Consider the following 105,942-nt stretch of genomic DNA (forward strand, 5'->3'; position numbering starts at 1 on the left):
TTTGGGGGGTAAAAGAGCAAATTAAAAAATAAAGTTTTTCAAACTATATCGTTTTACATATTAAATGAAAGAGCTTATTTTGAAAATCTCAAATATATTTTATTTATAATTTTGAGATAAATAGTTTAGCAGTTATTCAAGAAAATACGCAAAAAATTACCGTTCCCCCCATTTATCTCTGAAACTACTGGGTCTAAAATTTTGAAAAAAATTCAAAAAATAGTTCTTTACCTATCGATGACAGGAAAACCTATTAGAAATTTGCAGTCAAGCGTGAGTCGGACTTAAGTACTTAGTTTTTGATCCGACCCCTACGGGTTTTTAAGACATTTTTCATTTAAAAAAACTATTGTTAAAAATACAGGTAACGTAAAAAAATGAATTTTAAATATAGAGGCCACTTTTGGGGGGTAAAAGAGACAATTAAAAAATAAAGTTTTTCAAACTATATCGGGTTACATATCAAATGAAAGAGCTCATTTTGAGAATTTCAAATATATGTCGGAGTGAGATCTATCAGAATGATAACAATGCGTAAACCATGAACCATGGTTAGTCGATTTGTAACTTAAGAAACGTCAGGTAGTTGCCTGGGTGAAATCAGAGATGGCGTTGCGGAGCTGTCACCTGGACAGTGACAGTTGGCGGCTATATAAGAAGGGCGGGAAAGACCGGCCCGGGGTCATTATGATTGAGGCGATCAAGCAAAGCGGTTGTGACGTGACGTCATCTCTGGGATCGCCACGTTTCTTGATAACTGATTTTTGTAATTCATGACAATCGAAGTGATCTTAAGTTATTTTGATACGTAATCGATACTGTTAATTAAAACCAACTATCGGCTATCTCGACGTGTTATTATTTCATCGTCCACTTGTGAATCTATCCTCAAGTGTGCATATTTCACCGGTAGAAGATGATCCTGCCGATCTACCAACGGTTTTCCTATCCTCTTCTACACTACTGCTTCGTTATATATATATAGATATATATATATAATATATATATGTATATATATATATATATATTTTTTTTTTTTTTTAATTTTAAAACAAATAGTTTAGCAGTTATTCAAGAAAATAAGCAAAAAAATGACTATCCCCGCCCCCCTTTATCTCTGAAACTACTAGGTCTAAAATTTTGAGAAAAATACACTAAATAGTTCTTTATGGCTATAGATGACAGGAAAACCTATTCGAAATGTGCAGTCAAGCGTGAGTCGGACTAGTACTTAGTTTTTGATCCGACCCCTACGGGTTTATTAAAGACATTTTACTCACTTTTCATTAAAAAAACATATAGTTAAAAATACATGTAACGTAAAAAAATGAATTTTAAATATGGAGGCCACTTTTAATTTTAAACTATATCATGGTACATATCAAATGAAATAGCTCATTTTAAGAATCTCAAATATATTTTTTTTATAATTTTAAGATAAATAGTTTAGCAGTTATTCAAGAAAATAAGCAAAAAATGACCATTGTCCCCCCCCCCCCCCTTTTATCTCTGAAACTACTGAGTCTAAAATTTTGAGAAAAATACACTAAATAGTTCTTTACCTAAAGATGACAGGAAAACCTATTAGAAATGTGCAGTTTTTGACGGGTTTTTTTAAAGACATTTTACTCACTTTTCATTATAAAAAACATATTGTTAAAAATTGTGTAATATACGGAACCCTTGGAACGCGAGTCCGACTCGCACTTGGCCGGATTTCTTAAAAAAACAAGCAACAACGGTTGCACTCCGGGAGTGCCGATAGAAGTGAAAACTCACCTCACTATGTTACCGACGCCCGGTAACACGATACATACGTTTAGCGGAGGTATTCTATTTATTTATTATATATTATTATCATTTACATACTGCCATGACAACGTCAAATTATTTGAACATAGGTAGAGTCCTGAAAATGAGTCCGCAACATAAATGTCAAATAACATTGAGTTTTTCTTTATTGGTTTAAATGCCATTTAAATTATGAGTGGCCACCTTACGGGGCTTACGGTCAGGTGATCGCCTTACGCCCCTTACGGTCACGTGATCGCCTTACGCTGTCTCGAGTTAATAATTTTTTCCCCACCTCAAAAAGTGCCCAGCGCCGCTAAAGAAGTTTTCACTTCAAAAATGTGAGACGCAAATGCACATTGGACAAAAATCTTGAACAAGTGAATTACCACCATTAGTATACTCGTACCTAACGACGCGTATGGTACCTATGATACTCGAACTCGATGTTTCAAATAGGTAAGATCGTGGAAATGACTTGGCGGGGTTATTAATAAAAAGACTTGGCAATCCTCTGTTAAATTTAATCTCTTTCTGGCAAACAAAAATATCAAAAAGACAGAGAGGGACAAACACTTTTCAACATCTTGTTATATGGATGTAGGTACATAAATAATTATAGTCTGTGCGGAAAGAGAAGAGTCGTGAAATGTATAGGCCCCAATACATTACAAACTGCTTCAAGTCTCTTTTGGTTATGTTTAATTAAAAAATGTGGTAAAGTTACAAAAATTGTCTGAAACATTTAACATGACAGCTACTTTATATAAAAATGATCTGTCACAGGAACAATCATTCGACGCAAAAGGTATAGATTTGACAGACGTTGATGAATAATGCCATAAAAATTTAGGGAAGACTGAGGAGACTTGATCTTGGGGGAAACGTGGTCCCCTAAATATTCAGTTACATAAAATCAACAAATTTTGTATATGAAATAGCAATTAGAGGTATACTATGCTGTTCAAATTAGAATAGGGAGCCTAGCCAAAATGACAATCGTTTACGCCGTAGCGAACGAAACTCCATGCAAAACAGCTTTCAGTAAAAAATATATAATACAACTATTTTCATTAGTATAAAATAAAATCTTGACCTTAATTAGCAATGAAATATCCCTCACAATAGTGTAATACAGTGAAACCTGGATAATTGCAATCTCAAGGGACCGGCAAATTTTTGTCAATTAACCAGGTTTTTCAATTAAGCAGGTCGTGCCAATTAACGAGGTTCAAAAAATCGTTGTGTCAATTATAGAGGTTCTTATTAATAGAGGTTGCGTTCTGACAAATTGCTTTTATGGAGGTGCAAATAACAATTGAAAGAAGATTTACAAGCTTACGGGTTTCTGGTCTACATATATTGTAACTTGCACTTTTACATTACATTAATTACTACTTTATTTTCTTATAGTCATTTGGGTTTTAAAAAAAACCCTTGAATTGTAGAAGAAAGTATAATTGGAATGTAAAAAGCATACTATGTTTTTGATTTAATCAAAACTATTTCACCTGATAGATAGCCAATAAATAAATTGACTTCCGGATGAAGATTTAAAATAAAATTATCATTGCTATTAAAATATTGTTTCTGCTCTCTACAGGTCTACATTCTTTCAATTACAGAGGTAATACGTAAGACTTGTTTCAATAATAGAGGTAATGAGAAGAGTTAAAATAACGGATTTCTTTAGCACAGTGTCAATTATAGAGGTCTTCGTTGCAATGTGGTCAATTACAGAGGCAAAATTCCGATAAGCAATTAAATCTAAATTGCAATTATAGAGGTTCCAAAATTTCAATTATAGAGGCCTTTTGGTCTCAAGGGACCGGGACCGGACCTTTGGTTGCAATTATTGAGGTTTTGCATTTATCCAGGTGTCAATTAAGCAGGTTTCACTGTACATGGTTATTTGTTTTACAAGGGGGCAAAGTTGTTGTTTAACCGCTCGTGTTAATATTGATACCCGAGCAAGCGAAAGATTCCAAAATTGTACCACGAGCGTAGCGAGTGTTTCGAAAATTGGAATCTTGAGCGTTGCGAGGGTTTCAAAGCACGAGGGTTAAACAAAATTTGCCCCCGAGTGAAACACAAAATTTTTCACCACACCAACCCGAAGCAAATATTAAATGTAAAATATCAAACAAAATCAAACCAAATCAAATTCAAATGAATGTTATTAAATATTTTTTCTACTTCCGTACTTTTATTTGTCATTTAACCCTTCGTATGTAGCACTGATCAGTGCGAACGAATTTAAACCTTTTGTATTAAACAATGGACTTAAATTCGTGCGCACTGATCAATGCTTAGGCATACGAAGGGTTAAAGGGTCGTGCGTAATACCCTACCGTATAGTTGTCAAGACGAGTCTTTAGTTTGTTCCCCAAAAAAGAATTTGTTTTTACGATACTTCGTGTGACCACTTAAAAAATATTGAATGAAATACAATGTTGCCAACCTTATTTTAAATGTCATCTCTGACAAATAAGTGAACCATAGACATGTTTTTTTTAAATTTAATTCATTCATTTATTCTTTTCCCGCCCGTATCCTCCATTTTTACTACTTTTTGAATTAAAAATATTTGTTAAATTTACAATTCTATTTCAAAGTAAGTGCTTGGTCGTAGAAAAAGTATTGTATGCAACGTTGTTTAACTAAGTCAAAAAATACTCGTGGCGTCTTTATTAACAATTTTCGGCTTCGCCTCAAATTGTTACTCACGCCACTCGCCTTTTTTGACCTCTCTTAAACAACGGTTGCATAAAATTTTTATGCATTATGAAAATATGCATTATGCATGCTATATGAAAATAAGTCATTCATAAAGATTGTACGCTAACGTGACGCTAACACAAACAATTTCTTAAAAATTATCATAAGATGCCTTGAGAACCGGGAAGAAGCGGGAATCCCGGTTCCGGCCATGCCCAGAACCGGGAAATGAAATTCTTGGTAGCAAGACCGGTACTGCATGCCCTACATAAAATACTATATGTCTATACTTATCATCCAAAATCATCATTTAAAAGTCAATTCTACCAGCAAACATAAGAAAACAACTCAAAATTTGCATTTGATTACATGTGAATTACTGATAGCAAAGTGCCTTTCCGTGTTGGTGTGGTGAAAATGTGACGTTCCACGGCAAAAGGTACCTTATGGCACTTGGCGCTTACATCGCATAGCGCTGCAATAATAATAGCGCGCGGCGGCGGAGCGGCGTTAATAATAGCGTAAGCGCCAACGGCCATAAGGTACCTTTATCCGTGGGACGTCACAAATAATATTGTACCTAATTACATGACTCGCGCCGGGGCAGCTATCAACTTTCGGACCAGCCCTCGTAGCTTAAGGGCCACCACATTTACTTATCATGTCATGTCATGATTAAAAATTTGTGTAAGATCTATTATTTAAGTGACCAATCTTATTAATTTGGTTAGAGTAAGTGCATTTCTTTGATGATAGATTATTTAAATCATATCCTACAGTAAATTGTTTAATGTGTTTAGGTACCATCAGGCCCAGGTTAGAGTTAAAAAACCGGCCAAGTGCGAGTCGGACTCGCGTTCTAAGGGTTCCGTCCATTAAGTCCGACTCCCGCTTGACTGCACATTTGCACGGACCTATGTGCATTTTTTATCAGGCATATCCTAACTAAATATGTTAATTTTATCACAATTATAATAACTCTACTAGCGAAAGTGTTCCCAACATCTTTATTTATATGAATTTAAAAGTGGAAAAATTACTCTCTTGGGTGAGACTTGAACTCACGGCGTCTGGAGTTCAAGTGTCACCCAAGACAGTATTTTTACAATTTTTAATTTATTCTGAGCATAATAGCATCGGTCGCAGACATTTCTGCTTCTTAAAAATATAATTAAATTGTATGTGTATATATATCAAGTCCAGAAGTAATTTATTAATGTTATCTACAACCAGAGCCCGTACCATGAGTCACTGACAGTGTCAAAACGGACATATACGCTATCGAGAACGTAATTTACTTTCTATAATACATCTCGTTCGCACTAATATGCGAGTACGAGCGAGATGCATAGAAAGTAAATTACGTTCTCGATGGCGTTTATGTCAGTGCCATACTGATGGTAGCCGTACAGAAGCATAACAACTTATCAGAAATCATCTAAACATACTTAAAAATCCTAAAAGCTGCTTACCGCTCTTACAATGCAGGTACGCCGTGCGACACAAAATATTTTTTTAACAGGGTTATAAAAGAATTTTTTTTGATAAGTTTACTATTATATATAGTAGGATAACTGGGCTATTCACAGGTATTTTTTTTCTAGAGCAAATGCCCATACTTTTAATTCTGTAGAGGAGTTTCGTAAAAAAAAGTGTAAAGATTTTTTATGAATTATGAATTTCTCGTATTTTTTGTATGGGTGAGTGAAAATTTAGTCACAGAAATGAATTCCTCGGATTACACGAAAAAGACACCAAACTTGATATAGTTGCTAGATCTATGCAGATATAAAATTTAGAGTGAGGCGCGCCGGAGGCATTTCCCCCAAATTTTGAGTTACTCACAATGAGCTCTTTCATTTGAATTGTAACAAGATATAGTTTGAAAAACTTTATTTTTTAAGTTTTCCATTTACACCCCAAAAGTGGATCCCATGTTTAAAATTCATTTGTTTGCGTTACATGGCCGTCTTTGAGTCACAAACTTGCATATGTGTACCAATTTTCACCTTAATTGGTCCAGTAGTTTCGGAGAAAACATTTAAAAAAACCCGTAGAGGTAGGGTCAAAGACTATAAGTAATTAAGTACGACTCACGCTTGACTGCACATTTCTAATAGGTTTTCCTGTCATCTATAGGTAAAGAACTATTTTGTGTATTTTTTTCAAAATTTTAGACCCAGTAGTTTCGGAGATAAGGGGGGAATGGTCATTTTTTGCCTATTTTCTTGAATAACTGCTAAACTATTTATCCTAAAATTAGAAAAAAAATACATTTGAGATTCTTACAATGAGCTCTTTCATTTGATATGTAACACGATATAGTTAGAAAAACTTTATTTTTTAATTTTCTCATTTACCGCCCAAACATGGCCTCCATATTTAAAATTCATTTATTTACGTTACACGTCCATCTTTGGGTCACAAACTTACATATGTGTACCAAATTTCAACTTAATTGGTCCAGTAGTTTCGGAGAAAATAGGCTGTGACAGACGGACGGACGGATAGACAGACAGACAGACGAGTGATTATAGAATCGGTTATACTTTTCCTATTTATTTCCTCGTTAGCATTAAACAACCTGTAGGTATGTTTTTCCCATACACCTTGCCGACGCCTTGATTTATTCACATTTTCCATACTTAAGGGGACGGTATATGACGTTTTCGATTTAGACCTCACTTTGTGCAATCAATTTGTTCAATGAATGATTAATAACTGCATTAAATTATACGTAAATCTGTTCACGAAGAAGCCGTGTACCGGCTCTTCACGCCATATTTTTTTTTATTTCCTGTAATTCTCTACAAATCGACACTAAAAGTGTCCAAAAATCAAAATATGGAGTTCCGTTTGAGCAAGACGCATTACAGTTTTGTCTTTGACAGTAATTGAGTTGTTGTGGGATTTTGAAGGCTAGATAACTAAACTACCAGATTATTATCTACTTATATTTTTACTCACAAATACAACACAGAAATTCAATCCCAAATGTAAACTTTCGTATAATTTCCATACATTGACGACATCACTCAAAACTCTTCTTCGAGTCAGATGGCCGTTGGCCTTGCATCGAAGCAGACGTGTACGTCGTCATAGCTCGTTTTTGACATTAATAAAGACATTTCATCATATACGCATACGAAAATGTATACCAGTAGATAAATTGTATTTCATAAAATAGGGTAAATAAATCTAATCACGTCGAGCTCCAGTCAAATTTTAAATGTGAGTTGTTGTTATTTACGGGTCGTAACGGTTGAAAACAGCAGTAAATTATCCTAAAACAATACGATTACAATCGAATTTAAGTAACTTGTTCCTTCAAAACCCGCTTAAAATGAAAAAAGTTTAAAGACTCGTTTTACTGATTGGGATTGATTTTCATTATGCTGGTATCAATTTTGCGTCATTATAAAAATGTATATGACTTCTGTACGTCAATGACTTTTGATGTCAATTAATTGTAATCTTGTATTTATGTTAGAGAATATTATATGTTCATTTAAATATTACTCATCTATTAATACGAAGCGTAATTCGTTTAATACCTAAAGACTTGCAGTGTCTACACCTACTTTGTTGACGTTCGTTCCGTCTATGTATGCGATTACGTAACGTGCTGTTCTGATAATCTTCAAGAATCAAGATAATTAATAACGGCAAGACCAGCATTTAGTACCAGCGAGTTTTGCGGATTTGGAGACCGAGATGAAGCTTACAGGCCAATATCGCTGCGGCCTGGCCTGCTTATTGTTATGTGTATAAATCGAATGTTATATTATTTTACTATAAAAAACAATGTTTTATTTCAATGACATTCTGTGCGTAGAGGTATGTATGTTTCGGTGATTATAAGAATTATGTCCACACAATAATCGTGCAAAGCAGAGACTGCATTATTTCTTTACGGTATAAGCGGTAAGGAAAAACTCATTGGTATCCTGGCTCGTACCAATGAGTTTTTCGGAACTTATGTACGAAATATCATTTGATATTTACCACTAGCTTTTCGGTGAAGGAGGAAACATCGTGAGGAAACCTGCATACTCGTAGTGCATACATTTGCGAAGAAATTCAAAGCTGTGTGTGAAGTCCCCAATCCGCATTGGGCTAGCGTTGAGATTATTGTCTATACAGGGTGGTCCAAACCGTGACGTCCAAAAATCGTGGGCTATCATAATGTACCCCATATGTATGTTAGCCGATTTTTCGTACTTTTCAAGTTATGATTTTTTAAGCTTTTAACTTTTCCTATGTAGGTAATATTCTCCGACCGTCCTTAGTCTGGGACCGGTCTGAAAACCAGCGCCGGGCACCTAGGCCCGGCACACGCTGAGACTGGAACCCTTTACCTAATACAAAGACAAAGATCTTCTCACTTTTGTTTTGTATATGATAACAACTGTTTTATTTTATTATGTAAGTAATTCTAACTCTATTTTATGTTCATGTATGTGGCAATAAACAATTCTTATTCTTATTCTATTCTTATTCTTATTCCTATGAAATTCCGGGGTTCCCATACAGAGTGGCTGAAAAATAACTGCATTCCGTTGCCAGGGAGGTGTTGGGATTATACTGAGCAACTTTTATTATGGGACCAACCCCGAAATCGCGAAAAAAAATTGGCTTTTTATACATTTTGGCTAGTCCATTTTCTATGGAAGGGTTGGCCCCATTGTAAAAGTTGCTCAGTATAATCCCAAAACCTCCCTGGCAACGGAAATGCAGTTATTTTTTAGCCACTCTGTATGGGAACCCCGGAATTTCATATGAAAAGTTAAAAGTAAAAAAAAATCATAACTCGATAACTACGAAAAATCGGCTAACATACATGGGGTATATTCTGATAGCCCACGACGTGAGGAATCTAAAAAAAAATTTTTGGACGTCAAGGTTTGGACCACCCTGTATATAGGCTGAATTATTATTATTATTTATAGGCGGTACGGTACCGTTATTATTTATCAATACCGCTTCGTTTTGAAGGTACTATACCTGTTGAAATATAAAGTACGGTACCGGTATAAAATTACAGCAGGTACAACAATTTTTTATAGGTGTACAGTCAGCTGCAGAGAAAAGGTACCACCCCTGCATACAATCTTCTATGCAGGGGTGACCTGCAGCTGACTGTACCTAAACCATCACTGACCGAGCGTAGGCGAAGGTCTCCGTTTCAGCTTGGGCAAAAATACTTTCGTTTGTTCGAATGTTCTCCTTTGCATATCACATTTCTCAAATATCTCGAGAAAATTTGTAAGCAGGTTCGGTAGTTGGATATAATTACTCGGTATCTTTTTTTTTATAAGTTCTAATAGGCAGAGATTGTCATAAAGGACTTAAGCGACAGTAGGGTCTGTGGTACTTAAGACCATTGTGATTATTCGTAGTGTCCGACCGAAGATTCGGTTTCGGTTTCGGTTTCGGCCAGTTTCGGCCATAAAATCATGTTTCGGCCGTAGTTTCGGTTTCGGTAAAAAACGGCCGAATCTTTCGGCCTGGCCGAAACATACGAAATAGTACTTCGTATTATGAAACTAAACTATGTGACAAAGACCAAAAGTTGGGGAGCAAGTAGGACAACAATATTTATATATACAGAAATTTGTGTTTCGGTCGGACACTAATTATTAGGTACTTACTGATTACGCTGCGCCGCGTGGAACGTGAGGTGCGTTGGGGTAAGTACATACAAATCATTCAAGAAAAAAATCCCTTTTAAGATCACTCGTGTGTCTGCCCCTAATAGACTAATTCATTTGAAATTTGGTACACATTTTTCACATATGACAAAGAGTCGGTGATCCAAAGATGGACTAGTAACGTAAATAAATAAACTTTTAACTTTGCGGCCATTTTTTTTGTATCGTGTGATATATCAGATATTAAATTGTAAGATATTTACTAATAATAAGCATTGGTCACGTAAATTATTTTTAGTCTTTTTTTGCAAGTATGAATGATATAGAACATTATTTCAATTATTTTTAAAATTAAGCCTATCCAAAGGCGACTTGGAAGATGTGTCATGGGGATCTATATTCGTTGGGTGAAAAACAAGTTTTTTTGTCTAATTATCGTTTAAAACACAATCGATCGGCAATAACGCGGGCACATAAAACAAAAAACTTCTTTTTTCACTCATAAAACTCCTTAAACCTAATAAGAGCTAAACAAAAACAAGTGCGAGTCGGACTCGCATTCTAAGGGTTCCGTATATTAAGTCCGTCTCACGCTTGACTGAACATTTCTTATAGATTTTCCTGACATATATAGGTAAAGAACTACTTTGTGTATTTTTTTCAAAATTTTAGATCCAGTTGTTTCGGAGAAAGTGGGCGGAGAATGATCATTTTTTGCCTATTTTCATGAATAACTGCTGAACTATTAATCCTAAAATTATAAAAAAAATATATCTTTGAGATTCTTACAATGAGCTCTTTTATTTGATATGTAACACTATATAGTTTAAAAAACATATTTTTTAATTTTTTCATTTACCCCCCCCAAAAATGGCTACCGTATTTCAAATTCTCTAAAATACATTTTATTTACGTTACACGTCCATCTTTGGGTCACAAATTTACATTTGTGTGCCAAATTTACATATGTGTGCCAAATTTCAACTGAATTGGTCCAGTAGTTTCGGAGAAAATAGACTGTGACAGACGGACGGACAGACAGACAGACGCACGAAGAATTATATGTATATGCACTTATCCCAACGCACCTCTCGTTCTACGCTGCGCGGGGTTCATTGCCGCTCCTACCGCCGTAAGTGTAAGTACAACTACATCATCAAGGCTACGATCGAAGATAATCAGATCAGCACTGAAATAATAGCGGTGGAATGCCAGTATAATATTTAATTATTTATTTTAATTTTATAAATTTAATAGCAAAATAAATAGCGAATATACGATACTCGTACAAGTAAATCTGTAAAGATCTTAGGGGTACATCAGCCGACATATATTATTAAATTTTATTTTGTCGGCCTTAATTAAATTTCCACCCTGCCGAAACTTTATTTATTTAAATTTTTAATTGAATTGATTTTTCGCCTTATGAATAACCGTATAGAGTAGTAAATAACATTTTACATCTGACTTAATGACATCTGGGTTTATTCGGTTTAACTTTACAAAACGCGTATCTCGACAAAGCCATAATATGCAGAAAATAGTTAACAATCAAATGAATTAAATTAGAATTTAAATACGTCACGTGTGACATGAACAGACAAGGAGAGCAAGATTTAATGTATTGTTTCTCTTTCTTCTTTCAATGGAACGTTTTTACAGTTTCTGTTCCTCAAAAGAGGTCAGTGGTTAACACTAAACTCAAAACGCTATCTTAAAAAAACTTGATGGGTCAATGACCTGTCCCAGTAAAGTGAGGTAGTGTGCGTGAAGTGCGCTTGTGTGTGAAATGGGGTAAATTGACAGAATCTGAAAATTTACCCACCTCTACCGTCACCTTAAGTAAGTATGTAGGGTACTTTCCCTGTCTACTTCCATTAATTTATCGAGTGTCAAAACGTCGCTAAGGAAGTTCCACTTCAATAAACATGAACAACGTTATCAACGTATGCAGGTTCATGTTATATTACAGTTGTTTAATGCAATGGAAACTTGTTGACAGATCGTGTAGTTCCATTTCATAGCATAATTGGGGTGACGTGAAGGTAGTTTGAGCTTAATTTATTCATAAGGCGTCGTTGGAGGGTTCATAAGAATGAACGGTGTAAACACTATAAAACTGTTCGCTTTGGTATCTGTCATCATCATCATTGGCCTTTACGTCTATTCCAGACGATTTATGGTGTAACGCCGGAGAAACACCTTTTTTGGTGGCTGAATAGACCGATGCGAGACCGACATGGTCTACCACAGGACTGACAAAAGAGATTTCCGGAAAACGGCACTGAGACGCCTTGTCGTCGCTTTTGCCTCTTGTCAGCGAGTGCGGCGAACCAGGTCTCATCACAAAACTTGCGACCCTCCACAACACGTTTGCGCCAATCCGTCCGCTGTTCTGCAAGCCTCTCCCAGTCTCGGTGGTCGATATGGAAGGCAATCATGTCCCTCTTTGCGCAATCTTTAAAGCGAAGCAATGGCCTCCCAACGCTACGTTTTGCATTCGCTACTGCACCAAGAAGAACACGGAGGGGTAGTCGAGAGGGTTCCATCCTGTGCACATGCCCTAGCCAACGCAGACGTCTCTGTGTGAGAAACGCGGTTAAGCTAGGCAGCTGTGCAATTTCTAGATTTTTTATTGGTATCTGTAATACTTATACTAATATAGCACAATATAGTTACTTTGGGACTTAATCGCATATAATTAAGTTTTAAAATTGCCTCCGATGATTCGAGAACGGCGTTGTCTCCGTTTTAATTGCGTTATTTTTCATAAACGCATTACATGACTGTATTAGATATGAATGTTTTTATCTGTCATTTTGTCTTATGTACTTGTAAGAAAAGGATAGAACATAATTTAACTAATTGAGACTCGTAAGTTTTATGAATAAGGGGGTAGGTAAGTAGCTGCACGAGTTTTTCGAACTATCCGCACTTGGTTTTGTTTGATGGGACGGGTTTTAGGATCTCATCCACTTCCACAGGAATCTAGTGATTAGTACCTATGTAAATGTAAGCGTAAACAAATTAGTTGTTGAAAAACCAATCATCGTGAGTGTTGTGAGTCGACTGAGTGACATCCCACCTATACTAGGTACGCCACCAATAGGTACTGCGTTATGGAACTAGGTCTCTACTCGGGCTTTATTTTTCTAGTGTTTGTATGTTGTAGCCATGTTACAACCTGTCATACTGACGAGTTAATTAGGCCCCCGCCAAGTCTCGAAAATGCGAGTTAGGCATGTTTTGGACGGCGCGTGAAGTCGTATACCATTTTAGTTATATTGCGAACTGTTGGTTACGTCCAATTCAACCGACCGATCAAAACCCGCAATGTAATGAAACTCGCATGCGAGTTCTCTCATCATCTAAATGAGCCTTTAGAATGGAGTCTTAATTTTGAATTGGGTAGGTTACTTAATTGCAAGTACTTATCTATCTATGAAAAGCATTGTAACAGTATTTATGGAACGACGCTTTAGCAATTGCATATTGGACTACAAATAAAAATACACATTTTGTGTTTTTAATTGGTTTATTTAACGTTTTTCTGGTTCTCCAATAATTTTTATATCTACAAATTCCTCTTACTTTAGTAATTACAAGTTTATATGACAATATTTTTCGTTTTTATTCCATTTTCATAAACGTATTCTTTAATAAACATCTCCACAATTCATCATAACACGGTCGTGCGACCTACTGTCTCAATCGTTCTAACTCTTAGGAAAATGCAAATAATATTAATTCCAAAATCTGTCTACAATCGAACGTGACTAATTTTACTTCGAGTGTCGAACGATGTCTACCTACATGCGGCAGCGGGCCGACAGCGAGTGTGGTCACGGCAGTCGGCTTCGGCAGTCGGCGGTATGGGCACTAGGCACTGCATGGGCACTGAGCACAGGCTACGCAGGCGGCGCGGCCGCGGGGCGCGGGGAGGACATCACGCCGTGTCAGCGGCTGGCGTTACGCGTCACGCCACGCCGTATCCGCCCTACCTGCGTCCCGCGCACCCGCGCGTTTCTCTCGCCACCGCACGCCTCCTCATCGCACGCTTAGAGTTATACCACTTAGAAGGCGTAACTTAAGCCTTAGTACACGACCACTACTCGAGAAACACCTACGACACATCCTAGATCATATCAATATATTGAAGCCCGCGTGCTGTGGCAGTGTGAGCCGGCGGTCGCGCATGCACCGTTGTGCTTACGGCAGTAATTACGAGTAACATTTTATTCTACGCTACCTCTCTCACTATCATTTAGGCATCTTTAATGATATTACATAGATAGAGATTATAATTATTGTGAAGTGCGGTCCTTTTCACAGATTGAAGTTATTTCTTAATGAAGAGTTACCCTTAGGTATGAATTGAAAAAAAAAACTGGATTCTTTCCTTTTGAAGTTCTTTTGATTTCTGGCAATTGTATATATATTTATATGATCTAGAACTTATTAAGAATAAAGGGATTGACTTGATGATTTTTAAAATAAAAAAATATAAATGAATGTCGTAATCTGACCCTAGTACCTACTTTAAACAGATGAAACCTTGAACAGTAACAAAATATTTGAATATAAACGGTTCCTAGGTAAACTCGTATCTAAACCAACATAAATCTATTAAATTAATACAAAACATTTATATTGAAATTTAAATAACACTAATTACATATATTATATTAATAACACTAATTTATGAACAAACACGTGATTTAAATAAATTTCTACACATTTGTGATTTGAAAATAAACACCATATACATAAAATGGTTGACCACTTAACGTTCGGCAACGTTTACAAACGTACAAAGAGAACCCCGGGTAGCAGTAACTAGGACCATAAAACGGTCATCATATGTATCAACATTCGAATAACGCACGACTATGTATTTGAATCATCATAAGACTTTAATTACAATTGTATCTTAAGTACTAACCACCTTCATTTCTCTATATATTGAAAAATTGAAAAGGCCATAACGTTCTATGAACTGTTCGTTAGTGACTGCGGCCAATATGCGCAAGCCGCGCGGCACGGCATAGCGGGCTCGGCGGGCGGCAGTGCTGCGGGTGCTCGCGGGACGAGTCGTACCGATGCAATCATTCCCATGTCCGAGCGATTATCAGTACTTAGTCGTTGTAAAATACTCAAAAACACAGTATCATACCTACACGGCCAGAATTAAGGCCAAAGGTTCGCGCCGCGCCGTTAATATTCGCTAACTAAAAAATTCGAAGGTGAGACAGATTTTAAAAGTCCCACTATTAGTAATTTATTTAGCATCATGCTTTATTTATTTTAAATCAAACCCTTACACAAACATATAAAAATGTGTAAGCTTGTGTTAAGTTCATCGTATCAATGGTCAACGACTATTTCAGCAATATAAATTTATATGTATTTATTTTGGCAGCGGATATTCTCGGACCCAATCGAGAATGATGTCTATTCGAGTCTTCATTCTAGTCACTTAAAGTTTTACGATAGGTGTTCACAGATTTGAATAGGTATTAGGTAAAGATTAACCGCGAGAAGTTTGTTTATATGTTTATCGATGGCACTTTATATACGGACTTGTAGGTTACGAATTTGGTGGCTTGCTGCGCGATATACCTACTCAGTGAGGTGCAAGCCACGAATACTTCGATACTTATTCTCACTTCCCTAATGGGATAACTTGATCGCTTTCGTTATCCATGTCATTAGGCAATAGGTACTGTCCATTTGCAAACGATCAATCCAAATATTGAAAGAAATGAAGACAGTTATTCCATAAATAAACAATTAAAGATCTTCAACGTTAAATTGTATAAATGTTGTTACTTATAATTCAGAGAAAAATCATTGTAATACTTATTGTATTCACGTCTTAAGGCGCCGGAACAAGCAGAGTTTACACGAGATTGAAAAAAGTGTTAAAGTCGTTTTACTCACTTCACAATCCTATACTTAGTTCAGTTAGGGCCACTTGCACCATTCACTAACCCGGGGTTAACCGGTTAAACCTGGAGTAACCATGGTTACCAGTACAATTTGACACTGGTTTAACCGGTTAACCCCGGGTTAGTAGGATGGTGCAAGTGGCACTTAGTTTATTAGTCAAAAGCTCAAAATAATTATTAGTTGATGAAGTTCGCCGAAAGAAACCAATTCGCCATGCAAGTTGCTCGAATATCATCGGTGCAAATAATATTTCTCACCTCACCTAATCGGAAAAGGGCTTTTTCTTCCCTGCTAGGAGGGATCAAAGTGGCACTTCTCTTCCCCGCTAGGAAGGATCAAAGTGGCACTTTTCTTCCCTGCTAAAAGGGATCAAAGTAACACTTTTTTGTTATCAGGACACTATTTTTTTACTATTTTTTAGTTTAAATAATGATTTCCAACAAAAATTTCCACATAGATTATGTGAAAAGCAGTATGTGTCACACAGAGTAAAATTATTTCCATCTTGGGCGTAACACACTGGAATCCCTCACTACACTCAATATTCAATACTCTCGGGATTCTATTATTATTGTATTATAGAATCCTTCGCTTCGTTTAGGACCCTCGGCGTAAATATATCATTTTGCTCCCTTGTGACACAATCTACTAATGTCGACTTTACCGATGTATGATACCACCAGTCTTCAGTGAATGTCACTTAGGTAGAGTTACGCTCGTATTAATATTTCCTATTAATATTTTCTCTCTTAATGTGGATGCTTGTAAAAAAAATTTTTTTCGTGATTCCACAAAATAAATTCCTTGATTCCTGCCCTTTTCGTTAGACGGTCTTTATGACATCTATATTTATTGAGACGTTACAATTACATGGATTAAATACATTTACTGAAGACACTTGTATAAAGGTAAAGTAAAAAGCCTAAATATAAGATACAAGTACAATTTCAAGTAGGTAATTTTGCTTACAGACGAGTTTTGCGGGAGTGTAACGGCGTAGCATAGCGTGTTGCATGGCCGGCGTGGTGAGCTCGGTACGCTCTCATTGTGACATACACCGGTAACAACCAGAAATTATGTAAACATATGTGTGACGTTATCTATGAAAAGGGACCTTATTGTCGATGGCGCTTACGCCATTAACGATGATTCGATATAAATACAATGCCGCGCGACGCTGTGCAGCGTAAGCGCCATCGACAATAAGGTCCCTTTTCATAGATAATGCCCCATGTATTCTTATTGAAAATTGAAATTGAAATCGTTTATTTCAGGCATAGGAACCCATAGTGTAGTTCTTATGTTATTTCGAAATCAGTTACTTTAAACTAACGAACTATCTAGGAGTAGGTAGCGATAAAACGTCTTAAACTTTTTATTCTGCGTGTCCAAAAATATTTTTAATTGGTAGATAATGAGCTTTATTCGTTGCTGTTAAGTATTATAAAATAAACCATGATTAGGTATGTAACTACAAATGTATCCTCAGAAGTTGGACAATGCAGGCGTAGATACTCGTAGGTTAAATCAGTAGCAATACTTCACACGTATTTTTGATTTCTAAGATCTCTCTGATAACTACAGCATGTATGTATGTACGTATCAATCTAAATATTTGTAACTAACACGTGCTTACTGTCAATCGAATCCCCATACTTTTAGAATGCTTATTTTTATTATGACTGCGACAAACACTAACCCATGCCCAGTGACCCCTGCACTAGCGTAATAAGCGATCTTTGTTTTCATCAATTCTTATTATACACCTACAACATCCAAACAAAATAATACTTATGCCTAAAGCTTTGCTCAAATCTAAGAGATCGCGTTGCGGGATGTGGTTACATATAAATACGTACCTCGTCTATTCATTAGTTTTGAGAAGACACAAAATTTCATAAAAGTAACGAAAGTCGATTCAATATTTTTCGAAATGTGTCATATTATTTGTCACGGGCCTAGACACAGTGTTGTGAATAACGCTTATTTTTAGGCTTAAAGACTCGAGCCCACAAGACTCCTCCTAAGTCTTCAAGACTCGACTATATTTGAGAATTGTATTTATTTATTTTACGCGTATAGACTTTATAAATCGTCTTTGCCGGAGTTCGAATCTTTAAGACTCGAAATGAGCGTTATTCACAACACTACGTAGACATCCTGGTCTTATGATAGGCTATATCTAGATCCAACGCGTAGAGGAAAAATACTACCTTCTTATGAAAATGTCTTCCTCGCCATAATACAAGCAAGGTAATGAAATATTGCTTATTTAGCATAATAGTCGACACATTTCTCAATATTTCGGTGTACAATTTGATATTTTATCTAAAAAAAATTGTTTTAAAATTAAATAAATTAAATTAAATTAATTATACTGTAGTTGTTAAATAAAAATATTAATGTAATCGTATTTTAACATTTCAATAATCGAACTATAGCTGGTCAACCAAATCTTGTCAGTAAATAGAAACCAAAAACTATACTCATCCTTTTCTTTTGGGTGCTAGTACTAGTGTAAGACAAAGATAGTATGAATCTCTCTGTCTATGTTTGAAAGGGAACAGTCCTTTGACACACTATAGTTTACATTCGTCTCAAGACTTATGAACGGACGAGGTATCTTGGTCTTCTAATTCAACAGATAATAAATGCGATTCGATTTATGATTATATTGATTACGCACACATAATGAGTCGTTTATAAATTTTGGACAAGATGGGCCTAGAAACAACACGAAAGATTGTGAAATCATCTTAATATATTTTATTTACATTATTTAATTTTAATTTTAATGGGCTGATACAGATTTTAGTTCAGTGGCTCCAACTTCGTACTTAGCGGTACCAAAAGCCTTCGTACCAAATATACTCTTAAAGAGGCGTTAACAAATGTCAAATCCAGGTTCTACATCATAATGCTCTCACTTAGATTTGGTCAAAACTTATACTTCATTTTTTTAGCATTAGAAATAAGGTAAACAATCTTGATGTGTCTTTTAATTGAAAAACACATTTTAAAAATAAGTTACGGCAAATATGTAACAATTATGAATCTAATACGATCATTTATATTCTTCTGCTTTCATAAGTAATAGTTTATGATTTTTAAAAAGCGTTTTTCAATTAAAAGACTTTCAAGATCGCTTACCTTCTTGCAAGTTCTTTCTAATGCTAAAAAAAACGAACTATAGCATTAGCGCACGAAATCCCTAGCGTGATATTTATTGAGAGTCTCTTATACTTACACATAACGGTTCCATTTCACAGCGACAAAAATTCCAAATTCACAATCATTACCTATTTCCTACTTACTGCGATACCTGATACATTTTACTAATTAGGTACTAAATTGTTTGATTTCTCTCTTGGTGTTAGGTACGGCATTAAAGGGTACGTCATGAAGTAGGTACGATTAAATACAGATATTATATTGTTATAATTATACATAGTATCCAAATTTCAGTTAAATTTGGGTTAAGCATATAAACTTCCACAACATTTTGAAATCATGATATTTGTAATAAAATTATAGGAAGGGGAGAGTCGTCTATTCTGTACCGCCTGTTAAATGTAATACCACTTCTAGTTTTTCCATCAAACAACCCAGTTTATTTACACGTAAGGCACCAAACAGCGCTCGAATGGAATTAAGTTCAATAATCTAATCAAAAAGGGCATACAAACGAAGGAAAGAGAGAAAATCTATGATTTTTGTCGGACTCGATCTACTAAAACCTTTTAAATGTGGGTAAATTTGTGACAACATAACCTGTGATCTAGATAAGTTAATAATACGCCATTAACAGTATTACATTACAAATATAAAAGGGTTCAATTTGTAGGTTTTAAAAATTGTTTAAATTTTATGCTTTTGTATTTCTACTGATCGTTTCAAATCAATAGCTAGTCGTTTAAATCGAACGTATATACGGGCATAGGTACGATTTAAACGGCTAAGTATTTTTGAGTCGTATAAGTATGATTTTGGCTTCAGGAAATAAATAGCTATTTGTTATTTAACCCTTAAATAAGCAATAAACATGCAAAATTATTCATAGATACAATTATAATATGGGTGGTACGATTTGACCAACTCCTCGGATAAATCGTACAGCTGGCAGTGCCTCCGAAAAAATGCTTTTTAACTATGTTAATTTAATCTCAGAATGATCATATTGTTCACAATTAATTTAGCCAAGATACCTACTTAATAAACTTTTATATGCATAGTCAAATATATTTGTAACTACACACCTTTATAAATAAAAGGTCCATATTTAAGTAAAAACTGGTACGATATAACCGTTTTTTGAATCTGCGACGAGTAGGTACTAATTTCCGAGCATAAGAATCTGTACGAGAATACTCATCACTACCATAGTATAAAACAAAGTCGCTTCCCGCTGTCTGTCTGTCTGTATGTATGCTTAGATCTTTAAAACTACGCAACGGATTTTGATGCGGTTTTTTTTTAAATAGATAGAGTGATTCGAGAGGATGGTTTATGTATAATTTGTTAACCCGTGCGAAGCCGGGCGGGTCGCTAGTTTATATACAAAGTAGCGTGCCTCGTCATTGCCGCACTTAATGAGCCGCGACGCAGCGTCAGATTTTCATTACCGGGTTCCTCTCAAGCGATAACTTGTAAAATGTTTTAGAAAGTTGCACCATGAAGCCCTGTAGCCGTCACAGCTGACGTTCTATCTCAACTGTTCTCTATTTGTGTCTGTAGACAATAGTGTGGCGATTCAGGAACGAGGGTGATCGCATGGTATAAGGTTAGTATTTCACAAATTTTAGACCCCCACGGCCAAATATTTGAGAGTGAATTACTTATTCTCCAACATATCAGCAATTTAGTAAGCCTGCTGTAGTAGGATATTACGCTGGAGCCAGGCTTCCATCGCCTGTTAAAATTTGACAACCGGTGTCGGCAGCCTGCGCTCTTCAACTCACCCATCAAATTGGAGCTGGCGTCCATGAGGCTTCATAGTGCGTGCTTTTGAGGAAGTTTTGAGGTACCGAACGAGAGGTAATAACTGCAGAAATTTGTATCTCCGGAATAGAAAAACAAGTACCTACAGCGCTTACCATTGTGACACTCCGAGAGCGCTTTATTGATGGCGTTGCAATTTTATTCATGCCCGAGACCTCTTTAAGTGGTACCATTCACACAAAAGCTAAGGCACACAATTTGTATGCAGGTCAAACAGTCCTTATTATTTATTTTTCTCTAAACTTAACCATTTTAACCAATTTAGCTGATATAGGTAAAGAAGTCCATGGATTGCAACTCCAATAAGTTGGTACACGCTTAAGTGTAATATTATATGAAACGTGATGACATTTTAATTAGTATTGCTTAAGATATACCTATACGTCAAGAGTCTCTCTCAAAGATATTACGTGTACCTACTTCATTTCGCTATTGGACACAAAGTTTTTTGGAGTGGTACATTAGGCACTCTGGTCATATCATGGGACTAAAACCTACACCGATACATGACCCGTAACTCCCGTAAGTTATGATCTATCGTCTTGGTCAAACATATAATCATAATCACAGAGCTCCGTTTGTAGATGCCACACATTGTCATGATAATTTTAGGTACCGGTTCGGTTACAATTCTCAAAAAGTTGAAACGCTTCGAGTATGATACTAACATTGAATACTTTGAATATAGATTTCGCGTCTACCTATTGGTGTTTTCCTTACTTTACTCTAAGGAGCAGGACGATAATCTAGATGTCTTTATCAACTACATTGAAACGCCGATTATTCGTCAACGACCCCGAAAGCATTATTAACTGCTTGTTTTGTGCGTAATTGTGACAGTTGACTATTTGTATAAACTAACACCATAGATATGGTACTTATACATACGTACTGAACAAGTGACCCGCCTATCCGCCCGCACCCGCACCCGCGCCCACAGAGCGCGCGGCACCTTTGCGCTCACCGCCAGCGAGGAAGCGATCGACGTTCAATAAACACCAAGTTAATGCAAAAACGGGAAACCGCAATTTTTAGTAACATTTTGGTAAAGATATATTAGTAAAAAAAAAGCATATCTTCTTTATTGCCCAAATGTATATTGAACACATTTATTAGATTCCTTATGTTAATCGAGAAAATAAATGTAGGTATAGCAACGATATACATATAGCTACATATGTAGGTACGGTCAAAGACTTTAATTTCTGACCCATTTTGTACAGTCAAGTGTAAAAATTATGGGCGCATATAAGTAACTTAACAGCCATATTTGAACAATAAGATAGGTACGTCAAATATAAGATATTGAAACGATATGGATCGGATATGTCAGTGTCACACAAGTGTCAAAGGTGACGTTTTTGTTTGAAGAAATGTCACTTTTGGCACTTGTTTAACACTGACATATCCGATCCATATCGTTTCAATATCTAATATTTGACGTATGTTATTGTTTGAATACGGCTGTGACTCAAAAATACATAATATGTCTCATATTTCTTAATTCACTGACATAAGAGCTATGGGACATATTTTTGAGTATGATTTGTGATGTGTGCACCCATATTTTTATACTTGACTGTACCTTGTCACAGTGACAATAGTATGAGGTCTCTAAAGAATTTCATATTGAATGTCACTGTGAAAAGGTACTTACGAACTGGGTCGGAAATTAAATTCTTTGACTGCAGGTAACTACTTAAATGCATTTTTACGGCGTAAAACTTTTCTTTCATGAATATTTACACACATTTTTTCGCAGTCGTGTGGCCTGACTGAGCACATTTATTTTCGCAATTAAAAAGGTTCTCGGGCACAAAAGAGAGCAGGTTTATGCCATAAGATACCATGTTACTGACCCTTTTTAATTAACATTTATTATTAAGTAAGTAGTAGGTACGAATTAGTGTTAAAAATAATAAAACGAGTCGTCCAACTCATTACCGTTACTTCAAAATAGATTAGTTTACAACAGATTAAAGAAAAAAATTCAGGCATAAATATGCATAAATGCCCAATGCATTCTTACATTTTTTTAAGGTACCTAATGAGATTGGATAAGTGATTAAATAATTACCCTGAGGCGATTTGGACTTTATAATCTTGTTATGAAATCTTGAAATGGTTATAGAACTTATAGATATGATTTGTCAGCTGTCAACATTAGCATTTCTGGTAGAAGGAATGTAAACAGTGGTAATTCTATTCTGGTTGAAGAAATGTAACATCTGGTAGATCATATTTATAACCGTTTCATAACAAGTTGGAAACGTCCCGTCCTCCGTTGAGCTATCACCCTCCGTTGTGTAGTCGCTTGTTAAACTCGCTCGCGTTAACCGAACTAGAACTAGATTTCTAGAGTTTCCAAAGCGTTAGCCGATTGCTGCTCGCCGGCGGTGAGACCAGGTAAGGTGGAAGTCACTCCACACCGCAATGCCAAGCCACAGCGAGGCATTCATCGAAGGCGACAATGCGAACTGAACCAGAAGATAAACTGATTATTTACATTTAATGTACAGACTAACGTGATTCGTTTGAATAGACTTAAGTAACTCACGGAGCACGGAAATTATGCCAATCGTGTTCCTAATGAATTAACTCTCCGGACATAGTTTACAGCTAAATACGTAAGGTTTCATACATTGTTTTACATAATCAGCTTCTTTGTTCATATTATTTGTGCGTTAAACATTTACACTTTATTATGTACATCAACATACGTACATTTTAAAAAAGAACGTACACTCTCACCAACGTTTCACCGGAACATCGAAATGTACCCGTTAGACTAAACCTACGGAGAAGGGCACTCTGCGTGCAGGAGGCGAGGGCGCGCCGACCGAGAGCCGCGCGAGGCGAGGCGAGGCGCTGCCTCCCTCCACCCGCACCCCCGCCACGAAACCTGGCCAAACCACTCATGGATAACTTGGGATTTCTACATATTTACTACCAATTATTGCTAACTTCGTGTCACTACAGAACCAAATTTTATAAGGAATATTGGCTAGTGGACAGGGATAGTGACATTAAAAAAGTCAATTTACGCTTACTCCCCTACGATGTTGTTCGACTTTATCTATCGCGGAAATGAATTGTATATAATTATGTATTATGCACCAACAACATTCTAACCGAACTTCCTTCCTTTCGTTTGGTCTTTCGATCTACTCGAATGCAGAATAGCGAATACGTGAAGATATCGAGATTTAAGAGTAGAAACATCCACAAAGAAGGAATTTACGGTCAATGTGTAAGTTTTAACGAGTGCTCGAAATTGTTTCATAATTTATCATCCTAGTAATTCATTTATTATTACTATACTTTAGACACTTTTGATATAATTTAGTACATACATGTATAGGTTTTCATTACAAATGAATCTCTTTGAGATAAGGGAAATTTGTATAGCGGATCTAGATTATGGGTAAATCCCCAAAAAAACAATTGATAAAAATGAGACGTTGCTTGCAGATTAATTACATTTATAATGTGAACCTCTATAAGGACCGTATATCCATTTAATTTAAGCAATCTGAAACATAAAATATTTTAAAGGAATAAGCGTATTTTAATCAATCATTTATCCATGAGCTTGAATCATTGTTATGCGGGTCTGCTACCTACTTCCGCAAACAATCAGCTTTCACTTGGTGGTCATTGAAACCTAATAATTCCTACATAATATACTTCTGATGATACTATGATTTACCAAGTGCTTTACTCGTTGTAATGATATTGATATTGTTAAGTTAGTTTTAATAATGTAGTAATGTTAAAAAGAAGGGTGTAAGTTTTTAGTTGCCAAAAGTAGTTAAAAATTAACACTTATTTCTTAATATTTGCCCTAATACCTGCAAAAAAATATCGCTTTCGGCGTGGATATTGCTTTATACACAATCATAAAAATACTAATGGACATTCTTTTTAATCGGACACTATCTAACTACACAATCATTCTTGGAAATAAAAAAAGTATTTAAGTGTATAAGTGACAGCAAAGAAATGGTGCGATTGTGAGACGTTAGTGAACGGCAACCGCGTGAATAACGGCCGAGTTGAGTGAAGCGGTGCAGCGGACCGTGCGGCCGACGGCGGCGTCGGCGTCGGCACAGGCGCGCCGCGCTAGCCCGGAGTTGGTAACAAATTAAACACCTAAGAAGCATTAATAGACCTTTAGCACCTTTGTAGTGACTTTGATTAAGTACGGAATTGGGAACAACGAACTTTTTTGACATATGTACACGATAAAAAACGTAAAAAATAACTTACTTAATATTATTATCATTTATCATTTGAATACAACAACTACATCCCCGCCTGAGGACAATATTTTCAACAAATATCCATTCAATAAAGTCTTCATAACCATTATTTATATTTTGTTATCGATCACATTATGTTCAACGACACCTCTATATTTTTAATATTTTTCAAAAATAAGAAAAAGTAACAAACATTGTTATCAGATCTTCATACGCGAACGACTATATCCCTGATGAAGTTTGTTTTACACCATATCATATGTTTGACATAATATACATATACAATAATATATATTAAAAATCAATTCATTATAAAAATCATTATCAACCATGATACATCTGGCAATATTTGAATGATGATAGTTCATAAGACGGATATATTATTACATACAACTTGCATTATATGTATTATTAGTCGTATTTTTACTTCTTACAAAACAACAACTACTTTTAATTATCCCTAGATTAGTTTAATCAATATTTTTCATAGACCAGCACTTAGGCGTCGGCAGAGCCGGGGCGGCGCGCAGCTTTCGCGGCGGCGGCGGCGGCGCGCCTCCGAGTCCTACTCGTTACTACCTACTTCAATGAAGGCTCGCAAATCTATCAAAACAAATTCTGACACAAAAAAATACCAATTCTTCTGTCAACTATCTATTGTTCCAATGAGCAAAATAATTTTCTTCAGTTCTTTACGTACAGTGCCATCCGTGTATTAGTGCTTACTTACAACCTATAAAAAAGTATAAATAAATCCTTTTCTGAGTATGAAACATACTGAACAACGCGGAACCAACTACGGCCAGTAGTTATTTCTAAACCAGCAGAAGTATCATCAGATTGTAGGTGAAGCCGCGTTACCCAGTAGTAAGGATCTGCTTACAATCACGTAGCAGATATGTTCCTAATATGTATATGTAATTAATTAAAACATTTATAAAATAAGGTTGGTGTTGTAAATCAACTGAGTCATTGACGGTAAATCGTAAATGACGTAGATAAATTTCGTTTTTTTTTTCAACTTTTAAAAATACTGTCTCTATGTAAACTAGTTTAGCAAAAATAACTAAAAAGTATAAAGTGCCTATTAACGATGTTGCTGTAAAACTCTATTTAAAATATAACATCTTCACTTCAAGCAAAATATCGTTTGTGCCTGAAATATTAACATACTGGCCGGAACTTCGGCTTACGAGATAAAATGCATAAGTGGAGTACATTTGGTGTTTCTATTTTTTGACTTTTGAGTGTATCGAGCATTCGGACACAAATATTCACTTAGAGTAAGTACGAGCATCGCACTCGCGAGGCGCGGCGACGGCCCCGCCCCGCCAGGCGCGACCATCATTGAACTCGTAACCGCGCAGTAATTTATTATCATAATACAGTACTAGTAGAAGTTCTGATCGCAAACATACGATCGCGAGACGCGGGGGTGCGACGCACATGAACGTAAAACTATAACCTCGAATCGCGCACATTCACTAGATGCTTGTAGGCTGTCCAGTGGGTCCGTAAGTGCGTGGCGAGCGGCAGCACGAGCGCGACGGCGAGCAGAGGCGGACGCGGCGCGCGAGGCGGCGCGGCGGACGGCGCTGCGTACGGCACGGAGCAGGTCGACAGGCGCTCCTCCACCGGCGCGCAGTGCTCGGCCTCGGGCCGCGCCGCCTCGCTCAGCCGCGACTCGCAGCGGTAGCACAACCGCTGCTCGCAGTACCAGTAGCAGCACTCGTCCCATCCGTAGTTGGACTTATTCTTCTGTGCGCCCGTTTCTGGTATTCGGGGATCTGAAAACATTACAGGCTTACTTTAATTTACGTTCGCCTACTTCACTGGAGAGAGGTAGATAAAAGTGGTGGAGCGCTCACAGATATCGATTCTCCCCAACTTGCCTAATTTTCAAACATATAAGACATTTTCTTTGTGCTAACGCAGAAAAGGAAAGCCTTGTTAGCTCCGGCTTTTAAGAATATTTCTATAGTTGGTAAAACCAAATTGTCAGTAAATAAGAACAAAAAAAACTATAGGTACTCATCCTTCTCTTTTGGGTGCTAGTACTAGTGTAAGACAAAGATAGTATGATTATCTCTGTCTGTTTGAAATGAGACAGTCCTTTGACAAACTATAACGTGCCGCCACTGGTAGATAGGTACGCTCATACACATCCATCCGGTTAGATGTAGATAGATACAGTTTGCAGAAAAAGTAACTAAAACAAAGTTTTCATAATAATCTGGACTATCTAGCTCTCATTTTCTTAGGGCCGGTTGGACTAACAGCGTCTTTCAACGGCACGTATACAGTGTGGAAAGATAAGTCGGGCCCTGGAGGGAAACTACCTTAAATCCTTATGCTGGCTCATTTTACTTAAAGGAGACATTCCTTTATTTTTAAAAAGAAACAAAGACCGTAATTGCTTTTCGTTCCGTTACATACTGTATATAATGGTCTCGTCTTGGTAACATTTTACATCAAAATGGGATTGTTAAATTAGAGTTGGCCTCCAGTTTGTTGATTGCGAATGTTGCAAAGCACTTTTAATAAAAAGCGGCCAAGTGCGAGTCGGACTCGCCCATGAAGGGTTCCGTATTTAGGGGATTTATGACGTATTAAAAAAAAACTACGTACTAGATCTTGTTCAAACCAATTTTCGGTGGAAGTTTGCATGGTAATGTACATCATATATTTTTTTGAGTTTTATCATTCTCTTATTTTAGAAGTTACAGGGGGGGGGGACACATTTTACCACTTTGGAAGTGTCTCTCGCGCAAACTATTCAGTTTAGAAAAAAATGATATTAGAAACCACAATATCATTTTTGAAGACCTATCCATAGATACCCCACACGTATGGGTTTGATGAAAACATTTTTTTTGAGTTTCAGTTCTAAGTATGGGCACCCCCCCAAAAAAATTTTTTTTTTCTATTTTTGTGTGAAAGTCTTAATGCGGTTCACAGAATACATCTACTTACCAAGTTTCAACAGTATAGTTCTTATAGTTTCGGAAAAAAGTGGCTGTGACATACGGACGGACAGACGGACAGACGGACAGACGGACAGACGGACAGACGGACAGACGGACAGATGGACAGACGGACAGACGGACAGACAGACAGACAGACAGACATGACGAATCTATAAGGGTTCCGTTTTTTGCCATTTGGCTACGGAACCCTAAAAAGGGTACGTTCGCATCCGGTTACGGTGATCTATCGTTACGTACCTACGTACTATTAAAAATAGAGCGTTATTACTACGGCTGGTCATATCCCGCTGACGGTGAGCCAAATGAGATATGGTGACGCGCACGATACGTCTTCATTGGTTTTTAGATTATGGAGTTATATTACATATTTTAATGTCTTTTATTTCTTTATTTCCGTGTCTATAGTGTGTGATGCGAAAATATAAGAGGCCTTCTTATCTCCGAAGTTTACCAAAGAAATCTTATGAAATTTGAAGGAAAAGTTTAACCACACCTCCATTTTTGAATTTATTTACCCACCTTTGCGTGTTTTTAGAAACGTATTAAATTAATAATCTAATATGCTAACAACACACATTATACCAATATTTTAGAACCAATATGCTGAAACAACGTGTTTCAAAATTGAAGAGAAATAATGTATACCTAATTGAAATAAAAAGCCTTGCATTTATGTGTTACATGCAAGGCTTTTGGGCATCAATAAAAAAAATATGGAGCTTCGTTATAAACAAAGAAAAAAGTGCTCCATTTTTACATGTGTCTGTTTGGCCCGATGGTTGACTGGTAGAGAATGCCATTAGGCATTAGTCCGCCAGTTGTGCATTATTTTTATGTTTTGTATAATAATACATAAATAAATAAATAAAAAAGTAAGAGGGGTAAAAAAGAAACTACTTTTCTTCGGAAGATTTTAGGGCTTCTGATTTCCTATTATTAAGCGTTAAGTCGTTTTACACACATTACGTTACAAGCATTTTGTATGTAAAAGTTGATTGTATGTAAATCAACATGTGTATAAATTAATCGTATAATAAACAATACAACTAAATCTAAAAACAATACTATATTCTAGAGTTAGACCAAGAAAAGTCTGCAGCGATTTTGATAGCCCACGCAGTGCAAGTGTTATTTATACGTCATAATTTCATAGAAGTTTGACATTTATAATAACACTGGCTGCTGGCTAAGGGCTGTCAAAATCGCTGCAGACTTTTCTTGGTCTAACTCTATTGAAATTTCTATGAGATTACACTAAATACATCTTTCAAATAAAATAAAAATAGTTTAAGTCGATCCACATGATAAATAATTATCCCTAAACGAATGTCAACTGCAGCTGCTTGCTGTAGCGGCGGCGTCGTTGTTGCCGACGCAGTAACAATTTCCTTGCAATGAGTGACGTTCGCCGCCGCATTACCGTAGCAATTATGACGTTCATTCCGACACTCATTTTATCAAGAAAATTGTCAGATACAGTGGCGCTGTAATCACATTCTTGTGTTTTATTAAAATATTGTTTTTACGAAGTTTCAAGTTCCTAGAGTCTGTGCGGAAAGAGAAGAGTCGTGGATTGTATTGGGCCCCATTTCACGACTGCTCTTTCCGCACAGACTCTAGCTTAAAATAAAACTTGAACATGACTTGAACCCGATACAAACTTTCATCCCCTTTTTAACCACCTTAGGAGTTGATTTTTCAAAACCGTTTATTATTTCTTGTACACAGTATAACGGGTTGGCTTAAAGCTATCCGGTGGCGAATGCACTAGTCCCAAAACGCACTATTAGTCAATACACTCTAATTTCGAAAGCCCCTCTTCTCATAAGAAACTAGGCCCAAAATACCATATTTCCAAAAAGGCTCATTCTCGATTTACACGAGAACCATTGAGAACTAGTCCCAAAATACACCTTTCCCAAAATACCCCAAATTGTGTTCACCTGTGCGTGGCGTAATACTTTATTCTCATAATGCGTAGGTCTCAAAACACTCTAGTTCCAAAATACCCTATTTTTTTGGAATGTCTCTTTGTGACTGCTTTCAGCCGTAATCATTACCCGTTTGATGCCTAAAATTTTTTTTTCAAAAATAGGATTTATTTAATTATTATTTTGAGCTATACAGGGTGTAATCGTTAAGTGTTGCTCGGCGATAGTTCCGTAAATATAGCAGATATCAGAAAATTTCAAATTGATATCGAAAGTGCATATAGTGAAAGTGAAGGGCAATATACACACGAGTGTTTTAATGCCTGTGTTGATAAAGCAGTGTATGGAACTATCATAATTAGGTGGGCGAGAAACTACCCTCATTTATGGCATTAAATAATTAAATAATGCCATAAATGAGGGTAGTTTCTCGCCCACCTAATTATGATAGTTCCATACACTGCTTTATCAACACAGGCATTAAAACACTCGTGTGTATATTGCCCTTCACTTTCACTATATGCACTTTCGATATCAATTTGAAATTTTCTGATATCTGCTATATTTACGGAACTATCGCCGAGCAACACTTAACGATTACACCCTGTATAGCTCAAAATAATAATTAAATAAATCCTATTTTTGAAAAAAAAATTTTAGGCATCAAACGGGTAATGATTACGGCTGAAAGCAGTCACAAAGAGACATTCCAAAAAAATAGGGTATTTTGGAACTAGAGTGTTTTGAGACCTACGCATTATGAGAATAAAGTATTACGCCACGCACAGGTGAACACAATTTGGGGTATTTTGGGAAAGGTGTATTTTGGGACTAGTTCTCAATGGTTCTCGTGTAAATCGAGAATGAGCCTTTTTGGAAATATGGTATTTTGGGCCTAGTTTCTTATGAGAAGAGGGGCTTTCGAAATTAGAGTGTATTGACTAATAGTGCGTTTTGGGACTAGTGCATTCGCCACCGGATAGGCTTAAAGTAATGAGAATTTTTATTTTCAAAAACATCAATAAAAACTCAATTGCTATAGGTTTAAGGATTTTTTCTACTCCCGTACTTTTATTTGTCATTTAAAAGGTCGTACACACACCTTTAAACCCCTATGTTATAGTTGTCAAGACAAGTCTTTAGTCTATTCCCCAAAAAAGTATTTGTGCATACACGCAGTATCTTTTTGGTACTTTTACGATACTTCGTGTAATTACCACTTAAAAAATATTGTATGAAATACATTGTTGCCAACCTAATTTTAATTGTCATCTCTGACAGATGAGTACTAACTAGTAGAAACAATAAAATTGCTTCAGAAATCAGAAACGCGCATGTGACGCCCGTAATATAGCAAGATCCATAGACTACGAACACCGCTTACATTGCTTTTTAGTATCCATAGGCTACTGTGGCCAAACTCGAGAAAAAACTGTCCAAAATTGTAATTTCACTAAGAGCAAGTACCAGGGCCTCATGAGTTACAAGGTGTCGCTGACCAACCGGCCGTGGGGCGCGGGGCGCGGTGGCCGGGTCGCGTATCTTAGCTGCTGTATACTTTTGGTTTGTTTACCTACATATGTGTCCTATATGATTCCACTTGTTTAAAGTATTATTTTTGTTGAATGAAAAATATTTGTTAAATTTACAATTTTTTTTCAAAGTGCTTGGTCGTAGAAAAAGTATTGTATGCAACGTTGTTTAACTGAGTCAAAAAATACTCGTGGCGTCTTTATTAACAATTTTCGGCTTCGCCTCAAATTGTTACTCACACCACTCGCCGTTTTTGACCCCTCTTAAACAACGGTTGCATAAAATACTATTAATATGGTAAACTCAATCGTGTTTTATGTTTTAATTTCATATTATAATATTGCAAAAGGTCCCGCATCTTCGATTTTTCTCAGCTTACTTTTCACCGTTAGCATCATACTTTGGACGACATTCAAAAAGGGAAAAAGCGATTTCGAGGGCAGTGGTCAGAGACTCGTCGGGTCCAGCAATAAATGCCGACGTGTATCAACGTGACTGCTTACCTATAGTTCGCCAGTTCATTACTAAGTATCATTCTGATGGTAAATATATATTTTGGCCTGATTTAGCTAGCTCTCACTACGCCACGAGCACACAAAACTGGTTGAAAGGCCATGGCATACATTTCGTACCAAAGGACGCCAACCCTCCGAACGTCCCTAAAGCTAGACCGATCGAAGATTTCTGGGCAATCTTGAGTAGACACGTGTATAGTGATGGCTGAGAAGCAAAATCATCGCAACAATTGAAACGAAGGATACAAAGTCAATTTAAAAAAAATAACTTGAATGTCGTCCAACGTATGATGCTAACGCAATGATTTATAACTCAAGATAGGTTATAGGCGTTCCAAAATTGAAGCGCTTAACTTGTGACAAATTGGACAAGTTGCCTTTAGACGCGGCTGGACAAGCGATAAATGTGCACGTGTTAACGAACTCCCGCACACTGAAAGAGAAAGAGACGACCTTATGTTTAACAACGAGTGTGACAAAGATGGATGGAATGAGAAAATTAATCAAAAATAACAGATTTTTTCGTAGGCACAGAATTAAATATGGAAGTATTTTTTGTGCTCCTCAAGTATGAGTATAACCTATCTATTGCTAACGGTGAAAAGTAAGCTAAGAAAAATCGGAAGAAGATGCGGGACCTTTTGCAATATTATAATATTAAATTAAAACATATAACACGTTTGAGTTTACCATATTAGCAAGCAATTGAGTTTTTAATGATGTTTTTAAAAATAAAAATTCTCATTACTTTAAGCCAACCCGTTAGACTATCCATCCCACTGAATTCGAATTTGAACGGAATTAGACTAATAATGCATAATTACATTTAATATAGAGCAAGGTTAGCAAGTATCGAATAACAGTACATACGAACCTAGGCATAGAAAGGTAGGTTCGCCGGCGTATTGTGTGGGGTACGCTGGCGCGCGGTCTGCGGGCAGGAAGTAGGGGCAGTGTTGCTCAACGAGCTGGCAGACGGACAGGCAGGGCTTGAGGCGAGCCAGCGGCCGGCCGGGCCCGGCGGCGGCGGCGCGCACCCAGCGGCCCACCACGCCGCCGCCGCGCCGTCGGTCCAGGTGGCCCACGCGCTCCAGGTGCCGCGCGCGCCAGCGCGCCGCGTGCTCGGCCGGCGCCCGCCGTGACCGCCCGCCCTCTTCGCCGCCCTCCTCACCGCCTTCTTCCACCCACAGCGGCACTATAGTGCTGCACGCCCACCGACGATACGTCTCCTGTAATTGTAAAATACTCAACTAAATATTGTTCATTGCATTCATTAGTACTTTATTGTCGAGGCTCGGAAGAAGCTACACGCTGGCTAAGGATTCGTTTTAAACGGACGACCTTGGGAGCCCGTTTAATTGAATCCGAAGCCAGCAAGTAGCCTTCCAGCCGAGTCATATATAGTGCTTTTCTCAAAAATGGTGCAAGAAATAGAAATATTTTACAGAAGCAACGTTCTAATTTTCACAGAAAAAAGTTAAACTATTAAAAAGATTTGCTTGCCGCCTTTAAAAAAAAAGAAGTGTATTTTTCTGCTGAAAATACGCCAACGTATTTGAGACACCTAAATAGTCGCGGTACCAACATTATAATAATAAGTGCTGATCATCTGTTTGGCTGTTTAATGGACCTATGCCTTCATTTGATATGGCCATTTAAAGTTTTAAAAAGTTTGGAACTCGTTAAATAATGGAATTTGTATGCAACATTGCAGTCCCGAAATCGAGACTGCAATGTTTTTAACTTTTTAATTTTTTGAATGACCATAAACTACGCACTTCGCGACCTATTTTTTAACCGGCAACCTCGACTTTGCCGTCCATTTTTGAGAAAAGTAATATTAATAATCAACTACCTGCTAAGTATGTAAGTATAGCCCCCTAAGTCCGAACAGCTTAAGTAGCAACAGTTGCAGGCAAACTTTAAAATACAGTTTTGCGGGGATCTGTATAGATTTAAGCCTTGTACTGTATGTTAATAATAATAAAAAATATATAAATAAAGTTTTGTTTTTGAATTCAGAAAATTAAATTAGGAATTGGGGCTCAGGAGTATAAAGAGACATGTGTACCTACATTTTATTAGGACTCAATTCTGAACCATTAGCATTTAACGAGAGTGAAGTAAGGACATTTTCTTTGAATACTTATATAATATATAAGGAGACATGAGATACATCGCACGGCTAAGGATAAAGAATAATGGTACAGAAAATTCTTTCGCTCTTTGGTTAGTCAACGGATTACATATGATGAAAAGATCGATTGTTGTAAATAAATATAAAGATAAATAGTAATTATTAATTATAACTTTTCAAGACATGCATAGACATATAGTCGATTCCGAAAACGGTGATAGGCGCGATGCCTAACAGAGTGTGGCACTCGAACTTTGACAATCTAATTTCGATTCGATTTGGATTTGACTTTACTCTCATTGCATCTCGCTCTCAATAATATAAAAGTATAGGCGAGATGATTTATTAAAGTTCGGTTCGAATGCCGTCGAGTAAACTTAACTCTGGCACATGTACTTGTAGCGCAACAACATAAAATATGTAGGATGTAAGCGCGCCTCGCATAGCTAGCAGATATACAAGATTTCGCAGATAAGAGTACAAATCATGAAATTATACTATTAAAATATTTAAAAAGATAACCAATGTTTCATCAGATCACACAGAAAGTCTTGCTAACGTGGGCAGAGAGAGAGAAACCCATTGTCTAAAATGGGTGACTACTGTGACTAGGCTATCCCGGATCATGGCGAATTAACTTGAGAAATTACCGGTGTCAGATTATATACTTTAATGTTGATGTGGTACGACCTTGACACAACTCCCAGTCCGCCAACTCACGCGCACCAATCAGCGCGAGCAATCGTCAAGGTAGAAAACCTCAACAAATTGTAGAATTTGTGTACCGCTTCATTACCTAAGTATTAATGACGAATTGACGACCTATGACGAATAATAACGCTTAGTTTTGGTATGTGAAAATTAAAAATTAACCAAGCAAGGCGAGTAAAGTGGTATGGAGATGGTTACTCTTGACGGTTCTCGACCCTTCTCACTGTTATCTTTATAGCCTTTTTAAAATTACGTCTCAGGAAAAATCACGTCGGTCGCTGAGGCAGTGATTAATTAGTTATCAAGAGTGCGCGCACGTTGCGTACACCGTCCGGCAAAATACTTTCCTGAATTTCCTGATAAGGAAAATAAATCAGTTAAAATATAAGCAGACTTTTTACCAACGGGAACAACAATGTTTTACATGTATACTATTGAATAGTGATTCAAAGGTTTAGTTCAAATGTTAGATTGTGTTAAGGTATTTTATAAACATCATATGTTATCAGTTGTTACTGTTTTATTTTATTAATGTGTCCTCCCGAGACCCAGGAGAAGTTATTTTATTTTTGAATGTGGTGTTTAACTTGCGTCGGTATAAACATAGTTATAAACATAGTTTAGTTATATAAATAAAATATAGCTAAACATCAATGAAATCCGACAGTGAAGCACAATTTCAATAAAACATAACATGCAAAAAGTAATGGTATTTAAGTATTCAGAAAATACCATACCATACATATACCATAGAGATATTGTATAGTCTGTAAAAAAGCGGCAAAGGCCATAGTCGGTAAACCAGTATATGACCTACGATCACAACCGCCAAAAAAAATGGAACTTTTTATTTAATCTTAATTTTCTTTTTGAAGTGAAAACATATTTAGCGGCGTTGGGCACTTTTTGAGGTGGGGAAAAAATGATAAACTCGAGCAGCGTAAGGCGATCACGTGACCGTAAGCCCCGTAAGGTGACCACTCATAATTTAAATGGCATTTAAATCAATAAAGAAAAACTCAATGTTATTTGACATTTATGTTGCGGACTCCTTTTCAAAACTCTTTACCTATGTTCAAATAATTTGACGTTGTCATGGCAGTATGTAAATAAACATGTCAATGAAAAAGTGTGATCTTATTTGAGAATGATAATAATATACATAATATAATAAATAAATAGAATACCTCCGCTAAACGTATGTATCGTGTTACCGGGCGTCGGTAACATAGTGAGGTGAGTTTTCACTTCTATCGGCACTCCCGGAGTGCAACCGTTGTTGCTTGTTTTTTTTTGTGACAACCAGTATTGTTATTTTTGTGACAACGCCAATCATTATAAAGAACATTATTTGAAAATTTGTGATTGGTTACATAAAGACTGAAAGAGAAGATTGTAAATAAAGACCGAAAAAAAATAGATTTAAGAAAACTTAATAAATTCATTAGTCAAAAACTGTCACAATTAGGATGTTGATATGATACTCAGCATAAATATTTTTCACTAGAAGAGGTAGCCATAAAAAAACAGAGTATGTTTAACGCAAGGGCCGATTTACTATGGAAAGCCGACTATGGCCTTTAAAAACTGTGCCTGGCGGCGCAAAGGGTTATCGTCCCATAGAAAATTCGAATTCATTCATTTTTATACTGCCAAAGTTATTTGACCGCCTAAATCCACCAAACAATCCACCAAAGTATTACTGCAATTTGCCGCCAGAGTGCAGCACTAGTGACTTAAGTATACCATAGAGTAACTTATACATACTGTACCTTAAACTGTTTTTTGACAATTTTTCACAGACAATCAAATATGACATTGATACATCAAGGCGATTTGCTTACAAAGGGCCTACCGGGGAACGCGAAATCGAAACTCAGCTATCTGCCTCTTTATCGCTCGAATATGCAAGAGTGATAGAAAGGTTAGATAACAAAATGTCTGTCATTGCAGACATGGCGTCTCCGTTTGGTTATATGCTCCAAGTCCGAGATAGTAAGTTGCGTTTAGTAGATTTTTTTTAAATTATAAAAAAACATTCCGAATTGAATTTGCAAAAATGAAAGTGAATGGAAATCACATCAATTCAAAAACAATTGAACTCGCTAATGACGGTTTTTATGGAAGAAATATTGCGGATCGAAATCTTACACTTTACACCGTTCGATTTCTACAAGAAACTACAAAATTCGAAAAGTAAAAACTTTTTGCTTCAAAATAGTAGGCAAATAAATACGGAGTAGATCAATGCCGGTTGCGGTAACAAGCTAAGTACCTACCTACTTAACAATTAAATGGAATCGATCGAAGACTTTCCGTTTGCCGGAGCGCATCCGACAACAGCGACTCAGAAAGGAAATTATCACTTTAAGTATTCAGTTTGTTAGCAACTCTTCCTCGGTCGCCTAGTTTCGGCAAATTATTAAATTAGGTATTGTTTTTAGTTTTTAATTTTAGTTTGTATATTTTATTTTAAGGCCTTTTATTGTTTGTTCTTTATGTTAGGGTTCCGTGCCTCAAAAGAAAAAACGGAACCCTTATAGAATCACTCGTGCGTCTGTCTGTCTTTCTGTCCGTCTGTCACAACCAATTTAGATAAAATTTGGTACACATAATTACCTATGTAAGTTTGTGACCCAAAGACGGACACATAACGTAAACAGATTAATTTTAAACATGGAGGCCTTTTTTGAGAATGAGAAAATTATTAAATAAAGTTTTTCAAATGAAAGAACTTATTGTGAGAATCTAAAAAAAATATTTTATAATTTTAGGATAAATGTGACGTCCCACGGATAAAGGTAAGGTCACCCGGGGCGAAAGCAACCATGAGGCTAAGGTAACTAATTGAAGTTTCTCTCAATGTAATGGTTTTTATAAAAAGCGCCATGTGTTGGAGGGTAGAAAAATAATTGCTCTATAAAATAAAACACAAATGACGCTCCTAAATCGCTCACTGTTGTACCGACAGAGCAAATTTTATCAACCGCCATTTTGAAGCAACGCTTTGCATTGTGGTGTGTTACGTTTTGTGCCAAAAAAAATATTTCAAACCGTTTTCTGCAAAACGTAACGTTCATCCTAAAGAAAAGATAAAACTTAAGTGCATTTGGTATATTTATTTGAACTGTAGGTCTTGCAATTAATATTTTATTGATATAGTTACATTAACCTCAACTTTTCGAGCACATGGGTTATTGCAACTATTTTGACAGTTGCAATAGCCCCATAGTTTTTGTATGAAAAGTGCCATTTGCTAGTGATGTTCCGTGTCGATATTTCGATAAAGGAATTTCGCATATTTTTGTGACTATTTATAGCCTGACCAGTAATATATGATAATTGTCAAGAGGGCGCTGTTATTCTCATGTATAGGGTGACAATTCAGTGTAGTATGAAAAAATTAGTTCCGCAACATGGCGCACCCTCAATAGATCCTGGTTCACCTATAAGATCTGCAATGGGGGCTATCGCGTGTGAATTTGCCACTAGAGGCGCTAGTGTCGGGTGAGGTCCAATAACATTCACTTTTAGCTGGTTGTGGCGGGTTTCGTGACATAAATTATAATTTCTTTAATATATCTGTTGAAAAGTGATCTCCTTCGTGAAATTATCGCAAATATGGATTATTTGGACTAACAATTTTTTTTACAAAAAATATTTTTAATTATTTTTGCGTACGAAACGGAACTGCACAACATTGCGGCATAGCTACTCGATATGATGATAGTTAATAAACTTAATGAGATTCAAGATTTAAAATTTTGTTTTGGCGCCGATCTTATAAAGTCGCCTTTGACAGCTATACCTCTGGACCTTAGTCAACAGTGGCGCCAACATGTGAGCAAAGAAACGATAGTCCCCATTGGTGCGAAGCATGTAAGACTTTTATAACAAATGACAAATGAGTAGCTTAAATAAGAATTGGATTTTTTTTTCCAAATTTATATGGGACCATCTTTCGCAAAGATGCAAAGTTTTATTTGGATTGTTTTCGTAAGTAAGTACTTGTTATTTTACTGTTGAATACAGATGTTTCCTTTAGTTTGTAAGAAAAAAATAGAAACTGTTTTTATTATGTTGATTATTTAAATGTCCAATTTAAGAAATAAGTCTGTTTTTTCTTCTTTACCTTAGGTATCAGATTGACGAATGCGTATGTTTCTTAGCATTTCACACAAGGCTTTATAAAAGAGCTCGTACTTAAAACACTGTTTTCTTGTCATCTTTGAGCTATTAACAGTAAACAATTCAAATTACAATAAAAACTCAAGCTGCATAGCTTAATGATTTCAACGAATACTGAAGTCATATGAAGATTTATCGATAAGTAGTATACCAACACTAGCCACTATGGAAGATAGTTGCATTTACCCCATTAAAATGAAAAAATGAATTTGCTGGAGACTGAGCCCTATTCTCTGCGACTAGATACCATTTTCGGATAGGTGTTGCGTGAATAAACGTGTACTCTTACCCTCAACGTTTAGTTACTGATTACAATAATGTTATAAGTAATAGTCACATTAACCTCAAGGTGGGGTCAATGTAACTATTACTGCTCTCGTGGCACAATAAAATAAATTATTGAAAAACCTAAGCTTGTTTGTAGTGTAATTAAAGTTGAAAACGTTCATTGAAATGTGAGCAATTAAGTACATTTATTTGAATAACCCTTCTAATTATATAGCTCATGGTAGAGGGCGGCAAAAATATTATACTATTTTTTTAGTTGCTTTCGCCCCGGGTGACCTTACCTTATAGCCGTTGGCGCTTACGCTATTATTAACGCCGCTCCGCCGCCGCGCGCTATTATTATTGCGGCGCTATGCGACGTAAGCGCCAACTGCCATAAGGTACCTTTTGCCGTGGAAAGTCACAAATAATTTAGAAGTAATTCAAGAAAATAGGCAAAAATTATCATATCCCTTTATCTCCGAAACTACTGGGTCTAAAATGATGAAAGACCTACCTATGCCTACCCTATAAATGACAGGAAAACCTATTAAAAATGTGCAGTCAAGCGTGAGTCGGACTTAATTACTTAGTTTTTGATATTGTTAAATATTGTGTAATGTGCGGACACGGTCGCTGTGGCCAAAATCGGTCAGGAGAGCATCATCATCATCAATGTACGGAACCCTTTTTTTTACATATTATCCAGGTTTGGTTCAAACCATTTTAGTACACGCAAAGAGAATTTATTGTAATACTTTTGACAGTCAGAGTTACCGGAAATTGCATAGTGTCTGTGGGAAATTGTATGGAGCTGTACAGCGCCATCTTGTTTAGCTGTCAAATTCAAAGTACGAAATTGTTTTGGATTTTACACATCTTACTCAAACAATGTATTTTTGGTACACGACACGCTAGACGGTGGTGACATGGCCCTTACGGCCACGTTACCAATCTTCTCCCAACAAGAGCAGTCGCTGGTCACAAGGTCGACCAAACTGCATACTAATTTAAAAAAAAAAAAAAAAAAAAAAAGACACGCTAGACTAGACTAGTTATTTTTCAGGTACCTACAGTTAGCATCAATAGTACATGAGACAACGCACCAAAATGGTCTGATACACTGAAATATTTTTCCAGACAGAGATATATTTCGACAGTTCGCGTTCAAGTATCGTCTGCAACAGTTAGATTGTAGTACCTACAATAGAAACGTATCACTTTTTTTTAAACTATCTGAAAATGGTAAATACTTTTGAAGCATAGTCTAAGACGCTACTTTTGATTATGACTGTAGTTTACAGTTTTACACACAATAGGGGCAGTCTGAAATGAAACCAGTGGTTATATTTTTCCAAGTTTCTAGAAATACATTTTCGTAATTTAATAGGGGGTTTGTTCCACGATGAAAGATAGTTTTTTAATAACATATTTACCTATCGGTAAATATCATTACGTTCCAGTTCAGTGTGCCAAAGATGTAAGGTTATTAAAGAGGGAAACGAGTTTTCTGCATGTAACACTATAACTTAGGGTAAAACGGGGGTATAGTTGCCTTGATTGCAATTAAGTACTCTAGTTTCGCAAATGAAACACATGTTATTTTATTTAACTAAGTTGACCGTGTTGCATGTCTCTGTGCAAGTGCATGTGACGGCTAGGTGCGATCAAAGTTTTTGTGGGATAAATATCCTCTTTCTCGACGGGGCATCTATATTAAACATAATTTAAATGGATTAGGCAACTGGAATGGATTTGGGATAGTTGTCCCAAAATTTAGAGGTCCGCAAAAATCGCCAACACTCTGAAAATATCAAAGATAATGTTAATTCCTTTTATAAAATTGAAGATAATAAACCAAAATACCTACCCGTTTTACAAATAAGGCATCTTGCTTTTTGTACTATGAGATATCAAGTAATTTCAAAAAGTGGGGCATCTATCCCCCTTTTACCCTATTCGGTGTATCTAGCCACCACCTACTTCGTCCACGTAGAATTCGTAGAATTTATGTCCCTGCTACCTTAGTAATACTTTCTACCCTAATTTTATTGCCCAGGTACTAAACTAAAATTGTGACAAATTTCCTCCAAATCCTTTATTGAAATAAAAAAGCAGTCATAAACACAAAAGACTTTTCATCACACTTGCTCGAAAAAGATCTTATTTCATGCAGGCGTACTGAAGGACAAAGGCCTATATTGTTCCCGCGGGAGTTATGGATTATGAAAAAAAAGCTATAACTCACAAGTGAGTTATGGCTTTTTTTTAATTATGTCACTAATTCATACGAACCAAGTAGTTTTAAAAGAGTTTTTTTAATTATGTCACTAATTAATACGAACCAAGTAGTTTTAAAAGAGTTTTACATTGAAAATACTGACGTTTATATATTTTTTTGTGTATGTTTAAAAATATTTAATTTGATTAATTTAATAGCCGTTTAATCTGTCAGCTCCCACGGCTCATATATGAGCCAGAACGCTTATGGTGACGTCATATCGTGGGATTCGACAGGTTAAATTATTGTTTACACAATTTTCAATTATGGCTGAATCCGGATGGGTCTGTGCCTTAGAATCCTAACCTGCCAAAACAAGACAATATGGCGGACGATTGTTTGGAATGTCACCGTATTTAAGAATGATTTCGCTTAAAATTTAGTTTTTTGTTCGCAAGTGTGATGAAAAACATTGTGTGTAACTCCGGGGGTAAAATAGTTATTTGTACAACAAGAGATCAAAGTTTGATATTTCTTCGAGTGCTTATTTTGAGTCCCGCGCAAGCGAAAGATTCTATAATAGATTCACGAGCGTAGCGAGTGAATCTAATTTAGAATCTTGAGCGTAGTAAGGGACTCAAAAGCGCACGAGATGTAAATAACTTTGATCTCGTGTAGTACACAACATTTTTCACCTCAGCAGTGAGAACATATTAGAGAACCCGAAAAATGTATTCCTTCTTCATCACTTACCTCTATTCACTCATGTTTTCTTAAGATATACCAACAATTAAATTTTCACCTCAGCAGCTCGAACAAGGGTACTTTGCTACTTAAAAACAGTGAGCAAAATCGCATTTTGCTCACTGAGTGAGCAAAATCTCATTTTGCTCATTTTGTCTCACTTAGTGAGCAAAATGCGATTTTGCTCACTGTTTTTAAGTAGCAAAGTACCCTTGTTCGAGCTGCTGAGGTGAAAATATTGTTACTGTCTTTATATATAGACTCTCGTACAATATTTCACTTACCCTCCACGTTGCACGATGTACTATTGACCAGAACACATACAGTGACATCTATCGGCAAATCGCCTAAGTCATTTGGGCGACCGGTAGTATATATGCATGTTGGTTTTTCAGGGATAATTCTTTATCACGTGAACCGATTTCAACAGTTTTTATTTTATTTATAAGGTGTTTTAATTGTAATCTCATAGAAATTTCAAGTACCTATAATAAACACTCGCAAAGGTAACAAAATTTCAATTTCAATTATAACCTTCACAGCTTTAGGTTAGAAAAAAATGCTTAGTATCATTATAAAAAATGCTCGTTGGGGGAAAACGGTCGGTTTTACGATTTGAGCCAAACATTTTATAATGCATGAGTACAAAAAAATACATATCTTATATATACACAGCCTACAGTTTCATTTTTTGCTCGTATTACAGGCCACACCCGGTATACATGTTTATGGACGGTGTTGGGACAGTAAGTAATAAATTATAGCCACCTTTTGAGACCTCAGCGTGACGCGGCAGCCAGGCTCCCATCCATCAGAGGAGAAACTGCCTAGATACTTAGCAAGGATTATCACTAATACGCCAAGCAAGATATTAGGTTCCGGCATTTATAGATTAAGAAGTGATAAACACTCGTTTCCTTGAGAGACACATTTTTTTCTAGATTGTCTTAGTGTAGGTACATTTATTTTCATATTTGTATTTATAATTATTCAATACTATTATAAAGGTAGGAATTATAAAACCAATGCTTACATTATATTTACAATATTTCAGTCAACTTTTAGTAATTCTTTGGGCTTTAAGTTTGATAATGATAGCTGTAAGCTTAACTTTTTCGCAAGCTTAATTCAATAAGAAACATCGAAATTAATCGCCGACATAATATAAAGAAATAAAAAAGTAGGTAACATCTACACGCGTCAAATAGCTGGGACAACGCGGGGAAGATGATGATGTTGAAGTAAAACTTACAGAACAGTACTTTGGTCTATTAGCGCCAAGTTATATATGTAAATTATTATGTGGTTTTAAATTTCTATATACCTATCCATACTAACCATAGGCAGAGATAAGACTGCATAATAATATAATATGTATAGGTATAGGTATAGTGACTAGTACAGTGAGTATATTGAGTGAGTAGATAGTACTCGTCCGTGAATGTGTGATTTATTAACTCGGGAATTTATAGGTGTATTCTGGATTCACAAAGCTCTCACCGCTTTGTTAGCATTAAATGCTAATACATATTGTTGGTATACTAGTAAAGGCATTGGATTCTTTATAATAATTGCGTAGGTAATTTTTTGGTCTCATGTCTGTATTTTATTTATTTAAGATTCTTGATACTAACTTTGACGGTAATAGGGGCATTGGTGTTTAGTGCCTAAAATCGCACCCGCTTCCCCAAAATGAGTTAACACGACGGCTTTATTTGATGGCGATGCATCAAAAGACCGAATAATTAAGGTGCAGTGGACACACCCAGCAGTTTTTTAAAAATCGTAGTTTTTTTAGGTCATAATACGGTTGCCAAAAATATGAATAGCAATCTTGAGGCATTTCTCTAGTAACTTAATCGATTGGAAACCTAATTAAACAACTTTAGCCAGCAAAATCACAAACATAGGTAGGTCTAATACGCACGTTACAAACGAACTAGTAACTATTTTTGCGCAAAAGCTATCAAAATGATAATTGTTTCTAAAGATACGTAATATTATTTTTGATCGAACTCATCGATTACTTTTTTGTTGGTAAAAAATATAACAATAATATTCACAAACACAAACGGCCAATTACGAACCAAATCTAGTACCATATGTTGAAACCTCTTATTCCGAGGCAATATTTAATTAATGCCCAGAATTTTCTCATGGAAGTTGGAAGTTGGTATTTTTGGCGTTTCTGCCTGACTTAGAAGCGCTACTCTGTTTAATAATGCAGCCCGTAAAACTGTTTCAGAGTTGTTAAGCCGTTACCATTAATAATAAAACGGTTTACCTACAGAAAGCGATTAAACTAAATGAATTGTTTATTTTAGGTACCATAGTTATGGTGACTATGTACGTACGCCAAATAGGCCAATCAAATTAGACTTTTTCGTTCCCAACAAGCTGGCCTAATGAGCCACGATTAGCGCATTAACATTAAAATATGACTTGATAATTTTTGAAACATATTTTACGCTCACTGTTATTAAAATCGGGAAATTCATAATTTTTCGGTGGTAAACTTAGGAGATAAGGGAGGAAATGGTTTTTTTTCACATTTTTCTTCACTATGAAAAAAAATACAAAATTGTTTTGTAATGTTCAATTCGCGCTCTTTCAAATGATATCCCATTCGATCTACTAACTAGACTGAAATTTTCCCCCTCCCTCCTATTTATATAGGACATTTTCCATAAATAATAAAAAAATATTACTCTTCCAATGTGTTTGGGTTAGCGTTGTTCATAACTATTCTCAAATCGATAGCTTCAGTAGTTGTTCGAGATATTTCGCAATGTGACAGACAGACATACAGACGGACGCACGGACCGAGTTGCACCATAAGGGTTCCTTTTGTACCTTTTTGGTACGGAACCCTAAAAAGTTGTTATTGGTGAATAAAAGTTTTGATTTGCCCAAAAAAAAGTTCTAGGTACCTAGATTTTTTTCTAAGTACTTACCTTCATGTCAAACCTCTTGTACGGAATTTTACAATACATATTTGACGTTGTAAAATTGCGCGCTGGGGGCCGATTTTTGAATTTCGATCGCTCGATTTGGTCACTCGAAAATCGGTGGCAAAAGGCGAAATGCTAATTTTTGAAATACGAGCGATCGAAATTTGGAATCTATTGGTATTGACCACTCGATTTCAATTCTATTAGTAGAATTTAAATGCCTAGTAGTGGAGATATTAATTAACGAAATACACGAAATCGAGTGGTCGAAATTCAAAAATCGGCCCCCTGTACAGTACGAGCCCCGATGCAAATTAGTTCGTCTAGTTCCACATAACAATACCCAACACATAAAATTACCCAGTAATGGGAACCATAATAGTATGGAACTTGCTAACTATGTAAACAAAAGTCACCAGTAAATTGACATTCAGAGACAATTTTAATATGGCAAGTTCCATAGAATTACACTTTAGTTTATTTTGATCGTATAATAAAATTGCATGAGACTTTTATAGCTGAAAAAATTTACTTTTGAAAAACATTGTCTCTCCTACAGCACTGCTGCATGCATCATGCATGGGCTCAAAACCATATTGTCAGTACATTGGCAGAGCCGTGTTGCTATCCCTGGTATTTAATAGCCCTTTTCACATCTGTTATATTCCTACCCGTCAAATAAAAAATAAAAAATCGTTATTTTATTCCTTTCAGTACAAACGGTATTTCTTGTATTTGGATTTAGTTATTGTTGAATAGTACCATAAAGAATAGTAATATAAAATTAAACTACATTATTAAGCATTAAATATTAGTGATTTTTAAACTAAAACATTATTTTTGTATCAACGCGGAAACCTCAAAAAATGGTCTGACTAGACGAAAACATGTGCATCGGGGGTCGTAGTTAAGCATAGAATAGTATAATATGTACTTATTGACCGAAGCGTAGCGAAGGTCTACGTTTTGACTCGGGCATTTTGCTTTTGTATGTCCGGATGTTCTTCTCTACAGATCACAATTCTCAACCGATTCTTGTGAAATTTTGTGTCCAGATTCTATGAGTAAATAAAAATTTTTTGTCGATCCCGTTTTTGGAAATTTTCAAAAATGGAGGAGTTGTGATACCTCGCGCTTAAACAAATAGTCGTATCGATATCATAAGAGTATTTTCTTTTTAAGACATATTTACATAGTAAATGGCAAAAAATGCAGAAAAATTGTATTGCTGGTTTAGGCGGTATTTAGATATTTAGTTTGTACTCGAGAATGAGTAGCCGAATTTTGTCAGCTTAGCTAAGAACTATCATAGCGCATTTTGTAAACAATCGCTTTTTTTGTTTGCACACAGAAAGTCTGGGTTCGATCCCCAGTAAGACATAACTTTTTGTCACTTAAACTTCGTATTTTTTTTTAATAAATTAAAATCTTTGTATTGTTGATTGATCAAACCGCTGTGTGGCGCTGTCATCGTGCACGGTCCCAATAAACTATGCTCGCGAGGTCTACAGCTCACAGAGCCACTAGTGTTATTGCTGTAGACTTCGAGCATAACCCAGTGATGGCATTATTATGTATAAGCATTACATTACTGATCGCGATTGAGTTGCTCGCGGCACAATACACGTCGAGTTCTAGTCAGACTTCTGGTTAGTTCGTTTTGTTATTAGTATACATTTGAATCTGGCCGGGCTTGGTAGATATGTTACGATATAATATAGCTAGATATATTTGTAGGTCTAGGGAGACAGTAATTATTGTGGTTTTAATATTGCAGCGGCACGGAGCAGCTGTGACACAACGAACAATGCCGGCTTCATCTGGCCCGGTAATGGGTCACCTGCTGCAACTTGACAATGGCAAATGCGTTCAGCCGGCAAACAACGTATATGTACATATGTATAATGAAGTATATATTTTACTAGTTCATCCTTGCTTTAAATACATTTTAACATTCTTAACTTGCTTAACTACAACCACGGTTAAATCTATCTGGCAGATTATGCGATTTTGGTATTAAGAAGAGGTAATAGGGTAAGTAGATATGTCACCGTAAAATTGTAAACACTCGTCATATTATAATCTCGCTAGTTACATTATAAACTGAAAATAGGGAGATTATAATCTAACCTAACCTAACCTACGTTAGATTATAAACTAACGGGTTCACAATCTTACGGTGTCAGATATACGCCATACAAGCCATTTCCGTCAGTAGAAAAGAGCGACAAATTTAAAAAATCTAATTGCGAAGAGTTATCTTCCCATTGAAAATTTGAATTTCGCGCCTTTTTCTACTTGTTTGACCGGGTATATTTGCTGAGAGGGTTGAAATGATTTACCCGAGTTTGAAGTTAAGCGACACAATTGCTCTTAATAAGGTTTTACGAGCCGGTAAATAAAATAAAATGAAGACCGTTATGACGAGTTATGACATATTAAATGATGCTATGAATATAGGTGCGTAATCGTTAAGTTTTATGTGAATATGGTTGACTGGTAGAGAATGCCATATGGCATTAAGTCCGCCATTTGTACATTGTTGTATATATTTTGTGCAATAAAGTTTAAATAAATAAATAAAATGTTGGCGAATATTTCTGTCTCAAATAGGTTGGCGTATTTTCGGCAGAAAAATACACTTAAATTTTTAGGGTTCCGTACCTAGGCAACTAGGAACCAGGCCTTATAGTTTTGCCATATCCGTCTGTCTGTCTGTTCGATGCTCTGCTCCGTGATCGTGCTAGAAAGCTGCAATTTGACATGGATATTGGATATACATATAAATCAATAAATCCAATAGCCCTCCAATAAAATCTAGATAAATATTTTTTTAGGGTACCTACCGTACCTACACGTATAGTTGGGGGGGTTTAATTTCTATTTTCGGTTCAGCTCTTCGATGTGTGGTATCGTTGGATAGGTATTACAAAACGAATAGAGCTCTTTAACAAACTATTTTTGCTATAATAAGTGAATAGTTTTGAACGTAGGGGCACACTCGTAGCTGTGGTTGATATACAACAAATTGTGTCAAAATATTTTCAATAATGTTAATATTCAGAGAGGAAAATGAGGACTACGTTTGTATGAAAATGCGATTTCGCGTGTTCGGTATTCGTGTTAATTAACAAATCATTTTAAAATTCCTGCAGTTCCCTAAAATGTGTCTTTTCATAAATATTGCAATTTGTGACGTTATCTATGAAAAGGGACCTTATTGTCGATGGCGCTTACGCCTTTATTAACGATGCTCCGATATAAATACAATGCCGCGCGACGCTGAGCGGCGTAAGCGCATTTAATGTTTTTCGCTATGGATTACTATGTCCAGACATGCAGTCTCCGATTGAAAGTAGGTAAGTTCTTTGCCTTGTCTTTTTGGTTTCCTCGTATTCTACCTATATGAAAAGTAGATTATTTAACTTGGGTGAAAGGCACTAAGCATCATTTCATCCCTTCGTTAAAAATCTTCTATCGGTACTAATATCTCCAGTTTAGCCTATTGTGATGGAAGGGTAACTACGGAACCTTACACGACTACGACCTTACATTGGGCAAGGCCCGACATGCTCTTGGCCGGTTTATTTAACCTTTTGGACGCCAATGACCGATATATCCGCACCGTAGGTTCAACGCCAAAGACCGATTAATCGGTCACAGACCACAGAGCAACATTGACCTACGTTTTTGACCAACTTCAGTTTTGACACTTCAATGATGTGGCGTCTGAGTGACAGCTTTTGTGTTTGACACGGCGTGGAAAAGGTTAATTAAAAAAAAAGACGATAGCAAATATTTTCAATTGTTTATACTTTTCTGTGAAAATAAATATGTACGTAAGAAAGAACGAACGAAATATATACGTAAGTTGTTGTCTTGCACCATTTCCGAGAAAATCACTATCTTAGATAACTCGGCTGGGAGGCTAATTACTGATCTCAGATTCAATTAAACAGACTCCCAAGGTCGTCCGTTTAAAATTAATCCTCAGCCAGCAAGTAGCTACTCCCGAGCCTCGTCAATAATGAACTATTTATTGTTACCATAGGAAAAAACCGGCCAAGTGCGAGTCGGACTCGCGCACGGAGGGTTCCGCACCATCAACAAAAAATAGAGCAAAACAAGCAAAAAAAACGGTCACCCATCCAAGTACTGACCCCGCCCGACGTTGCTTAACTTCGGTCAAAAATCACGTTTGTTGTATGGGAGCCCCACTTAAATCATTATTTTATTCTGTTTGTAGTATTTGTTGTTATAGCGGCAACAGAAATACATCATCTGTGAAAATTTCAACTGTCTAGCTATCACGGTGTGTGAGATACAGCCCGGTGACAGACGGACGGACGGACGGACGGACGGACGGTCGGACGGACGGACGGACAGCGGAGTCTTAGTAATAGGGTCCCGTTTTTACCCTTTGGGTACGGAACCCTAAAAAGGATGTTTTGTGAACTGAAAGTACCGCAGAAGACAAACGAGAAATTCTTGTATATTTATATATATTTATATCGGGGATCTCAGAAACGGCTCAACAATTTCGACGAACTTTGCTTTGCTTTCCTTTGTATGGGGGTTTTCGGGGGGTTTTTTTCTAGCTAGGTGTTATCTCTGGGAAATTACTTGCTGGGAAAAAATTGGGAGTAAAGCTCGGTCTCCCAGATATTATACTATAAAGAGGCTTAAAATTGGAAGAGAGAAAAATTTATAAATATATACACACTGTGGTTTAATTTTGTCAAAGTTTCGAGTTCCATCGTCTATACCTAGGTATAATATATTCTTATAATAAAGCAGTAGACAGACAAATCAAATTAATAAAATTTATTTAATCTATTGATTCTTCTCTTGCAGTAAATAAGAACATGATGAACTAGATTAGTGAATAGGAAGTTAAGCACTACCCCGAGCTCTATTAAGTAAATGTCGAAGTAAATAATTGATGCGCGCGCCGCCACCGTGAGCGAGCATCAACTATGCAACACAACCGAGTTGCCAGCGTAGCCACCGGCATGGAAATCTCGATGCCAAACAGCTGACACTGATGGATACGCTCCGATATGACAGCAACTCTTGCGATTGTGTCAAAACTATTTCGGTTCCTTTGCAAGCACGGTAACAAGGGAATTATGTATATGGTTCTGAAGATGTAAGCGTATGAGTATTTGAAACTCTGATATGTACCTACTATACAATACCTGTGAAAAAATACACAGTAACTACACACCTATTCGTTACTCATAACATGTTGGGTATGATCAACAAGTTTAGTGTTTCGACCATTACGTACAATATGAATATACCAATAACACTAACTGAGGTAAGTTATAGATTTAGTAGGTGTTAAGTTCCTGTACCGTTACGGATTTAAGCGCGTGGTTGTTTTATGCGATAAACGCAGCGTCGAACGCATGTTTGTGCGGTTAACGGAATGCACGAAAAATAACATTTTACATTAGATCATCTAATGGCACTATATACAGTAAACACAGAGGGAAACGCATTGTCGTTTTTCATACGCTTTAAACGTTCAGACATTTAGGGCTCAAACTAATTTAGTTGATCAATACTTCCCCAAAATACACTTAACCCTAATAATAAATAAAGCCGTTGACTATTATACTACAACTAGTGTTTGTTTCATAGTGGCAGTAAATTTTATAACGTTTCCAGTTATGAAATGTACTGCCACTTACAAAATGTGTTCTCGAAGTAAGGCACTTAAATCTTGCTGCAGCTACAATTAGGACACCCCATTATCTTCATTTCATATTCTTCTAATTTTGTTTTTGTTGCTGCTCTAACCAAATTGAGTCCAAGTTACATTATATTGTAATAGACACATGAGACATGGCAGGGGGCCAATACAACGGGACGATCGCAGCGCGCCGGAGGCCCCGCCAATGCAGTTGCCATGCACTGCATATCCACTGAAAAATATCGACATCCCACTAATCTTAAAACAGAGTTGATTCCAGTTCCAGTCTACTCAAATCCGACTTATCTTAACGAATTGCCTAGCTGATCGCGCTTTACGCGATGAGACAATACACTCGTAAATAAAGAAAAGACAACTAAAAAATATATATACCTATCAAAGTTATGTAGGGTCGACTACAAAGAGATGTATCCACTTTATCGGGGGGGTATTCGTCGACCGCCATTTTGGTAACATCGCCTCGTGATTCATTTCTTTGTTTTTGCTTATTATAATATTGTTTAAAGTGTAATATTGATAGCGTATTATGCAGTAAACTAATGTGGAAGTGTGCAGATAATGAAAGAATAATCATGAAACGCGTTTAACCACCATTCTGGCGTCAACGCCGGGTAGCCGACGCGGGTTCTTGTAAAGTCCAGCTATCGCCTTACAAGAACTGAGAACCCAACTACCGAACAACGTCGTGCTCTAGAGCATTTATTTTGGTATTTCTACCTCTAACCGTGGCTGGCTAGAGCCCTAGAGGCCATAATTTTATACTTTTATACCGTACACTGGCTGAATTTTATTACAAATAATATTAATTCGATCCCACGTGGGATCCACTTTGACGTTGGCGAAATCATCGACAGTATCGATGGAGCCATATTACCCAAAGATTGATTGATTGATCCACTTTTTCACCTTATTACAAGGCAGTAAGGTGAAAAAGTGGATACATCTCTTTGTAGTCGACTGTACCTATAGGTAATTGGAGTGCAGAATAAAATACTGTGTAAGCCGGTATAGTAAAGCCAGGAAGTTAGAAGGGAACAAAAGATACGAAACTTAGGACTGAAGATAAGGCCTTCGTGCTGGTTTCGTTTTGCCTGAATTACTCTGAACATACACTTTTGTTAAAAAAATTGCCAGTGACGTCGCTCGGCTATCTAACCACTAAAATTATGCTGCTAATGCAGGGTAACGATATAATTAAAACTAATTGAAAATTAGACATGTTTTCGTTATTTCTTTCCTATCGAGTCAACTTGACTATGCTTAGAATTTGGCCAAAGTATGCCCTTGCATATACATAATCTAGTTTCCGTGTTATTTTTTTCGTGGGTTTTGATCAGAAATTGTAACAATTCAAGAAAGGTGATACCTAATTGATACCAGTACGGATATAATGGTCATTCTTGTCTACGTGACACCGTGATAAAACGGTGTCCATCACTTTCAATCCTGCCCTAGTAGCATTTTTATCGTTTATCACCATGTCTGTCACGTTCTAACAAGTATGTGAGTGCGAAAGTGACGGGCATAGTGATAGTCGATAAAAATGGAACCGTGCTGAGCCTGCTGCGGTGTTAAAAAGTGACGGTTATTTTATCACGTGGATAAAGCCATCCATAATACGCCCGCCGGTGCATATGTAACTGGGTTGGCCGATGATAAGGGAAAATTAAGCACCACAAAGCAAATTATTGGAGATACTGTCCCAAAATATGTAATCAATTGAATCGCATATAAAACACAATTAGGCCAATATACAAGTTAAATTTATTAATTATAAAAAGTTTTACTGATTTCTTTTGTGATTTTTCGGTAGTTTGGTGGGTAAACGAAATTTTGTAATAATAAAAATATATTTACTTACAAAAGTATACCAATAATGTATAAAATTGTTACAAAATAATTTAATTGTTAATAACATCAGATAACTTTGTAACACTTAATACATAACTTCTGTAAGTTCACACCACTGAAAATTAAAAATGATATAAAAAATCATACTGAACTATATTATCACGAAAATTGTTATTCGCATGGCAGCCATCGACATAACTTGAAACTAGGATTTGCGTTGCTATAGAATATCAAAGACGATTAGACTTAAGTAGGATTGTAATTCTTTAGACTGTAAGTATATCTACCTATACCTTAAGGCGAAGCTTCAATGAAACGTTCGATTTAATTATCGCGATGTTTGTCGTTTAATTTTAGTTTGAAAACAAAGAAACCGTCGAGTGAATTATATTTACAATTGATGTATATATATATATGTATATCAGAGTAGGTGTATAAAAGAGAACCAACAATTTAACTACTTAGTAACTTCTAACTCGAATTGATTAAAACTACCTTTATTGAGTGATCTTTGTTTGCCTCTTGTAACATTAAGTTAAAAAAAAACAAGCGCAAAAACATATCGAATAAAATATAACATTGTCTGAATGATACATGTATATCTTGATTTAATTAACAGAACACCTTCAAAGTAAATGCCTTAAGCATCAGAAGAAATGCAAAAGAAAACCTTTGAACAAAAAACACGAGCTCGTTATAAAGTGAATATACAATTGTATAAGCGTTCGCATCATTTCATTTTGTAATATTCGTACATACATATAATAAATACATTCGCAGCACAGGGCGGCACACGCGCGAGCCGGCGCGCGGCCGCTTTGCTCGACAAAACAAATCACACCTAATTTACTTGAAAAACGGTGGTGAAGACGCTGAACATTTTTTAGCTAAAGGCTCGTTCCTTTATTTCAAGAAATTACTTTAAGATTTTAGATTTAAGGTTTAGATTGGTTTTGTGGAAGTTTTGGGGCAAGGGGCAACGCCCCCGCACCGCGGAGCATAAATAAGAACGGTGCGGTCGCGCGCACGGACGTGGGGGCGAGTCACGCTGTACTTTCGACTTGCTCGTTTTAACATATTAGGCAAACGCTCTTAACATTATCATAATTAGGTAAAAGTAATCAACACACATAGTTATATAGAGCACAGATTAAATGTAGTTTCATGTAACTGTCATATCCCTTTTTAACCGATTACTAAAGGAAGTTGATGTTCTTCCAAAAATTAAGTCTTTTACTCAAGCATTGTACAGTTTCATGGAACAAAAGGGAAGTATCCTTATCACACTTCGTACTCAGTTAATCTAAAATTTGTCATTTTTACTTACGAGAGTTAAAGAAACCTGAAAAATTAAACAAGTTATATGTTATTACTTACGTATATCTTAACTATATATTATTTCAATTCGCTAATGCAATGAAATCATTTACATATTCATGAAATGGAAGAACTAGGTAAGTACAGCAAATTAAACTTGCATAGAAAAGTTGAAGCAATAATTGTGGGTTTGTCAGATACCTACTAGTACGAAAGAAGAATCCAAATTATCGCTTCAGCCCTGCTGCGCGAGTTTTACGACTACTGCGTGAGGTGGCGAAACATCCAGGTTGCTGTTGCATACTAGGTACCTAATTTGATCCTACTGTGTAGTTTGGTGGCATTCATTCCCATAATTTTATATTGGTGCTTAAGAAAAAGCTTCCGAATACTAGCCGAGCCCGACGGCCGCGTTTAGCTACTGCATTAGGAATATAGGTATTGAGATTTTATACAAATATAAAGGTTGCGTTCGCAACAGTAATGAAATCAGATAAACACAAAAAACAATGGTTTGTTGGCGTTATTTACGTCTGTACCTACGTTAATTAGTAAAATTCTAATTAATTTCTTAGAACTTAGCCTTTCTCATTATTTTTTATTTTTATCTAGAACCAGTCTAGAACATAAATGTAAATGTCAAATTCTCTTTCTCTAATCTATCCAATACCTTTAAACGAGCAATTCTTGTTTATTTATTTATTTATTTATATATATATATATTTCGGGGATCTCGGAAACGGCTCTAACAATTTCAATGAAATTTGCTATACGGGGGTTTTCGGGGGCGAAAAATCGATCTAGCTAGGTCTTATCTCTGGGAAAACGCGCATTTTCTAGTTTTTATATGTTTTCCGAGCGAAGCTCGATCACCCAGATATTCAATATTATAATTTGAAGTTTACAGTCACATGGGACTTTTTGTTTTAGGACATCACGGGTCACGGCCGCCACGGGCATGTCAAACCGTTCTCAAGTTGGCTTCTCTTAGGTGTGCCTACATTACTCTACATATATCTCAAAAACACCAGTGTACCGCAAGCTCCGTAACAACCTAATATGCAATTTTGTAATTTTTGGAAGTACTCATAAGAAGCGGACCATAGGGCCGATATGTATAAACGTATAAAGGTCCAGTTAAACAATAAATTTAAAAAAAAACCTAATATGCGTCATTGCATATTACTTTTATTTTTCATTAATACAGTTACGATCGCTTAGTTAGGTAATTAGAACGATTAGACGTAAAAATGAGTTCAAAAGTATACATAAAAAGGTACCGTAGAATGGGGTGAGTAGAGTTCGCGGGGTGAGTTGGGTTATGAATGGGGAGAGAAGGGATGAAAGGGGGGTGAGATGGGTTTTTAAGGCTACTGCTACAAAAATAATGTATTCCAATTTAAAATGGAGCTATAGTAATACTCATAATAAAAAAATCGATCCAACAATCTTCCAAAATCTTTGTATGAAAACCCAACTCACCCCAAATACGAGGGACTACGGGGTGAGGTGGGATTTCCTGTTCATCGTCAAAGTTATGAAATGAAACTACCCAAAATAAAATAAAAACACAAATACAAACGTCCGGAACACTTATTATATACACCATTCAGTTTGCATATGTAAAAATGAAAAGTTATGTTAGTTATATAAAAAAAACACTTTATTTCAGACAATAAGTCCACATAAAATTAAAATTGCTATAATATATATAAAAATTGCTATAATAATTTATGCACCTACTCACCCCATTTTACGGTAACATATCGTAACAGTATTCCACATAACATATTCCACAGTTCCACATATTTCATAATTTCAAATTTATTTGTATTATGTGACTGTTTGTGTTCTAAATAAATAAATAAGAAAACAGTAGGCTCGGGGTCGTACGGTTATTTCACCAAACCGATACGCCTTGCACACACTAAACCTCAGTAAAGTTGGGCGCGATTACGCTAATTAAGCGAAACCGTTGAATTGATACAGGTATTACCCAAATAAGGGAAGCGTTATGTTTTTAGTAGTATATGTTATGTATGTATAAGTAAAGTTAGTTTAACAAGTGGGATTGGGCGATCTTCTTTAAGACAAGAATCCCCTTAGAGTGTGTGATTTTGTAATTGTTTTTTTGAGAAAAGCAATACATCCTCGGGATAGGAATTACCGGCATTGTGTTCATAAAATGGACTCGCTACGCCCGGCCCTTTATATCTCACGCGGTCGCTAATATTCCCTATTTCCCCGCCTTTGTATAACAAGTAATATTCTATTGTTTATTACATTACTTATTCAATTTTTCCCGCGGTCAACATTGCGTACCTAATCATCTCGAAATCCGCTTGCAAATCAGTATTACCGTTAAGCCCTAAACTGAACTACGAGGAAGCCCTTAGTAAAGCGTTATTTTAATTTAAGCCAAAGCTTTATCTTCGTTATCTGTGGCAAACACATGAACTCATAAAATTCGGAGTAAGTGATCATAAAAAAAACCATAAGCGGAGTATTTTGTCCAGTTGCCGCATTTGATTTGGCACGCGATGTAGGTATGGTATTGTTACAAAACTGCTATTCCTTATTTAATTAGATGTGATGTGAAATATTGTACCATATACCTAATAAACGTAAAGTGACAAAAATCATGTCTATACTTGGTGCTTCATTGAAATGGGGACGCAAGAGAAAATCTGAAACTGTGTAAGTATGAGATAGGGAAATTGTTCTTGAGAGTTTCGAGACCAACGACCCGATTCGAACACTGCTTTATGATGATGTCACATCACACCGATGTGATACTGATCTGTCAGTGTCAAAAGTGACTTGTTGAAGAAATGTGACAGATCAGAACCTTTTCTTATTTATTTTTATATCCTCCGATTTTTTTATTTTAGATGTAAGTACCTAGATTTTATCAGCTTTCCGGCCGTACCGTAATAGGAAACTTGCTATATAGGGGTTTTATAAATAAATAATAAGTTAATAAATATTTTTGTAAGTATATGTTTTTCGACAATGCTCGATCTCCCAGATATTATCTATAAAAATAAAAAAGGACTACTAGGATGAAATCACATCTTTCAGCATCGATCCGCATTTTATATGTATGAAAAATAGCTCGTACGCATATACTAACAAGCGCTTTCTCATACCTTTATAAAATGCGCCTGCGTACCTGATAGATGTGGTCCCTCCCTTACTAGACTACCTAAAGTAATGAGGTGGAAATCACTTAAAAATAGGTATTAAAAAAAGTTCTACCGTAAAACATGGAGGTTATAATATAGGTATTATTGGCCGGTACTGTACTTTCAGATTTTCCCTCACTACCCCATTCGGATTAACCCGTCGTATGGGGCCTGTCAGATTTTGATAATTGAAAAAGTGACCTTGACATTTAAAACAATAAATTTAAATTCCCACGCACGGCACGCACGGATCCGTGTCTAAAGCATACGAGGGGTTAAGGATGATTCACGCTGGACCAGACCGGACCCGAGCCGAGGCGTCCGACATGTCATGTTCTATGACGGCTGATCGGTGATTACGTGGTGCTTTCCATAGAAAACGAAGCGCCGGAAGCTCCGGCCCGGTCCAGCGTGAGTCATCCTTTAAACGCCCCATATGTATAACATAATATGGTAATTGCGATATCGTCACGTCAATTGTTGAAATCTGAATGATATTAAAATGTTGCTGGAAATACTGTAGCCGATTAAATTGGACACAAAATTGCGGTATCGGCGTGATCGCACCGCGGCCCGTGCCACTCCAGCTTTTTGGGTCAAGCGGATTGTGACCGGTGCATCGCGCGGCCCCAACTCCCCGCTTTCCTACTAATTTATCACGTCTAATCTTGCACAGTGTACCTACACCTTGCCAAGGAGTCTACTATATTAGGTACAATTACATAGGATATATAAATTGAAACCGAGAAATACCCTACTCAAAAATAGCGTTAATGCTTAAAAGTTAACATAAGAAAACCACTTAAAATGTGCATTTGATTACTTTGCGTCCAATGTGAATAAAGTGCCACTTTCTTATCAGTTTTTTAACAATCAAGAGAGCCTTTACCAGCTGGTGCGCGCTACGCTCGTTGTTCAATTTTGGAATCGTTCGCTTGCTTGGGTATCAATTTTAGCACCAGCGGTTAAACAAAAACTTTGCCCCTTAAAACGAATAACTATTGAGTGATTATCCTTAGTTTTAGAGAAAATCCAACAAAAATAGATGAAATTCTCTATTTCAAAACTAAAAAAACTAATCATCAATTTAAAAGTTATTTGAACGTAAATATAGGGTGCATTACGTTAAAATAAATTTTAGTAGAGGATGATGGGTACGGTTGTAACAATTTTACTTCGATCGATTATACAGGGTGAAACCTAAGTCGTAAACAAAAATGTGTGTTTCTATCATTGCATTAACTCTAGAAGCAAACAATTAAACTTTATTGATAATAATTTTTAATAGCAAAAACACTAACCTTATGGTCACCCTATACTCTCCTTAGTTTGAATTCGTCGGCCTTTACTTCGTCGCAAGTTAAGTCAAAACTACGCGGTGGTGTATGGGTCCATTTCGGCCTATCCAGCGTTCAGGGTACCTACTCATACTCCAAGTAATTACGGACGTCTCGTTGAAAATGAGCTGGCGCTACGTGATGGTGATTCGGGGTAACGTTCTCGAAATCCTTCTCGTGTTTGCTCTGTACATTCCTTCGAGCGTGGTCTTACCATATCGAAACCTTAAATAAAAGTGGAACCTAGATAATATGCAGCCGGCATTTTAAACGCGAATTGATATTAATTATTATTTTTTCAGTTAAAATTCGTAGCGTAATGTTATGACTTTTATGACTTTTGATTTTGTCATTGTCAATTTAATTTTTTTTCAACGTTCTTACCAGCAAATACAAAAAGGTTGAATGATTAATCTTAGTAACATGCTATGGGTCTAAGATGGGTCTATGACAGTCTAACGAAGCAATTAGGGTGACCGTGAGACTCAGTAAAACAATTTTTTTAATAAACGAATTAACAAACAACGAAACAACGTTTACATATTTTTACATGTTGTCACATCCACATGTTTAACCTTAAATTAGAAATACATATTTCTGTTCACGACTTAGGATTCATCCTGTATTATTGCAATTCCATCTCATTTTTTACTGAAGTATAGGTACTCTTTTGGGTTAACGTTTAATTTAAATTATATAAGCGGTTTTTTTGATGGAATTACGACTCATTGTTGACACCTAACAAGTCATAATTATGAATAAGTACTCAATGAAAACGATTCAAAATACGCAAATAAATGGCCTGAGACTCGCAACTATAGAGGAAACAAAAAAAACTAATATTTTCTTTAACAAATACAATTTATAAAATAATAGCACATATGGTGTCTCAATTTTACTGATCATCATCAGTGTTGATTAGCCTACAATAGGTCGAAATAAAAAAAATCCCATCAAAAAGATTAGGTAAGTACTACATGTAAAAAGATGCAAGTCTCGCAACGCAATTCTTTATAGGTAGGCACTACAAAAAAGTTTATGATTTTAATGTGAAACGAAGTCGGTTATTTTAGTCATTTTAGTAACCGACTTACCAACTACCATTCGTATCCCCTAGTTAACCCTACCCTTTTTCCAATTTTAAGGCTCCACTTTTATTGTCCGTGATGGCACTTGTTGCTTTGTTTTAGTACCTACGTGTCGTTTTTCCTTAATATTTATCTATTGGTATATATATATTATTTCCCCACAAAAAATTTGCGAAATCTACAAGTATCAGTATATCTTCGAGTTATTGTAATAGTAAACTTATACATATGTATGTACCTATATAATGGGGAGCGCCAAAGGTAGCCAGAATGGCTAGGCTCCGAAGGTGATTACAAGCAGATTATTGTACCGGTATAAACACTACACCACTAATACCACTATAATTATAGCGCACCGGACAGATATATAGTGCAACTAACTAACTAGTAAACACTACACGAGTTTAAATTTAATATTGGATATATATTTTTATATTGAACAACATACTACTTTAAATATTTACTTTAAGTATAAGAAAAACTTGCTCTGCGGTGCCAGTTAAACATGTAAATAGTAATAAGATTGTTAGTATGTTGCCACCATGCGCATATAAGAGTATCTACAGACAGACCCTGGGTCGTGATCGTAACTTTTAATTACCCGCACTGACTAAAATAACGATGTTAATCATCTTACGGTCCGGCGCGCCGGCACAATCGAGTCCTTCACGACTCGGCTGCGAGCTTGCCCTGCCCACTTACGAGAGGTATCTCTGTATACTTCACTATATTGCTAAGAAACATGTACCCCTTGAAGCGGAACCCTTAGGACTTTGCCTTCCGTATTCCGCGACACTCAGTCGTTTACTCGTTTCGCTACCATGTCCTAGATCGATTGAGAACGTTATAACATATATGAATGTATGAAATGACTTGCGACCGTTTAAGCTTTTTTATTTATGTTGGTTGGAATCAATAAAAAGGAAGTATACATAGTAGGTTTTTCTCATACCATGAACAATCAAACGACGCTTAAGAAAAATTTTCGCTGGATACTAAATACTTGATTTAGTTACTACGAATTGTAAGGTTAGGCATTATACTTAGTTCGTCAACCGCATCCTCACTAAGCTGTATTACCCCTGAATAGATTTACTTACCTATACTCGTACCTACGCTACGTAGTATTAGCGTTTCATGAAATGTATTGATATACATACATAATATACCTTGAATAAGGGAATAATAGTTTCAGAGTACCAACTTGAGAGTAACGCTAGAGATCGTCATAAAAAAGTTTCGAAAGAGAAGCGTGAAGTTTGAGGGAAGACAATCTGAGTGTGCGGGGTGTGCAGGGCTGGCGCGGCGGGGTTATGCGAACACGGCGCGGAACGGGGGCGCGGGGCGCAGAGGTTACGGATCAGCTGGGCGGCGGCCATATTGATTCTCCGGCCTGTTTGATCGGCGCCTCCCGTCGCCCGCGACCGCGTCCTTCCACTCACTAATAGATGAGAACTTTTATGATTTCAACTCAAATCTGAAGCTCGGCCACGCAACACCCAAGAGAGCACCACGCGAGCCTTCGTTTGATACCTATCCGTACCAATACTCGGAAAAGAAAAATCTTAATCAAAAGAAACGTTTAACATTCATTGTTTTTGAATATGCAAGCATCATATATATTTTTTTTAGATCTTTTAAGATGTATTACAGGACTATAATTCTTAAGCATAAGGAAATGAAATAGGTACTGAAGAATAAGGCCATTTCCCGCATTTCCTCCCATTTCGCATTCAGTTCATAATACACGTTGGTTATGTTAGCTGCTTCCAGACGAGTTTACGCATCGATGCAGCCACCTTTTCTATTCTGTTGATTCTCAATTGGGGTTTTTAGAAGACATAAACGAGACAGGATCCATTTTATATACTCTGAAGGAGTTGAAGTCATTTCTCAGTATTGTTCGGAGATCAGGAAATGATTCACACCAAGACCTCTGGACTAGAGATGCCACGAATAGTGGTTTTGGCCAAATACCGAATACTAAATATATTCGACTACACTCTCGGCCGAAGCGCCGAATATTCGGTAAAACATGTGTACTATTATGACTCACATTTATTATAATAGTATACGTAGTACATTACCTTACTGTGTTGTGTTCATTAGCAGGAGAGTCAAGCGAATCTAGCCTATGATATAAAAAAAAAACATTTGCAAGCAAAAATTATGTAGATACCTACGGCTTTACTACGGGAGTGCGACACACGCTTGTGCGAAGTATTGTTAGTGCGACGTATGATTAGGCGATGTACGATGTACGACATGTCATTTGTGGGAACTATTGTTCGTGCGAAACATTATTAGGCGATGCACGACTATACGATGTGCCATTTGAGCGAATCATCGTGTTTGCGAAATATAAATCACTAGGTAGGTTAGGTTCGTTAGGTAGCTTCAGATGCCCGAAGGGCAAAGCGCCCAGAAATAGGAGCCCCGCGAAGCGGGGCTCCGTCTAGTTCAGTTGTAAAGGAAATGTTTTTTGAGAAGAAACAGTGTAAGTACTGAGACCATGTTAAAAATAGATTACCCGTAGACCCACAAATACTGTCGTGCACTAGAAGTATTGTCGAGCCGTAATATGTCGCACAATTTAACTTCGATCAAAAATACTGCCGGAGTTGCCGGACTATAGTTTGGTCGAATAGTGATATGTCGCACAATATAACTTCGCAGAATTGCAGTGTCGTTAAAAAAATTATGTCGCACAATCGTGCATCGCACACTTGGGGTCGCACTTATGTAATAATCCCGGTACCTACCTACTTCAATATAAAATATTCATTTACAACAATTGCCAAGAATACTGTCCTAAGTAAGAATAGTACGCAATATATTGCCGAATACCGAATATTCGGCAAAATACCCGAGTAGGCGAATACCGAATAGTTGCCGAATATTCGTGGCATTTCTACTCTGGATATTGAATCTAGCAACCCGATGAACCTAATAACGGCTCTAGTGATGATAGCCTCATCAGAACTGACGCCATAGACTAGGAATCCTCTAGACGGAGTTTAGAGCAATTATTTCATGAAACCGATGCCGCCAAAAATACTGAGGTGGGGGGACGAGGTGAGCGAGTCCCGTGCCGTGATTGGTCCGTACAAAGACACGGACGTCACACAAAGACACTTTGACTCGAATATTAAAACTACCGTATATTTATGGCAGAGGGGGTAGCGCTACTATGCTCAGTCTGGAGGATGTCTTGTCTGTGACTGACGCGCAGCCCACCTCTTCATCCCTGCGTTTACGTTTCTTTCTAATGTTCTTGCATTATTATATGCGTATATACTTATCATCCGACCAAAATTTTAACATTTGGGGGCCCGAATTTATTACAATTTCATTTGCTATCTAGTGTGACATACGGTCAACTGTACTGATCATGGCCCGGTTTCCCTTATTTTCTGACCTGTCAGTACAGGTAAGCCTATATAAGTACTTGTATGCTTCATTCCAATCCAGTGATTGGCTTACTTATATAGGCTTACCATAATATAGGCTACGAAACGAGCACTATACGCCCGAAGAAAGAGGTACATGTGCATTGACCAACTATGCCCGCACCATTCATTTTAAGAGCTACAAAACACGGCGTAGGCACAGTGTAAAAAGTAACAGTGATTAATGTTTGCGTAACGACACCGCACAAGAACACAGTAGGGTTGTCACTGACTTTTACACAACTGCCCAAGACTTACACTCGACTTATAAGACACGCTAGCCCTGTAAGTAGTACCGAGCTACTAACTATGGCGATGTATGCAGCTCGGGTGCGCGCGTTCCACCCATCGCCCCTATTGTCTGTGGCGTAGATATACGTGCATGAGCATGACTAGTGTCAAATCTCATCTATTGAACACTGTCTAAAGTGTCGGTGGAGCGGCGTAGACGAATTTCAAGTGTTATTCTTTAAAGTTGAGAAGGCGCGCGTGCAAGAGTAGCGGCCGAGACGCCCTTACACTGAATTATCGAGATCCGTATGTCTTCCGGCGTCGCACAATCCTCGGCTCTTTTAATGTGCAGCTGTTCTGAGACGGTTAAGACGAAAGGGGACGACCGCCTCGAAACCGTTTTTCCATACAAACGTATTCCCCAATTTCCTCTCTGGATATTAACATCATTGAACATAATTTTACACAATATATGATGTATTTTAACCATAGCTTTACAAAAATATCGTCATGTGTATGTGTATGTATACAAAAAATAATAGTCACTATTTTATACATCATCATCATTTGCTTGCCCTTGTCCCATTCACTTGGGGTCTGCGCAGCATGCCTTTTTCTTCCATACTTCTCTGTCGCCCGTCATCTCATCATTCACTTGCGTTCATTTCATATCTCTCACACGGTCCATCCACCTTTTCCTCGGTTTTCCTCTCCTCGTACTTCCCTCCACATTAATACGTAATACCCTTCTCGCCACATGACTTTCATCCCTCCGCATCGCATGCCCATACCACGAAAGGCGATTTGCCCTTAACACATTCAGTGCCAGCGAATGCTACGCGCTACGAGCGTAGCCGGCAACATGGGTAAAACCGTACGTAGCGAAAAGCGACTACGGATAGTGCACCCGCCTGGCGGGTTGCTGGCAGTGAATGCGATAATACTTTTTTCTGTTATGGGTGCAACCACAGAACATATTAAAGAGGTTAGAACGGCTATCGCGCGCAGTTAGTATCGGAACCGGTGTCGCCGCTCGTTCCTCTCCACATTTCCACATTTCTCGCGCAACGGTAGTAAAAACTTGTGTGCCTGGTGAATGGATACGCCTCCTTTAGACAGATTTGATGTCTGGCTTCTTAATCTGAACGTTATTGTGGCGCAAAAGGCATGTTTACGTTTTTCGGTCAGCGCGGGCGAGTACTAACATGCGAGCGTTTGCTCATAACCGGCGGCGACACGTACCCTGCTCGCATCGCCATTCTACTTATTCTGTGGGTACAACTTTCAGGCTTCCTTTTATATAAGTAGTCATTCCTTATCATATCCATTCTCGTGAAGTCACACATCCATCCTAAGAGGCCGGTATCGATTATAGTCGCAAAAATGTAAAATTGATAGACTCCGTCATCCGATTTCGGAAAGAAATCAGACGGATCTAGTGCGTAAATTACCATAGAAATAGTTCTACGGCTACTTCGGACCATATTTTCACGGATTCGGATCGGATTCGGATCGGACGTAGTGCGAAACCGCTCTTAGTCGATGAAATTGTACACCTTCTGTTACGTTAGAAATAACAAGTACTGGTAGCTATTAGCACGTCTTCTTATCTTGCACTTTTACAGATATTTTTTTTGAAAACAGACTCACTAAATTAGTAATGATTTTTTTTCTGATGGACGTTTAGGTAAACGCGCGTAAAGCACTGAATTTGTCGATCTTATTTATAAATTTCGTAAAGTTTGGACTGATAAAAATGGTAATTTTGTATCACACATATCCTGTACCTACTCCACGTTTAATATACTACATTTTTGTTACATGATATTGAACAAGAGTACCGTAAAACGGGGTGAGTAGGTTTCGCGGGGAGAGGTGGGTTATGAATGGGGAGAGAAGGTTTGAGAGGGGGGGTGAGAAGGGATTTTAAGGCTACTGCTACAAAAATAATGTATTCCAATTTTAAATGGAGCTATAGTAATACGCATAATAAAAAAAAATCGATCCAACAATCTTCCAAAATCACCTTTGTATGAAAACCCCTCTCACCCCAAATACGAGGCACTACGGGGTGAGGTGGGTTTTCCTCTTTATCGTCAAAGTTATGAAATGGAACTACCCAAAATCACAGAATAACTAATAGTACTACCGTACAGAAAATTCACTCCTTCACAAAAGTCAGATTTAGGTATAAAATTACACCTATATCGCCGCCTGCAAGCAAAATTGAAACTTACAACCGCGCACGAACCGTGAATCTCCTTTGCGCGCCGCAGTTTTATGACCGAGCTGTGAGTGTCGGCACGGGGTTATCACTTGACAAGTTTTTATACCTATACCCACTGATTTATTATTTTTAAGTTAAATATGTAGGAATTACAAACGTTGATTATGTAAACATACATTTTTTATCCGGAGATAGTAATGTCTGATTCACACGGAAGTAAGTTTCGAAGCCATTGTGTATTTTCAATTTTGCGCGAGCGCCACGTGACACGACTATCGTGCATGCCGAGCGGCAGCCCACTGCCATACGCCTGTCCGATGGGCGCGCCGGCCAAATGTACCTAAACTGCGGAGTGACACCCCCCTGCCAAAATAAAATAAAAACTAAAATACAAAGGTCCGGAACACTTATTATATACACCACTCAGTTTTCATATGTTAAAATAAAATGTTATCGAGGTTCTAATTTCAGTTTTGACCCTACTCACTCCATTTTACGGTAAATGAAAGTTAGACTAAATAAATTTTCACCAGAAATAACTTCAAAACAAGTGACAATTTTTCGTGAAAATCGACTTAATTTCAACGTAATTCAGGTCTAGATTATGATCGTTTTATAAATTTTACCCTTCAACCGTAGAGGCATTCGGGAATCGCCACTGACAATCCAACCTCTAGACTGAGCTTAGGCCAATTCTTTCATAAAACCGATGCTGCAAAAAATACGGGGGTGCGGGGGGACGAGGTGAGCGAATCCCGTGCCGTGATTGGTCCGTTCAAAGACACGGACCAATCACGGCACGGGATTGACTCGAAGATGGAGTAACGCTACCGTATGTGTGGCAGAGGGGGTAGCGCGACTATGCTATGTCTAGAGGTTGGATTGTCTGTAGGCATCGCAAATGGTTCCCTTGACCTGTCGCCATTTCATCCATCCTGTCCTAATCCGGTTTTTCATAGTCACTATTTTGTACCAAACTAAAATAGTTATTTTCGATACAAGTGCGAAAAAGAGGAAATTCGAAATCAGTGGCGATAAATTAAAACTTGACCGAAGGGAGTGTTTTAAATCGACACGAGTTGCGAATTACCTATTCGCACGTGTATCGACCAACGTTTTACAGTACATATGGTACTTTAAAATTTCGACATACGCACGAAAAGTGCTATTTTACGCATGTATGTACTGTAAAACTCTTTTATAACTTTGATGTGTCCATTGCATAGCGATTACCTTATTTGCAGCTCAGATGTCAACATAAGTAAAGGGCACCTGTGCACGTGTATATTGTGAAAATGTTTATCACGTGCACTGTGTAATTTGCCCGTCCCTTCACTGGAGCCTGTGACCTACCTTGGGTCACGTGACCTTATTCGCTCGCAACAACACATCTAACTACAATATACCTATATCCTTACGCATTTGCTTGTTTGCATCACAAACAGCTTAACTACTTCGTGCTAGCGCAAACAGACGATTCGCAGCGCTTTGTAACTATTACGTTTTTTTACTAAGAAGGTAAAAGACGTAACTCATAAACGGCTTAGCAGATCATGTTTGCTACACTTAGTTCTCATTAATGACGGACATCTTAGTTCCAAATGATCATTTGGGCGCGAAAGCGAGCGAGCGCGCAGCGAGTTCGCCGCGAGAGCGCCTCATTTCAACTCGCTTGCAAATCGCCAGTGTGCCAGCTATTAAAAATAAAAAAGTACAGGTCGACGACTTCTTTAAAAATGAAATGAAATTTATGAAATTTAAAATAAACAGTTATTTATGACATTTTTTCTATACCTAATCAATTTAGAGGTACTGGTGAAAACTGTTCTGTAAAATTTTGAAACAAAGTTTTAGCCCTAGGTTTGAAAAGGAAAGGGGACGGCCGCTACTCCATACTAACGTAGTCCCCATTTTCCCCTCTGGATGTTGACATTTTGCAAAATATTTTTGCATAACTTGATGTATATTAACCATAGCTATGCCCGTTTGACTTTTTTCAATATTTCGTTGTTGTACAATTTTGGGGCGAAAAACAGATTTCATACAAATTTTGAAATGCTCCTAACTTTTATAATAATGAAAAGAATCGAAAATACAAACGTAGTAGCATAGCTGTGGTTGATATAGGTCCAATAAATTGTGTCAAAATATTTTCAATAATGTCAATTATGCAGAGAGGAAAATGAGGACTACGTTTGTATGAAAGGGCAATTCCGCGCGGGTCCTCCACTTTCGTCTTAAAAGCTACCGAATGACACCTCTTTATAAGTGCGCCCGTCTTATTAGGCACCATAAAACTTTAAAGTAGTGCAATTTTAAAATGGTTGATAAAAATTAGGTATGGCGGGGGAGGGGGGATTTGTCGATAAAATTCATCGTAAGTAGTGTAAGTACTATACGTGTTTAAGGGCTCAACATAGCTTTTTCATTTTACCAACAAAAGCTATATTCTGTATCCATTGAATATTGAACACAAAGTAAGTATATCTAAGGATTTTAACTTTCTTTCCCGAGTTTGATCGTACGAGTATCATACTATGTAGGTATTATTTACTTCAATAATGAAATAATAGTAATACAAGTAGAATATGAGGATAGGTAAATTAAATAATGTTTTTTAGGGTTCCGTACCCAAAGGGTAAAAACGGGACCCTATTACTAAGACTCCACTGTCCGTCCGTCCGTCCGTCCGTCCGTCTGTCACCAGGCTGTATCTCACGAAAGTCACGAACCGTGATAGCTAGACAGTTGAAATTTTCACAGATGATGTACCTATTTCTGTTGCCGCTATAACAACAAATACTAAAAACAGAATAAAATAAAGATTTAAGTGGGGCTCCCATACAACAAACGTGATTTTTGACCGAAGTTAAGCAACGTCGGGCGGGGTCAGTACTTGGATGGGTGACCGTTTTTTTTGCTTGTTTTGCTCTATTTTTTGTTGATGGTGCGGAACCCTCCGTGCGCGAGTCCGACTCGCACTTGGCCGGTTTTTTTTTCTGTAGGTAAGTAAGGCATATTTTTTTCCTCATGTACTTTATAATTTAAATGCAAAAGACTGTATTTGTCAGTCTGTTACGTTTTACGCCGTAACAGACAGCCGACAGAGGATTGAGCCGTAGCAACTACTGGTATTCTATAAAATCTAAGTAAGTATACATGCAAAAAAAAAGTATTCTCCCGGTTTAAATATCCTGAAAAAAGGTCGTACAAAGAAAATATTATCCACCTTAAAATTTTATCAGTGAAATTAGCTTGCCTAAAGACTAGCCGCCATTAAGGTGAAGGGGTGGGCAAAACCGTAAAAAAGCGGTGTCTTTGTCGAAATAGTTGTTAGATCAGCAGTCAATGTGGAACAGAAACAATTATTTTTTTCTTTCACATTTATAGATGGTCAAGCAAATCTTGTCAGTAGAAAAAGGCGCGAAATTCAAATTTTCTATGAGAAGATATCCCTTCGCGCCTACATTTTTCAAATTTGCCGCCTTTTTCTACTGACAAGACCTGGTTGACCAAGTATATATTATTTTACCTGTATATAAGCGCCATCTGTTCGATAAGCCGCGCGACTGTTCAACAATAGTTATTGCGCTGTGGATCTTAACTCTTGAGTAAATACAGAGATAGCGCGCAAATCAAAACCAATCGATACAGACATACAAGGACACTTGTTTTACTCTACACCTTAAATGAAATATGAATAGGTATTGTTAATTTCTGGAAAGACTTTGTTAAATACAATGAAATAAGATACAATGGCTTCATATTAGTAAATTTCTGTGCAACAATATTTACCATCCACCACAATATTCAATAACTATGTATCAGGGATGTTGCGAACATCCGCATCCGCATCCGCAACCGCGGAACATCCGCATTATTTTCAACATCCGCATCCGCATCCGCATCCGCATAAAATCGATGCGGAGCTTATGCGGATGCGGATGTTGAACAATTCGGTACAGGAACGTCTTAGCGGCGGCGTAAGTGCTAGGTAATTTTGTCATTACCTATAACGAAATCGTGTAGATCCAGAAAAGTCGGCGAAGTTACTGTTTATTAAATATAACGCACCTATATTCTTGCTCAAATACTAAACGTTTGGTTTTTTAAATAAAAAAATACTAAAAATGTAATATTTGACGTTTTCTAAGTACCTAATCTTGACATCCGCATCCGCATCCGCATCCGCGGATGTGAGCCTTTAAAAATCCGCATCCGCATCCGCATCCGCGGATGTCAAAAAATCTGCATCCGCAACATCCCTGCTATGTATAGTTAACCTACGAAGTTTGTTAACGTAAACTAAGGTAAGTATTGCTTTGTCTTTATAGACCCACCTTTCCCAGCAAGTAAGACGCATACTCCTATTTACCGCGGCGCGTAGGTAGTAAGGAAATACGGAAGCGCGAAATGCCATCAATACACCCACAGAAAAGGGGGAATGCCTTGAGCTAACTTGGTAGCGATATTGATAGCACAGACTATGGAAGTGTTATTTTAAACGTCAAACTTCTATGAAATTGTGACGTTTCAAAATAACACTTGCACGTCTTTGCTATCAAAATCGCAGCCAAGTTAGCTTGGTCTAACTCTAATCATAAACAAAGCAAACGATTTACATAGTACATATAGGTATGTATAGGTATATATAATTAGATATTTAGAAAAATAAAACCATAAAATTAAGTTATACTTACTTGCTGCTTGAGAGTAAACTTGATCTCTTTAAAAACTACTTAACTAAAATAGGTACATTCTCTGTGAAAGTGTTGCACGTTATGTTTTGATTTGATGGGTAAGTCAGTAGGTACCCATTGATAGACAGAAGGGAAACTTGCTACCCAGTAACACTGCAGAAATGGAAATGAAAATATAGCTCTTCAAAAAAAGTAAATAGCCAGTTAGTTCATAATTGCAGCTTGCTCAACTCTTGCTATGAAATTCATATCCGTTAAAGGTAAATTGATTACCTACTGGTATGATTAAAGCGATGCGCCCGGTAGACTTTGTGAATAACAGTCCAAATTGAAGCTGAGTAACGTTTTGTGTTGAGTTGTCACCCCCAATTAGGGGACGAACGAAATACATTAGTTGAGCCTGTCCACAGGAGAAAGACTGGGACAAAAAATTGATTTGCAGGGAGTGTAGACATGCATGTCCGTGCCACGTGCCATGTGCCACCAGCAGGCGAAGCCGCAACATAACAACAAGCAGCATAACAAGCATCCATCAAATCAACATCGAAGAGCCTTTAAAAACAATGCATTCAATTAATTCCATTGTTAATAAAATTTAATCTTAGGATTTAGTGTCACGTTCTCACAAATTTAGCTACAGAGCGGAGAAATAGAAATATCGATACTAATTTGTTGACGGCCGTTTTAACTTTGGACGCATAGATTGAGGAATCCAGCAATATAGAAACTAGTTTGATCACTTTGATGTATTCAAAAGGTACTTTAATACAAGGTACAGTACGTAGCGGCCCCCTTTTTTAAATATATTTCGTTAAATTTAAATAATCACGATTATTTAGCAGTGGCGCTAGTGTGCAGGTTGATGGGCTCTTAAGGATTTTACGTCAAACAGGTGACAGTCACGTAGGAAGTGGCGCCCTCAATAATTTTCTACAAGTTATTGTCGGACTATACAAAAGTAAAGGATGACTCAAGCTACAACGGTTTGGGTCCGGGCCTAGGCTTCCGACACTTCGTTTTAAATGACGGGTGATCGGTGATGACCACGTGATGATGCTTTCTATAGAAAACTGTCTTGTCGGACGGACCTGTTTGGGTCAAAATCTTTCGGAAGTAAACTACAATTAGTCTCTGGGTCACTTACATTAATTTCAATTCAAGTAGTTTTACAAACAGCAGATAGAAAAGCGGGTAGTTTTACAAACCGGTTTTAGCTTTAGATATAAATTAAGAAAAGTTTTTATATCTTTTTTGAAGTGAAAACTTCTTTAGCGGCGCTGTGCACTTTTTGTGATGGGGAAAAAAAATTAAACTCGCGAGAGCGTAAGACGTAACCCTCTCTTTCTACCGCGCGGCGAAAATGTATGCCTGAGCCTGCTGTTTCATTTTTATTCACCAAAGAACTTTAGTCATAACGTATCATAATCAGCGGGCTCAGCACGGTTCCATTTTTATCGACTATCACTATGGCCGTCACTTTCACACTTACATACTTGTTAGAACGTGACAGGCATGGTGATAAACGATAAAAATGCACACGGTCGCATTTTTATCGTTTATCACTAGGGCTGGTCAATTATTTAAAACTGGACTTTTATATTAAGCAATAAAGCTCAATGTTCTAATCTTGTACGGGCTGAAATACGAGGATCTCACAGTTACATTCTAACTTTATATCACTCAAATATAATTCAATAAAGCTACATCTTGATGAAATCGCTAATAAAAGTGAACTCTAGTACTGGTGAATAAAACTCAAAATATCATGACCAAATATATTTAGATGGGAGGTCTGCAAGGTAACTTTACAATTTCTATTCGAATTTTAAACAATTACTTAACGCTACAAATTTAAGCTCACTCACGAGCAATTTCGGAACTAAGTACAGTTTTTCAATAGAAAGGAGGATGGGTCCTAGTGCTGCAGACATTTTGGACTAGTCATTGAGTTTTCACTTCTGCCGGCACTCCCGGAGTGCAACCTGTTGTTTTTAGGGTTCCGTAGCCAAATGGCAAAAAACAGAACCCTTATGGATTCGTCATGTCTGCTTGTCTGTCCGTCCGATTCACAGCCACTTTTTTCCGAAACTATAAGAACTATACTGTTGAAACTTGGTAAGTACCTAGATGTATTCTGTGAACAGCATTAAGATTTTTACCCAAAAATAGAAAAAAAAAACAATAAATTTTGGGGGTTCCCCATACTTAGGGGTTGTGCACAAATCACGCGAGGTGATTTCGGCTACTTTTTGACCCCGCCCTCCCCTTGGTGATATTTGGTGAGGTTTTTGGCTACCCCCCCCCTCCCCCACACAACCTCACGTGTATTTTTTAGATTTTTGAAGTGAAAACTTCTTTAGCGGCGCTGGGCATTTTTTGAGGTGGGGAAAAAATGATAAACTCGAGACAGCGTAAAGGTGATCACGTCATCGTAAGCCCCGTAAGGTTTAGATGACCACTCATAATTTAAATCAATAAAGAAAAACTCAATGTTATTTGACATTTATGTTGCGGACTCCTTTTCAAAACCTATATTTACCTTTTTACACACTCTTTACCTATGTTCAAATAATTTGACGTTGTCATGGCAGTATGTAAATAAACATGTCAATGAAAAAGTGTGATCTTATTTGAGAATGATAATAATATATAATAAATAAATAGAATACCTCCGCTAAACGTATGTAGCGTGTTAGCGGGCGTCAGTAACATAGTCAGGTGAGTTTTCACTCCCGGAGTGCAACCCGTTGTTGCCAAGTCATTATACGTACGTATTACAAATTAAAGATATATATTTGATAGAGTTTTAACACCCCCTGGCACTGATTAATATAACCGACTTGGTTTCACATTACATCTCAAAACTTTTTTGTAGTAGAAGCGTTGCGAGACTTGCACCATTTTTCATAAGATGTCAATCTTCACTGAAATATAATATATTTCAAATTATTTTCCCTACATATGTATGTTTTGAAAGCCACAATGAAACAAATTTTAGTTACTTTTCGGAACCATAAACACCGGTTGGAAAATCACAGGTTAAACCAGTCAACCTAGACAGCTTAGCCCAGTAGTCGAACGAGCGAGCGAAGCGAAGCGAAGTTCTTACATTCAACTTTGAACACGCGGCTGGCTAGGCCGGCACGTCCCGGCATTTCGATGTTTTTAAGCTGAACTGTCAGAAGATAGTTTGATACACAATAACTTAAGTAAATTTGTTCTAATTTAATAAAATTGGGTAAACGTGTAGTCGAGGGCATTATATTTTAGTCATTAAATTATGAGCAGGCTCGATCAAGGGGTTATTGAGCTAGAAGAGCTTAGAAGGCCAAAAAGCTGTTTGTGAGGTGTCTTGCTATTCTGGTCATTTTATTTGCAAGAAAGTATGGTCGAGTTTGGTATCAAATGAAAGTGCTCTGCTTACACTTGTATAATATCGTTTTTAAATTTACCATTTTGAAATAATTAGCAAGATAAAATTACAATAAAATAAACATAATATAGGTATTTGACATTTGACAGGAAATATTTCGGCTTACCACAGATACAGTATCAGTTAAGGGCTCCACAGACCTTGCAATAAATCATACGTGGTTTTCGATCCTTCGAAGACTGCATTCAATTGATTTTTTGGCGAACCGCGAGTTCTCAGTTCGGGGCGAACTACTAGTATAAAACAAAAATATAGGTATTAATACCGAGATGTCAGTCATACGAATGCCGTAACTTTGTCCGGTTATTGGGTGGAATATTCTGGGGGCGCGCGGCGCGGGCCGAACAGCCGCGGCGGTACTGGCCCCGCGCCAGCTCAACACCAACACTAATTCCTTGACGTCTTTACATAATTGCTTCGTTTTTGCTCTAACCGACTCTGGTATTCGTACTAGTACGCTTCTACATACTTACAATTCAGGTGGCACTTGGAAGGAGAAACGATCTCAGAACCATCGCGCATCGATATTATTCTGATACGTGCGATTCGTTTTGTGTAGAAAAAATATTTCGCAAGTGGCGACACACAATATTAACATTTTTTGGCCTGGATTCCTATTTGAACATAGGGATGATGACACATGTTGAATTTTATAACAAAATAGTCTAGTAATATAAATAAACAAAATAGTCTAATCTAGTAAAATAGATAGCAAATTAGCAATTTATGACAATAATGTGACAATAATTTATGACATTACATCAGATCGGTATCGTATTGGTGTGACATCTTATAAGCATTGTTCTGTGATGTCCATTAATGAAGCGACTTCGTATCACTTTCGTAGACGTCTACGATGCTACGAACGACCGTAGCTGGTCGTGGAACGGATGGACGTAAGTTCTACAGTCAATTTGATTGTAATAACGGGTTGTGAATTTGATCTGGAGCCCGATTTAGGTTTAATAACTTGTGACAGTATGGTCTTATTTTGATACTCGCACGTACAGTCAGAAGCAGATGTTGCTAAGCGGGCGAGGTGTTCAAAATTACCTTAACACGCCCCTATTCTGTTAGTAATAGAGTCGCGTCAAGATCATTTTGACACCTCGCCCGCTTAGCAACTATTGCTGCTGACTGTACTTGAAGATCGCTCACGCTGATTGGTGCATGCGAAATGAAGTGAAAGTCGTGCGTGAGATACACGCCAATCATCAAGACGATCGTCAAAGTTGTATCAAAATCTGATTAAAACCAACATACCAAGTTGTTAAATGTTTACGATGCTCCTGGATTTGTTCTGAGTAGCTACTCTATATAGCTATAAGTATATGTCGCAGGAAAATTATCATAACAGACTTTTGACCGAATCTCTAAGGGATGTGATCCTCTCACGCAGGATGTTAAAACGACGAATCCATTTATTATTTTCCTAGAAAAAAAGAGTTTTGATCAAATTCCCAGCAGTTTAGTTTAGTGCAGCCATACTCAAAGTGTGTGCAGGGGTTCCGCAAGAATTTAGAATTATGCTTATTAATAAAAAATACACTTCTAAAAACTATTGTTTTATTGTAGGGTTCCATCAAGTATTTCGCTTTCCAAAAGGGTTCCGTCAAAAAAAAAAGATTGAGAACCGCTGGTTTAGTGAAACGATGAAATCGGACAAAAACGCATTTAACTGATTTGCAAGACCGAAGTGTGATCCCATAAGTGTTCTGTGAACAAAGTTTTGTACGGAACACTAAAAATTAACTTAGTAGAGGTATGGTCCCATCCGAAATAAAGCACGAAACTTGGCATGTTAAGTATACATATTTATATAGATTTTACGTTTATAAGAATCAATAGCAGTAGAAACACGCCGAGAAGTTATTGTTTATCTCCCTCCCCCGCTCCCACTTTTATATCCCCATTTTTAGTTTTTATAATTATCATGAAAACTATAATAAAAATGTCTAGGAACAGACAGTATACAGTGTGTGGCCTATAACGCGGGCGAAAAATTAAAACGTAGATTCTACTCCTCAAACTAGACAATGTTTGTTCACCGACTTTTAAAAATAACTTGTGGTTTGTATTTTAAAACACTTTAAAATTTAATCGAACACGCAATTTATTACGAAATTGATTATGCCTGTACGGTGACAAGACTGACGGGCAATGTCAATTAGACGGAATTTAAAGTACATTGAAAATATTATTTAGTTTGTTTGAAAAAGGGACAATTTTAAGACTACATAATTTCAAAAAGTTGTCGAACAAAAGTTTTATTGTTTGAGGAGTATAATCTACGTTTTAATTTTTCGCCCGCGTTATAGGCCACACACTGTATACTCCATAAAATTCTCTACAATATTGTCCTCGGCTTACCCCGCGTACGAATGGCGCCAATCTACCCTATTTACGTTTAAAGTAGTTTAAACAAAAAGATAATTTTCCAAATCGGTTCATAAATGACAGAGTTCCGCGGTAACAAACACACAAAAACGGTCGAATTGATGACCTATCTATCACCCGAAAATCATTTTTCATCACCAAGGGCAATGTTCTTTTGATTTATTTTTTATTTTATTTTATTTTAGTTATTACACAAAAGTTACAACTTTCTTGTTAAGGACAAAGCTCCACAAAACTACATTTGTTTGACTGTGGAGTCGCATTATTCTATACTTAAATAAATTTATGTTATAAGTAATAGGCTTACATTGGGAGTTATAACTAGGTAATGTCATGAATACTTTATAGGGCAACACATTCCCCTATAGTGTATTCAAGAGATACATTTTAAGACTCTTTTTTATAGCCTGACCAGTAATATATGATAATTGTCAAGAGGGCGCTGTTATTCTCATGTATAGGGTGACAATTCAGTGTAGTATGAAAAAATTAGTTCCAGTGAAATTCCGCAACATGGCGCACCCTCAATAGATCCTGGTTCACCTTTAATCTACGTTTTTTGGGTTCTTTTACTATGTCTGCGGGCAAAGTATTCAGTAAATAGGGTAACCGTTTCTTAAGTGTCCTATCGTCATAATAATTATACACCCTAGGTACTTCATATTTGCCCGCCGTTAATGCTCTGGTGTTATGACTATGTTTGACTAGATCCCTGTGTTCTTGGCTGCCATGACTGTTTATAATAATAATTATTATTATTATTCACCAGCAGCTTGCTCTTCTATACGGCCTTGTGGACCGCGAAGTACCGTACTACAAGTATTCACCTGCGCCAGTTCTCGAGAATGGTCGTGCCACGCTCTATTGGGATCGATCTATCATCACTGACAGGACTATTGTAGCCAATAAGCCTGACATTGTGATAATAGATCGATCGCAACGCCGGGCCGTGCTCGTTGACATCACCATCCCCCATGATGAGAATCTCGTGAAAGCCGAGAAGGACAAGTCCAGTAAGTACCTAGACTTGGCTCACGAGATAACCGCCATGTGGGATGTTGATTCGACGATAATTGTCCCGATAGTTGTATCAGCGAACGGTCTAATAGCGAAGAGTCTCGACCAACATCTCGAGAGACTCTCGCTAGGTGGTTGGATCAAGGGTCAGATGCAGAAGGCGGTGATCTTGGACACGGCGCGGATAGTCCGCCGGTTCCTCTCTCTGCAGCCCTAACCACCGGCAGCTTGGGCCTTGCCCCGCTGCTGGCGGCGCCCTAGGTTAGGTTTTTTATAATATGTTTATAAGTATTTTGTATTGTTTTTGTAAATGTTTTTGTATTTTATTTTTATATCCATATTATAAAATAACCTAACTTAGAGAAGATAAATAAATAAAGAGAATAATAATAATAATTATTATTATTTATTTGGCAGGCAAGAAACCCAAAAAAATAAATACAATACAATATAATAAAAGGTAAAAGTAAATATAAAATACAGTAAAAAATAGTAAAACTTACGACCTAAAACAATGAAATATATAAAACATTTACAAACTTTTGCACTAAAGATGGCCGTTCTCAACCGGTGCAGTTTTCGCCAATGTTTGTTAAATTCGTCACTGTAGTCTTTAGCTACCAGTGACAGAATTTCATTGTCAGAGGCTAGCAGTCTCGCTCGGAAGGCAGCCGACCTGGCTCTCAGAATGGCGAATTATAGCTAACATATATTTAAGTTTTAATCCCACTGGTAAAATTTTACATAATTTAAATAATTGTCTGTAGTCAGTTTTGCAACTGTGTTTTATCTTTTTATTAACTAGTAGTTTTAGAAAACGGGTTTGTAACAATTCTAATTTATCTATGTTAGTTTTAAACGTGAGGCCATAGCAGTCAAGACCATAACTAATAATAGACTCTACTAAACAAGTATAAATACATTTCAACGTGCTAACAGGAACTTTAAAACTAAGATGGTAAAATATGCTTAAAAGTATTCTTAATTTATTACAAATGAAATCTACATGAGTTGTCCAGGAGAAGTTTTCGTCGATTTTCATGCCAAGATACGTAAAACTGATAACTCTTTCTATGGGCTGGCATTTACAAGTTACGGAATCAATACTATGTATACAATGGAAACTATGTGTGAAAATGGATGGGATATCGTTTTTAGGTACTAAGTATGGAGAATGTATTAGCATAAGTTTTGTCTTATCGGCATTTAATACGATTCCATTATTATGAGACCACTTGACAACGGCATCGAAGTCCTCCTGTACAAGCCTGTAGGTCTGCTCGAGGTCGGTGCCGGCGCGCAGCACGCACAGGTCGATTAGTGTCATAATATGCAACGTAGGTATGTAAGTTATATTACTGCAACCACTTTGTAGGTACATGAAATGCAATGCGTTGCTACTTTTAATCTCGATTGTACAGCGAGCGGTTGCTAGTGTTACTAAGTTGCCAGAGGACGCAATGGATAAACTTTATATACCTAACTTTAACCACGGCAAATATGATTACCATATGAGTGTGCCGCTCTAGTTTCTATATTATTCAGGCAAAAGTTTTAATGATACAATACAAAATATAACAATGATTTGAAAACTTATTACACAGCCATGTTGCTAGCGCATGGACTTTAATAGTTATCATTGTAATTCTCCTAATCTGTGTTGTTTCTAAACTAAAGAATTTATGTTTTCACTTTTCACTTAAGTAGTAAACATATTCTGTTACGGTAAGGCTGTAATTAACCGAGGGTTATAAAATATGTAATGTCCCTATGTTCGTGTTAATATTGCAATTCATTGAAAATAAGAATTGGCAAAACTATCTACCTTAGGGAACCCTAACCACATTTGGTGCCCAACTTCACCCCAATAAAATATTGAAATAATATATTTTCAAATCTCGTGAGAGGCCGAGAAGGACAATAATCCAGTACGTGAACTTGGCTAACGGGATTACCGCCATGTGGGTGATGTGGGATGTTGACTAGACGATCATTGTTCCGACAGTCAAGTCGTGTCAGAGAACGGCCTCATAGCGAAGAGTCTCGACCAACACCTAGAGCAGTGGTTCCTAACCTGGGGATAATTACCCCCGTGGGGGTAAAACTGATATTTTACGGGGGTAATAAGCTAACCTAATATAACAATACAACAAACGTACACGTTTTATTTTTCTATTACCATTGGGAGGAGGGGTAAAATCAGGTTCCCTAGTTAGTCATAGGGGTGACCGGACTGAAAAGGTTAGGAACCACTGACCTAGAGAGACTCGGTTCCTCACTCTGCGGCCCTGAGCCCTGACCACCGGCAACTTGGGCCCTGCCTCGCTGCTGGCGGCACCGTAGGTTAGGCTTTTTAAGTGTGTGTATGGTTTTGTAAGTGTTTTTATGTTTTAATTTTATATGCATATTGTAAAAAATTTAAATCCTAACCTAAGAAGAAAAATGAATAAAGGAATTTTCCCAAAAAATTACACTCTAAAATATCCTAACATCGCTAGTATCGCTACCCGTCCCCAACTTCGTCGAATATTTTATTTTTATTGTTAAAATTATATTAAAACTTACTCCAAATCCTCTACATGTTGAATCACTAAACGGTCATTTTTACAAGTTATAGTGGAATTATGATTTAATGTTAAGGCTAAGTTATGCACAAAAACCGAATTTAGAGTAGGTAGGCCGAGAATTAAGGCTTCCAATGAACTGCTACAATATGATAGCGGAGTTGATTAATTATTGTTCTACTTTAAATTAGGATTCTCTATTACTTTAAAACGGCTGGAACAGAGATTGCCGGTTACTTTTAACGTTCACATTTACAACACACACTTAGATTGAACGCCAGACGCTTGTCGCTTGATATTTTAGCTGTTAGGTAGTGTACTAAGAGCACTAACTTAAAGAGAACTTCCATAAATTATACTCTGCTAGGCAAACAAGCCCTGAGCGACTTTATGCCCATAACGAGACTCTTTAAAACAGAGTAAAATTACGTGCAGTTTTATTCGTGTATCTAAATCAACATTGCACAAAGTAGGTATATTTTTAGTTACTTTAGTATTATTTCTGTTTATTTGTAAACTTTTTCAAAAATTTAGTTGATAACATTTGATATTAATTCTGGGCTCTAAGCTGTTTAGTTCCGAGGAAACAATTTTGTTCAATAATTTATTTTTTAGGTAGTCTTTCATTTCAACCTAAAAAACTAAATCTATGTAAAAAACGATGGTGCATAGGTACTCATAGGTATGGCAGCAGTCAACGGAGTAGGTATGTATAATCTTAAAAAATAAAATTTTACTGTTTTAAAATAAGCTAAGTATCTAATGCATAAAGTTTGCATATATATATTATATACATACAAATATAGCATATTATATACAAATTACCACAAAAAAAGAATCTTAAGATTTATAAGCATTTTTATAAAATAATCGTCATAAAAAGGATTGAGTGTTGACAGTCGTATTAAAATTGTTGAAAGTGTGTAAATGTGGGTCGTGGAATACAAGTAGGTCACAAGGCGCTCCCGGATACCCGCGACTGCGGGCCGGGCGGTCGCGACGGACTGACGTCCACCTTCATTCCTCTCGGCTTTCACACAAACTAAATCTGTCACACTTCTGTCGTTCAATTATTTTGATATAAACCAATCAGCAGCCAGCTGGTTAAGAACAAAGCAAACAACCGCGTAGATAATACGAATGGGAATTCCATTAAACGCAGATTATCTCTAATTAAGATTTAAGAGGTAAAGTATTAGGAAAATCTCCGATGGATAGGTAATTATAGAGGCGCTGACTTTAATAAAGGTCTCGTAAGAACTCAGCAAATGCAAGCGTCAAGACCGTTATCCGACTGCCTTTTGTTCCCTTTGTCAACTGCAATCCTCAACCACTACACCAACACGATCTTTGGATTATAAAGTTTTTGACAATCGTCTGTCTAGCATACCGTCACGTCTAAATAATAAAAGAACGATGAAAATAGGTCTCTTAGCATACAAGTTCCCATATTAAGTGACTCGTTTCCACTGCTCATGAGCCCTCATTTTCACCCAAATATAAATCAAGTTTAACCTATAAAAACAATGCTGATAAACATATTGCCCTTATCCATGAGGTATAGGATCTTGCCTACTAGATCGATAACATCGAAAATAATGTTTTTGGAAAAAAAAAAACATTTTTGATAGGTATGGATGGACAAGTGTAAAAATATGGGTGCATATTATAACTTACATACCTACTCAAAAATATGTCTCTTAGTTCTTAATTCGCTGACTTAAGAGATATGGGACATATTTCTAAGTATGATGTGTGCACTACCCATATGTTTACACTTGACACAAGCTTTTATCGCTAACTGTACTTTTCTTTTTAGACAACTATACTAACCCCAAACACAATTAGTTTGCGTTGTTTTATCACAGTTCCCATGGCCACCTCCTGTCATCATCATCAGATCAGCTCAATATCCAATAATATCAAATATCCAATATGATCCGATTTACTTGTAGGTATGTAAAATGTCAGCTTAATCGGCAATCTAGAAGTGGGTCTAATTTTGCTTCCACGATTTGACAGACTAATATACTAACTGGACAAGTTAAATAAAAGCTTGTAAAAATAAAATATAATCTATAAAAATATAATATATCTCAAGTGCCAGGTATTAAAAACAGTTACAGAAGGTATTGTCGAAAGTAAGGCATGTAAGATTCAAATTGCTGCGGAAGGTAGGTGAAATCATTGCGAGACGGCAAGCCACGCATGCGCCTACCGCACGCCTGCGCAAGGCCACTTAACCTCAATCCGAGACGTGTTTTTGAATGAAACTTCATTCCCAAGCCGGTGGCCGCGACCACACTTTGCTTTCAGCCGACTTCGGAGCTTAGACGACTTATCCTCGCCGGTCGACTTACTCACCGGAATATGTAGGTACGGCACCTATGATGGATAGTCTTTAGGTATTTTAATGGATACCATTACTGTTTATTAGGTATTTAACTCCTATAGACCTTATCTTATAGTGTTACTTACGAGTAGACAGACAGATTGAACTTGACGAATCGATTGAATTGAATATACGTATCGATTATATCATCGATATTAAACATTCGTGAGACATAATTATTTTAAACTGTTTAGACGACAACGCTTTCACACACTTGAATTTTTAGTCGCTATTGGCAACATGTTTCTGACCCTTCGGGGGTCCTTCTTCAGGCTCGAGTGCTCGCAGCAACTGCAACTCGTCAATAGCGACTAAAATTCAAGTGAGTGAAACCGTTGTCGTCTAAATGTTCATCTTGTTGAAACATCATCTTTGCTTAATGGTACCATATTGTTCCTATATCGTACATATTAAAAAAAGGATGAATTAATGATTTTTCATTTCGAAACTTTCCTCAGGACTATTCCATGTACCTACCTGCGGATATTATTATATTACTAACTTATTACAGAAGATTATTTCTTCCCTGGATTCACCCCTAAATGTGTGGTATTTGGATGACGGGACAATTGGGGGTGATCCAGAGACAGTTTTGAATGACCTTAATAAACTCGTGCCAGCATTGAAGGGGATAGGTCTGGAGGTAAACCCTGCCAAGTGCGAGCTCTTTCGTTGCGGCTCATCTGCTGGTGGAGCTTTACAGTCCGATTTTGAGGAGTTGTTGCCTGGTCTGCGATGCCTTCAGAAGTCTTCTTTAAATCTTTTAGGTGCGCCAATTTTCCCGGAAGGGGTCGGTGCTGCGCTCGAAGACAAAAGGTTAGCTTTAGTTGGAGCTAAGGAACACCTGAACAGCTTATCTGCACACGTCTCACTTATCCTGCTGCGTAATTGTTTCGCTATGCCACGTATCATATACATTTTGAGAACGGCTCCAACTTGGTTGTTTGAAACCGAAGTCGCAAGGTTTGACGACACGATCAAGGTGGCGCTGGAATCTATTTTAAATGTGCATTTGAATGAAACGCAGTGGTGTCAAGCTGCACTTTCAGTCCGTCACGGTGGATTGGGAATACGTCGCTGTAGAGAGGTGGGAGTGGTAGCATTCCTTGCCTCGGCGCACGGTACCCCCCAGGGTCTTGTCACTCGGATTTTATCTAATAATGGGATATTACCCAGGTGCCGTTTGTTGCGGAGGCACTAAGCAAGTGGACCACTTTCTGCGGTGGCGATGAGCGGCCGGACAATCTCGTAGTTCAAAGGGGCTGGGACGATATCTTGTGCAAGAAGACCGTCGCAAATATGTTAGGGAGGGCGGTAGGATCGGACTTGGCGCGCCTCAAAGCCGCTTCTAGGGTTGAGTCGGGAGCGTGGCTACACGCATTGCCTTCCCCCTCGCTAGGCACACTCTTAGACAACGACTCTTTAAGGATCGCAGTTGCCTTGCGTTTGGGGTGTAAGGTGTGCGAAGCGCATCGGTGCATTTGTGGGGTCATGGTCGAAGAAAACGGACACCATGGCCTAAGCTGCTTGAAATGCGCCGGGCGTTTTTCAAGGCATCATGCTATCAATGATGTGATCCGTAGGGCTCTGGTGTCGGCCAACGTTCCTTGCGTTTTGGAGCCTCCAGGGTTGTGCCGCACAGATGGCAAGAGGCCTGACGGTCTGACATTGGTTCCGTGGCAGAAAGGTCGGTGCCTCCTTTGGGATGCAACGTGCGTGAGTACGTTTGCGCCGTCCCACTTGAATCTCACGGTGAGGTCCGCTGGCTCAGCCGCGGAGTATGCGGCTAAAATGAAGCATGCTAAGTACTCTGCCCTGGAGCCAATGTACGATTTTGTGCCAGTTGCAGTCGAGACTGCGGGACCTTGGGCTTTGGAGGCCAAGGAATTCGTAAGGGGTTTGGGCCGGCGGCTGAGGGACAGGGGGTGCGACCCTCGGTCCGGATCGTACCTGGTTCAACAAATCTCATTGGCCATTCAACGTGGTAACGCTGCCAGTGTGATGGGGACTTTTGAGCCAGGTACGATTCGTGACAATTGTTTTGTTTAGCTTTGCATTATTGTTTAAAAATGACGAAGCCTGTTGCGGATATCATCATTGGTTTGGTTGGGACGAAGCATGTTGCGGATTTGTATTTGTGGCCACCTGACGAAGCCTGCGTTGTGGATATCCTAACTAAAAATTTGATCTTTTGAATTTGATCTTATTAATGTTAGTGTTAATTTATTTTTTATGTATATTAGTTTCTGCATAATGTCGATAATAAATATATTTAAACAAGTAAAAAAAACTTATTAACACAAACATAGCATATGTAAAATACAGAATTTAGTGCTCTTGTTTTTATTAGGGTTCCGTAGCCAAATGGCAAAAAACGGAACCCTTATGGATTCGTCAAGTCTGTCTGTCTGTCTGTCCGTCTGTCCGTCTGTATGTCACAGCCACTTTTTTTCGAAACTATAACATTGAACTATACTGTTGAAACTTGGTAAGTAGATGTATTCTGTGAGCCGCATTAAGATTTACACACAAAAATAGAAAAAAAAAACAATAAATTTTGGGGGTTACCCCATACTTAGAACTGAAACTCAAAAAAATTTTTTTCATCAACCCCATACGTGTGGGGTATCTATGGATAGGTCTTCAAAAATGATATTGATGTTTCTAATATCATTTTTTCCTAAACTGAATACCTATTTTGCGCGAGAGACACTTCCAAAGTGGTAAAATGTTACTTCTAAAATAAGAGAATGATAAAACTAAAAAAAATATATGATGTTTGAACGAGATCTAGTAAGTAGTTTTTTTTTAATACGTCATAAATCCCCTAAATACGGAACCCTTCATGGGCGAGTCCGACTCGCACTTGGCCGCTTTTTAGGGTTCCGTAGCCAAATGGCAAAAAACGGAACCCTTATAGATTCGTCATGTCTGTCTGTCTGTCTGTCTGTCTGTCTGTCCGTCTGTCCGTCTGTCCGTCTGTCTGTCCGTCCGTATGTCACAGCCACTTTTCTCCGAAACTATAAGAACTATACTGTTGAAACTTGGTAAGTAGATGTATTCTGTGAACCGCATTAAGATTTTCATACAAAAATAGAAAAAAAAAAAAAAATTTTTGGGGTTCCCCATACTCAAAAATTTTTTTTTTCATCAAACCCATACGTGGGGTATCTATATGGATAGGTATTCAAAAATGATATTGAGGTTTCTAATATCATTTTTTTCTAAACTGAATAGTTTGCGCGAGAGACACTTCCAAAGTGGTAAAATGTGTGTCCCCCCCCCCCCTAACTTCTAAAATAAGAGAATGATAAAACTAAAAAAAATATATGATGTACATTACCATGTAAACTTCCACCGAAAATTGGTTTGAACGAGATCTAGCAAGTAGTTTTTTTTTAATACGTCATAAATCGCCTAAATACGGAACCCTTCATGGGCGAGTCCGACTCGCACTTGGCCGCTTTTTTAGATACTTGTTGGTGTTATCAAATCAAATCAAATCAAATATCATTTATTATCAGGCAACTAAGGCCCATAGATACATACCTTACAAACTAACATACATACAATAATAAAAATCTTACAAGCTAAAAATTATTTTATTTCGGTGACACGGTGTTGACATAAAACATAAGCACTGTCCCCAGTCCACTTGCACTGCGTGAGCTCTTAAAATCTTAAAATCGCTGCAGACTTTTCTTGGTCTAACTATAGAAATGTGCAGTCAAGCGTGAGTCGGACTTAATGTACGGAACCCTTGGAATGCGAGTCCGACTCGCGTTTGGCCGGTTTTTTTACAACTAGAGTATCTCTTTCACACTCTGGTTTTTTCAAATCATTTGCCCAGGGTAATAAATAGGAGTTCGTTGGGGTGCCTGCATTATCAGATCAGATCCGTGTTAGCATATTATTCCATTGTTATCTTAATTGCGGAAGAGTATTGTCGACCACCTCTACAGTCTCTTTGCTTTGACTGGCACATTATTTGTTTTAAATTTAGAGCACACCCCAAAGTCATTTTAGATGGATTCTAGAACAGGCAACATTAGAATTTGTATTGGCTTCGTGATAAATAAACTAATTATACATATGTAATTCCAATCAACTTTAAAATTTATATAAGAGCTCTACCCACTAGGCCATGTCTTCTTACAGTACTCTGTAAGTTACATTAGACCCAACTCCAGTTTCCCAAATACATCTTTAGAAATGACTGATGATGAGTTATACAAATTAAAATAAGTTTTGTCAAGAATGTTATTTATAATACCAGCTTCGTATCACTGACTGTACCTACTTTTATTACGGCTCGTTTACGACTTCTCTACGCGTCTACGACCCGTCGAGGTGTTTCTAACGAACCCAATATCAATGTGGTTGCGTTGTTTTATTTTACAGTTCCTAGGCCACCTTCCAGAGTTTTTAGACTGCGCTCCGCCTGATTTATTCGCAAATGTATTAAAAAACGTCGGTTATTGTATGTCTGCAAGTGTCGTTATGTACTTTTCCCGTGTCTTTTATTCAACTACGGCTCATGGAAGACATCTCGGGACTCCTTCACAGTGACATATTTTGCACACCTGCAATAAAATGTAGGTACTATTTCTAATTTGAAGATTCTAACTTCAACGTCTTATTTTGTGCGTTGTCTGTCTGTGAGTATCTATCTATCAGGGAGAAACTGAGTCACCGCCCCTTTTTCCATGGGTCTCTTTATCGTGGGTCTTTTAGGGTTAAGTGTAGGTATTATTACTGAACATTGAGGCATGTAAAACAACACCTACGTGTTTACAATGTGTCAAACTCTATGGCTATCATATGCCGCAGTTCATTTAAATAATTCACTCGACTGCTTATGATGGAAATTATTTTGTATGACGTCACACTTATTTACCTCCTTAAATGGCATAACATGTGGCAGACTGGTATAGTTCGTTTTTTTTGCATTAGAAAGAACTTGAAAGAAGGTAAGCGATTTTGACATGTCTTTTAGTTGAAAAACACTTTTTAAAAATCAATAACTATTACTTATGAAAGCAGAAGACTATAAAAGATCGTATTAGATTCATAATTGTTACATATTTACCGTAACTTATTTTTAAAATGTGTTTTTCAATTAAAAGACACATCAAGATTGTTTACCTTATTTCTAATGCTAAAAAAACGAACTATAGCAAGGCGCCCTGTATCTCTGCTCTGCTATGCGCTCTGGAAATCAAAAATAGTCAGGATAGCTGTCACTTGGAAAAAGTGAAGAAATATTTGTGACTTTTTTAAAACCTACCCCAATAATGGTGCCCTGGGAAAGAGCTAATAATCGCCGAGTCCTATTTTTTATCAATTTGAAATTACTAAACTAAAATATTACTCATCAAGTCATCACATCCGTAATTTTTTTATTCTAATGCCAAAGGCATTTGAACGAAATCTCTTTGCAGCAGTAAGTACCGATATCACAAATACGACTAAATCTGTCCGAAAGTAACTATTACCTCTTCACGCTTAAATCGCTGAGCCGATATAAAGCTGGCCAAGCAAATCTTGTCAGTAAAAAAAAGGCGCGATATTCAAATTTTCTATGAGACGATATCCCGTCGCGCCTACATTATTCAAATTTGCCGCCTTTTCCTACTGATAAGATCTGCTTGACCAGCTATAGATGAAAAATCAAAATTTAACATCATGATATTCATGATATCCGCGAAGTGAGAGAAGAACCTGAACCCACGGGGCCTTAAAGTAGCGATAGCGGTTCGCCAAAAAACGCTGCAAATGGTGTTAAAGGTATGAAAATCGGTACGATTGATCTTTAGGACATTTGAAACAATTTGACCCGAAGCACCAACAAATAAAAAAAAACGAGAGGAGTTATGACGTCATCTATTTTTTGTATGGAATAAAAGAAAATTGTTTAGAAACCTATCGTGTGTGGTATTAAACGAAAGGGTTTTTTGAGCCGATTCCAAAAATGTATCATATAATTACATTACAGTTTTTTTTTTTAATTATAATAAATATAACTTTCAAAACATACCAAGTTTGGGCTTCTCCAGATACAATACCGTTCAATATTTTTTTGTAAAATATACCTGATATCCTCATACATATTTCCAAAATACTTTAACGTTTTCATAATCTTACAAAACTCATAATCTGCAACCCATCCCAAATTGCTCCCATAAGTATCTGTTTTAACTTCGCTGAAATTAATAAAAGTGATGGGATTTCACCTTATCCTAGCATAGTAGATTGTTAACCAAGGGATGAACGGCACTCTGCATTTCTGCTCGGCATTTCTGCCGAGATAGTTTGGTGCTCGAACGCAGTGAGAATAAAGAAAAACTCAATGATATTGAAGTAACAGTTTTTCGATCAGGTCACGTGACCGTCTTACGTCTTACGGTCACGTGACACCTGTTACGAGTTTAACATTTTTTCCCCATCACAAAAAGTGCACAGCGCCGCTAAAGAAGTCTTCACTTCAAAAAAATAGATAGGCGCACTAAAAGTTATAAGATTAGATAGATATGCCTCAGGCGTGTTGTGTCATATTTCATATTATCAATCATATTTTAAGAGGGGGCTAAAGCAAAATTATGTTGAATTTTTACCCAAAAAATCCACAAATTTAATCTTTAGTAAATGCTTGCTATTAATCTTAGCCACACACCTTATCTACTTAATAACAATAATGAGGAGGATTAGCCTGTTATGGCAGGTGTCCGGACTTCTTTTACAATAGCCCAGTCTCATTGTCCACCCAAAGTTCAATCCATAGACCGATTTACTGTTCACTTTTTCTACAATAGTTCCAATGCCTGCTGCGACCGGTTCATGGACCGGTGTCTATTGTTACGCCTGTGAACGGGTTCCAGCAGGCGTTCTACATCACATAAAAGCTCTCCAAGGGGCCTCTACGTGTTGGATCTATATCCCCACGCAAGCCTATCAAAAGACCGGGATTATAGCCCCGTGAAATCTAAGGAGTATTATATAGGAACTATAGCTTTTGCCCTCGGCTTCGCACGCGCAGGAGAGTTTTTTTAGGGTTCCGTAGCCAAATGGCAAAAAACGGAACCCTTATAGATTCGTCATGTCTGTCTGTCTGTCTGTCCGTCTGTCTGTCCGTCCGTATGTCACAGCCACTTTTCTCCGAAACTATAAGAACTATACTGTTGAAACTTGGTAAGTAGATGTATTCTGTGAACCGCATTAAGATTTTCACACAAAAATAGAAAAAAAACAATAAATTTTTGGGGTTCCCCATACTTCGAACTGAAACTCAAAAAATTTTTTTTCATCAAACCCATACGTGTGGGGTATCTATGGATAGGTCTTCAAAAATGATATTGAGGTTTCTAATATCATTTTTTTCTAAACTGAATAGTTTGCGCGAGAGACACTTCCAAAGTGGTAAAATGTGTGTCCCCCCCCCTGTAACTTCTAAAATAAGAGAATGATAAAACTAAAAAAAATATATGATGTACATTACCATGTAAACTTCCACCGAAAATTGGTTTGAACGAGATCTAGTAAGTAGTTTTTTTTACACGTCATAAATCGCCTAAATACGGAACCCTTCATGGGCGAGTCCGACTCGCACTTGGCCGCTTTTTTTAATTTTGGACCCCCATTTCACCCCTTTAGGGGAAGAATTTTGAAAAACCCTTTCTTAGTGGATCCCTAGAGTCCCTAGACGTTATAAAGAACCTACTTGCCAAATTTGGACTTTCTAGTCCCAGCGGTTTGGGCTTAGCGTTGATTTAAGTCAGTCAGTCAGGTCTTTCACGTTTATATACAGGATGGCCAAATAAGAGGTATACACTTTATTTTTGAAATTTTATTCTATAAAACATAAAAAATATTAAGTATTCCTTGTTAAATATAATATGTAGGGTCAGCAATTACATATGGACAATAATGTCAGACAAATGTCCACCTCTAGCAGCATGGCAGATGCAAACCCTTTTCATCGCGTTTTTCATCACTTTTTCACACATTTCTGGCGTTATTCAGCGACAGTGTTTCGAATATTTTGTTTTAATTGCTGAAGGTTCGTTGGCCTATTAGCATAGACACGTCCCTTTAGATAGCCCCACAGAAAAATGTCAGGAGCTGTTAAATCAGGCGATCTTGGGGGCCAGTCAATGTCACCGTTTCTCGAAATTAATCGACCGGGAAACGTTATTTTTAATGTTTCTATTGTTTTTAATGATTAAAACACATTGTTCCGTCGTAAAACGCTCCATAATAAATTTGCCGTATACAAACTAATTTTCATGCAATAACTGTCATATTTACCGCCAAAATAAAATGGCGGCAAAAAAAAGTTGTATACCTCTAAGTTGGCCACCCTGTATATAGAAGAATAGATAAAAGGATTGTATGCCACCAACTATATAAATATAAGTTAGTATATAATAATACTAAGTAGTAGTATTGCGCTCGAAACTAGGACAGGCCCGCGATGGGGTAAGTTGCCAAATTGTCAAAGCTGACAAGTTACACTTGTTTTATAGAACTGATAAACCCGAGCCGCGCTGGAATCTAGCCGGCTATTACAGTAATTAATGGATGCAGAGAACGTGATAACTAAAGAACGAATATTTTCACATTTCCAGGATACTCAGAGCATATAATAATAATAGGTGCCTCATAACTTCACTCGTGCTTACCCATTTACAACTTACTTATTCGTAAATGCTATACCTATATATGCAATTAAAATATGTACAACTTGACTAATTTTAACTATGTTCTCTTGAAGATGTTTCGTGTAATTAATAAGTCCTACATTACTGCAGGGGCCCGTTTCTCAAAAGTTCGTAACACGTTTTTGACAGCTTTTGCTAGAAAGGGACTTCCACTTGTATTACAAGTTACAAGCTTTTGAGAATCGGGTCCCAGATGTCCGAATAGGTATAGATGGCTGAGCGTATCGAACCTGCCGGATAGTTTATTGTTATCCGTTACTATAAGGTTTTTAAGAATAATCAATGCAAACAGTCAATTAATAAAGCCGCGTATACATAACCCCAAAGAGAATATAACCACTACGTTTTAAGAGACGGGAGTGCCATATATTGATTTGATATTCTGAGTAGTAAGTATTAAACGTAAGCTAAATCCTGTACCAATAGGACAGAAATTATGACAGCTTGATGACAGCAGCTGTGGACGGCACTGCTGCCAACATGAGCAACAAAAAGGGATGTGCTGCACACACTGTTAGACATTTTTATCGATATCGATAATTTGAAAAAAAAATGCGTTGCTTTTCGACTAATTATTAAACTTTCGCAATACGTTTCGTAACTACTATTTTTTTAATTAGAAGTTACGAAAAGTATGATTGTAATAAATCGACTACCGTAGGCTCAAAGGGCTTAACGGACAAAACGCGAATTTTCAGGAGAGCCAAAAAACAGATTTTTTTTAGAAAAAAAAATATATTTTTTTTGTTTGTTTCAATAAACTGATGCCTGTATGTGGCTTATTCTTAACTTTTTGAGCTCTTTTAAACTGATTGCTTGAACTTATAATACAATGCTTAGTTACCAAAATAGCATGTCCGTTACGCCAAAAAACATGACTGTTTTTAAGAAGGGCGTCTCTTACGCCTCTTTTTTTATGGATTATCTTATTCGAAAAAGGGCGTAATGTACAAAAAAATTTACTATTTCAGTACCATTTGGCGTAAATCCAACAATTTCGTTGCAATATGGCAACTTGCATTTAAGGAACACTATAGGTACTTCTAAGTACTATAATTTACAATTGTTTTTTTCGAAAACTTATTGAGATTTATTCATTGTTAAGTTTTTTCCCCATTTTTATTATTTTGGATACTTAAACGTGGAAAAGGTCGTTTTTTAGCCACAAAACCAATGATTTCTTTTTTATTTGTTTATATTACTTCAACAAAATCACTGCTGTCCTACCATCTGTATATATTTATATATATCAAAACAATTTAGTTATAACAATTACTTTTACTATAGAAAGTATGTATGCGTTATTTCTGTTTGTAATCTTAATTTGATCATAAATTTTACTTTTATATACCATAATACTATTTAAAACTTTCGCGATTTGAACACATATTAAATCATATTTATAGACGGGTCTAACGCGAAATTTATTCACATACCTTTATTTGTGTCGAAACGTCGGTAAATAAAGGTATATGAATAAATTTCGCGTTAGACCCGTCTATAAATGTGAGTTAATACCATAATACTATTAGGTACAATAGTAGTTTTGATTCAGTAAAACTTAATGAATATGTGATTATTTATGATATAACATAACAGTAGGTAGCAAAAAAGCCAAATGGCCAGGCCTACGTACTTCTATGTAAACGTTTATAGACAGTAACTTTCATAAAGTTAATCCTATAAATTAGGGTTTAAACTAAATAGTATTAATATTACGTCTAATCAAAATTGCGAATGACCCAGTCACATACAAAACTAAGAGTTATCAGTCTAATCTTAATCAATCGCCATAATTATCATTTAAATATTATTATTTTCATAAAACTGATGAAAAAAGTACCCACTAGTTCAGTTTAAATTGTCAAATTTTAGTAACCCTATAAATAAAGCATTAAAGAGCATATGAGCAGGTACTGCAAGTACCTACTTAATAACAAAATGACAAGGAAAGTACTAGGTCATCCCACTTAATAAACTCGAAATTGTACATAGTATGTTGGCGTATCTCTTACATTGAATTCTCTAACACTCGTATAAATAACCACTAGTTGTGGGCGTAACGTACATTTAGCACTCAAAAATCTGCTGCAAATAGGCGTAACTGTCAATAAATTAGTGCAAATTTAATAAAATTTCCGATGAAAAAGGGCGTATCGTACAAAAAGTTGGGAGTTACGCCAAAAAGTCACACAACATTTATTTGAATTGGCAGATACGGCAAAATGCGTTGGAAAATTGTGTTCACGCATTGATTTTTCATAGGGCTTAACGGACATTTTTTTCAAGTTATGGAGACGTTAAATATACTAATCGATAGAGAAAAAAATACTGAGTATAACTGCATTCGTAACTCATTTTCGTTATTTTATCCCTTACGCCCTTTGAGACTACGGTAGTCGAAATGATAACAACAGTTTTCTTTTTAATTCATTATTTTTATTTGATGTTTACCCTGTTGTTGACCTTTTTTTACAGTGTCTGCTAAAGGGTCTTCTAATTCCGCGAAAGATCTATTTTTAATTCGGCATTCGTTTCTGATTAATAAGAGGCTTAGTCGCCTCAGCAATTGGTCAGTCATCGTTGCTTGATGTTCTTCATCTTCATTACCGGTCACTTGAACCCATCTTTTAGACCTGGTAACGAGCAATTTTTTTCAATATTAATAGAAAGCTACTATTATACTCGGGTTATTTTAGTCAAGTAGTGTTTTTGCTCGTCTATTTCTATTTATATATACCCATGGCAAGGAAAACCAAAACATTTTTCAATAACATGGACCTAAGAACTGGTCAGAAAAAATATCGATATTATTTGGGTACCGCACTAATATTACACTAATACTTTTACAATAATATTATTTTATTCCAGAATTTCTTTTAAATTCTAAAGAAACACGCGTTATGTGTTTTATGTAGAAAAAAAACAAATAGACTTTTGAACTTACCTAGATCTTCATCCAATGGAAATTTAGCCATAAATGTGCGTTTTTGACCACCAACACGACCGTCCTTTATACCACAAATCTCACAAGTTTTGTAGTGCATATTTGCTTCACATCACAGAATACTATTATTCACGGGCTCAAACCAAGTTATGGTCGTAACTGTTACGTCAAATTAGTTAATTTTAACAGATTTAAAACACAAAAATGCACGATTCAAAAAGCCCGGCGAACAGTAAACATAAATCATGGCGGACAATGGCGGATGTGTAGGTAAGTGAGAAAGGGATGCCGCTGTTAGAGCAAGATATATATATCCGCCATAGCAGCTAGCGTACGTTCCATACAACGTTTTTTATAAGGCGACTTGCGCCAGACTGCATAACCCGGTAAAGCTTTTCAAGCTAAAGGATATATGAAGTGAGACTTAAGTATAGTTTATCAAAGGACTGTCTCACATTTCAAACATAGACAGAGAGAATCATACTATCTTTGTCTTACACTATTACTAGTACCCAAAAGAAAAGGATGAGTATAGTTTTCCTGGTTCTTACTTACTGACAAATTGGTTTGATCAACTATACATGTATTGTTCTTACAAGACCGTTGTGTATCTTGCGAATACTGCTTGATAAAAACAAAAACTCACATCTATATTTTTTAATGATCTCATGTATACAGCTGATATTCCATAATTACTATTTAATATTGCCCACTGACTATATTGCCCAATTATTTTGAATAAACTTGGCAGTATGAGTTGTGTCTTAAGCTTTTAAATAAGTTTTTGGCAAAAATTAAATTTTTGGTACAAGCTTTTATCGCTGACTGTACTTTTCTTACGACAGACAACTAATACTCATCGAGACAATTCTAAAAACCCCTAACACAATTAGGTTGCGTTGTTTCATCACAGAGTTCCTATGGCCACCTCCTGTCTCCATCATCAGATCAGTTCGACCGTACCATATTATTGTATTGTCATCAGAACTACATACAGCTGCCAATTTTCATGACGCTACGATCCTTGGAAGATGGTTAAATTAGTTACCTTAGATTCCATTACATAGTTACACAGGTCGAACTAATAAAAGCTTGTTAAAATCTTTATACTATATCAATGGTTAAAAATAAAAGAGGAGTTTCAGTGTTTTTGATGTTAAGATGCGATTCGAGTACCTAATGCCTGATTGATGCTTAAATATATGACTATAGCATATTTCCTCGCATGTTTGGAGAAAATCAAAACACATTATATGAAAACACTAGCGACCCGCTCCGGCTTCACACGGGTTAACAAATTATACACATAAATCCTCAAGAATTACTCAAAACTCATTCACTCAAATATATAATTCTGATCAAATATGCTTAGAAGTTGTATAACTAAGCTGTGTAAATAGTAAACGGACGAGGAGGTGGCATGTCAGAAACTGTAGCCATTTCCCCTTCCCCAAGCACCTGCGACTGAAAGCTGAAAGCTTTCAAACGTTTGCCATTCCGTTAACTCTGGCGTTATAAGAAATATGCTATTATTGTTAAACATGCAGCAGCCTATTAATTACTATTGTTTCCTTAAAGATGGAGACAAATATTCTTGATGAAAAGAGCTTTAAATTGTCAACCATAATCAAAATTTAACACAGGTTTTGCTCAATAAAGCTAACTTCGATTTTTGCCACGACCAGAAAATATAGAGTCTGTTCGGAGAGAGAAGGGTCGTGGAATGTATTGGGCCCCATGCATTCCACGACTCTTCTCTTTCTGCACAGACTCTACATTTAATTTTATCAACATAAGCTAAATCCACAGCTGGCTATATTTCACTAAACCTGCTGCTTAATATGACGCTCTCAGATTGGTCTGTGATGATGCCATAGCAGCCGCAGGTAAGATATTCGGCATCTACTAAAATGGCTACGATGTAATTCTGTGAGAACAAAAAATAAACCTACCTGATCAAATTACCAACAAGAATTACTACTAACGGTACTAACGTGACAAAATACAGTCAAAACAGATATACCGTAAGATGGGGTGAGTAGGGTTGGCGGAGAGAGTTGGGTTATGAATGGGGAGAGAAGGGATGACAGGGGGGTGAGATGGAATTTTAAGGTAAGGTACTGTTACAAAAATAATGTATTCCAATTTAAAATGGAGCTATAGTATTACACTCATAATAAAAAAAATCGATCCAACAATCTTCCAAAATCACTTTTGTATGAAATACCATCTCACCCCAATTACGAGGGACTACGGGGTGAGGTGGGATTTCCTGTTTATCATCAAAGTTATGAAATGGAACTACCCAAAATAAAGTCAGTTGACATCATAATACAAGTAAATATAAGTGAGTTGTCATCATAATCGCCATGCATGTTCGCTTTTCGGATAGTGTGTATTTAAGTTTAGTATTTAGTGCATTAGTGCATAGCATAATATGTATGTTTAAAACGTAAAAATGAGCGTGATCTCGCCAGCAAACTGCAATCGCAGTTTGGCGAGGAATATAAATTGTTAAAATTGTTGTGTACTTTGTGATAAATAAATTAAAAAAAAAATACAAACGTGCGGAACACTTATTATATACACCATTCAGTTTGCATATGTAAAAATACAATGTTATCGAGGTTTCCCTACTCACCCCATTTCTGTCAGTAGAAAAAGCCGGCAAATTTAAAAAATGTATGCGCGATGGATAATCCTCCCATAGAAAATTTGAGCCCTTTTTCTACTGACAATGTTGTTTAACTGGCTATAACAATTTGTTGCTGTTTTAATCTTGTTTTGATACGACCTTGACGATTTCCATTAAACATCTCACGCGCACTAATAAGTGCGAGCGAGATGTATAATTATACGACTTCGACTGCATTTCGCGTACCTACACCATTCATTGTGAGCGATTGTTAAATATAAGTATAGTTCAATCATAATCGGCTCCATGTTAAACATAGTAAAATCAGTTTTAAGTCATCATCTACAAACAATATAACTAGGTGAATATAAATAAGTATTAAGCAAAATGTTTCAACACTACGGCCCTATACGTCTGAACCCTCCTCGGTCTGAACCATATACCTAATGAAGAAAGAGAAAAGAAATAGGACGGTGCTGAGCAATAGAAACGTAATACTCACAGAACGAGAGCCAAATTATATCCACGAACAAAGAATAGTGTCCGATTTGACTGGTTATGATCAAAACATTCAGTACCTAAACCTAACCTCCTGAGTCCCAGAGGCCTTTATAAAGGATTTCATCCAAATGGAATTTTGAATTAAAATGGAATACAAGAAGGTTCCAAATTCAAAACTGTAATAATGACAGGGGATTCAGGAGGCTAAGGAGATATAAAACCTACCTCTACAAAGTACCTACTTATATTCAGAGACGCCATATTTATTTACGAGACGATCTAAATTTTTTGGAGTCCAGTAAAATATACGTAGTCAAGAGAAGAAGAATTTGTATAGTAGAATCGGACTACCCTAAATTTATGGTGAAAAGAGTTTGGAAGTGCCAGCTTAAACATCAAATTCCTATAAAAGTAAGACGTTTATAATGTCACCACCATATTTTGTCGTTTAAAAGTATGTGCAGAGTTAGCTCAGTCAGGCAATATGTATAAAGAACCTCCTACACCAACAAACTAGCTGGATAACGGTATGGAACAACCTATATCAACCATAAAATGGGTCGCGTTCAGTACGGATCAAACAAAGCTAATGATAGAGGACCTTAAAAGCTACCGATTTAACGCCATCGAAAATGTATGGTTTCGAGTCTCGTTAATACCTACATATGTAGTCGATTCTGGTGTCCTATTTTTTTATTAGGGCATAAATATTCGACATTCATACCATTTATAAAAGCTACTTTAATACACTTCATCAACAACATGAAATCGATGATTTTTCCGCAATTTCATTTTCGCTGAACATAAATGGGTCAAACCGGTAGCTGTTAAGGGTTCCGTCACACAGGTGCGTTTTCCGGGCAGGGCGTGAGCGGGGCGTAAGCGTTTTATATGTAAAAGCGGCGCGCCCCGCTCACGCCCCGCCCGGAAAACGCGTCTGTGTGACGAAGCCTTAAGGTGTTCCATCTGCTTCACCAAGGTGTTCACAAAGCCTCTATTATCAAGGCATTAGAGTGCGTGTTTAGATATTTTTGAGCACCTATAAATGATCATTTATTCTGATGAGCTTTTATTGATAATTTGGGCTGTTCGTACATATTCTGGCAATACTCCATTATGCAGATTTCGGCTGAACATAAATGACCTTTGGATTTCTCTATGCCTTTGGTGTGCTGATAAAAGTAAATGTCCGCAATGCATTTATAGCACATCGGAACAGTTGGAGTATATGATTAAAGTCGATTAAAAGCAGACACACAGTAATAAATAATAATACAGCTACAAACATATTATTGTCAAATTAACGTGTCGTCTCAAACAAACCTACTTTTTAATACCCCTAATACAAAAGTAAAATGTATTTAGTTCACATCGGCTTCACTCACGTGAATTATTAGTCGCTATACTCGCTATTGGCGACATGCTGTTGATGAACATGTCAATGTTCAATGTTGTTGTGATCTAAATATTTTAAAATAATATATGTCTCACGAAAGTTAAATTTCTAAAGTAAAATGTATAAATTACGAGTATAAGTAGTGCACGACCGCTTCTCCGTACAAACGTAGTCCTCGTTTCCTCCTTGGATATTGTCATTATGGAAAATATGTTTTAATAAAATTAAAAGCTCCTTACTTCTACAATATTTCAAAACAACTCGAAAAAATTAAACGAAGGGGCATAGCAATCTTTAATAGGTATACTTACATCAAACTGTGTAATAGTTATTTACGATACAAGTGCGGAAAAGAGGAAATTCGAAACGAGTGGCGATAAATTAAAACACGACCGAAGGAAGTGTTTTAAATCGACACGAGTTGCGAATTACCTATTCGCACGTGTATCGTACAATGTTTTACAGTACATATGGCACTTTAAAGTTTCGACATACGCACGAAAAGTGCTATTTTACGCACTAGTGCGGAAAAGTAGCCCCATATGTACTGTAAATAACTATTTTGTAATGTTAATGTCTAGAGAGGAAAATAAGGACAACGTTTGTATGTAGAAGCGGCGGATTGTTTTTAAGAATTAGTAAGCATCTACATTTAGGTGTCAATATAATTTATCAGATTTGAAATATTGTCGCTGCAGGCGTTTATTTATTTTGTTATTAATAACAACTATAATAAGTATCGTACCTACATGCCCTATTTATGCCAAAGGCGATTCGCTACAGTGAAATAGGTATCTATTAAGTTAGGTGGGCATTACCTACTCTTCTGCTTGAAAGTTTTTTTTTTTTGGGATCATGATTTCGAATTTATTAAATGGATCACTTAAATATATTTGAGCATTTAGGATATAATGTAATAATAAACTTCTGTAAAATTGCCTTTTTGACTTACTCTATGCTATCCAAAGATTAGCACCGAAAATAATCAGATTATTGATAAACTCCGATATTATAGCAAAGTCGCTACTGCAGATGCTATACATGATATACGTATAGGTACCAATAGAGTAGTTACTGTACCTAGTGCTATCTTCACTTCGGTGTCAGAAATTACCCCCTTATTCATAAAGCTTAGCAACCGCTAACACACCTCTGTTAAATGATGTCTCTTTCTAACAAATAAAAATGTCAAAATGACGTTAAGGCCAAATAATTATCAAGGGTTTGTTACATCTGATAAACGTTTATGAATAACGCCATAAGGATTTAAAATCGGAATAGGCATAAGTACATAGTTGAAATTATCTGAATCATAGAAGATTTACAAAAACTATCAAATCTGTTAACAAAATCAATCATGCTCATCGGGGTAGGTACTTGTTCCGCATCAGTAGTGGGTATTCCCGTAAAACTAATTAGTCTTTCAGTAATTTGGCGAAATAAATAGGTAATCAAAAGTTAAATTTAGCAAGTTATTGTTTTCTGTGACAGTCACGAGGTGCTTAAGAAAGTGTTATTTTAATAAAATAACACATTGGGTAGTGGAAAATAAATACCAAGATGCAGGAAAAAGACTTCAAATAAGTGAGTAAACTTGAGGTTAGCCTATGAACGTATAGGAGACGGCAGTGGACTCCGCGCTCACTGACAAAGCTCTTCTCGCAGCTGCGCCATACTGGCACCATGTCATCCCGAGTCCCGACCCACCAGCATTAGATTATTAAAGATGACGCATTGTCACCTCGTACGATGCAAGTGTAATAATACAAAACTAAATATTTTACCAAACAACTGGGTCACACGGGTGCTAACGGTGCATTTAATACATTTTTATTTTCTTTAAACGTAATTTTTCAGTGAATGTCTCATGGGTGGTAAGTTTTTGCTGCCAAAACTGGCAAGGATAATTAACACGGACCTAAAAAATAAAACTGTTAAAAACTTACCAAAAGATACTACTTTTATATGTATCTTTCCGTATCGACCAGATATTAATCAGAATGGAAAGCAAAAGGAAAAATTGAAGCAGCAGCAACCAGTAAAATCGCCTTAACACAGCACAGCATATCACGTAGACATGCTGTAGTACGGGAACACTGAGCGTACTAGTAGTTTAAGATCCACTCACCTGGCAGTCTTGACATGTGTGTACGGAATAAGCCTGCTCGCAGTCGTAGCGATGAAGGATGTTGACGAATTCGCAGTGCACGTGCGCGACCATTGTGTCGAGCCGGAGGAGGTCGTGCAGCGTGCTCTCGCAGCGGTCACCGCCGGCGAGGACCTCAGCGCGGGCGCCCCGGTCCAACGCGGAAGCGGGCGAGCGCTCGCAGCAGGCGCGCAGCCGCAAGTCGGCGAGGCGGCGCGCGCGTTCACCTGCTGCCAGCTCGCACAGGAGCGGCACGTCGCGCGCCTGCAGCACCTTCGCCGCGCCGCCGCCGCTGCCGCACGCCGTGCCACCGCACTCGGGCACGCCGCTCGCGCCCTCCTCCTCCAGATCACACGCGCTCAGCCAGGGGTTGAGGCGCGCGAGCGGACTCACGGCCAGGCCCGCGGCCGCCATCAGCAGCAGCAGCAGCAGCGGCGGCGCTCGCATGGCGGGGGCGGCGCCGCTAGCGGGGGCCGGCCCGCCGGGCGCGGCGCTGCCTCATACCGCATCGCGCATGGCGACCTACTCGCGCGGCCCGGGCCGCGGGGCCGCCGCGCGGGGTGGGCGCGCCGCCATGTCGCTCGCTCGCCGCTCGACTGACTCCCCCCGGGTGCGCATCGATCGCCCCGCGCCCCGCACCCGCCGCTGCGCGCGCTCCTTAAGGCTCCACTGGCGTTATGTAACGCTGCGCGCGCATGTAGAGCTCCGCCCGCCCTGTCTTTCGCCCTCTAGTGATAACAGTGTTTTCGACGTCTGCCGAACACGCGGCTTAACACGGCAAACTGATCACATTTTGCTGGCCGTGATAATAGATGTCACTACAAGTTGTCTAGATAAGTTTCAATATCTACGTGTCTCTGGCGGGTTGAGCTAGACTGACTTCTGATGGCATGTGAACAAGTATCCACGATACCCAAGCATACTGTTTACATTGAGCGCACAGCGCTTTCACCTCCAAGGGGTTAAATATTAATCGTTGGTTTTCGTTAAAAATGTTGAATCTATGATTTCGTATTTTATTTAATATAGATACCTATTTATTAAATGTACCTACATTGGATTATTGCAAGTTGCAACTTTGATATAGGTATGTGGTATTACTTGTGCAACGTTGGCTTCTCTGATACAATACAATTTTCATGTAGTTGAAATTCTTAATGCAAGTTCACTTGAGTTCCTTTGTAATATACTTAACTATTACCTATATGTTAGTGGTATTTGATCGCCTTGAAGTTTGCTCGATATACAAAAGAAGTTAAAGTCACAATGTTTAGAGCCTTTTGTACATCCTTATACACATGCAGCTTATGGAGGTATAATACGTAGAGAGCATATTGGAGCACTTCGGATCCAATATAACAACGCGTTTCGGGTGCTGGTGGAGTGGTGGGGCTGCCCCGATTCTGTAGGAGTGTAGTGCATCTGAGATGTTGGCGCCTTGCGGAGGCGCGTATGGATTGCTTTATGCGACCACATACGCAAGCGATGCTCATCCCTGGTGCGCCGGTTGCGGGCCAGCCTTTTGACTGTCCATACCTACTTAGGCACTGCTGTGAGATGCATGTTTCTTGCAGCTTGCAGCCCATATTATGTCTAATTGATTAATTATAAACTAACATTAGAGATAAGAATTAATATTGTATATTCCAAGGTCGTGAACTTGCCCTAATCTCTGCTGTGGTCTTGTTATTCGCCTTATCTTTCCGTATTCGGTTGACGCCGTTGACGGTCGCTTTTGATTTAGACGACAGCAGTTCATGAATGGCCTTTAGCTTTGCTGCCGTGTATATGACCCATTATGTACCTATGTCATACGCCGCCTAATGTTACTCCATGCTGGATCCTAAAAATAGATAAAGCCCTTGATAAAGATGTACCTACTGTTTAGATATATTTATTACTAATTTAAAATGACATATTTTTAACTTAAAATAAGTTTTTGGCAAAAATTTCATTTTTGGTACTAGCTTTTATCGCTGACTGTACTTTTCTTTCCACAGACAACTATACTTGGTCAACCAGATCTTGACAGTAGAAAAACGCGGCAAATTTGAAAAATGTAGGCGCGAAGGGATATCGTCCCATAGAAAATTTGAATTTCGCGCCTTTTTTTAATGATAAGATTTGGTTGACCAGCTATAATACTCATCAAGACAATTCTATAAACCCCAAACACAATTAGGTTGCGTTGTCTTATCACAGAGTTCCTGTTCCTATGGTCACCTCCTGTCTCCATCATCAGATCAGATCCATGGTACCATAATATTGCATTGTCATCCGACTTACATATTGATATATTGATGCTTCAGAAAAATTTCAGCTTCATTGGAAGTCGGGTTGGGTCATATTTACATAGGTACATTGCAAGTTAAACAAAAACTTTTAAATAGCTCAAATTCACAAAAAGATCATCAAATGTATATAGGTACACAAAAAAAATCAACATAGGTATAATAAAAAAATCACAAAGTCTGGAATTCTTGAATAAATATCAATATTATAAAATAAAAAAATATTCAGGCGAGATAAACATTTTGTACAATTTCTTCTTCTGCCAACCTGCAGGACAGAAAAAAAAACAGAAAAAGATCCTGCATTTCTACCTAACTAGCGACCCGCCCCGGCTTCGCACGGGTTAACAAATTATAGATAAACCTTCCTCTTGAATCACACTATTTATTAAAAAAACCGCATCAAAATCCGTTGCGTAGTTTTAAAGATCTAATACATACAGACAGACAGACAGACAGCGGGAAGCGACTTTGTTTTATACAGGTTTTATACTATGTAGTGTACTTAACCTATGGTTCCTTGCAGCTCAACATGCAAAAATATAGCACAGTGACATTAACATCTAACTCAACTGTTAGGTTAGGTTAGGTTTTCTTCACAGTCAACACCACATCACATTGTTGCACTCATATACTATAATACAGTGAGCTTGTGGTAGAAAGTAGGTCTAAATTATATTTCTCCACATTTTTTTAAATATCCATGTGCAGTGGCGTAGCTAGAGGATATGGCGCCCGGGGCAGGCACCAAATTTGCGCCCCCCCCCCCCCCCAACGAAATGAACTAACGAAAGGGTTACTTTTTACTTATTAAAGTTTACTTTTGATTTAGACAAATAAGTGTTTTTTTAGTCCATCGGTGGCTAACAAGCTTACGACTCACCTGATCGTAAGCGGTCACCGCATCCTATGGACGTCTACACTCCAGGGGCGTTACATGCGCGTTGCCAACCATTTTAAAACTTATACCTACACTTCTTTTTTGGAGATCTCCTTAGACTTGAAGATTCAATATCGCTTGTAAGTTTGGGATCGTAGACTATTCATAGCGTGCCTTTGGACTGATTTGAAGGGACCAAGGTGGCATCTAGGTGCTCATTATATGGGATCTGTCCATGGTCGTACGCAGCATTTTTTGCAGCAGGTGGGGCAGAAGTAGGGGAGGCTGGGGACGTTGTAACAGGGTACGGTTGAAACAGAGATTCTTAGCGTATGGTCAGAGATCAGGGTGGGATAACTGCTTCACCTTGCCCCACCGTGGGTACACCTATGAATCTGTCTGCCCCAGAGTAAAGTATCGCCTCCCTTTATTGAGCACGCCGAGTTTTTTTGATACGAGCGCAGCCTACCCAGCAAGGTGGCTACGAAATTATTAGACGTCCCTGATGGAGATGTCAACACCGAGGCTCCCAATAAAGTCAAAGTCAAAGTCAAAATATACTTTATTCTGTAGGCCTAGCAACAAGCACTTATGAATCGTAACATACTTATAAATTATCTTAAGCTAATTATCAGAGCAATTTATTGATGTTATTATTCCATAAGAATATTGGATTATTATACAAATCAAATTAAACACAAATTAAATTAAATTAAATTACTCCCTGACATGGGAAGGGTTGTGCCTTAAAAGATGAGGTTTTCTTAGCGGTAAACGCGCAAAATTGAGCCTTGGATCCCACACCGATACTCTGGATAGAATGCTCTCAATACCTGACACAGGTTTTTCACGGCATTCTAGTATCACAGAACGAGCGATGTTAGCACGGCATGTTATAAGTACAGGTTGGTCCAAACCTTGCCGTCCAAAAATTTTTTTTTAGATTCCTCACGCTGTGGGCTATCGGAATATGTATGTTAGCCGACTTTTCGTAGTTTTCGAATTATGATTTTTATTTTTATTACTTTTAACTTTTGTTGAGAAATTCCGGGGTAAGCTATTATTTATTAAAAAAAACTATTGAACTTTTTTGAATATTTCTTTTTGTAACATAATCCTTCACAAACGGCGCAGTTGCTAAAAAAAATCAGCCTCCTCACTTGGCTGTGTTTGAAAAAAAGACAAACTTTTACGTTCAAGCTTAGATGTTGCCCTTACCTAAATAAATAAAAAATACAAGCGATTTCAAGGACTTTTGGTTATTTTAGAAACTGCTAGACCCTACGTTTTTTAAAAGGTCAAAAAAGTGATACTTAATAGTCATAATTTGTCAGAGTCGCCGGTCAAAGGATCTGAGGTGGAAAGTTTCCAAATTAGTAATTCATTACAAAAATCCTCTTTTCTTATTTCTACTATTATTTTATGGGGTCACTTCCCCATCGCTATTTCATTAGAAGGCATAAAAGCAACGCAAAGCTTCACCCCGGAATTTCTTAACAAAAGTTAAAAGTTAAACTCGAAAACTACGAAAAATCGGCTAACATACATGGGGTAAATTCTGATGACCAACGACGAGGATTCTAAAAAAATGTTTTGGATGTCAAGATTTGGACCACCCTGTATACAGGGTGGCTAAAATATAACTGCATTTCCGTTGCCAGGGAGGTTTTGGAATTATACTGAGCAATTTTTACTATGAGACCAACCCCTAAAGCCCTTGCTACACGGTCGCCGACAAGCCTTCTAACCGTCTGACCTTGGTCTGTCCTTGATCAGTTTTGGTCAAATTTTGTTGGAAACAACTGTCTACACGGTCCGTCCAAACCAAGGCCACGCGGTCTGAGGGGCTTGTCGGCGACCGTGTAGCAAGGGCTTAAGTCGCGAAAAAAATTTTTTCTGTTTCCTACTTTTTGGCTGGTCCATTTTCTATGGGAGGTCTTTTGCCCATTTTGGCGCCCCCCCTTGGAC

The 105,942-nt window shown here is 37.3% G+C and overlaps 1 protein-coding gene across 1 annotated transcript; it reads right to left on the reverse strand.

Annotated features, from left to right (window-relative positions):
- Positions 1 to 25,235: 25,235 nt before the first annotated feature.
- Positions 25,236 to 101,649, reverse strand: LOC134661504 (uncharacterized). The gene is made up of 3 exons (XM_063517620.1): positions 100,786 to 101,649; positions 33,210 to 33,564; positions 25,236 to 27,156 (listed from the first exon to the last, which is right to left on the reverse strand). The coding sequence occupies exons 1-3, from the start codon at positions 101,248 to 101,250 to the stop codon at positions 26,828 to 26,830; spliced, it is 1,149 nt and encodes a 382-aa protein (XP_063373690.1). The 5' UTR covers positions 101,251 to 101,649; the 3' UTR covers positions 25,236 to 26,827.
- Between the last annotated feature and the right edge of the window lie 4,293 nt (positions 101,650 to 105,942).

Source organism: Cydia amplana, chromosome Z, assembly GCF_948474715.1.
Source record: "Cydia amplana chromosome Z, ilCydAmpl1.1, whole genome shotgun sequence".
In the NCBI taxonomy this organism is placed as follows: Eukaryota; Metazoa; Arthropoda; class Insecta; order Lepidoptera; family Tortricidae; genus Cydia; species Cydia amplana.

What these genes read in the sequence shown, in the direction of transcription:
- LOC134661504 (XM_063517620.1), bottom strand. Translation starts at nt 101,250, where the DNA reads ATGCGAGCGCCGCCGCTGCTGCTGCTGCTGCTGATGGCGGCCGCGGGC. An exon ending in ACACATGTCAAGACTGCCAG is followed by an intron (nt 33,565 to 100,785) that starts GTGAGTGGATCT and finishes TTACAATTACAG; the next exon opens with GAGACGTATCGTCGGTGGGC. An exon ending in ACCTACCTTTCTATGCCTAG is followed by an intron (nt 27,157 to 33,209) that starts GTTCGTATGTAC and finishes TAATGTTTTCAG; the next exon opens with ATCCCCGAATACCAGAAACG.